Raw genomic sequence first — 144,179 nt, 5'->3', positions numbered from 1 at the left:
TGTTTCCATTCTTAAAATTCCTTTTTCAGGCTTGGCAAGTTTTTTAAACCTAGTTGAAAATATTATTTGCTGGAAGGTCATTTCTTAAAGCACCATCAAAAGGCTAATAAAAGCAATGCATGTTTGAAATTATATCTCAGTTCACAACCCTGTCAGAAAAAAACTAGGACTTTTAACTGAAAAGGGTGCCTGCTGATGCAAAACCCTACTTAGCCCTAGAAACAGTATCTGTTGCAAAATTGCTAGTAATCAGTAGGTGTTCATCCCTTCTTCAGACCAACAGATGAGGTGGTCTCATGGAAGGATCATGAAAAGGTAAGTTATATCAGTAATCTTACCTTTGATAGTGCTTAATATGAAGAATTCAATTTCATAAGATTTAATTATTTTAACTACCTTTTATCACAAAAAATTGGGAGACCTATTGGATAGCCTCTATTTTATGACCTATGCATTTGCAATACAGCACAAAATCTACAGCACACAACACTGAATATTCAAGGTATTCATCCATGTTGTATGAAAGTTGAATTACCGAGATGACAATTTCATGGTTGGCATTACATTTAATTCTGTGGTACTTAGGACTTCATCTCAAGATGAGTTTCAGCTGCAAAGCCATTTGTTGAAAGAGGATGTGATACAGCCTCTTGATCTGAAATATGTTGCTAATAGATAATGAAAGAGCTAACAATGACTCATACTTTCATATTTTTCACACTGTCTTGCAAGTCATTGATACACAACAAATGCATTGGTAGGTATAGAGCAAGGCAGCAGCTTTTATCTAATAAGGGTTAGCGTCACCAGTGGTTTTATCTGCAGAGATCAAAGCTGCTTATCAGGTGCTTAATAAAGCATCTCAAATATAGGTAGGATTTCTACACATGCATACTTGGCATTTCATATCTAGCCAGAGGGCAGCGCTAAGTGATACCTTCTCACCTGCAATTGTTACTTCTTTGTATTTTTAACATTCCCAGAGAAACATTGGTTTAATATCTGCCAATAAGATAATAAAATATAACCCTTACAAAGTGTGCTATTTTTATATTTTCCTTTTCCAAAATTATTTTCTAACTAGCCAGACATTAAAGGCAAGCTTTTTGGAACACAAGCTTTATTAACCCCTGCAATAAACGTCAAGTTCCCCACTTCAACCATCCATCAAATCACTCATGGATAATGATGAATTTTTATGTGTCAGTTTGGAAAAATGTTATAATTTGTAGTTGAATTCTTGGGTGCAGTTTAATGACTTTAAAAGTAAAAGGATAGATATGTCTGATTCTCTGAAGATCTTGGTTAAATTGCTACGCTGCCAGTCACTGCTATGTATGAATATGTATACCTGACTCTTGTGTTTCAATCCTCCAGTTCATAATGAACATCACTCTTTCCTCCTAAAGTTTTGTTTATTAATTACAAGCCCCTTAGGGATGCAAGTATTCCTAACCACATGTTTCTGGAATTTCACAAACTGATTTTTATCCCTGTTGGCATATTTACAGTACAAATGAAAGTGAAATCATTGGGGAAGAAAAAAAAAAACAGACAACCTTTCCCACATTTAAAATATTCTGATAACTAGAACCACAATTAAGAAAATGAGAAGAAACAGCTGTCAATTAATTCACAGGGACATGATTTGAGTGTTACATACAGAACAAGGCGGCAGGTAGGATATACATAGCCCAGATATAAGAACAAAGCAACAGCAAGTGAAATAAAATGGAAAAGTTGAAGTGAACCAATGATTATAATTCATACAATCCTCCTTATGAGACATGTAGCTGTGAAACAGCATTGCATTCAAGCACTTGCATAATTTCAAAAGTCGAGTCAGGGAGGGAGAGGGAAGAGATCACTGAAACACCTCCAGAGAAGTAGGATAGTGTTCTTGCTTTGCTGTTCCAGGTAAATAAATTGTGTAATCCTTAATCCTCTCTTCCTTGACTGAGAAATTAGTTTCAAAACATCAGGAATCCTAGGAACACCACCAGAAATGAACAGGAATATTTACATTTCTTAAATCTCATTTATAATTTTATAAGTTAAGCTGAAATCACTACCTATAGAACAGGTTTTCTGACACTTTTGGCATTACAAAGAAAAAAGTCAGTTTTGACAGTGATTTCCCCCCCACCCATGACCTTCAGTGTGGTTGAATTGTCATAAACAATAAAAGCAGAAGAACAAGTCTGAAGCCCTACACCAGTAAGAATGACGTTAGTGTTAAATAATGATTTCATACATTCCCTTGAGAAGCTCCAGATACTAAATGCTTTTGAGCAAAGCTACAGAAAGGAGTCACTTCATGTCAGGGTGATTTCTTTTCCACTTCCTAGGAAAGTAGTATAATTTTCTGAAAACTACCACTTTCCAATGCTCTGCAACAGCATACAAGACTGACAAAGTTCTCCAAGCACTGTGTCAAGAGAAAGATCCTCACTGGTTCTCCAGAGTATCCTCTGGAGCTGCAGATGTCTTTTTTTTTTTTTTTTTTTTTCCCCCTTCAACCACACACTGGCAAGAGGCAGACTGATGACACTAGGTTGTCCCCTGCTGGTGTCCTCCCTGAAGAATGAAACATAGATGAGCTTGTAGCCTCGGAATCGTTGTTATGGGGAAGTTAATATAGGGGAGCAAGAGGTGAAAGAACAGAACAGGATCTGAAACCTACCTTCAAATGTCACTACAGTGAAAGAAATGTGGTAAATGCTAGGGCTGACGAAGACTAGAAGACTCAGAAATAATGACCCTATGTTCACAGTCTGGAGAAGATTATGTATTTTTTACAGTACAAAATTAAAAATGTAATTTAATTTTTGGCCATCTGCAAAGTCTCCATGGAAAGGCAAGATATACTCTATTCATTTCTAAAACAAAGCCAGTACATTTGTGTTTGAAGCTTGGAGTGTGTAGGTATGTTGTATATGTAATTTCTATACAGAAAAAAGTCAGGAAGAGGCCACCAAAACACCATCCAGGTATCATTTATTAATCACAGTACAAATAATCTAACTATTAAAACTCAAAATTATGTCTCAATTAACCTATATGACATACATTTTGTTTAAATGTAAATACATTACACAAATATCTTGGAATAAAAGCAGCTGAAGTTAGAAGCAAAACCACCTCATATCTATGAAATGCTCAGGTTGTCTTTTTCATAGAATTATGTATTTACCAAGGTGTTTTATCATACTTCAGTTAAAAAAAATTATTCAGGAGATTGATCTTTACTGGAATATCTTTGTTGCCTGGCAAAAAGGAAGTGCTCTTCCTTCAAACAGTAACTCAATGAAAGGAGTGAGATTAATTCTGTTACAAGTTTATAATTAGTTTTTGTTTACTTAATATGATCCTGAAGCTGGAGAATAAGTTAATTAGAACCGTTTCCAAATAGGTCCCATGCATTGCCTGGAATACAAATGTTACTGCTGCAAGTAAGGATGTTGGACATGCAAGCTGAACTCAAATATTGGTGGTGGTGTTCTCCGTGAAAAAAGGAAGTGCGGAATACAAGTCTGATGTTTTTCCAGCTAATCAAAACCACAGCAATTCTACTTTATAACTAGTTCCTAAAAATATAAGCTATCCTGGGACAAATTTAGTATCATAAAAATTAAAAATTTCTATCAGTTTTTTGGCCTGAACTGCATGCAAGTTAAATTCAGAAAGAAAAAAATATTTTTGAGATCCAGGAGAGGGACCTGACTCACATTTCAATGAATGAAATTTCCCTAGCACGCAAATACTTTAATATATAAGCACAGATCCTCAGTAAACATGATGATTGCTCATGATTACCTTCATCTCAGGACTAAAAATGTTTTACACATATTACAATGTTCCCTAAGTCTACTAGAAAGTACTTTTTTTAAGCTTCATTTCATAATAAGTAGTTATGAAAGACAGCATTTTGCTCATTAGTCATTCAGTAGTCTAACAGATTGAAGCAGTCAAAAGAAGTTTTATGAAAGTAAGGGAAGACAACAGGGCATAAAATTCACAGAAGCCAAGATTCTCTTAAGAACCAAAGGAATTGTGAGAGTCAGCAGAAATACTTGCACAATAAGGTACCACTCAATACCTATCAATGGCAGAATCAGAGCCTTTGTCATTGAAAGACAGCAGAGGTTGTAACTGGTAGATATATAAGCTATCAGATCCTTAGGAAGTGTAACATTTGTTTCCTTCACCTGTTATATTGCAAATATATTTTTAACCTCCAATGGTTACAGATCTTAAGAAGATCTGTATGTTTCTGGTATACAACACTGGGGTACAGTTCAAAGCAGTACTGAATTAAAAAAACACAAATGTAGCAGTACATATATCAAGTGAAAAGTAACTGAATCTTAGCCTGGTCAACACAATCAGTTTTCTTAAGAGCAAGAGATCAATTAGATCATCTGGACTGATAACACTATATACCTTATGACAAACACCATCTTCTGCTTTAGAAACTCATTTGTTTTCTGCACATTGCAGCTAAATTTCTCAAATCAGCAGGATGAACACTTTATATTGCTGGCAGAGAACAATTTCCAGATAAGAAAGATGAAGGCCTAGAGTTAAAGGCCACAAAAATCCTTAAAATCTGTCACAAACATTTAACAGTACATGAAGGATAGAGACAGGTTAACCAAATCAATTACTATCATATATCAATGTTCATCCTAATTTCATGGCCAAGAAAGACACAAAAGAATCAGGGCGAAAAGCAAACAAAAAGCCCAACAAAATACCCAACAACCTTACCTTCACCAGTGGGGAATTTCCAAGGGAAATTCTCTACTGTGATAGCAAGGGATAGCTTCTCTAATGCCTGCATCCCAAGATGAAAAGTATGAGCAAGACTGAAGTATTAGGACTGCTACCTTGTTACAAGACAAGGAATATAGGAGCTTGAGACTGAAATAACAGCTAGAGAAGGTTATAAGCAACCAGGGAGTGAGAGAAAAGGAAAGGTGCAGGATTTCATACCCTTGACAAGTGTGGGAGGAAGATAAGTGAAGACTTTTCTTTTATTTAAAGCTAAAGTTCTGACATACTTATTCCTCATTTACCATGGAATTACAGGGCTTAAAGACATGTTGCATGATCATTTAACTCTCTTCCCTTACCTTCAGACATCATTCTATCTGCACCATTTCTGAGACCGGCTTATCTACTTGTCCTCCACTGTTAGAAACTACATCCAAGAAATTAATTTCAGTGTTTCCCTACTTAAGCATTTTGAAAAGTTTTAAAATATCTAACCTTAATCTTCCTTACCATTTCATGAATTCATTATCTTTTATCTTATCATGGACATAGCAAAGGATTATTCCAGCCCTCTTTGCAATAGGGTTTTACATACTCAAGACTCTTCTTAAATAGAATAACATGAATTAAATCATATTTTTCTTGTAAGCCATGTTTAGTAGACCTATGATCATTCCTATTATCCCCTCTGAGCTTTCTCCAATTGTGCAGTACAAAGCTCAGAACTGGACAGAAGCCAAGATCTTGCTAGTACTCCGTAGAGAAGGATTACTTCAAAAGACCTTACAGACTGTAGGCTCACTTACAGCAGAATACAGCTTTTACCTTTTTCTAGAACAGCAGGATGTCCCTGGTTACAGCTCAGCTAGAGATCCACTTTTGAGCTTTTTGGAACAGCTGCCTCCTGAACATTTGTTTGACATACTATACTTGTGCAATTCTTTAATTCTGGCTTTAATATATTTCCTCCCAAATTTTGCATCCTACTTTTTTTCAGCAACTGCAATTTCAATTCTCAAGTGTCTTTCTCAGTTCAGTGACATTACATTTTATGCTGCATTCCATCACCCAGATCACTAGCAAAGCACTGAAGAATTGAAAGCATCAGAGAATTAAAAGCTGCAGAATTGGTCACACATTAATGTTTAAATACTCTAGGCTACAGTTCTGGATAGGCTCAATGTCACCTCTTAGTCATCAAGATATCCATTTTTCTCTCTTTTGGTAATATTAAGCTGTTATGCATTATTAATTTGATCTTCAATGTTAGTTAAGATTGTCAGGTTAAGACTTTACATGCTGGTTACATCTGGTATTTGGGGGGTCTGGGGGGGGCATGTTGTGTGTTGGGGTTTTTTTTTGTTGTTTTTGTTGCTGAGAGAGTGTTCATGGTCTCATTACACCATACTCTTCAGTGCCTCCAGTCTCAGCAACAGTGCAAGTATCCAGTTGTCATTCTGCCACTTCACCTTTTAGTAAATTAATAAGATTTTTCTATGGAGAAACATTCTATGAACTATCTGTCCAGGGACAAGCGATAAGTACCTGTATCATAATTTAAAATTGTGTGACTTACTCTAATTTGAAAATTTATCCTTGGTGAATAATTAAGTATTCATAGATTAAAAAAACCTCTTGGAAATGGATTTTTTTTTTTTTTTTTACTACTAGTGCTCAAGAGCTTAATAATTGAGGAGTAACACCACTAAAATCAGAGCTTTTTCCTTCATATTCAAACCTCAAGACACTGTCCAGAATTCTTTTGGTCATTATGGATCCATGGTTTATAAATATAAGTGGGATACATACATATTAATATATGCACAAAAAAAATAAAGACCACCCTTTTCCATAGTTAGTGGCAAAGATGTTGAACTTAAGACAGTGCAAGAATTCTGTATCTTAAACATGTTCTGTGATTAATAAGGATATAGTATTGATAGTTGTATCAAGAGAATGCTTCCTCTTTGATCTGATTAACGTGTTACATTCGCATCAACAAGAATCATCCAAACAAAAGATGGGCTAAAAAGAAAGCCTAAAATAAAAAGACAAAAATTAGAAAAATAAATCCTAAAATAAAACTAAACCTTATTTTTTATTTTGGAAAAAAAGAGACAAATTATTTTCCTGTAAAATGATAAACATGAGTAAAGTTTTTAACTTTATCCATTTTGCTAAATCTAGCTCTAAAATACATCATTTTTTTTTACTCTTTAGAGATATTCTGTAGTTCAATATTGCATACACAAGTGTCCGACTTGCAAAGGAATTGTCTTGTTCCCTCTTTTTGGCAATAAAATTGAGTTCAAACACAAATTGCCTCTCTCATGTTAAAATATATGCATTTCTGTTAGCACTCCTTTTTCAGAACCTAAGCTAAGTGAGCTTGGGTAGTGCAACTTCTGTGTTGTCATAGTGTACACACAGGTAGTTGTAACAACTGAGCTAATTGTCACCTCACAACAGTTTACTTGGCTACCTGCACTCACCTAAAGATTTCCATATAAGCAGTAAGAGTGAAACACATAAATAAGTATTTTACACTTAAGCCTAGAGTATTATTTTTTCCCCTGATAAATTTACCTTAAACAATAGTACTATATGGCTTATATGAATAAGTGATCTATCAAGTGTAATTGCTCCAAGAGCCAACATGAAGACCCGGACACAGTTAAGTGGTGTCTGATTAATAGATTAAGACCCAAACTAGAAAATATCTTGGGGTTGCTTAAAAGTGTGTTGAATGAGCATCGTATGAGTGTCATGAGTATAACAAACTAGTTCGTATCACTAGTGCTACCAGTATTCAGACATCCCATGTAAGTCATTGTGCTGGACAGGACAGTTAACTTGCATCTGACTGAGTGCATTTGACTAAATTCCAGGTATCTGTTCTCATTCATATGGCATGTCAGCAGTATTCAGCTGTTTACTACTGATACACTGACTGGAAAAGTTGAGTGTTAGATGCTAATATTCTGAGAACATCGCAAATTCAAGATGCTGTGAAGAGACAGAAGTACAGTAACTACAGCAACATTTTTAATAATAATTTTCCTAGGAGACAGTACGTGGCACAGAAAGATGACCATCTACCTCACCTAATCTTGCTGTTCTACATGAGACAGTCTCTCTTGGGGGGGTGGGAGGGTGTTTTGTTTTGTTTTTTTTAAAACCAAAAATTACTTTCCCCTATTACCCAGATAATTTCTTCTCTTTTGTCCCTTTCAAAGCCCATTAAGGTTAGCTTTCACTGTGGTCTTGCTTTTTATTTTTTTTAACAATTTCACTCACTTCTTCCTATGCCTGAACTGTACATCAAAAATTAGCTTATAGAATCATAGATCTGTTTAGGTTGGAAAAGACCTTTCAGATCGAGTCCAACCATTTCAGGCTTAATACACAGCCAAATGAAATCACTATGCATCAGATTAAAGAAGAAAAAGTTCCCATCCAATTGTCACTGATTTAATCTTTTCCCTTATATACTACCATGTTTTTTCATTCTTAGTTAGATAAGAGGACTCTGTTTTCCCTTTCTTCACTGGACAGAACATGACAACTTTGGAAGCTAATTGAACTTACCAGCAGGAAAGGTAAGTTGATAATTTCAAAAGTTAAGAAATTTCTCCCACAAAACATAAAAAGAAATGTTTCCTTTACTCTTCAATATGCATTGTTTTCCTCTCTTTCTTTTCCTTCTCTGGGGCTATAGTTTAAGTAGTATTTCTTAGACTAAATGTGAAGCAGTGACCTGTTTCTTACCTACTTGAGAACCTTTATTTCCAATTTGCATACTCCAGTAGCTTTTCTCACTATAATGCCTAAATACTTAATAAGTTTACCTTCCTCTCAGGACACAGATTTGTTGAACTATGAATATAAAGCAGGAAAAAATAATCTAAATTCTTATGTAACTCTAAGTAACTAGTAACTTGTAAGAGTAACCAGGGGCTTAAAGCTATTCAAAAAAACAGAGTAAGTGAGGTTTTGGTTACTACCTATCTGAAATGAAGGGCTAGAACTCATTTCACAAACCTCTACTGCAATTCAAATACTACAAATTAGAATTACTTCTGTCACAAGACATTACATAATACAAGACGAAAAGAACAAGTATCAAACCTAGAGTCAAATTCAAACATACAGTGAATGGGAGTAGAGGAGGGATGTGTATAATGCACAAGCAACTTTGCTGCATGTCCAGGACTGCCACATCATACCAGGAAAAGCAGGCAGCATTGATGTATTTTAGTACTTCACATGATTTGGTATTTCACTCCCTTCAGTGTTTCCTCTTCCCTTTTTGTTGTGGTAAATTCATAGCTACATTCAGTTTAAAGAGTTAAAAACCGCTCCATAAAAATCAATCACCAATACATTTTCCCAGCATTTATAAAATCAGCATATTACACAGTTTTACAAAGCTACTGTTGTTTTTTTCCAGTTAGTTAACTATCTCAGGACTTTTTAAAGTTGATTCCAGGAGACAGATGAGTGCACCTCTTCCTTGATGATTTTAAATCAAATGTATGATTGCCTTTGTACCTGAGCCCTCAGTGCTTGTCTCAAGTGCCAGCTAGCACATTTTATTTTCCTGTTAATTTAATTTGTTTAGATCTATTTGGATCACCTTATCAGACCAGTACAACCACATGCTTTGACACTGACTTTTGCTTTTTGTCCTATATCAGCTTTACTGGATAGGAATGGGAAAGACATGTAAGACTTAACAGAAACAAGATTTTCATTGAATTATGCTTGAAAGTAAACTAATGGAAAAGGTCCGAGTCATCTTCAGTAGACCTGAAGACATCAGAAGCTGGCCAAAACACCAACATGACACCATGATTTTAGCTAAGCATTCTGCAGAATCTGAACGTGCAAGGAACACAAACCAGAAATTTGAGTATGTCTGGGAAGTAAACCTTAGGGATTTTTGCTCTCTTGGTGCCTCAGAACTAACTTTCAGATGGGCTAATCACAGAGGAAGTTCAGCTATGTTTTCATTGTATGCCACTAAAAATCTACTGAAATAAGATTCACTTCACATGAAGTTGTTTCTAAGTTTCCACTAAACTATTTCAATTAAAGACCATATTAACTATGGAATTACTAAAATTTGTTATTCACAAAAAGGAGGAGATATAGGAAGCAGAAGGAAACTGAGGGAAAACACTTGACTTAGAGGTTCTGAGAACTCTAGTTGCTGGTGGTCTTCCTGCTTTGAAATACTGCAAATTAGAACAGAGTGTATAAATCTCATATGGGCAAAATGCTCAGTACTGCTACTAATTACATGGAATGGCAATGTAAGTATCATGTTCTTGTTATATATGGAAATATACCTTTCGGATTACTTAAACTGCAGAATTTTAGGAAGATGTGCAATCTATCAGACATAACAGAACATATTCCTGTATGTGTAGACGTCATGCTAATTCTGTCCTAAGGAAGATTTCCACTTCTGCCTTAAGGGCTAAGATAACTTCCTGATAGACATCACAAGAGAGGCCAATCTGGCTAAGGACATGATTCTGTGCTAGGTAATAATTTCAGTAGTGTTGAGCCAATTCAATTCCTGCTGGCTTCGCAGCTTAACATGTCAAACCATTTGTATGCAGGTGTTTCCTGTTCCACAATCATGGTCTGAATAGAAGTTGGATTGACATACATGACAAATCTTACAACCTGCAGATTGCAGTGTATTTAGATTTTTTTCTTTGTTTAAAACAAAAGGTTAAAAGCTGCTAGGGCTGCAGACTGTCTCCTTTTTCTGCATCAAGGGAGACAGCAACCAGCTGTTCCACCAAGGTGTACTGCTTGAAAAAGCTAATTCCTGGCTTTGCAGCCCCCTCCTCCTGCTATTGAGCTGGCAATTAAATATATGGGCTGGTAACTGTAGTGAGAATTAGTGAAGGCTTCTCAAAGGCAGGCTTCCTTGCCTTCTCTCCAGCCTCTGCTAGCAGACAGTTTGTTTCTTCTCCACATCCCCTCTCCATCCCCCAAATTACAAGCATTCAGTAACACCAGTAGGAATTATACTCCCATTGGGTTGTATAGAATACAGCACTAATTATTTTTAAAAATGCAATTTGCTCCCCTAATGTTGCAAAAAGATGTTACAGGTAAAGAAAAGAACACAACTTGCCTGCTGCAAGGAGAAGTTAATGAACTAGATGCATCTATCATGGGAGAACTCTTCAAAAAAACAAACAGAAGGCCAGAATGATTTTGAATCACTTTTGTACATTTTCTGAATACTGTGCATAAATTCCATTCTTTGAGAACACACCTGCTTCTTCAACTGTAGAGTAAGTTTCTTTGTTGTCATGTTTTGAGTGGCATTGCTTGTCATGCTTGTAGCATGACTTGTAGTGCTTGCAGTTACAACCTAATATTGTAACAAGGGAAAGTCCAAGATTATTTAAGTTAAGAGATGTTCTTCTGTCACGCTTCCTTTTTGCTTTGCTTCTTTACCCCTTAGACATATTTGTTGTTTGGGCCTCCACAGCAAGGACAATTTTCTCCAAGATAATTTCTTACTGCAGAGGGGAAGAACTGACAAGACTGGGATGCAAGAAAGATTTTACTATTGGGGCTTCAAAGATGGGACACTTTCTCCTCTTGCAAGAGCTGTTGTAGCTGGCAAGATGCATTTGCTATTTACCCTCTGCCCCCTGAGAAAGAGCACAGGTTCTCTACTCTTAATAGAGCCCAAAAGTGCTGCAGGTATAGTAGCACAATATACAAGAATCTAGCCACATAAGGGTCTTAAATTGGGATCAAGTATTACATTATTTGACTTCAGTCAAACACCATCCTGTATGAAAGTGTTACCAACTGCCCATCCCTTCCTCACCCATCCCACTCTGTGTCCCCCATGGGGGACGTGTCCAGAACAAAAGGCTGAAGGAGAGTTGATGCATTTTAACAGGCTGGATGTGTACAGAAGACAATTTGGTGTTCTCTTTTATTCCATAACATAGCCCCAAATTGTAATGAAACAAGTAGGCACCTGTAATTTTATGTGTTATTCAAGTAACACCCTAACTACACTTCGTTACTCAAAAATGAATTTTGAAAGGCTTCTCAGTTATTTCAAACTGATGATAAAGTCTATCGAATTTGTCTGACCTATTTCATATAGGTTTGTTAGATATTTTCTCTAGGAAAAAAAACCACCACACCTTCCTATACTAGAGAATAAATCTGAATCACCCTAAAGCTAGCCATTACAAATCAAAGACAGTTTGGCTTATCAAATATCACATTTCCATTAAGTGACACTCTCATACAGAAAGAGTTCACATTATAATTCAAGACATCATCCTTCATTCCTCTGACACAGGATTATTTCATTTAAACATCAGTTATTCTGTTGGACTTTCAGTCTATTTATCCCCATCTACTGGCTGCTGGAATAAGAAATAGATATACCTGAAAAAACAGTATGCTAATAAGACACTAATGAATAGAGTCTTAAAGACAATTCTTATTTAATCAACCTCCAGCATTAAAAATGATTTTATAGTTTATACCCAATACACCCAGAAGGGGGAAAAAATGAAAATGGGCAATTCTAATGAATTACTTTGCACAAAGTGTCCAGATCATCAGTAAGGACCTGCAAGATAATATATTAATAAAGTTAACAAATTTCCTACCATGGCATAAAGAGAATTATTAAAGTGATTCTAAGATCAGTGATGCTGAATGCCACTACTCCTTAAATCATTATGTTATATACCCTGATAAAATGAAGGCCTCACATGAAGTGTTGAATATCTTGCTGACAAGTCTGACTGGGAAACTGCCAACACATTTTAAACAGGATATACAGTAATAAACTGTGATACTACTTGCTGATACGTTACAACTTTCTATTTTAGTACTGTAGTTTCAATACAACAATGCTGCAAAATACCATTTCCTTTGTCATCTTTCCTGCTTCTTGAATTTGAAGCATTCTAATGACAGTCAAATTCTGCTGAATAAAATCCCACCACCAGTAAAATAATTAGGTATTTATCCCCTGTAGTTGCATATAGGCTATTTTAAATGCAGAAATCCTCAAGTAATTTCTCTGGGCTGTTCCTATATCTCTCCACAGGATGTTAATGCAACACTAAAATTCCTTTGAGGGGATAGGTTAAAATTATTTCTCCAGACCCTTGCTGTGAATATCTCCTTGAATACTCTGTCCAGCCAGTCCCTGATGTAGCTTTCATGTAGGAGTAAGCTGTGAATCCTGGGTGTCAAAGAGATCTGTCTGTTATCCAAGGATGTCCTCCCTTCCCTCACCTTTCTGTCAGTCTCTAGGGAGGAGATCAGCTGTGGTTAGGTGATTTCTATGCATTGCTTATGCATTTGGAATACAGAAGGCAAGAATCCTGAGGTCAAGGCATGCAGGGCAAGTTTAAAAAGATTTTGACAGCAAGCAGGGAAGCACTGATACATGACAAGTACATACATAAGTCTATAATAGAGAGCTATTGCAGATACATGGATTGATCTGTACCTGCAAAATAACTTTAAGTGCCTGAGGGGTTCTGTTCGTTTTTCTTCGCCTTTTTTTTTTTTTTTTTTTTTTTTTTAAAGAGCTCTGCAGCAACCTGTTTCTGGCAGATTCCATGTTTTTCAAAGCAATGTCCAAAAAGTGCAGTTTCACAAACCAATTAGGATTGCTGTTAGAAACAGAGGCCCCACCTTTCCCCTCAAGCTCACTATTGGTCTCATTTTTCCCAATCTCCTTGCTTGTGCAAAGGGGATTCATAATACTATCCCTTGTACAGTTGCTTTTGGTCAAGAGAAACAGCTCAAGCTTTGTTTATTTCACACAGCTAGCTTTTAGCCAGATCAAGGAGTGCTGGTGCTGACACTAGGGATGCAACTGAATGCCTCTTTTAACAGCATATTTAAGTCATTCATAAAACCATACCCAAACCTTTCCTTTCTCACTGCTTTTCTTAAATAGCTCTCTGCCCGAGTGGTTCTTTATCACATCAGAAATCCTTTGTTAGAAAACAATATTGGTGGCTGAGGTTTTCATTGCATTGTAAATCTACCCTCCCTCGAAATATTCTGCTTCTCGTAGTTGATGATCCACTGAAGAGCTAACTGAATTTAATCGGCCCACATTGCTTTTAGACAATTCTTGTTTATAAACTTTCCACAGAAATTTTGGGACTCTCAGGTATACCAAATATTCAGAAAAATTCAACAGAATAATCTCACATTGAAAACAAAAAAAAATAGCATTTGTGTAATATGCAGAGAAGGGATGACAAGCTTCTGTAGTACTAACTGGTAAAAACAGCGAAGTCCCACAGCGAGGATAATATTTTTCCCATTTTCCACAAAGTACATATGCTACCAGTATATCAGTTACACCAGTTCTCCTTCTCTATAATTTCATAGTACAGTGAAGTTTTTACCACAGCTCTTTTTCTAGACTTTGCACTATAAATTTTTTGCTGGAATTGCACCAATTAGGTGATCAAGAAACAACAATGAACATTTAAAGACTGAATATGAACACATGCTATATAAAAATTTGAAATTTGTACAAAAGTGGGGAAACACGTTTGATCACTGGTTTAGAGAGGATGTATGTTGATGTAGGTAGGTGAAAGCCATAAGTTCTGATGTCAGTTCCTGCTCCCACTGAAGATGCTCAAAAGACCTACAGCCTGCACAAGAGGGGAGACCAATTAATAGGAAGATTATATCTGCAATACTATCTCCATTGGTTAATCCTGAGTCTAGAGCTACTTTTCTCCAACTCTTAGTCTAGCATTTTGACATTTGAAAGAGTCTCATCCAGCAGCTAAGGCAGTGAAACAGAATATTAACAGAAAACAAAAGACAAATGACAACAAAGGAAATATGATATTTCATAAAATCACTAGTTATTGCAACAGAAGAGACTTGAACTGTTCAAGGCTGTGTCAATTAACTATGCTTTCTACAGTCCAAGGCAAAAACATTACATTTTTTCCCTTTTAAAGCAAAGTTTGTGTGTGTGGCCCTAAGTGCCAATTTTTAAGTTAACTGACAAGTTGAAACCTAGTGTTATTAACAGAACAAAAACACACCCCCAACTTTCTAGCTTATTACATTGGCTAGCCCTATACCATTTAATTAAAAAGTGCTAGGAAGTGTTCCACAGCATTGGAATTCAATTATCTATCCTTTTAATTGTTACAACAGCCCTGCCTGGCATAGTTTTTGGCCTGGACTAACCAGTGCTCTCCCAAACTATTCCTGGGCAGGATTCAGGAGTTGGCAATGTTCAGAAACTACTCCCAAAAGACAATTTGGACACAGCAATTTTATTTTTAAAGGCTAAGAGTTTAACTTTCTGGCATTAAGGCTAGCTGACACAGTATGGCTGTATTCATGAGGTAGTCTTAGACATGTTTAATTTACCAATATAGGCATAAGCACAACATCCCAAGGCACAGCCAAAACAATACATCTCAAAGCACAAATACCACAAAACTCAGATGCCAAAAGTTTGGCATCACTCAGATAACTAAAATCTTTTATATACCCTAAGAATCAGAAATTTGACAAGTCTTCCAAGGTTATTCATAAAAAGATTATGCAATGAAGGACAGAGGCCAGAATTGCAGACCTGTTCTACTGCATGAAGAGAATCTCAATTTTAGATTTGTTCTTATTTTTCATCTGCAGCACAGGAGAAAAAAGCTGTAAGTGTTTGGAAAAGTCATATTTCATCCTACCTAGCAAAAAGGTACCCCTCTTACAATTGTATAAGATACATGTTGATTAATCCTAAAGAATGACAGCACAGTCATCTTAGGACAGATGATAGAAGTAGACTGAATAAGAGAAAGCCACTTTCCTAAACAATAAATTTTAAAGGAACTAAACTGCTTAAGGACACCCTTGCATAACGACTTTTTAAAAGAAGTTGATAAATCTACCTAAACATTAAAAGTCCCAGACCCTAAAGTGTCTTCAAATATTGACTACTTCCATAATGCTGAGACTTTCAGAAAAACAGCGTGTGTAAGTAACATATGTCAGCCAACGTATAGACTAATAGTAAGTCTCTCCCTTTTTTGAAGTAATTTGGAGCTGTATTACTCCCCTTGTGGAGTAATACAGCTGAGAACTCTTGAAAATAAGCCTCCTGAAAGAACTAGGAAACAACTTTATTGGTTTCAGTGCTTTTTTAGTGTTCCATTTAAAAAATATTTACACCTTTAACATCTTCCAATTGAAGTAGTGTAGTGTATTAACCTAGGTGTTATAAATAGTCTTTTAAAGTAGCATTCCTCTCTCCCCACTGACTGAGAGGTAAAACCAATAAAATTTCTTGATGCCAAAACAGTCACGATAAGAATTAATTTTATATCCTTTTAGGTATCTGCCTCCATCCTCTAACCCTGACTAACAATCGTAGCTTAATGCATGATGTCTCCTTTCAGCAGACGTGTTTTTCTTCACAGTTTCAGGTGAATATTTAATAAGAGCAGCTTGGAGTTAAAAATCACTGTAAGGGGAGGGAAAATACCAAATAGAATGGGATGTAAAGGAAAATACTATACATTTAATACATTTCAACAGCACTCAGCTACAGGTATACATTCTATTATTTGCATGTGAATTGTGGGAAAACCTAGTTCTGGCTCCCCTTATCTGATAGGAGGCATAAGAAAATAAGTGCTAATGAAGATATCAATGGTCCATCAATCAAATGATACGATTACTACTACTGTAGGGCTGTTTCCACAGAGGGCTATGGCAATATGTCCAGTATAAGCTTCTACATATTGGCACTAGTTTTTAAGCAATTTTAAAAGCTTAATGAAGATATTTTCCCCTGAAAGGCCTAATAGTATGTAAAGCATAGAGGGTTGTGTTCCAAAGTAAGTGTTTAGATATGCGATGCTCTACAGATCATGGAGGCTGTCCTTTAGATACCCCTTTTAATTTGCCCATATTTCTTCTAAAGCTCAACCTTGAAGTCACAAGTCTAAACAATAGATCTGCCAGCTATTTTTTCAATTGAAGAGCACAACCTGTAATTCAAACTTCTGTGCTTCATTTTCCTGTTAATATTTTCCTCTGATACTCTCCCAACAAACCATTATTTCCCTAAAGACATACATGGCAATGAATTTGGGTAATCCCTACATTTAAATATTTTGTACTGCTTTTTGTTTGTCCAACTGATCAGCTTTTTTGGTCACATTAAGGTTATTTTTTCATACTGTAATAAATATTATATTTAGTTTTGTGCCTTACAAAGCTCTGTAAGCTAGTCAAAAATAAAAGTATAAGTACACCTATGCTAAAGGAACAAACAATCAACTAGAAGAAAACCCCACATTTAAAGTAAACCTGAGAAGAGGTACATAAATACAAGGTGAAAAAGCCTGAGAAACAAATTCAGTATGTTTTAGTGAAAACACCTTCAATGAAAGTCAAGAGCAGCTGTGCGCCTGGTTAGGATTTGACTATGTTTCCCAGTCTGGATACTCCATTGCTTTCTTTGAAGTTCCATTACTATTGTCTTGCTACCTCCTTAGTGTTTCTAGAAGACCATATACTGCGCTAAGGAATCACGTCACAGAAAGCTGTTGTTTAAAGCAGATGAAAACTGATGAATTTTGCAAGTGTCACAAGATTTCATATTTGTCAAAAATAGTGCCAGAATTGGAAAATAACACAAGTTCAAAAAACTACATTCACTTGAGAGTTATCCAACTTAAAAATCATATTTTGAACCAAGTTCCATTTATATACATCTTCCAGGTTTGAGCCTTTCAGCATTCACCTTAAGTTTTCTGTAGGGTTCGGCGTTCGGAAGATCTCGCGATGTCACGGAAAGTTAGAGGGTTAGTCGCAGCCTTGTGATGTACCTGTAACCCCACCTCCCCTTGTTAGTATAAAAGGAACTAACTGCGCAATAAAAGGTGGAAGTTGGCGCTCACACTGTGTGTGTTATCTGTCTCTTTCCCTGGTCCGGGCCGACCAGTGATCTAAGCGTGGCACCTTGATATGTAGTGAACGCTACAGTTTTCTTCCAGAGAAACAGAGATACAATTTAACCTGTATCTGTACATCACTTCCTAGCATGGGGCAAGGAACTAGACCTTCAACAAGTACAATAACTATTTGGCTTTGATGTTAGGGGTTGTCAAATCTGACAGCCCAACAGAAGGAAGGCTGCTGCAGCTCCCCGACTCCCCGTCCAACCCATAGCAAGGGCACACACACAAACGTATGTATACAACATATACACGGCTGTCCGCACAGATAAACACTCAACTCTTGTGCGCCAATGATCTCATCTGTTCCCTTCTCTAGCTGATTGGGATAAAAGTCCATTAGTGGACACGTATACACACGAACACAGAGTCGATCCCTCCAGTAACTGACCTTGGACACTGCCTACCCCGTAGCCAATCTGTAGAGCCTCTTGTCTCCAGGTGGCTCAGGCAGACACACTCATGCACAGGTCTATCAATTCCCAGGCCTTAGGATCTCTCCGGTAGCTGGACTAGAGCTCCTGGTCCCTCCGGTAGACAATTCCTACAGTTGTAGGACATGTACATGTCCCGCCCAGACTTGTGACTGCTTTGATACATGGCTCCTAAGACACTTAACTTACTCAGTAGCTAGTCCAGCTTCATACAGTGATCAAACATCAACATACACACCCTCACTCCAACTGCTGGCACCACAGACACATAAGCCCCTGTGACCCATGCTTCCACTCCAGTTGCTGGCACTCAGACCTGCAAACAAACATGCACCCAGAGAGCCTCCTCACTCAGGGAAACAATTGAAATAAAGTTTAGAAGTACAGGACGCATTGTGCTGATCTGGTGCAGTGCATGGCCAGACAAGCATACTGACCAGTGGCCTGATTACAATCAACGGGCCTCTCATTCCCTTACCCCTCTTCTCCCATGCTTGCCCCTCCCAAAACTACCTGAAGCCCTCCCTTTCCCCCACCTTTTTCCTTCCCCTAAATATTTCATAAGTCCTGTGCAATCGCAACACCCTGTATCCCACCATGAGTCCTATACCCTTCTACACAGGAACCCCTCAGTCTGAAAGGTGACAGGGACAACCATTCCATTGACTCATCTTGATGTGTTTCACCCCCCAGACCATGTGGCTTATGGCCCTCCAGTGACAGCCCTTGGAGGAGTCGGGCAGGGGCTCCCTTTCTCCATTTGGGTTGTTGGGGTTACCCTGCCTAGCACTGGGCCCCTGCGCTCTTCTGTGTGTGGAGACAAGTCTTTTATTAGATAACCTAACACTTGGTAAGTCTTGCAAATATTTTCAAATCTAGGTCAGTAATCATCAATTTTGGTCAGCAGCCTGGCTTTAAAAACTATTGAAACTCTTCCAATAAAGATGACAGGTCACATAAGTAATGAGAGTCACTGGGTTATACACCTCATTATAGACTTCAGTGAGAAAAGCCTTGTTCTAAATATGGAACTTTTCCTTGAATTTGTTACTAACAGGCTTGCAATACTGTTGGAAGAATACTGAAGTAAAAAAATCTTAAAAAGCTTAATACTTGTTTTTTAAAGGAAGTGTAGTAACATTTACCAACATCTATTTGTTGAAGGCTCAAGGCTGAAAAGAGATGTTACATTTACATTGCACTCCAGCTATAACTATGATTAGACTACAATACATACTTCATCCAGTCAGTTGAAGAATGACTGTTCCATCCTATGGGGTAACTTAACTCTACAGACAGCCTGTAGCACATTTGAGATCCACAACCTGACCCTGAAGCAGCTGCTGTGCAGGGAAGGTAAGACACTATGACCAAGACAGTGTTTCTTCCATGCCTGTGCAAGAGCAAACCCCACCTTCAGTGGGGACATGGCTTGTGGAATCTCATTGCAGCAGCATGGTGGCACAGCAATGCCAATTCCGTGCAAAGTCACTTGAGAGCTTATGAGGAATTTTAACCTGCAGAAAGAATAGCCACATGAATCTTTCCTTCCTGCACACTCCCCCACTCCCCCCACTGCTTCAAGTAAAAAAAACCAACTTAGTCCTTGGCTGGCTTTCTGTACCAGTAAAAGATTTATTATGTGATTTCCTCCCACCCTTTCCTGGAAAAGAACATTTTTTTCTTATCCATTAAATATTTAGAACATTAAATATCTCTATGCAGTGGCAGAGAAGGACTTTCCTCGTTGAACCTCTGCATGTACTTTGACAGGATTCATTAAGCCTAGCACACTGAAGTTCACATTTTTATTTGACATAAAAAGTGAGAAGTAGATTATGTGACAAATTCAGGCATCTCTGGCTTAAAAGCCTGTAGAAAATTGCAAGCTTAGACAAGAAACAGCTATGTAGGTCTCCTATCCCTCCCCAAAAGGGATCATCTTCCCCTTATAAGGGTCACTGCAGAGAATGCTCATAAATTTCACCAAGCAAGTGTAATGTGTATTAATTAGAATGGAGATTTTTTTTCCCCCTAAGCAAATAACTAATTGACCAAGATTCTAGGATTTCAGGTCATCAGAAGCTGTCCAGACATTGACAGAGAGATAATACCTTTTTCTTTTAAATGCTTACATAACTACTTAAGGAAGAAGTTGCAGTAGCGAGAACAAGGAAAAACAGTTAATTCTTAGCTTATCTTCAGTGTACCTGCATTCGCACTCACTGCCTCAAATAACAGTACACTAAGCATTAGATTCTAATAATGAAAAAGGATTATTTTTCACTATCCTTTTTCCCTGTATTATTATATCCTTTTCTTGAGGACTTGTGCAAACTCCCTACCAGCTGTCCCTGCTTAACAACGCTGTTAGCTCTGATTGGAGTATGCTGACCAGGTGTAAGTGTTGCACCTTAATCTATGCATACAGGGACTTAATAAATATTATACAATGATCAGTCATTTAAAGAGCTATCTAACTTTGTCATGCACTAAGTAGTATAAACTCAAAGCTACAAAACAAGAAAAAGGACTAGAGGTGAAAGAGATAAATCTCCTATCAGTAGCAGTCACTTGCCTTATGAACCTGCCACAACAATACTATCAGGGTTTGCAGGTACAGAGCACAACAATCTGGGAATAACAACATGAAAAAAAATGAAAGAAAGATACTGCCACAGAGGCCCTGGAAAACACTACCTCAACAGCTTCTATGAAAGGCTGCAGTGCTGCCTCAGTAAAGAGCCTCAGCCTTAGTAATACCAAGGGACCTGCTATGCGTAACCATGTTTTTTTGATATTAGAAGGTATATCCCCCCACCCCCTAAATAGTATGTCATTGTAGTCACCACTGTGTAAGAATAGTCAGGCTTTTGCATTAAACATAGATGGAAAGTTTTGTCAATATTGAGAAAGTACAAGTTTCCACAGGATAGCACATGCACTTCTTTCTAGAAATTAAATCACTGAATTCAAATGCATCTTTAAAGCCACATGGGCTATACTGAGTAAAGAGTGCTTTCCTTTTCTGCCATTTTTGATGTGTTGATATGACTGCCTTGAAAGTGATGCATTCCCCCCCTCCTCCCCACCGCCACTGCCCCACTTCAAATACTAATTAGGCTGCAAAGTAGCATAGCCAGTAGTATCACAACACTTTTCACAAACCAGTACTTACTGAAATAAGCAAACAGGAAAAAATAAACTATTTCTGCATTTCTAGCACCTGTACCACAAAATAAAAGGTTTCTTGAAGCTTTTGCAACAGCTCTAGAGGGTATCCACAATACTGGATTTAAGTCTAACTCTTAAGTATTGAAGACACTGCTCCAGAAACTAATATTAAACTCATTCAATTCCACCTCCAATGTATAACTTAGGCCAGAATCTAGAGCATCTCCAGTCATCTTCAATAAGCAGTTATAACTGAGATAAGAGTTCAAGTTTAATTATAGGATGCGAATTCCTAATATACTTTCGTCCAAGTTTCAGCAGCTGAAAAGTGGCAAACTAAAAAAAATATTTCGGTGCCTTCCCTTTAGTTTGTAGGCCTCTATTGTGTAAGTCAGTCTTCCCAGGAGTTGCTTATACTCTTATAGGCCTAGCAGGCAGGAAAAAAACCAAAACAAAACCAAACCACATTATGTAGTCACATTAACACTTTTAGAAAATAAGCCACGTGTTTACCTAGCACAAGGGAATGTAATCCAGACAGTCCAGGCTGTGTTCCAGATTTAACAGTAAAAATTTTGGAGGTGCTAAAAATACCATAAAAGCTGCATTCCAAAAAATTCTGTTCTGAAAGCTGTTCAGTCTAGCTATGCTTTTGACACAGTATACATGTTTGCTTTCAATTGAGTTTTCAGTCAAATGTTTTATAAGTGTCAGGTCTCCACACTAAGTGTTGTTTCCATATATAGGCAAGAACATTACTATTCAACCAGCAATATCACTGCTAAATCCTCTCTGTTGAGGGTAACAGCCACTGAATAGTGAAGAAGCATCATGACATTAAGGTGACTAGTTGCCTACCTCAGAAAACAGTAAGCTGACCAAGAATACAGACTTGTTAAGCTCCTGTAAGTACTAAATAAATATGTAAAAGTTGATTAACAAGCAGAAAGAAAATTATAGACACTTTATTCTAATGAGCATGCTAAGCAGTTTGTTTAAAGAGCACATAACACATTACATACAAAATACTTTCTATCATGACCCTGTGAAACAGTAAAACACCATCAGTTAAAAAAAGGCTAAGACACACACTGTGTTAAATAATAATTGTGTCCTATCATTCTATAACAAAGTTTCTAAACAGGGATCCATAGCAAAGGAACACTCTTTCTTATTAGAAATCACATAAGTACAAATCAGCTGGAAGATCACAAGCCTCCTCCTCCATGTAGAAGCAAAACAGTTGTAAACTGCCACTTGCAAACAACATACACAATGTTGACTTTTTAAAAAGAGAAGTTACACCACTGGTGACTGACAGCACAAGGATTCTTCCTGCCTCAGCATTTCCCTTGTTTTCTCCCTTGCCCTCCCAACAACTACAAATGCATCTTCATGCCTTTTCTGCTTCAAGGGAAAAAAGTGTAAAGCAAACACCTTGAAGTGTAGGAAGTAAGTGAACAATAACACTTCTTTCCTTATAAAAAATAGAATGGAAAATAACTACTATTACAGATAATACAAATCAAAGGCAGAAATAAGATATTTCTACAAGGATACTGTAAATGCATAAAAACTACGCATCCAGTTATTAGCATTTACGTATACAGTGAGGAAACATACACTGAAAGTACAAATACAATATACATTACATACTTAAAGCACTAGCATCTTTCAGTTTTCATGTGTGTACACAGGCCTGACATGATTGCACTAGCGTCAGATATAATTTAGGTTTTCTGATGTTACCTGGGTATAATGGGGTTTCTAGGCAACAGCTATATTTAGGCTAGTTAGTACTCCACAGTTAATGGAGACCATACCAACACAACCGAATATACCTCATGCGTCTCCAGAAGACAACTGAGTACAAAAAAGGACACAACTCTTAAGTTACGCTATAGAACTGAGGTGTAATTTCAAACACGTTTACTAAAGGAAATGGCTACAGCTATATATAAGCAGTCTTCCCTGCTGTTTGGGCCCCCACTTTATCTCCTTTTACCAAGGAGGTTAATCTCAACACACAGAAAGAACTAAAAAAAGATTTCACCAGTTATTCATACAAGCAAGGCCTAGAGAGATACTGAAAAGTATCTAAAAGCTTAATTCCACGTAGGTATCCAGATACATTAAAAAACCTAGTTTTTAGATATCTAAATACTTTAACAAAAAATGTCTGCAAGCAAGCCAGTCAGTATGATCCACATATGATAACCGTATCACCCTTTCCCTCAGAAACCCTAGCACACCTTTCCTAGAATTTAATACAGACCATCAGCTAACTGAAAACACTGCACAGAGAAGTAGTCAAAGAAAATATCTCACCTGTCCAGGTATTTCTCCCATCTGCCTTTGCTTCTTCTAAGTTTTCAGGAATTTAGTTGTATAGGTCACCAGACATTTCTTCCACATTCAGTACTTCAGTATCATTATCTGTAGTAAAATTGTATAGTGTCAGAAGCAATATCAAAAAAGTTCTTGTAACTGTCATATAGCTAAGTTTCAATCAAAAGGACTTCAACTCTTAAACATGACAACTAAGCATATTAGAAACATAGTCCTATCTTACACAACCATTTCTTGCAAGATTAGGCTTTGCAACAAGTTAAAGTTGATAGTTCTTAAAAAGAAATTCAGACATCCATTTTCTTTCTTTCAGGAGATCAGGTACACCCAACACAGGGGTACAAGTTTGACCTTGTACAAGAGTCTAGTTTCCTTCTCTATTTCACTAGATCTTATAGCTAAGATCTTCAATGCCTTTGGCTATAAAGCACCTTCTTTTCATCTCTTTTCTAGCAAAACCTTAATTTACACAGCTCTAAAGCAAAGAAATATCCTTTCTTCACCAGAACAGTTATTTTGGCACTCAGTTATTCACCTATCAAACTACAAACAGGTTTTAAGGCCTTTGTAGCCAAAAAATCATTATAAGCTTGCTTGTTGAACAGTGTGGGGGGAAACCCCCCCCCACCAGAAATATGCATTGTCCTTCACTACTTTCTGCAGTAAAACCAAATTTAAAAATGAAAATAAAAATACAGGTGGCCTGAGACAGCCAGACAATACATATAATGAGAAAAAAAAACAACCATCAAACAAACCAACCAACCAACCCACAAAACCAAAACCCAAACAATACCACCAAACAAATACTAAAAAGGGAAAAGAAAAAAAAAAAAAAGTCATCAACTTACTAGAGAAAGAAGGAATCCTCACTCCTTAAGCATAAACATTTCACTCACCTATGCATTTCCTGGGAGGACATTTTATGGAGTTGCTTGATTTTCCTAAGCATGTCTGACTGGGCACATATGTACATCATTACCTTCACCTGTACAGCTGTGTGAAAGTTGAGGCAATAATTGGTGTCCTAACTGCTGATATTTGTTAGTCTCTGAGTACTAACTATAGTACTGCTATAGAAATGGGAGAGGATTGTGGGGGAGTGAGAGGTACGGTTTCATACAAAATATAGTTAACAGCCCAGTGTTTAAAGTGTTACTCTATTCCAGAAATATGTTAATTTTTTGGTTATATGCAGAGATGGATTACTTAATAAACACAACAGAATGGAGTTGGCCTAGCTGTTTCTCTGCTGTATACCTGTGGACCAGCAGAAAACCCTTCTTTAGCCTATTCTTCTCATCTACCTTCCATCTCACTGCAAAGCTGCATGTATGTGATTTGCTGTTTTACAGAGAATGCAGAAACTGAAGCCTCAGTCCTCTAACAAAACTCTTCTTTCCATTAAAATAAAACATGTACACCACTAGAGCCACAGCCATAGTGCAAATTCCCACAGCAGTCTAATGAGAAAGCACATCTGTCTGCTCTGAGCATGTGCTGAAAGTTATCTTCAGTTGATTCATATCCAGCAGGGTACCCAATTATTAGACTGGAGCACCTAAGGCTAGTGGATATAAATCTGGGTATGCTGCTTCCCACTTGTACTGCCTACAAAAACAGGTGTGCCTTAAAAACAAGAAGCAACAAAGATCTAGGCTTAGACGTATCTGTAGCCTCAATTTCTGACATGTGTAAGTATTGATTCACTCCATGATCAAGATTCAGACCTAAAAGACAGTTAATAGGGGATCAAAGAAACACACAGGAAATAGATGGAGAGCAGTGGCAATGTGTGAAAAACTCCCAGAATGAAACAGAGTAAAGAATACAGGAGGCACATTTTGAAGAAAAGACAGAAAAAATAAAGTACTTAGACCATTTACACAGACACTTACTGTCAAAGAATGGGGTAAGACTTCCAGATTCAAACAAAAAAAGGACAAAGAAAAGATGCACATAAAGCATTTCAATAATGCTTTAATGTTTTAATAATGGATATATTGGCATAACAAAATAATCTGGAGTGGTAGGTGAAAACTGGAATCAATATTTTGTTTTAAAAGTAAACGTTAGAGTTCACAAAAATTTAGTCACCACATCCATTGATTCGCTATTTATTTGAGTGAGTATTATTGGTTTGGGTTTGTGCGGTGGGGTTTTGGTAGCAGGGGAGGGTCCGCAGGGCCGTCTCCTGTGAGAAGCTGCCAGAAGCTTCCCCGGCTCCGAGTCAGACCCGCCGCGGGCCCAGGCCGAGCCCGTCAGCGACGGCGGTGGCGCCCCTGGGAGAACAGATTTCGGAGGGGAACCCCCAGCGAGTCGGGGGATTGGGATGGGAGAGGAACCCCTCTGCGGGTACCGAGGTCAGCGAGGAGGAGGGGATGCCCCCGCAGCCCGCGGTGAGGCGGCAGGCTGTCCCCCCCAGCCCACGGAGGGGAGCAGATGCCCACCTGCAGCCGGGGAGAGAAGACCCACGCCAGAGCAGGGCGATGGATGGCCCTCAAGATGGCCGCCGCTCCCTGGGGAAGCCCGCGCTGGGGCAGGCTGGGACTGAAGATCGGCCTGTGGGAAGGACCCACGCCAGGGAAGTTCATGAGGAACTGCAGCCTGCAGAAAGGACTCACAGAGGAGGAGTCGTAGAGGACTGTCTCCCACGGGAGACACCCCACGGCAGAGCAGGGGACGAGTGCGGAGTCCTCCTCCCCCTGAGGAGGAAGGAGCGGCAGAGATGGCGTGTGGCCAGTTGACCCCAACCGCCATTCCCGTCCCCCTGCACCGCTGGAGGGGAGGAGGGAGAGAGAACCAGGAGTGGGGCTGAGGTGGGAAGGAGAGGGGGTTGGAGGGGAAGTGTTCTAAGGCTGGGGTTTGCTTCCCATTATCCTTGTTTTGATTTGATTGGTAGTCAATAAAATAGATTTTGTTTCTTCCCCAAGTTGTGTCTGTTTTTTGCCCATGACAGTAAGTGGGGAGTGATCCCTCCCTGTCCTTGTCTCAACCCACGAGCTTTTCTTTATATTTTCTCATCCTCATCCCACCGTGGCCGGGAAGGGGAGTAGTGAGCGAGCGGCTTCATGGTGCTTTGTTACCGGCTGGGTTTAAACCACGACAACTATTAAAGTAAAAATTATTCAGGATCATTATAACACTATTAATGACTCTATGCAGGGACCATTGCTTGCAGCTCTGGAGACTATGCTAGCACTTTTACTAGGTGTCTGAACATGTTCTGCTTTCCCAGAGGCCATACCATGTTTTGACATAGCCATCTGTTCCTGTTTGATGAAAATTTGTTTATATATATTATGTCTTTTAATATAGATAATATGTATCCAAATATGTATATTCTGTGTTTCTTTGACTCAGGCCTTCAAATTTATAATCAGAGTGACTTTTAAGGAAATTTATAGTTCTTGAAGCAGGAGTCTTCACTGAAGCTTTTGATGACCAGACTTCATTTGCTTGCAATGAGAAAGCTGCATTTGCCTCAAGCAAACCTAACTGGCTTCAGAAACATTCAGCTTCCAATACATCTCAGGCACATGGTCTTTTTTGTCTCAAATTCTTTTCTTTGCAATTCACTGAAACCTTCCTGTTTAACAACATCTTGTGTACCTACTTTCCCATTCCAAATACATCTCTTTTCCTTCTGGGAGCTGAGACTCAATGTTCCCTTCTAATTCTGGCAGTCTTGCCATGGCTTTAGGAAGCATGAGAGTGATGAAACTATGGGTGGCTAGAATACTTGGGGTGCGGATGCAGAAAACCAGGATGGATCCCACACAATGTAGACTGGTTGTGATATGCTTGATGCCAGGATTAATTACTTTCAGAGATTTGGGGCTGAATCAGTTCACAGCTACTTGGCCAAATGTAACATTTGTATGTCTTTTGTTAGTTTCTACCATTCCAAGTTAGGATTCACAGACCATTGCTTTGATGGTATACAGGTAGTTGTCTATGTAATAGAAAGGTGACTAAATGGCATGGATTGATGACAGGTTTGATTTTCTTAATTGCTACTCACAATATCAGCCATTATTGATAATTATTTCAGCATTTACTATTTCATAATCTGCTACAGTTTGTTAATGCCTTGGTTCTGGTCTTGTCTATCCAACAGCTTTTCCTGCATGAGGAGTCAAATGCTACCCCTTTGCTTCACTCCAGATTTAGCAGGAGTACACAAGGGTACAAAACATTAGAGTCTCCGTGATGCTGAAGCTCAAGATGCATAACAGAGGAGCCATGGAGATACCTAATGCCTGATGTCATATGTCACTTCTCAGCTTGGGCAGGTGCGTGGGTGTGAGATGACACAGCATGGGTAAGTGGAAGAGACTTCGTACTGAATCAGCACTCCTAAGTTTCCGACATCCATAAGAAGAGCACGGGAATCCCATTTACCACAGCAGGTCTAGTAGTGAAAGAAAGAGAATTTGTTCTCCAAGGAATATCACAGTTTTCATGCTATATAGTTTTTAAAAGTATAGCATTCATAGTAGTTTTCTTATTTTTTATTACGTTTGCCTTCTGCAACCCTATTTGAGTAAAATAGTTTTGTCACAGCTCCTTAGACAAGATCCACATTTCCTAGATGAGACTTTTTTCCTGAAATCAACATAACTATTTTTATGTGCATTCTTTTTATTAGTCATTACTGCCTGAGTCCCACAGCAACTTGAAAAGTCATTAGCTTTCTCTGTTACACTTAAGTGTTGCAGTGAATTTTGACTCACTGATGTGAGTCAATGCAAAGTGCATGCAGTTTACCTAATACACAAATCTTTGGGAGAATAAAGTGAGAACATTGGCCAGACATAGGCTTCACTTTCACGCAGGACAAGCTATGTTCCACTTTGATACTAGATTTTATAAAAATTAATTTATCTAGGTAATACCTAGTAAATTTATCCAGAAATCTGAATGCTGTCTTTGACAGTGGCAAACTGGTTTTTATCACATACTTTTGCTTTCATCACATTATGTAGCTTTAATTTCTTTCATATTTCATGATTTCTTTAATAATTTTCAACTTCTGCCATAGAAACCACTGAGAGTGTACTTATGCTTGTATATTTGGTCTACCACAGTAGAGATTTTTAGGCAATATTCTGTTAAATTTGTTTCCATTACATTTACTAATTTGTGTAAGAGCTCCAGAATCATACATACATTCTTGACATGGCACATCAGGAGAAGGCCCTTCAGACTTCAGGGAATTTCTTAAGACAACAGGCCACAAAATTGTACTTTGCTATTCCCTAGTCATACAAGAATTGACAAATGAATCTAAAAATGTGTCTTTTTTTGAAATTTTCATTTAATTCATGTAAAGTTTTTTGGTCCTGAATTTGTGAAGTTATAGTTATTAACAATAAAAGAATAAATGATGACTAGTAATGCATTAAGCAATGTTAATTGTTATACTTTCCTTTTTGTTCTTATTCATTGTGTCAAATATATTCTGCTACTTATCAATAGAATATAATTTTGTTAGACATTAATGTTTATGGAATATAACTAGCTTTTGTCATGTAGAAACACACAAAAACTAACAGCAAGACTGCATCTGTTTCAACATGCTATGATTTTTTTTTTTCAAGTATAATATTCTGAAATATATTTTTCACTTGAAACACTAGCTTCAGAGCTTAAAAATGTGTTTTAATGCCTAAGCATTTATCATATATTTTTATATTTATCCAGCACTTTTAAAGCATTTCATTTATACGTATAGCAAAAATGTTGCTCTCTTGCTTAGGCATCTCTTCTCTTAGATTTTTCACATCCATAGATCATCTCCTGAGGCCTTAGGCACAGAGCCTATATGGATTGTCTGATCTAAATTTCATGTCCTTTGAGGAGAGAAGACAACAAGGTAAAAAGCTTGGCCCTGGTTAAAGCAGATTTTTCAGTGACTGCTGTATATAACATCTACGATACTGAATAATGGTTTTTTATGTCCTGACACAGAGTAAGACCACTGTTGTATCCCAAGAATTGCTCCTCAGGGCATGGATTGCCTTCCATTTTTTGTCTGGCACAATGGTGCCTTGATCGCTGATTGACTATTTACGTATTACCGTGATACAAAGGACAAGGTTGTTTGGGAGGCAAGTATCTTTTCAATAGACATGCTGATATAGTCAGGGGGGAAAAAAAAAGCACAAGATTTCAAGCACAAAAGCCTTTCTACAGTCCATCCTCAGAGAATCAACAAAAAAGTAACAGGTAGAGCTTGGGGGCAGTAGCATTTTAAAGAACTTCATCCACTGTAAGGAAATCAACTGCATATGCATATTTCATTACCTGGTGTCATCCAATCTTTCATTCAGACTGGACAGCCTTAAATCTATGTCATGTTTGCTATTAGAAGGGCTGTAATTCCACACCATATTCCCACAAATCAAGTGCATATTTCTTTGTTATATACTGCCTCATCTTCAGATGGCAGTTTGATGTATCTTATGAGCTTACACATGTCTATTCTGTATCTTTTCTGACAGACAGTTGATTTTTGGTATTGTACACTGATTCAGCACTTGTGAGTCTAGAAGCCTAGGCTAATAAGGGCCCTCAAGGGAAGCATCTAGTTTTTTCAGATTTCTGGGTGGGAATTTGTGCCAGAAACGTCTCTTAATTGCTTAAAGAACCCCTTACACATTTGAACCTTTTTGCTGCTGACAACACTTGGCAGAAGATAGTTTAGGGTACTGCCAAGGCACAGGCCTTTTGCAAAATTGCTGGCTATACATCCTTAACTTGTGCTGAAATGAAAGCACAGTTCTCTTTGAAGTTACTGGCTCAGAAAGTTGCATCCCAGTTGGCATTCTTGTCAGCGGTCTCAGCAGACAGAACCACCTTCTCTCTTGAATAGCTCTTTCCTCTTGGTTAAAGCCCAACAGATAAGTACAGCTGCTGCCAGAGTTGAACTAATTCAGTGGACAGATAAAGGGATTTCATTCTCCAGCTTTCCCAAAGCTGCTCCCTTTGAAATAGTAAATTCAAAGAACAGAAAACAAAACATATAAGCCTTCCTAAGATAACCCAGACAATCATCAAATTAAATCTAAGTATTATGTAAATGCATTCTGGGTATTTGACTTGATGTATCTCATGATATTGCCTATAAGCTTTCTAGTTCTCTACATGATACAGTCTTTTTGTCCCCAGTATAAAACACTGCAAAGCTATACTTCCTCCCACATCTTCAAAGCTTGGGGAATCTGACTATTTTATGGAGGACAGGCTTTTAAGCTAAAGGGTTTTTTAGCTAAAGGTTCATTACTGGGTTAATGTACCCAGTTAACTGAAATTTGCTTACATTGGCTAACAGGCTTAAGGCCTACAACAGTTTAGATATTCTTATGAGATTATAACAAACATATAACAGAACATTAACATGGAGAGCTCTACTGACCTAAGTGGTACCCCAGCTGGTGTTCAGCACCCCTGTGGTAGTACACCAGCTCATGGGGTCAGCTAAGGTTGAGGCCAGTTTATGTTAATTACCCAACACAGCGGTATGCTTGTAACGCTCTGAGTATGTGACAATTTGGGGGGAATTAGGTATAGAAGTGTGTTTACAAATTTGTAGGTCTTTTTAAACATCTCATAAATGCCTACTATTGTGGTCTATCTGTTGTATTGCTGACACTGATCCTGAAGGTATAATACCCTCATTACTGATTAATTACTTGTTGCTAACAAATGCTTCAACCCTGATTTAGCTTAAATCATGTGAACTGAGCAGTTTTTCCCTGTGACAGCAGTAATAATGAGTTTTATGCCATGTATCGTGCAACTCTTTGGAGATCAGCAGAGGCCCTGCATCACCTTTCTTTCTGGGGAGAGAAAAATACTTAGGAACCCTTGTAAGTAACTGCTTGAATAATGAAGCCACTTACAATGGAAGGGTACAGAGGAGTGACACCTAGGATACCTGGCAATGCTGGAACAAGAACAAGGGAGAGAAAGGTCCTCAGAAGCCAACAATAAAATCTGGACTTCAGGAAAATGCTTATATCACATGTCCATATAAAAAGAAGCAAGGATAAATTTTGAAATGGAATGCAGCCACCAAGACATATCTTATTGTGAGCAGTGCACACAGGAATAATGAAATCCAAAGAGATGAATACCATTATCATTCTGATAATGAGACCTCAAAAGTCATCATTTTTTTCCTCAACTTCAGATTCTAAAAACAGTCTTTAAGGAAGCTACACAGGCACTGTGTTTTGTGAAGAAAGTCTGAAATAGTGTCTTTTTTGTTAAGTTAACCATAATTTTTCCTGTTTATGTGTAATATGAATAATACAGAATAACTGGCTAAACTGTGCTTTTTTGCCAACTGAAACATCCATGATGTACTGATACAGATTTCTCCTCCTGCCTGAAGAGGATAAACAGCATTTAGGTCAGCCTGAGGAACTGATTTATTTTGTCACAGGAACAATGTGTTTTATAATGTTCTCTGACTCTGCCTATCTATTTATAATTCCTGGTCCAGCTCACTCCTGGGCAATCACCTTGTCATGCCTTTTCTTCTCTTAATGTGCTCAAAATGATGACTTTGAGCTGTCCTTCCTCTTTCACTTCCACCTGGGAGATCAGAATTACACTACTTTCTAAGTAAACATATTTAAGTACTGTAAAACTAGGTACCATTGAAATTAATTTGCTTCACAGTTTGACCAGTGCCCTAGATGTTATGGGTTTCATAGCACTTTATGAAGTACATTTCATAGCATTGTATCAGCACTGTATGGGGTATATTCCACAGCTTTTTATCATAGCATTTTATAAGATATATTTGATAGCATTTTATGTAGCCACTTTACCAGACAGCATGAATAGCATTTTAGCAGTAAACTTTTAGGGCACATTTCATGGCATACAGTTGCCTACAAATATAAATGCATAGAAACAGAGAGAGAAGAGGTAAAGAACAATGTTAACTCTTACTATTCTGAAGAAAATAATTGCAAAATTCAACTTACTGTACAGTATATCTTTCATACAAGGAATGTAACATGGAGGCACAGAGTTCTGCTTTGGTTCTTACATGATAGAGCCACCTTCTCACAGGTGTCTTTTCAGTCCAGTAGTACTTGTAACATAATATTGCTGTATATCCTACTAATGTATTCTCACTCTTTTCTGGTATATTTTATGCTTTCTGTTCTCACAAATCAGTTCCAAGTCCTCTGACACGAGACACTCCTGCAGAAGCATAGTCCCTATCCTGACTCATCTAAGCTCCCTGCTACCAGTGGACTGCTGCAACATTCAAAGACTCTGTGCAGCCAAGCTCTCTGGGCAAAGTCCACAAAATTAACTCAGACATAAGACAAACAAGTAGGGTACCAAATTACGGAAGAAGTAAAAGGAGTAACATACATACAGTTTCCCCAGTAGTGGGAAGAAGCCAGAAGGAAGGAAACACAAAATTGAGATGTTTTTATTTGCTGCCATGGAAACTAAAAAAAAACCCAAATCAATAACTTCTGGGGTTTTCTGTATTTCTTACAGGTCCAGCATATTTACCAGGGTGACCATGAAGAATACAATCATTATCAGTCTTCCAACACCTGCCAAATATGAAGAGGAAATAGGGAAGACAAAGTGGTTATGTTTGGAGAATTTAAAGGGAGGCTAGGAAGGGTTAGAAAGGGTTTCTTTGGTCTGAAAAGAAGGGCAGAGAAATGACATGATCTGCAGCTTATGACTGACCAAAATCTTGATATGACTTGGTAGGAAAAATGACTTAAAAACCCAACTCAGCAAAGCTTTTACAGCACAAAAAAGCCACTAAAGACAGCTTGTTTACAATTACTATTGGATAACAAAGCATATTGGAGGTGGCATAACAACATAGTGCTGAACGAACAACATTATTTTCCCCCACATATCAGGACAGTGATCTGTGAGAGCAAGTATTTCTAGAAGTCCATCAAACTCCCAGACAGAATCTTTCTAAAGTGGCATATCAATCTACACATTAAAAGAGTAACCGTGCAGAAAGCCACATTTACATATTTATATAAGCCAAAAGACAAAACTTTTAGAGGCAAGACAAGTTCCAAACAAAATTTGTTTACTTTATGCCTGTTTTAGGAACTCATTTTTCACCAAGTTCTGTTATAAAAATACAGTATTTTAAATCATTGACAATTTTTCCTGTAAGATGCACTTAAATTTTTTATTGAATTCATTAAAATGTAAAAGAATTGTGACTAATAAAAGTTTATTTAAAGTTATACAAAGTCAAACCTCCTACATGCAGAATACCATACCTTGCAAGTTCAATAAGATGTAAGATAAAAATATCAACAGTAGACCCTATCTTGAAAGTAGAAATACTAGCACCCATAACTTAAGCAAGATCTTGAGGGTGACATCCAGCTGCCTATCCTGAAGTTCTTCCCACAGAGGACTTCAGAGGGACCTCAGATTTCTTCCAAACTCTTTGGTCTTAAGGGTAGTGAGGAAAACATAATATTCAACTATAATTTAGGGTAGAGACTGCACAGAAAATGCTGGCTTGGTACATGGCACTACCACCATGTTTTCCACCTTCCAAAAACATGCTTTCAGCTTTTATCTTGCAATATGTAGGTGCCAATTAAATAACTATTTTCAGCAATGCTTAGTGCTCAAGGAAAGACTTCATCAGCCAAAGCTGCAGAGGGTATATTGATCTCCCCAAACAAGAAGAGCACCAACACCATTAATATTTACAGGACTAAACAAAGGAAAAAATAAACATAAAGATGTGAGTTCCACAATACATCCTTAATGAGAGAAAGCACTGTCTACAAACAGTGCCAAAACAAAGGGTGAAAAACAGGAATTAGGTTTCCTCCTTTCTGTATGGTTGGGAAGCCTATGTGAGCAAAGTAATGTACAACTTGAGCATGGAATATTATGTAATCTGTCCCATTGCATGTTTTAAAAAGTGATGATTCTCTCAACAGGCCTGTTAATCTGTATGGTAAAGTCAAATAATGATGTTTCTGTATGGTAGCAATGAGGGACAATAGAAATTTTCATATTGGTTTGATGGTGATGCATCAGATAAATTCTCAAGTAAACTGTCTGTCATCCTGACACTCCACAGACATTGCTAGATGACCAAAGTCTGCAGCAGAGTCTTCTCACAGCAACAGCACTGAATCTAAACAAATTTCACCCAGGAAGAGCAAGTCCTTCACACCCTGCTACTAGTGATACTGGCAGGTCAGTTAGTAGAACATCTACTGAAACTGCTATAAATTTTTTTTTATAGCAAATTGGTAATTTGCAATGTGAAGCCAACTGAAGATGATATAATTATTGTCTTCTTGAACTGCTTCATATCGTGACCATTTAGTGGCATAGAGTACTTTTTCTTTAGGTTAGTCATAAGTTGCAAGTGGCACCTTCTGCCTGCTGAGCTGTTGATGAAGTATGTGACTGAAAAGTCACATAACTGTCTGGCTCCCATTATGCTTCCCATTGTGCACCACAAGAAAGAAAATGACAAAATCTCAAATTTTGTCAGACTGTCAAAGTACCTCGTATAATTCTGAAATCAAATTAGCTATGTTGCTTCAGTATCTGTTGAAGTGGCAACACAGCAGGGCACAAGCCGTACATGAGATTCCTGTGTGCACTGATGATAACTTTCTGACAAAGGTGACTGAGAAGCTGATAAGCAAAGATGCTCTGCTGGACCTGATACTTACAAACAAGAAAGAACTGGCTGGGGATGTGAAGGTCAGGGACAGCCTTGACAGCAGTAACTGTGAGATGGTGGAGTTTAAGATCCCAAGCGAAGGGAACAAGACAAAAAGCAGGATCACAATTCTAGATTTCATGAAAGCAGACTTTGGCCTGTTCAGGGATCTGCTAGGAACAATTTCATGGGATATGGTTACAAGAGAGAAGAGAGGTCCAAGAGAGCTGGCTGATTTTCAGTTTAACATATAAGCACATGTGATTTCAGAAAGTCCCCCCTGCTGGAGAAAACATTTTCACATTCAATGGCTTTTCACTGATTTTCCTGGGAAGACACACATTACTTTTAATTTGGTTTTCATTCCCATTTCAAAGCAAACTTTAAAATGAACAACTCTGTCACTTGCCAAAAGATTGATATGTTCTCCTTCCTTCCAAAATTTCTCATTTAAAAATATCAGATTTCAACGAGGAAAAAAAACCACTAAAGAAAGAACTCTTTGTAACACAGACGACAAATAACATGTACCATAAAAAATGGTAATCATAAAATATCTTTCTGGCACCCAAATTGAAATTTAATGCAAATAAGAAGTAGTAAAACCTGATTACATTCTGATGCATTTCCTATAAATGTATGTTTAAATATTACGCAATACTCTACTTCCAACTTTTTTCCAAGAAAGGTTCTTTCCTTTTCTTTATTATTCATGAACAGGAGAAAATATTAAACTCTACATTTCCCATTGAACACTGAAGTAACATCTGGCTTATTTTTATTATTTCCCTTTCTTTGTCTTGTAATGTTGTTCACCTTGACTGAATTGTCAACAAATACAGAGAACACAGCAATTTAAACTCGATGTGTGAGTGCATGTACACATATACAAGGACTGATTCTACAACTCCCCCCTTACGCAGCTAATGTTAATCATGTAAGAAAGAATCTATGGACTCAGGCCTAAGAGAAGATGGGAGAAAACAACATTGTGAACTGCCTAAAAGAAATATAAAAGCTGTAATTTTAGTTCTGTAGGGGTCACTGAAAGGGTTATTATAGTGGTGTCTGTTCACATGGAATCTTAGCTGCAATCACAGACCGACTACAGAGACACCATAAGACCCATATTTTAAAAGTTTCAAGACGGGGAAATAATGAATAAGTAAATGAAAATGCACAAACGGGGGCAGAAAGAGAGACACTTTAAGCTACGATAATTATCTTAAGTTTTCTGTCACGACATAAAGATTTCAACAATTATATGGATAAAACTAAACTCTGGCTGATGGACTTCTGAAAGAAATTTCTTGCCTGTTATGAATAACAGCAAACAGAAACAAAAGAATAGCAACACTCTAGGACCTCCAGAAAGGTCAAACCTTGAAGGCTGTCAACACTCAGTAACATGAGAAGAATAAATTACGCAGCTTTCTGTTTTTACTCTTATATGTCAGAAAAGATGGACTGTAGCATCGAAAACTTTTTTAGTGTATAAACATTTTCTTAATCTATCCTGGAAGAGAAAAAAATAAGTTAAGTAACCCTCCATGTTTTATATTTTTATTAGTGCAAATTAGTAACTACAAACAACTATCAAAACAAGTTGCTGATGAGCATGCAGCATTTCACCAGAAGCAAAGGATAAAAATAAACTTCCTTTCTCATATATAAGCAATGGTGTGTGTACCCCAGCTGATATTTAGTCTTGCATAGATTAGTATTAATTAACAACAGTTAAAGAGAATTAACAAAAATAATTTGTGTTACTCATTCCTCTTAAGCCCAGAAGACATTGGAATAATTTTATATATAAACAATACATTTATCTAGTAAGAAACCCTTGCAGGCAATGAAAGGTATATACTAATTTCAATGCCAGTAAAAACATCAGCTCATATTTCAAATAGATACTGCCAAAGTGGGATGTCACATGAACTGAACAAAATCTGAGCCAGAGTGACATTCTCTTTGTTTCTGTGGTAGATGATCAGAGTACATATTTGTAGGGCGAAGATTCTCAGGGCCTTATTTTTTCATGGTGTAGAGTACCTATCACGCAGGGAAGCCAACAGGAATTGCATATGCTTTGACACTGGCCAGGATATGCTTCTTGTTGGACCCAAACTAGCCAGAAGTTTGAGTGTCTCTGTCCAGACCTCTTCAGGAAGATCAAAAGGATTTCTAAAGGCAAAAAGCATGTTTTATTAAAATGTAAACTCAAATGATTTATTAAAAATGACTGGGTAAGACAGAATAGCCATAAATAGGAAGAATGGAACTGGAAATGGAGAAAAAAAGGCTTATGAACAAATTTTCTCACTTTAAATTTTTGCTTCCACAGTTGGTTTGAGTTAAGATAATGGCTTTCTGGTTTGCAATAAACTCTTCAGTTCTCATTGGTCTGCAGACATTTTCTCTTTCCATCACTATACAGCCCTGAAAATGTGGCTGCTCCTCTCTGCAATTTTTTCATTTCCTATTATTCTGTATGCTCTTTTCTCCTGTCTCAGTCAACTAGCAATCTGAAAGCTTTTCTCTCCTGAGCATGCTCAAATATATGCAAGGAAAGATATAATCTCTCCTCTCTTTGTGACACTGTCAATTAGGTTTTTTTTAAAGAATGTAATATACAAAGTGAGAACAAACACACAAAATAGATACCATCCACGACACCTCTCAAATGAGTTACAACTGCCCATTAGCAGCCTGGTGGCACATACCTCCACCTTTTATAGAACTTGTAAGTCCTTTTTTGCTTTCATCTTCACAGGTCCTCAGCAACTGATGTTACAGCTCCTCTTAGACATTTCTTAATTTATGTGGACCAAAGATAGACCAGACATGATGCTAGATCCATCCCTCCTCACTGTTTTGCTGCTTAGCTTTGATGAGGACATTCAAAGGATATGCAATACACTTTGCTCTTAGCTCTCCAAGCAATGGAGTTACAAAAAAGTCTTTCACTCTGTCTGATCCTCTTTATAGGCATATTATCTAAGAATAGATTATGAACCTATTTTGAATATAACTTGTAGTATCTTATGGGTTTCACTTAGGACCTCATTGTTGTATTCAATGTCACTAGTATTTGTAGTTTATGGCAGCTATGGAGCTATGGAATTTAAGTTATATATGAGTCACAAGCATGAAAAACAAATTTGTTCCATGATCTTAATATGCATAGCAGGGTATCAGGGCTGTGCTTGTGCATATGCCCAGTGGACTTAAGTCATTAATTTCCTGGGTGATGCTGCTAATCTTCAGCATAGAGAAAATAATGGACTCCTTTGAAACAATGAACTGACCTGAAAGTGGGTGATCGACTGAACTCCAAGCCACCTTCACAAAGTAGAAGTATTTGACTGACAGTTACAGAAGCACTTCATGAGGAATTTTGGGTGGTGCTGGAGATTTCTTCAGGAAACTCCTACTGTGCCTAGTCCAACTTGTATGCCTAAGTGTTTATTAACATCCTGTGCAGTGTGACCCCAAGATACCCAGGCAGTTCCTGCTGGTGAAGTGATCAAATTTTACATAGTTAAGACACTTGTAAATAGTCTATTTAAGATATTTTTGTATGTAGTTAAGATAATCAATAGCAATGGACTATGCATGTGCTGGAGCATTCACATAGGACTGTAGATTACAAGAACTGAGAGAACAGCAGTCTGGAGAAACTCATCCGATCCAGCTTACTGCACTTCTGCAAGAACACTTACAACAGGTAAGTTGTCTGATTTACAAACAACTGACTGTGCTATTCAAGAGATGTGATTTCCTGTATGATCATTACCTTATGCCAAGAACCCAATAAATTATTAGAGCAAACCAAACCAAAACACTTTTTCCATGAGTGTCTGTACAAAAAGGCATATTAATATAAGGAAAAAAAAATCATGTGAATATTCTTAAGTAACTGAAAGAAATAGATATTCGTATACAACAGTAATGGGACCTATCTACATGCAAGTGGACTACCCTTGTGTACAGTTAAAGAGTTGAAATGGTTCCAAAACATTCTTTTTCTACAGAGGAATGATGAGAGAAGGTTAAATGACACACTGAAGTAAATGCAGCTCTTCAGCTTTGAGGAATTAGGACCCTTAATTTTAGGGGCATTTTTACTGCAATTCCACCTGAAATCAAATTTTGGTAGACCATGCCTCTGAAAATGCTTGTAGGATTTATATCTACAGCAGCAGCCCAACATAACAGCTAGCATCCTCTGAGAATGAAAGGATGAGTTCTAAAATAGCAACAGTAGTGCTAAACCTGAGTTTATTTTGCTACACAGAAGATATGCTGCAGAAACTCTGTGGCTTTATAAGTGATTAAGCCATTTATGGCTACTAAAATGGCATGCAAACTTCAGAATAAAATATTGTATGATCAGGAAAATATTCAGTCAAGACAGTCCCCTGAAATAATAACCAAGGAAGAAACTGTCAAACTCATTAGGAAGATGGAGACAAATTTGGTCAGTCTTAATTCAGTCTTAAAGTATTATGAAGCAGAGACAGTACCCTAATGAAATTCAGGATGTGTTTCCATTAGCAGAATTCTCAGCATGCTTCATATTAGTTAGTAGGAACCTCAGAATGTTTCCTGTTTTCACATTACTCAAGATGATAATTATTCTTGTCTAGTTTGGAGGAAAGGAGGCTGAGGCATGACCGCATTGCTCTCTACAGGTTCCTGAGGAGGGGAAGGGGAGAGGGAGGTGCTGAGCTCTGCTCCCTGGGATCCACTGATAGGACACATAGGAATGGTTCAAAGCTGCATCAGGGGAGGTTTAGACTGGACATGAGGAATTATTTCTTTATCGAGAGGGTGGTCAAACACTGGAACAGGCTTCCTAGAGAGGTGGTTGATGCCCCATGATTGTCAGTTTTAAAGAGGCATTTGGACAATGCCCTTATCAACGTGCTTTAGGTTTTGGTCAGTCCTGAATTGGTCACGCAGTTGGACTAGATGATCGTTGTAGGTCCCTTCGAACTGAAATATTCTATTCTAGTCTAAAAGATGATACGCCCACTGTTTTCCATTGATTATATCTTGAGTTGAAGTAACTTGATAAGGTTTGTTTTGTTTTTTTTTTTGACACATCCCTAAGTTATTACATGTTTCTCAGAAATTCAAACCCAGAGAAAAATTAAGTTGCCTACAGGTCCCACCACAGACCTAACCTAAGTTCTGTACAGCAACAGCTTTTTATCTTTCTTTATAGCACAAGCCTTAAATCATTTGTAAATAAAGACTGAAGATAAAATAAAATAAAATAAAATAAAATAAAATAAAATAAAATAGAAAAAGTTCCAGCTACTGAAGAAAATGGAATGTCAAGCATCTGAAGGAAGATGGTGACAGATGCAGATGAGGTAGCAGTTGAACTTATATATATTGTGCAATGGAGGAAGGATCAACTGCACAAAAAGCAGTAAAGAATGGAATTGTTGTACATTGTGGTAATTAATTCAAACCCAGGTTTGGCATTTCTGGAAGCTGGAATCACATCTGACTAAATTATGGTTACAAATACTCATTGTATAAATTTGACTCCTGTACAGGTAAGATACTGTTCAAAGTTGTACCCCTTTACTTTTTTTTTTTTTTTTTTTTTTTTTAATTCTGGTTAAATACAGTGGACTAATAGAATCTCAGAGTAAATTCTGAAGTACTTTGCTGAGTTTTGAAAATCAGGAAAGAGATAAAGGTTGACTTTATTGCTTTGTTGAATCAGGGTGACATTATTTCAGCATGTATATGCGTAAATGTGCATACACACATAAAACTAATTGTGCTACTATTTTTTAAAAGTGAATACACACTTCGTTGCTCTCATAGCTATTGCCTGTGTGCGGTCTTTCACCGATCCTAGGCAAAACCACAGAAAGGCTGGTATAGAATGCCATGGGGAGACGACCCAGAGCGAGCGGCACCATGCGGGCCAGGGGTCTGACCCCGCATTGTGCTGGGTCTGACCTCTCGTTGTGCTGGGCCCGAGCTTGGCCGGCAACAGCGTCCTGCCGCCGGGCGGTGAGGCCAGAACCCCCCGAGGCAGGGCGCATCAACTGCTGCCTGAGACCCATTCCTGAGACCCATTCGAGTGCTCTTGAGGAGCGGCTGGTCCGCGCCCTGGCAGTCCGCCCTGGCTTGGGATGGCGGGTCCGGGTACTTCCCTGGGAACAGAGCGGTACCGGCTGGGCAGGTGACAAGGAATGCGGGCCAGAAGCAGATCCCCCCCTGGCCGGGCAGTGTAGCTGCTGTCTCCTTAGTAAGTGCCTTATCCTAATCAATGTCACCTTGTGCCTCGGGCTGGGAGCCTCATTCTTTCACGGGGCAGACAACGGCAGAGGGTCTGACTACAGCAGGTATTATCAGAAAGGAATTGAAGAATATTAGAAAAATTTATGGGTTTATGGAAAATAGGTCTTTTCGTACAAAATGGGTATTATATACTGTGCTTAGATGCTTAGTTGAAAAAGACAGCTATGGATTTGTGTTCCATGAAACTTAGCTCTCCATTCAAGATCTCCCTTTTCCCACTCACGTATCACACAACTGGGAATTCACACCTTCCCATACTAGTGCCATACCTTCTCTGAAGCACCTCAGAAGGTCCTGTGAACTTACACAGATTCAGAAAAAAAGCTGCAGCTCCAGTGTAGCGGAGTTGAAGATAAGCAGTATTTCCAGAGTCCTGCATTTAGGTATTATGGTGTCCTGAGGTGGGACTATGAATGTCATATAACCTGATGTGAATGAGAGAGATCAGCATGTTCACATGTGAGAATGTCAAACCATGGATAAAGATAACTATGTTGAAGTAATAAACCTAAACCTGTAAAATCAAGATAGCTGTGGCTTTGTCTTGATGAGCCTTGAAGCTCATCCAGCTCATCCAGGATGAGCCTTATCCTCCCTGGGTAACTTGCCCTACTCTACTACTGAAAATAATTTTCCTAATGCCCAGATGAACCAGCCAAGTTGCAATTGGAGAGATTTAGTCTTTGCTGTATCGTCTTTCAGTGCTGAGAAGAACTTGATTCCATCATTCAATACAGAAAATTGTCTCCACCTCCTCTTGACTCATGAGATGAGCATCCACAGTCTATTTGCAACATTTCTGTGTATTTGTAACTTTTCCTCCATAGCCATATTCCATACATATAATCAGGATTTTGTATTTTTGGATGGAGAGTAGTACATCAAAATTATTCTTTGCCTATTTATGAGCTTTACTATTTCTATATACATAAATGTGCATGAATGAGACAAGACGTTGCAATCCAAAACTAAAAATTCCAAACCCTAACTATATATATATATTTACCAATTTTAAAACCCATAATTACATAAAAGTTGTCAATGCTACATATATCTACTAATGATCAGCACGAGACAGCTGGCTGTTTTTTCACAATACATCAATATGTTTTTCTTCTAACCTATTTTTAGTCATCCTTATATTTTAAGCAACAGGCAGTATGAGAAAAAATAAAGGAAACTGAGAGAAAGCTTGAAGCTAACTCAGAAACAAGCGTTATTTTATTTCTTGCTTTTATGTACTGCTACATCCTTTTAATTCTTTCCTTACTGCTTTTATGTGTGACTTTTTCTTCTACATTTTCCTTTATCCACTCCATAACATGATGAAGCTGCTGAATACTGAAATTTTTATATGCAGAAAGGAATGCAATGTCCTCAAGTGAGGGATGACAGTCCGGGCCAGAAGGCATTATTTAATACCTTCTACAAAAAAACCCACAAGGATTCATACATCACTTAAATCTTATACATTAAAAAAAAATAATTTAGTTTTATTGGTATTATCACCATTATTCTTAATTGTCTTAATGTGATCACTTTTTCTCATCGCTCTTAAGCTTTCCAGCAACTGTGTTAACACCAAAGACTGGAACATCTTGATTGAAATAGAAATATCCTTCTTCCTTCTAGCACACAGTTATATTAATATGGTAAAAAAGTGAAATGATTCCTCAATGTTTTAAAGAAACAATAGCTCTGACAGTTAAAGACTATTAATGACTAATCTCATAATCTTGTGACACTGCTGTAATTACTTCTGTCATCACTATATCTTATTAGCAGCCACATTTACTATCTTTTTACTTCTCATTCCAGTTATATAGCAAGTGGCCAACATGTGTTGAGACATTAAATTTTGGAAAAACTGTTTTATTATTCTTCAGAGCAATTAACTTCTACATGCTTGATTAGCTACTGCTATATCTCAGATTTCTTTACGTTTCAGACTAAACTTAAAATTTAAAATATAGATTTAAATCTCCCTTTTAATAAATCATTACACACTTGGCTGGGACATGAATGCGTTACACCGGGAAATTTGTTACTAATCTAGTACCAGTTATTAGGCTGATATTCTACTGCAGAAAGAAATTGTATAGATGGTAAAAAAGTAGTATTAGAAACAGTAATTCAAGCCTAATGAAGCAACATTAGCACTTTTATGTTGTACTTTCTAATTAGGAAGTCTGTTAATGAAATTGGGGCATTTACTTAATTGCTGTGAACAATTATTTTCAAATTAAGCCTAGCAATTAAATAGCATGATTAAACTCATGGTACAGGCTTTTTAGTAGAGATATGGTTAGTATCTTGCCTGCTGTATTATGCATGGTAAAAACTGCAAAAATCTTCTGATTAGCCAATGTAAATTAAGAGCAATGCCATCTCATTGAGAACGTGAATGAATATGCAGAGGAAAAAAACCCCACCTCTATTATGGAGGTCAAATAACAGCCAGAAAAACTGTTGTAAAAATTAATTATATTGGTGATATTTTCTCCTGATTTCTTCTATACAAGGGAGGGTCAAGGAAATGAATGCAAAATTCATTGTATTAGTTTACATTCCATGGAAGAGAGATGATGAAATAAAACGCATTTTCCAGCTGGAGCAACAGTTGATGCTGAAAGCCCTTTAAACCACTAGATCTCTCCTAACACCTCACACCAGGAATTTTACTGGTGAACATACTGAGATAATTGAGTAATCTGAACTAGTTTTAACAGCAGCAGTAAGTTTGCAAGGTGATGGGTATGATATCATAGGACATATATGTTTCCTTGAAACTATGAAACACTTAGGACACCATTCATCATGCAGAAGAGCGGATCTGGCGTTGAGTCTCACATGAGATACAAATTCTGTTGTATGCTACTGCTTGACTCCAATAATGAAAAATGCCTTGAAACTTGGAAATGGATTTTTTTCAATTTTTGGCAAACTAGCTAAGGGACATACTAAAAATATATGATGATTGCAGTATTAAAATCACAGGGAGAAAGAAATATTAATAGCAAAAAAACCTGAGATAGTACTTTCTTTTTTCAAGTAATATTTAGGTGCAACCTTTTTTTATCCTAATAGCACACACAAAAATACACTAAATTTAAATAATAAACTTTCCATCCTTTTCAGAAGAACTTTGGAATGCCATTATAAATTATCTACTTCACAGCTTTCATTTTCAGATGGAAATTGATCCTAGAAAAATGCTAAATCTCACTTCAACGCAATAGTTCAGCACATGTTTAGCTATTATTCTTAAGTACTTAAGGAAATTTATAGAATTTCATGGGATCTAAACATTAAGCACATTCTTAAATGGTTTGATCAAAGATTTACAAAGGGAAGACTGCAAAATGTCTAATGGGAAAGGATGTATCTAAAACATTTTAAAAAATTCAATGGAAAAGTTTGAATAAATTTGGCCTATGACTTGAATTAATTTTTCCAAACTCAGAAACTCTTTTAACATGGTAAGTCGTCTTGGACTCAGATGTCACTCCATATGAAATAAAAAATGAAAAGCAGGAAATAGGAATAGGTGAAGAAGGATTAAAACACGATCTCTTCCACATTAAAAAAAGCGCTAAACATTGGTTATACTTTGCTTACTATTTGAAAGTGTTCAGTTGAAGACATAAGACATTCATTTTTTGAACTCCTGTGTTTTGTTACAGCAATCACCTCAACCACCTATCTATCTATTCAAAATTTCTGGTTAATGTCAGAAGTTGCTTCTGTGCTTCCTTTAGAAAAATAAGACTAACACTGGGAGATGGTTTTCTTTTTAATAATTAAATGAAAAGAAATACAGTCACTACAGTACTGTAACATTTCATATATCATAAGGATTCACACAACATACACAACAGAGTTGTTACAGAAGTAAACACATTTTTCAGGTTTGAAATGAACATGGAAAAGGGAGTAACCTATGATTAGTGCTATGAAATAACCGAAGAAGTTAATTATTGTTGGGACATAAAAAGTTTACACAGCTTACCGTTCAGAACTGCCTTCCACCAAGGCAAACATCTTACACCGAAATCAGGACCTCTGCAGACGCTTTTGTCACGTGAATTTATCTTACGCGCTTCTCCCTTTAGGACTGATCATCGTTTTTCCTCTCCCAGCTAACTGCCGGAGCCCCGAGCGCTCCAGAGGGCCCTGCGCGCCCAGCCCGTGTTGGGGCCTGCGCCCCGTGCTCCCCAAAGCCTGGCTGGGTGCCGCAGCGGGACCCCGGCTGCAGCTGCCAGGCAGGCGCCAAGCGGGAGGGGGCCAGGAAAGCCCTCGGCAGGGGCCTCCCTCCGTGCTCAGAAGCCGCCTGAGAGCCCCGGCCCTCGGCCCCAGCTCTGCGTTGGCCGTGGGCTCCCCTGACCCCAGTGGGCCCGCTCTGGCCCCCGCCGTGTCCTCCCCTTGCCCCCCACAGGAGTGACGGGTCGTCTCCCGACTCCTCACGGGGCCAGCCCGGCAGTGCCCCTGCGCTCCAGACCTCCGTGCTCTCTTCGCTGCTCTGGAGCCGCTCTTGGGGAGCCGCGGCCCGTATGGCTGCCTCCCGGGGCAGCTCTGGCCCGCAGAGAGGGCCCACGCAGGAACGTAGGGTGGCTGCCAGACACGGCCGTCACCCTGGAGGGACACGTGCCAGAGCATCGAGAGAGCGTTCCCAAACCCGTGAACGAGCTCTATACCACCTTCCCCACCACTCGTAATGGGGGGCCCGCTTAGGTGGGGGCTGCTCTCCCTCCCCACCTGGAGATCAAGAGCACAGGGACAGGGAGGGAGCGTGGTTTTATTCTGGTATAAACGGCCACCCCACAGCCACCTGCCCCAACAAATCCTGCCGTGACCACTGGAAAGGGGTGCAGCTGGAGGTGCGGGCACTAGAGCCCGGCCTCCCAGTACACCTTCCTTCATCATCCCAGGTGAGCGCACCACCAGTATTTACCTACAGAAATAATGTTTTGGGATACTTGGAACAGTCTTTCATGTCAGAAGACAGTCAAAGAACAATATAATCCCAAGTGGCTATCACTAGTACGTGGTAAAACATCAAATAAATGTAGCATAAATTTCCACAAACATGCTACTTCAGTATATTACCATAGAATATACCAGGATGGAAAACATACTAGTACAATTACTGATGTCACAATTAAAAAAACCCCAAACGAACCAAAAAACCCCTGTACATTACTTTATGTTTTTGGTATGGGATTAATTAGACCACAGATATCTAATTCAGAATAAAAACAAGTCATGAATATCTTCAAAGTAGGGTAAGACACTTACACACATGTATATTTTCTATTTTAAAGCCTAATTATAAAGGCATTGTAACAGATACATGAAACCCAAGGTCAGTATACTTTATAGTATGCTCTATTAGACGACAACACAGTAGACTAATTACAATTATCTATAACCAAACAGACTTTTTGAAGTATCTTCAGCTTGAACTTTGTTACTCCGTAGCCCTGTAGGACATAGTATTGCCACTAGTAATAACAGGCCAGAGGCTTTCTAGTGACTTTGCAAGGTCTCAGGAGTTGTCAGGCTTGCTCTGCCTGAAATTTTCTTAACCTGCTTGCAGTTTTGTTTTGCTTGGTTTAGCTGTAACTAACCGCTTTCTAATTGACCAGGTAGCTATGGCTAATTTCCTAACTTTTGTTTATGTTTGTCTGGGTGTGATCATAGTTTTATATAGATGACAGTAACAACCAGTTATTCTAGAACGAGGTATTTATGAGTCTAACGTAACGTTGCAGTACAGAGAAAAACAGACCTGGTATCAGAACAGAGAGCTCATACCAGGAGTGTCCTCACACCGTGAGACACAGGATGCAGCACAAGGGAGTACTAGTATGGGTTGAGAAGAGATGGGACACAGGCTGGATGGTAAATTCATTCAGACTGGAGCTTGACAAAACTGGCTTTAGGGGTAACAAAAATAACACAAAAATAGTAGCTAACATCCGTAAATGGCACCATATGTAGTAAATTCAGATGAGATTCAACACAAGATTCCTCCCTGCAAGTGACTCCAGGTGCTGATGGCTCACTGTAACTTCCCACCACCAACACCAGAATGAAGCCACCCACAGTGAGGCCCAAGAGGGGCAGTAGAAGGGTAAGCATAGCACCCAGAAAAGGGCTAGAAATCAAGCAGCAGTGTATTACAATTTTCAGTGAATTGTGGGTGGCACGTTTTCTGCTCACAAATATCTTCTTTTTTTCCCTCTGTAGTAATTAGATCTGGACTAATAATGAGTCTTGTGATATACTGTTAAGATTTTGACTATGTTTATAATGAATTATTTGCTTTATGTGAAGGGTGTGTTACCTCTTTGGCCATAAATAAGGTCTGGGCCTTACTAATTGGTGGAGAATGAGGACAGCCCTTCTCTCTCTCCCCTTATACTATTCTGGGGGCACTCCCTATGTATAAACTTTTGTGGGTGAAAGCCTATGGTAAACACAGAAGAACAGGAATGCATTAATGTGCATTCCTATGGTCCTAAGAAGTATCTTACTTAAACAATGGATTTCTATAGAATCTAAGCAGACCTTTCTAAGGACTTGCTGAAAATCTAAGAACAAAGTAAATTAAAAGCTTTAAGACAGAGTAACCCTGAGTATTGTGTTCTCTGTCTTTGTCCTGAGGGAAGAAGCATTTCACATTTAGAGAAGGGAAGAAATCCATGCCAGAGCTGAATTTATAGAAAGGCCAATATGTCTTGGAGGAGCTAAAAAACCCCTTTGTTTTTTAATAAGAGGAGATAAAATCCCAACTAGCTCTATTTCTGTGGCCAAATTTATACAGGACCTCTGTAAAAGTCTCCCTGATTTCCCCCCCCCCCCCCCCAGCTGTTTGCATCCTACTTTGGGGGCAGATTTTTTTAGAAAGAACAGAAAGACAGACACACTTATAAGATAGCCAAGAAAGTAAAATCAAAGCAAAACGAAACACTGCAATTAAGAGTACAACTGCATTATACTAATCCCAGAATAAACAGCTCCCCCTAACACACACATCCCTGTTTTCAGCAGAAATTATGGAGCTGAGACACTTGGTTTTCCAGTGGGGACCAAACTGTTGGGATCTGGAGTCTTGCAAAAGTACTAAGCAAGCTGAGTAAGAGCTTGTAAAATTTAAGAAAACCATCAAGTTTCAATTTTTCTCCCAAAATGCCATAAACTATGCAGGAGTGTGGGCAAGGTGGTTAGTAGCAGCTAGACTAAGAGGAGAATCAGAATCCACAGGCAGAAAATGAAAAACTAGAAACTGAAACAAAGCGAATAAAACTAGACTAGGGGAGGGAAGAATTCCAGAAGGATTTGCAGCTCTACAACCAGTTAGAAGAGTTATACAATATCAAGAAGTATGTGGATGAAATGGGTCATATAGGACTGAAAATCAAGAATTAAAAGACAAACTGAAGTGCTACTACTGGAGCTGCTGAGACCCAAGCACTAGTCCAGGCAATGGTGTGTAACACCCAGGTCCCGTAGGAGCAGGGTGCAGACCTGAGCCCACAAAGTGAGGCTGACAAAGCTGGAGATGGTGGAGCTGGGGGTGAAGCCCAGCCCTGCTGCATCCCACACAGAGACCCCTCACTTAGGAGAGCCTGGCTCAGTGAAGGTACTAACCCTTGCCTAGGGGAATGTGAGGCTACAAGCCGCTGGGCTCCCGGGTCTGAGGAACTGGACACACTTACAACCAATTCTGTAGCACCAGTTACTACTTGGGTCTCTGTAAAAACAAAAGGGGAAAGGAGAGGGACAGCCACAGGCTTTGTACTGAGTTTGCAAGGCCTCAGGGCTTGCCAGGCTTGCTCTGTCTGAAATTTTCTTAACCTGCCTGCAGATTTGTTTTACTTAGTCTAGCAGTAACCATCATCTTTCTAACTGACTAAGTAGCTATGGTTAATTTGTTTTACTTTAGTTTATCTTTGTGTGGAATTACTATAGTTTTATATAGATAACAGTAACAAGCAGTTATTCTAGAATGAGGTATTTATGACTAACATAATGATGTAGTATAGAGAAATATAGGCCTGGTATGAGAGCAGAAAGCTTGATAAGTGGAGACACAGGATGCAGCACAGGGGAATACAGGGATGGGATGAGAAGAGATGGGACACAGGCTGGACACTGGAGACCTCACGACTATAAGCAACACTCCAGATGTCAGTTAAAGAAATGCAGGCTGGAGCTAGACAAAACTGGTTTGGTTTTAAGAGGACCAAAGAGAACTCAGATATTTAATAGCATCCAACATCCACAAAAGGCACCATATATGTTAAATTCAGATGTAATGTGGAGCTGCAGACCAATGAAGAAAGCAAAGTTTAAAAAGCATGTTAGAAAACAGGTAAGAATGGACCCTGATGAATCTAAGGCATGTAAGAAAGAAGGAGGAAGGAGCGAGGAAGAGGTGGAAGAAGTATCACCTTTAGAGTCCTCGCCACGCGGACCCCAGATGCTGATGACTTGCTGTAACAGACCACCATCAACACCAGAATGAAGCCATCAATCTTACGACCCAGAAGGGTCATGGAAGGCTAAGCACACAATCAGGAAAAGGGGTACAAACTAGGAAGTATATGTATAACAATTCTTACTGAACTATTATTATTATTAAATATTTTTTTGCATACAAGTATTCTTTTTCTTTCCAAAATAACTGGAACTGGACTAATAACAAACCTTAGATGAGAATTTTAAGATTTCTACTACACTAACAATAAACTATTAGGTTTATATAGTGTGTTTCCTCTTTGTCCACATGAAAAGATTTTGAGCGTTATCAGTTTTTAATCTGACTAAATTAGAAAGCTTCTTTAACTTCTTGAACTGGTTCAAACTGCACTTCTCAAATCAAAGTTTAACACCATGAGGTTAAGTCCAACATATCTTCAGTGTCAAACTGCTGATTCTTTGTTGTAAAATAATCTGTATAATTCCTCTATTCTAAGGGTCTGGTTTAAGAGGAAAAATAGAGAAGGACCAATACAATATGTAGCTAATGATCAATATGGGACCTCTTCTCCAGTACTATGGACCTTTTGACAGAAATTATACGATCTCAGACTTAGATTAGCACTTAACAATGCAATCTTTCTGCATCTTCCAGGGACCAGTATCCTGTTCCTAAGAATCTAAGCGTTGGTTTGGGGTTTGGGTTTTTTTTGTTAAATTACTTAACATTAGTTGTGGTTCTGAAGAAAAGTGATGGAAAAATGTCTCTGCAAATGTGTGGTAGTCTTGAATAAAGCTTGTATTAGCTGCCCCATTCATTTCACTAATTCATGTACTCAGATGCTTAGTAACAAATACTGAAATGTGTATTAACTATGGGTACAAAGGGAGAGGAAGCAGAATTTATTTGGAGCAATGCTTTTCATATTGAAGCCACAAGTACGTAGATTCCAGGAAGGCATTCCCAATCCAGAAGGAACTATATCTGAGGACCTGCAAGCATCCTCAGTTGCTACTAAAAGGAATTAATCTAAAGAAAATAAATGCACTTCAGGGAATGTTTGTAATTATACTATTTTGAACATGTAAACAACTTACTAAGGAGGACATCTTTTCAAGGCATTAATGCTGTGAGCTAGGTCTGAGAGTGAATAACTAACTTTGCTTTTCTAATCTGAATTTTATATTTACTGCATTCACTATTATTGTTCTTTTCCTATTGCTTGAAATGAAGAAATAAATTGAGGAGAAAATAAGTCATTGTTATTAGTGAATCCCTCCCTACACAAAGCCCAGGATTTTCTAGACTTGGAGGCTATGTTTTTGTCACGGAACTCCATCTACAATGAAGAAGTAATAAGCAATCCTTGTAAGCCATTTTTCATATATGTTTTTACTTAATAAAACTTCCTCGGTATTTATGTATGTGGGGAAAAAAAAAATCAGAGTTTGAAATCATAAAGGAATTCAAAGGTTTGTAGTATATCAGATACATGGTGAGAAAAGGGATTGGAGAATTAGGAAAAATCACACTAGTCACACTCAGGTACATATGGGACAAAAAAAGACTTAGAAGGTGTAATATTCAATAGAAATAGCAGAAACAAAAACTAAATTATGGTTCCTGAAAATCTTTTATACATACGCCAACCAAGTAAGGTATTATGACCTTAATATAGTAAAAAATATTAAATGAATAAAACCTGTGCTGTCAAAAGAAGAACAATTGTACTGACAAGTATTAAATCAACTGCCTTAGCTGACTCCTTACCCCTTCAAATTAACACAGTCTTTTAGTTCTGCAATGATTTAATAATTCCAGTGTAACAAAAGAAAAATCAACTTATCCGTGTCTGGTACTTTAGCTTTCCTTTTGTGCGTGTGTGCGCGCGCGTGCATGCACATGCGCACATATATGTACAAACAGAAAAATTAGGAGTTTGTAATCCATCATCTAATGACCCTTCTGTTCTGGAATTTGAAGTATGGAAAAAATCTACTGCATTTCTATCTGAATATTCTTCAATATGTATGTCATAATATATATTTTCTAAACCTGGTATTATGATTTTTTTAAAAAATATTAATAGATCTATTTGAGAAATAAAAAGAAGGATATTCATAAATTAACATAGCATGAGCTTTTGAGTTTAATTTAACTTAGGTTAATTTTTTTCTGTAATTATTTCAGTAAGATAGAAAGAAGGGCTTTCAAGAGACAAAGCCTGTTTGGCAACATGGTATATCCCAGATCAAAATATTTGACTAGGGTGGCAAGGGCCAGACTTCAGGAGACTTCCTTTCCTTAAAATTATTAGAACTGTTAGTATTTTAAAAGTTGTATACAGAAGCCCTATCTGTAAGCCAAAGTCTTATACAGTTCAAGGCAATCTTTACACTAAAGCTGTTACCATTAAAACATAATACAATAGACAACAGACACTAACAAATAGAAATTTACAATGAAACAGACAATATTATTAATCACAAAAGAATGATTCACAACCTTTTAAAAAATGATTAAGGATGGACAGTGCACAATAGGAATATAATAGGTTTATTTCTGCATGTTTGACAACTACAACACAAAAACTAGCAGGCATTTTAGTAATTTTTTAAAAAATTACTTTTTCTGGTGTAAAATGTTGGCAGCTAATTCCCTCTTTCCTTTTCTTTTGCAGATAGTCTTACCAGCTAGTTTAATTTACAGCAAACCCACAGACACTCTATCTATCAGCATTCATGTTTAATATAATCTCTTAGATCAAACTGGAAGTAAAGTTGGAGATTGTACACCGACTCCATTACTAGTGTGTGATCCACTGAAATTCTATTTCGCTTTCCAAGTACAGTATTAATTGTGCATAGGCATCATGCTGGTTCTCAGAAGCAAAGGTAAATCTAAGCAAAGTCTGAAATATTCACATATGCCAACCTGAGACTGGGTCACAGTGACAGTGTGCAGTCACCGCCCGGGGCTTTTGTGTTGGGGCTTTTTTTGGTTGGTTGGTTGGGGGTTTTCTGAGGAATTTCTAGGCATGACAACCTCTGGACAACCTCCACAAAAAGGGCAAAACTGTGCCCTCTTTTCTCATTGCCTTTGAGGAACAGTGGAGACCAACTCTGCCCTATTCTTACGATTTTTTGTAAACTGCCTTGCACATTGAGGACACTAGAAAATTAATACATTGACCTCAGTGATAACACAAAAAGTAGTTGCTTTTTTGTACTAGGGTGAGAGAGCCCTGAAGTTTTCCTTCTTTTTAGACAAGCAGTTGCTTGTCTCTTAATTATTGGTCAATTAAACATTTCAGAAAGGTGGGTTTGTTGGGTTTTTTTTGGTGGTGTGTTTTTTTCAGAATCATTTAAAAGATCATATCTTTAGAGAAACAGATGCCACTTGTAAGCGTTCTACTGCAAAACATGGACATAAATATTAGATGTATCACTTCTGACCTCAATATAGTTGAAGACCCACATTTTTAAAGTATTTGTGACATAATGCTAAGCTTTGTAACAAGCAAAGGAGTGGTGGAGCAAATAAAAGGTGATAATATATATATTTGTACACATTAAAAATAATAATTTTAAATAATCTACACCTGAATATTATGTAACTGGGTTCTTTCCTCAATTCTGTTTGCATGATTAGTGCAAAATATTTAGACAAACAAATGTATTTCTGCGCCATTTTGGGTTATCACTTTTTCTCTATAACATTGTCTTGCAGCATTTGTAGCATTTTATGTTTATGAAAAGTAACAGGTACCTTGACAAAACAGAACATTGTTCTCACTAGCATCAGTTTTTATGGTAAGAGCTACATTACACAGTAGATATGACTATGCCCATACGTATACCAGTGTCAATACTGTAGATATTCAAATCTCTGGTGTTATCACAGATGAGAAGTAGTTACATTATAGACAACAGACAGCAATAAGAAGTTTTAGGTAATCAGTGCCTCTGAAAAGGTCATGTTAGGCATTACTTTCCAGGGGTTATCTATGAAGAAGGTATGACTTGGAACAACTAATATTTTCATTAGACAGAGGTAGTTTGTAGATACCAACCTAGTATAACATGGAGATCTTTCTTTGTCCTTTTTGAGGTGTCCCTAGGGGCAGTTACTAATCCAACAGAAACACTGCATGTGTTCGTACAGCACCTAGAGACTTTCAGAAGCATTTATTAAGCTAGAAGAATTAACATAGGAATAAATGTAATTTAAGAAGCTTTTCACAAAGGGAAATGACAAGAATTAAATTTTTTTTATGAGCATGTGGAACAAAGACCAAGTTGGTGACTATTAGGAAATAATAGAGTTGAGCAACTCAAAATGTGCAGTGAGTAAACAAAATTTACAGTATAGGCTGAAGGGCATTTATCTCTTCATGTAATCACATATTATACTTGAGAAAAACAATAAATGATGTACATCTGGTAAAGTATTGGACATTATTTAATCCTTATAATACGAGTGGCTCTAGAAAACAGAGGTAAACAAAGTTTTCTTGATTAGTCTCCAGCTAGGGTAATGAAGGGGCAACGCTGCATGAGCAATGATCAAGAGGTTTATTCCAAACAGAAAAAACTTAAGTGTACCTGTATTTCTGTGACCACCTTAGAGTATTTTGCAAGACCCTTAAATGTTATTTTTCTTTATTGAATTTGGTTCTTTGAAAAACTAGGAAAAAAACACCCAAACAAACTTGAATTGAAATACAAGAAAGGTTGTTCAAGCCAGTGAAGTAATTGATTTTCTTATTTCCACTGACATTAACAGAGGCTATATGGTGAACTCTTCCATAAGATTTAGAAATCTGTAAGTCAGTGGTATGTATGGCATGTTACAAATTTAATGTTTTTTTAAAATTATACCATTTTTTAAAATAATGGTATAACTAAGAGGCCTCCTGTGCTACCAAGTAATCTGCCACACAAAGGCAGTAGGCAAAACCCAGCAATTCTAGAAAGAAGTTACAGCATGAGAGGCCAAATGGCTGGGAGAGGGGAGTGTGTGGAGGAGAGGGAGATTCCTTCAGTAGAAATACATAATTCTAAGCTCTGTAACACGCAAAGGAAGTGGTGGAGTAAAGTAAAATTAAGGAGTGATTACTTCAGTAGAAATACCTTAAACCAAACCTTAAGAAGAAGTTAAAAGGGCATCCAGAAACTGTAATAAGGAGTGAATTCCAGCAAGATTAAAGTAGCATGGGTTAAGGTTGCAGTGGTAAGAATATGGAGGTGGCTTGCATATACTGCCCTTCCTGCTCAGCATCATTATTTGGGTGTGGCAGGCTATCTCATCAACATGAGATATTAAAGTATATGGGTTCCTTTGTTATTTTTTTTGACAAAGAATTATGCACAGTTTCAGTGAGTACCTTCTTGAGACTACCATCTTAGTCATGACTTAGCCTTGGTTTCTAGAAAATCATTAAATCAGGCATTGACACACATTCATGTATCATAATCCCAAAGCATCCCACAGGATTATCTATGACTATCATGCCGTTGAGCACAGTCAAGCCTACAGGAAGACTGTAAGGAGGTTCACTCTGGAGCTTTGCATATATTCCATCCAGCCATTTGTTTCAGTATTCAGATAATGTATCACAAAGGATGTGCTGCTTGTAAATGAAGTCCCAGATGGCAGAGTATCTTACTGACATCCCAAAGTGTCTCAAGAGCTGCTACAGTCTGCTTGCTTTCTCTGTGCCATTTAAGGACTAGTGTGTTCTGAAGACCATTACTACTTCTTCCAGTTGTTCAACTCCCTCCTCTCTTCTTTCCCAAGATCTCTCTTTTTAATTGTGTTCTCCCTTAATTTATATTATCAATAAACATACTGTGAATCCCCCCCCCCCCCCCAAAAAAAAAAAAAAAAAAATTGTCAGGGTAAGAGGACAGAGGACTTTTTTGCATAACAGGCAGCCTTTGCATCCTTACTGCAGCCCCTCTGCCTGCTGGCCATTCTGTTTTTCCCTGGCAAATAGTATTTACCTGAATTTTTCTGTCAGTTCTTTTTTCTTTAGGACAAATAATTCTGCTATTCTGCTGACTGAATGCTGTTTGCCAGACAATATTGAGACCCTTCCTACGGTGTTTCTTAGTACATAATTTCCACCTGAAAATGCAGGAATCTTTCAAAAAACATTGAACACTGTACTTCTGCAGTTCAGCACAAATTGCAGGCCTCATCATAGGCCTGTAACTAATCTGTGGTGAAATTCATGCTCACTGGTCTGGATTCCCGTCCCTCTCCAGAACACCAACTTGCTCTACTCCCTAGATCATCCCTTGAGCAAAGCCTTCTTGGATCCCTTCCCAGCTCTGAATATTTACCTTGAGTATCCTTGACATTGTCCCTATCATACAACTTATTTCTCCTCTAAGATCTTCCCTCCCAATTCTCAGACTTAATTATGCAATCTCTAAAATAAACTATGTCTACAACTCTTTGTCTCTAGTCTTTTTTTCTAACTTATCCACAGTCCTTACCTGTACAAGACATCATTTGAAGAGGAAAGATTTCCTAGACCCTTCTCAGGACTTAGGGTGAGGGGGAGAGGTAGACGTAAGATACCAGGTAGATCATTCCCTTTGGATCAGTCAGCAAGAGGCTGGAGAAAGCAGCTAAACACACAGTGTGAATTACTAATGGAAAATTAAGACAATAGTGGCTACCCAAGTCTCCAGGAGTGTGACTATCAGTCACTGTGCATAACGGGATGGCTCTTACATTCTTTCAGGCAGTAGATTTCAACCTGCAATACTCTGTCATTTCCCAGTCTTCATGTTCTCTTGCCTCATTTGCATGTGCCACTATTTAGACACTCATTCACAGGAAGGCTGTCAAAATCTCAGTTCAACAAAAGAATATAGTGGTTGCTACTAAGAAAATGCTGAATTTCACAGAAAAAGAAGTATTTTCAAATGCAATTCACAGTTTATATATGGTGCGAGATGCCTTACATCTTATAAATTTTCAGTGCTGTGCTGAGCAAAAATAGTACAGCTTCCCTGTGAGCAGTTTTGTACAGCTCCCTTGCAATCACACCGGGAGAAAGCATTTGTTTAGTTCCACTGTCAAATCTCCACAGTTCCCAGAACTCCCAACAGCCGCTAACACTCAGCTGCATCACAGCAATAGTACTAAGCTCAAAGGAAACATCCATTAGAGTCACTATCTATGCTGAGATTATTAATGGAAAAATTTACATCATGTCATTATGCTTCCTTACCTTACATAGTCTCATGCTGATGGATGACCTATACTTACTAATTTTAAATATAAGGAACGGCGGGGGCAGGAATGACAGTTAACTTTGAAATCATGTTGCATTTTGGAAATGCCTGTGAGCCTTGACAAAAAAGTAAATAATTACAATTTTTTTTTTGTTTGCTTTATGAGAAATTCTGATAAGATTGCAACTTGTTCATACTGTTTACAACACCCAAAATCATATGAAGAAAAAGTCCCTCTGACAAGCATGTATGCAAATACATATTGTGCTGCACTAAGGCACAAAAGCAATGGATAATGGTAAATTATAGGGTTTTCAAGTACTGCTTGTGATCTTTAACATTAACGTAAATACAAATGTTTCATCATCTTTTTATAACTCATGGTTTTACCATTTGCTTAAATGGAACAGCAATAAAATAAGAAAGATATATTTTACCGAGTCATGATCTATAAAACCTACAAGCTAAACTCCAGATCTGGAAGTAATTCTGCCAGATCCTTGCACTTTTAAGTATCTCTGTAACATCAGTAGGACTCCCTGGGGACCACTTCCATAGAGTGCATTGGAAGATATCTGTATCTTTTCTGTGTCTGGGTAAACTTTTGGTAGATTGCCTATGCTGCAAAAAGCTGCAAAAAAGCTTTTCATCCTTTTCATCCACAAGTTTATTGGTAGGAATTTAAGTAGTTAGATAATACTTAAGGGATAAGTAAATATTGCTCAAAAATTTTTCAAATTCCTTTTGAATTTGGCTGTTGCACATTATTATAAAGATCTTTCTCTAGTGTGCCTACATAAGCACTGAGCAGAGTATCAAGTATTTTATGTTAAAATAATATTTTGATCTTAAATTCTGATCAACTAAACCTGATTTACCACGATAGTCATCTCTGTTCCTTATTCCTTCTGTAAATAGCATTATTGTAGTATACATAGAGAATCTTAATTTTAAATTTTCCTAACAGTATTTCTTTTCTATATATGCAACAAAAATGTATGTCCCTGAAAAAAAAGCAAATTAAAGAACAGCGGAATAGACCATGTGGAGTCATTTTTAAAAGACTGTAATTCCCAGGCAGATGCAGCCCAGGATCCCACTTGCCTTTGTTGCTGCAGCAGCGCACTGCTGACTCACGTTCACCTTGCTGTCCACCAGGACCCCCGGGTCCCTTTCAGCAAGGCTGCTCCCCACCCACCCACCCACATCCTAGCCTGTAGCAGGCTTTTTGGTTATTTCATCCCAGGTGCAGGACTTTGCACTTGTCTTTTTTAAAGTTCGTACTGTTCTTGCTAGCTCACTCTTCCTGCCTGCCCAGGTGTCTCTGGAAGATAGCCTGCCCTTCTGATGTATTCACCTCACCACCCAGTTTGGTATCGTCAGCAAACTTGGTGTGGCTGCTTTCAATCCCATCATCCGGATCATTTAGGAAGATGTTGAATAGCATGGGGCCCAGTATCAACCCCTGGGGGACCCCTCTTGTGACAAGTTGCCAACCCGAGTAAAAGCCATTGAAGTCACACCCTCTGGGTGTGAGCTATTAGCCAATTTCCTACCCACCTCATAGACCACCCATCCAACCTGTATCTTCCCAGTTTGCCCACGAAAGGCTGTGGGAAACAGTGCTGAACACTTTGCTGAAGTCCGGGTAAACAGGTTAAGTAAGGAGGAATTTTTACATCTATGCAATATCAGTAAAGGTAGTTCTGGCTATGATTTTGTTGCTTACTTTTCCAACTGAAATGTCAGAAAACTGAGAAGGGAGCAGATGTTTTAAAACACATCTTGTGGGTAGTCAAGAAATATTTTGTATGGGAAAATATAGTGTAGGAAAACTCAGTACATGTGGCTTATTACAAAATAAAAATAGCTACAAATTGAGAAGTAATTAGGTTACAGTGTATAACTGTCTTCACAGAGAAAGACATGCTGGACACTATAAGCCTCTGGAGCCTAGTAGCCAAAGGCAAAAGAAAAAATCATCAAGAGAAATTAAAATCAGAACTAAGGATGAATACATACTGTTCTATTTGTAGTTAAAGTTTGAAATTCAACTAGTTTTTAAAAACCACTATATTATTTTCAACAGATGATGACTAAAGAAAATGGTCAGAAATCTATATTCTTTGCCTCTTGATGGCTCTAAATGAACTTAAAGTTTTTCTAATTTAGCTCTTTGGTGAATTAAGCTTTAGGTAAATTAAGGTCTGTTCTACATTTAACAAACACTTATGTAGTTTATCAGAGAAAAACACTTTCTTATCCAACTCTAAGGTTTTATTCAAATTTAGCTTTAGAATTTAGAGGGAGCGGAGCAGAGCTGCATTGAACAATCTTTCCTCTTTGGAACTAGGATGTCATGGCAACTCTGTGTTTTGAGTTCAAGGGAGCCGCACTGCCACAGGAGGTCCTATTCATACTGAGCCTCAAATAGGCACTCAAACGAAAATTATCTGATCCTAGAAAGGCATTTGTTAAATATCCATAGTGCCGAGGTTGTCAAAACCTTGCAGATACTGTATTTGCAGAAGGGGTTTAGGATGTATGAAAGGTAGAAGATGAGCATCAGCTTTGAAACCTATCATCCAACAATAAAACTTGTCTGTTCTTATATCTATGAATTGCATTCTGCTCAGTCACCACAACCCCCTTTTTTTCATTCCTTTTCTGTGGTACCACTGTAGTCTCTCCATCCTTTCTTATTGCTTGTCCTCTTCTAGTATTCAGGTCTGAGCCTTTTTCCTATACTTAAAACTATCTCACCTCCTCCTGATCAAGCGCCCTATCTGCCCTATGCTACACCAGATGTTGAGCAGAATTTAGAGTGAAGTCTCTGAAAACCTAGGCATTTCATATTCTCAGATCCTGTAAGGCAAGAAAAACAACAAACAATACTTTGTCATTGCAGGTGTCATGCTGTTTTGGTTTGTTACTGTATTAATTTTGTTACTGGAAAGACTGGAGGGAAGTGAAGAAGATCAGTATGCTGAATATCATTTCACAGCATAAGCAGGTGCAACAAGAGTTGAGGATGTAGAAATGAGGCAACGGGAATATTATTTAGTCCAAGCTTCTGGTACGTTTGTTCTTTTGCAAACACCCTTTTATCTGAAGAATGTACAAAGTAAACATTTTACAATGAAAAATCCCCCAAACCCAAGAAATTCTATTTTTGCAAAAATAGAGGGGAATCATGAAAGATATGAAGATGAGCCAGTGTTTTTTTCTTACTATGAGCTGCAGTGGAAGAGCAAAACTACCAGTTTGGGAACCAAACGGAAAGCAGGCCAACTTACAATGGATTGGTTGCATTGGAACACTATCTGTTTTTAAAATGCTATTTCATAGAATCATAGAATCACTTAGGTTGGAAAAGATCTTTAAGATCATCCAGTCCAACTGTTAACCTACCGCTGCCAAGTCCATCCCTAAACCATGTCCCTAAGCACCACATCTACAGGTATTTTAAATACCTCCAGGGATGGTGACTCAACCACTTCCTGGGCAGACTGTTCCAATGCTTCACAACCCCTTCAGTGAAGAAATTTTCCCTAATATCCAACCAAAACCTCCCCTCACGCAACTTGAGGACATTTCTTCTTGTTCTATTGCTTACTACTTGGGAAAAGAGACTGACACCCACCTTGCTACAACCTCCTTTTAGGCAGTTGTAGAGAGCAGTAAGGTCTCCCCTCAGACTACTTTTCTTCAGGCTGAACAACCCCAGTTCCCTCAGCCGCTCCCCATAAGACTTGTGCTCCAGGCCCCTCACCAGCTTCATTGCTCTTCTTTGGACACGCTCCAGCACCTTAATGTCTGTCTTGTAGTGAGGGGCCCAAAACTGAACACAGTATTCAACGTGTGGCCTCACCAGTGCCGAGTACAGGGGGATGAGCACTGCCCTGCTCCTGCTGGCCACTCTACTTCTGACACAAGCCAAGATGCCAGTGGTCTTCTTGGCCACCTGGGCACGCTGCTGGCTCATATTCAGCCGGCTGTCAACCAACACCCCCAGGTCCTTTTCTGCCAGGCAGGTTTCCAGCCACTCTTCCCCAAGCCTGTAGCACTGTATGGGGTTGTTGTGACCCAACTGCACGACCCAGCACTTAACCTTGTTGAACTTCATACAGTTGGCCTCAGCCCATTGATCCAGCCTGTCCAGATCCCTCTGTAGAGCCTTCCTTCCTTCAAGCAGATCAACAATCCTGCCCAACTTGGTGTCGTTGGCAAACTTACTGAGGGTGCACTCAATCCCCTCATCCAGATCATTGATAAAGATATTAAACAGAACTGGCCCCAATACTGACCCCTGGGGAACACCACTTGTGACCGGCTGCCAACTGGATTTAACTCCATTCACCACAACTATTTGGGATCAGCCATTCAGCCAGTTTTTTACCCAGCAAAGAGTACGCCCGTCCGAGCCATGAGCAGCCAGTTTGTCCAGGGGAATGCTGTGGGAAACAGTGTCAAAGGCCTTACTAAACGCCAGGTAAACAATATCCACAGACTTTCCCTCATCCACTAAGCAGGTGATCTTGTCATAGAAGGAGATCAGGTTAGTCAAGCAGGACTTGCTTTTTGTAAACCCATGCTGACTGGGCCTGGTTGCCTGATTGTCCTGTACGTGCCATGTGATGGCACTCAAGATGATCTGCTCCATAACCTTCCCCAGCACCGAGGTCAGGCTGACAAGCCTGTAGCTCCCCAGATCCTCCTTCCGGCCCTTCTTGTAGATGGGGTTCACGTTCGCTAACCTGCAGTCAGCTGGGACCTCCCCGGTTAGCCAGGACTGCTGATAAATGATTGGAAGTGGCTTGGTGAGCACTTCCACCAGCTCCCTCAGTACCCTTGGGTCGATCCCATCTGGCCCCATGCACCTGTGTGTGTCTAAGTGGTGTGGCAGGTTGCTAACCACCATAACTATTATGATTATTTTTCTTAATAATTTTTCATGAATCTTTAGAAATGGTCTATGTCTGATTAAAAAAAACACCACTGTTTTTCCAGAATTTTCGATTTCAATAACGCACAATTTGGTTAGTTGTAAGTACTTATTTGGGATGGCACCCAGTATTTATGTGATCCCCAGAGTAGTAAAGATTGTATGGGAAGTGCTTCATTTGGGAAAAATGAAAAGGAGTCCTGGAAAGAAGATGGCAGGCCACCAGAATATTTCATGGTAGAGAAGCACATGTGCATACCTAGGTAGGAAATATAACATTCATTTTGAATAAAAAAGTCTTTTCATAAACAAGTGGATGTAAGCCTCAGCTCGTTAATATTTCCCATAACACTTCCAGCAGAAGCATTAACAGAATATCTTCCAACCTCAAGTACATCAGGCAAAATGACTTTGAATCTGTTTTGTCTACTACTTTGATTAAAATTTTAGCTAAGAGAATTGTTATAAAAATCCAGCTTGATTCAACATACATTTAAGATTGCATGACCTATGCTCTTGAGTCACTTGACTGGTATAATGCTAGCACATAAACTAGATTTAGTAGGGTTTTCTATTCAGTCACAATTAGAGGAAGTTAAATGTTTTTTTTTTTAGTGAAATATATTCCATCAGAATATGCTGCTTCATTGAAATGACATTTTGCATGGAAATATATTAATTCTGACAAAGCTCTGAATGGATAATCTTCTAAAAAATTCAGAATAAGGAAAAGTATTTGGTTTTCTTTCTTATAATATGCTGTAAAACGTGAATTACAAATACATTTGCATTAAACTTTTTACTCTACATTTAACATTGCCAACATTATTTCAATTTAAAATCTTGGTAACTGGCATCCCTAACAGCATTCCATCATTGTAATATTTTGTAGTATATACAATATATAAAATAAAATTCTGCAATCCCTTTCATGTAACAGTAAACAATGTGCTGAGGGAGCTTTTCTTTTAAGAGATACTGACCAGAATATGCTGCGTACAAAGCCCTTTGTACACGGGAGATACAGTAAGATCGTGTTGAAACAATCAGTGCTGGGACAGCAGAGTGTAACAAAAGACAGATGTCAAACAATATGACAGTGCAAAATAAAGGGAACAGGGGAAGTGGAAAGCTAGAGCATGAAGTCTTTAATGAGATGTAGAATAGGAATTCTCCTCCTTTTTAGTACATAAACAGAAGGGCAGTAATTTGGGAGAGCGAGAGGCATGTTTACAGTCAAGAGTGTACTGAAGCTCTAGGCCTGGATATGAATCTATCAAATTTGTCCAAGCCTGTTTTATGGTATTTCAGCATTTCCAACTCAAGCTGTAAAGCAGGAATGAAATAAACACTGTCAGAGCCTAAAAAGAGCTTAACATAAAGTTGGATTCTAAATATGAACACAATTTTAAAGGCCTATCTTTGCATTCTTTGTGACCTGATTCATCGAAAAATCCTATGAAATTAAATGAAAGCAAGATAGCCCCTTAAAAATGCTGTTTAAAGACAGTGCTTATACCCACAAAAGGAAAGACAATAAAAATGCATATTTTGTCTCTTTTCTCTTTGTTGTCTGTTGTGCCAAATACTGCAGGTGCCACCAGAAGAACCTAGTGAAAAGAAGCATGCACTGCAATACCTTGCACAACAGGGCTACTGCAGATAGAGATAACAATTTTCTCTTGAATTTAATGCTATGCAGATACCTTTGAGTACAAAAAGAATCACTTCTATATAAATTCAATCTGATGAGAATTCAATAAGATGAAGACTCAATATGAATGTTAGATATATTGCATTGAGTTTCTGTTTAGAGAGAGAACAAAAATAAACTGTCTATTTATTTCTTTTTACAGTGGTTAAAAACAAGTCTTTGGATGGATTTACGGAATCCATGTCTGCACTGATCCTGAAAGAATCAAAAGCAATGACAAGAAAATGATAAAATAAAAAGAATGAGAGACAGATACACATCAAACACTTTTCATTCAGGAAACAGCAAGACCAGACATGTTGGCTGTCTTCCAGTTTCAGTATCTGTTTCCATTCTAAATTATTTTTATTCTCTCTTTCTATAATTAAATATTTTGTAAGTGGGGTGCTAGATACACCTTGTGTCTGCAATAAAGTAGAGTAATTCCCCGTCAATGGAAAGATGGAGTAAAGTGGAATGAAGCTGAGGCTTAGTCCTGAATTAAGGCCTAAATCAGCACAGCAGTGAGACACATGAATTTCATTTGTGTCTCTCTTTCTCTCCCCCAAATTGCCACTTAACGTTTCTCTTTCTGATTTTATCTTAGGAAAAACAGTACAGACAGTAGCTATTTCTATTAGCCTGAAAGAGAGACATTCTGAGCTAGAAACTTATGAAAAAAATACCATGTTTCTGAAGTTAGTTTTAACCAAACACACTCTAATTAAATAAATTCTTAGCCTTTTCCAGATTTGGGGGCTTATATGAAGCATTGCTTTATGTATCTAAGTACTTCAGTCATCTCCTTAATGCAAAAGGCTGACTCCTATTCCCATTTTCTGAAACTTTGGTACCAGGACTCCAAAAGAGTAAGTAAATATCCATACATCCTCACTCCATAGAGCCATTTCCTCTTTCTTATCAGCATTGGCTAATGGCACGGAACTTGCATGGAAGAGCAGAAGTTGCAAGAGAGTGAAACTGAGTGAATAAACACTTCTGCTTGTAATAACCACATTTTGGTACAAAAAATGTTTGGAGGCATTTTGGTACAAAATGTTCCTAAAAGAAAAGAAAAGCAAAATCCTAGTTTGGTGTAGTTATTAACCAGCACATAATGCACAAAACAAGGTATTGGCAGCCATGAATAATGAGATCTACTAAAAGGAAAAAATAATTAACAGTCAAACTACACAGCATTTAGAAACAGACTAGAGTACACAAGAACTCAGACTAGACTGTAAACCAGATTTCAAAAGGAAGAAAGAAAGGAAAGGAAAACATTGTAAATGGAACCAAGAAATGGGTCTGCATGTAGAGTTAAGCATGGAAGATGCTTAGTTGATGAAGGTAGAGCCTTTTCTATTTCACTGAACAAGCAGTGAGAAGTGAGTGAGACCGATGCTAGAAATAAGCCTGGAAAACATATTTACAGCTGGTAAAGGTGTTTAATGACTGATGTAACCCTCAAGATAACAAGATGCAGTTTTTCACTTGAAACCAAGAAGCAAAAGGTGAAATAGACTAGTTAAAGCTGACCTTCGTATAGAACTTTTGGAATGGTACAGCTTCCTTAATTAGAGGCAGACTCATAATACCATCTAACAGTAGCGATGGCTCTGAGAAAGAGATCTAACAGAACAGTAAGATATAACAAGCAAACTTCCTCCAAAAAAACAAGTGCACCTGAATCATCCAAGATCAAAAAAACCCAGATGCAGTAAAGTTACTTTTAAGTGAGACACATAGCAGTAAAGACACCACAACATAAAGCTCAATGCACTCTTGAAAAATGTCATGAGAAATCTAGGTAACTGCTCAGGTCTGTATAACCTCTATCCTATTCAGCTTCATTGCTGGCAAGTTTAACGATAGTTCAAATATATCTGCACTACGCTACTGCCTAAGCATAAGTATTTGTAGCTACTAGTGTAAAGTTAAGGTCAAACTTAAAAAATATGGGAGGCAGGATGGATAGCCCAGTCAAGAACATAGAAAGAAATACAAAACATGAAAGGAAGAATGCCCAGCCACTGAGCAAGACAGCAAAAAAGAAAAAAAGGCAACATATAGAGTAAATGGAGACTACACACCTGCAACAGAGGAGATCATCTACAGTGGGACTCTATTAGACAGAGACATCTCCAGTATGCACATTATGCAATAAAAAAGCTGCCAACCATCCAGCTGCCATATTTACAGTCATGCTATTGCATCAATGACCCATTTCTCTTCAGCTGCATTGTAAAGCCAGCAGCAATGTAATCCCAACAATACGAAGCTGTAACAGCCTGGAAGATTGTGACCAAAGGTTAGGGGATGTACAATAAAACCTTTCTGCGGTGGGTGGATGAATTCAGGCTGTCGGTAAAGAACTCACACAATGAGACATGTTACTGCATTGAGTTTATAACAGCTGACACACAGAGGTGCTGGAAGAGGGAGGACATTACTGTAGTTTCTGTTCAGCTTTCTAATAGAATATAGAGAGACTATATCCTCTCAGTAAATTCACATGGAGGGCAAGCTGGATTATGTACATCAACAAAAATGCAAAGATAAAGCCAGTGAAGGAAAGTTAGTAAGCCTGTGAGGAATAAGCACGTTTTATCCCTTGAGACTAGCACAGAACTCATCAGGGGACTTGTTATAGCAAGACAACCTTTAAGTAAACTGAGAATCTACATTGAGATATACTTTCTGATTTATCCATGGCAACATCATTCACAGTGCTTGCGACACTAAATTTGTTCTGACTTTTTACATGTGATGTGTCAATTTTCCTCATGTCTTCTTACTAGGTATTACAGGACACGAATCCACTTGTAAAGTTATTCTAAGAAAACACAAGAATCTCTGACAGTCAAGATTATAGCCAATGATCTTATGCTGTAACAGAAAGAAATATAAAAGCAAAGGCAATCCAGGAGTATGGACTCCTGGATTCCATAACCATAAGATATCCACACTACAACCACTCTTAAATGGCTGTCAAAATTTGAATACCATCCTAGAAGTCAGGCTGAAACGGATATAAGAACATAAAAGCAAAAATACTGAGTCAAACAAAGGGACATCTAGACCTTTTTTCTCCCCCCCCCCCCCGCCCCCGTCTCCTTTATATTTGTAAAGATACCGTTTGGAAAAGCTGTGTGATGCTTCATTGTAGAAAGAAGCGAGCAACAATCCAGGGAAAGGGAAAGTTTCAGTTGGTCCATAACTTGCTGCACTTGTAGCTGGCTGCCTAAAATAATGAGGGGTTGAACATGTTCCTCGCACATGTCATTACTGCATAGGCTGGAGCTCTGCCTAACGTTCAACCTGGATGTCTTGAGAAGTGACTAATGAAAGACTTATACACTTAGTTATCGGTGTATAAATTAATTACTTCTGTTCCCAAATAGATTTTTTTACCTGCAACAATTTATAGGTGAGGGACATTTCTACAAAGGTGGTATCTCTGTATTTGAGAGCCCTCAATGGACATCAGTGGATTATTCAATCACCCTTTGGACTGAAGTGAACTTTTTTGATTTTACAGCCTTAATATACGTTATGTGAAGAGCCCAAAAGGGACACCTGTTGACTTCAGAAAGATTCCAGCCAGAGAAACTGAGAACCACATTGTATGTGTATGTATTAGAATCCTTTGAACCCTTCAAACAGCCAATACCCAAAGTGCAATGTAGGAACACAGCAGAAAAACAAACTTTTAAAGAGGCACTCTTACTGGTACTGTGTGCCAATAAAACTGCCAGAGTTAAAGTGTACTGTCTTAAACCATTAAAATTTGGGCAACTTCGCATTTGCGAAACTTCGCATTTGCAAAACTTCCCCTAGCTGCCTTGAATACTTTCACAAAGCTGTTTTAAGCACTTGCTCAAAGTCATGCAGCAAGTCTGTGTAGTAGCGGGGAACTAAATTAGGGTTTCTTAGATGTTATTTTTTTAACCATCAGCTCTTACTCTGAATGGGCACAATTATAAGGAAATATAATTGGGGTAAAACCTTTATCACAAAATTTTCAGAGAATCTAATATCCATAACACAAATCTGCTCGATCTTTATGCTTTTCCTCTATGGTAGAGATATTATGGAGATACTTCCACAGACTTTAAAGTAAGATTTACTAGGGATGGGCTGAAGGAAAGACCAAGGCATTTATAATAACATCTTTACATTCAAAGTGAATGGCAGCAAAACTTTTGCCACTCCCACAGTATTGTAACTGAGATAAAACATCTTTAGTGTTTACAGTGGCAAAAAATACATTATGACTGTGGCTGTTGCAGATAGTTTGATAAGTCCTGGCAAACTAAAAATGACAGAAATATTGGTTCTCTATTAACTAATAAGTACAGATCCAGAAACTTCACTAAATCTAAAAATGATGGATATGCATAACATTTACCAAATAAGGTATGTGACCTTTACTGAATAAATACCTGTATAACAAAATAGTTGCTGATTATTGAATGAGGTGGTTTGTAATAAAGATCATGTTATTGCAACATTATACTTTGGGGGCAGGAAGCAGATAGGTCAAAACTGCGATGTTATTTAACTCACATTGTCTATTTAATCAATATATTCCTTAATAACCATAATGATTCCACCTACATCAGACTAATAGTGAATGCTTTTCTTTGAAGTAAACTGTTTCTATGAATATCAAGCACTAGAACAGATGAATATAACAGGGACAGTATTCTCAGGAACCATGGGATACCTTTTACTCTCCACCCCCCAGGCCCCCCCAGTTTTTCACTTGATGCTCTGCAACTTGCCAGGCTTAGAAAAAAAAAAAAAAAATAGCTAGCCTGACTACTAAAGTGACAACCCTTATCAACTGATACTATTCTGTCACAGTAGTTACTCTACACAGCAGAGAGCAGATCTTTTCATTCTGAGTGACAAAATCAAAAAAGTCATTGGAATATTTCCACTACTGATTTCTGAACTACTGAGATCCAAAAATCTTAGTGCTTGCTACTCATGAGCATGTTGACAGCAAAGCACTAGACAGCACATTTCAAAAAGCTCTTCTCACATGAATAAATACATAATAGAAGTAAACAAAACCTCTAGAGATCAACGACTTAGCTGTGCCACCTTCTTTACACTCATCCACCATTAGACCAGACTACATATCTGAAGATGATTTGAGCCCAAATTACAGCTTTTTATTGTTTGTTTTTCAGAGAAAGAAAAGAAATGGAGAGTGCATTAAGCGCCTAATCCCATCCTCTCTCATATCTAAATACAATGTGTATTTCTGAATATGAGAAGGTGTTCAGAAATATTGTTCACAGATCAAGCCAAATGAGTGGAGGCAGCTGGGAAAAAAACCTACAGTTGTAAAAGAGATATTCAGGTTATAGATTTTCATGTTCCCAGGTTTTATGAAAAGAGAATGTATGCCAATGGTTTAAAAGGAAATGAAAACTTGTACTGTTTGGGAAAGGGGCCTAGTAAAATAGTTCAGTGATCCACTGTTGCTGCCTACTAAATACAGTTACACAAGTAAGAAAAAAATAACATACAACTAATATTGTTGTGTGCAACATCAAAAGAATATAGGTTGCACACAGGTTTGAATTTACTGATTCAGAAACTAACCTTCTTGTTAATGGATCATGTAGTTGTGGAAATACATTGAGATTGTGATCTTTTACCAGCACTAGGTAATACTAAAGAAGCTGTGTTAAACATCAGTGAATGAGTGACATAAGAATGTCATTTGTAACATCTCAAAAGGCATAAAGACAATTTGCAATATTTTTTTCTGTTCTTTCAAGTAAGTTTTTTCATTAAAGTAAAATTATTCTTGCTAGGACGTCTTCCTGTGTTTAAACTCCTTACTTCAGAGGTCAGTCTTGAAAGGAAAAATGTAAGGGCTTATATTAGATATAGGATACCTAGGACTACTTGTCTGCATCTGATTTAAAACTGTGTATTGGTTCATGGTTTAAAATTTCTCGTATTTTTTCAGAGAGTGACTTTGGTTTTTCAAACAGGTATAGTTTTTATTTGTTCTGTTTCTTATAAAACTGTTCAGTTCCTCCAAATTGCTTTATTCTGTTTCCATATATTTATTTGTTAGTTTCTTTGCAAATGTATTAGTTTTAGTATGCAAAGTCATACAATATATGAACATATACTCAAGAAGCATGGTTATTATCTGAAAAGTGTCAAAATGCATATTTTTGCAGCTACAAAGCAAAAGCCATAAATAAATGGCTGGAGTTAATTTATGAAGTGAATGATAATATGTTCATAAGAGTAATTAATATTTACTGTACTTACTATAATTCTTTTTATCCATAAAAATGACTGTTCATATTTCTGGGTTTTATAAGGCAATTTTCCTGTCCCTTAGACTTTTAACGTCTCTGGAATCACATTAGTGGCAGGTTTTAGCACTCTTTTTTTCTCAGCAGTCAGCTTCTCTTTTACAATTCAGTGGTTAGTGATTTTTACCCTGCTTGAAAAACCTTTGTTGTAACACACTGCTGGTCAGCCAACAGGCAGATCAAAAGTGCTACCCACTGAATGAGTAGTTGCCAACAAAGAGGGAATTACTCATAGGAAACCAATCTGTTTTTAAATGGTAATTCCCAAGAAAATACTTAGATGCCCTGAAATGTCACGGCATTCTGCTCTCAAGGATTACTGTTAAAATTTTATTTTTCCCAATTAATATATCTATGCATACTATGTTGCATTTGAAATAACTTTTAGTGTAAATCTTTGCAATTCTTTTCAGAGTTTTTAATTGGCTAAAATTTGGTTTATTTGACAGCTTATTTGGGGTTTGCATTAGTGACTCAGAGCTGAAAAAAACAGTCTCCTACTATCTCTAGTCATCCAACACCACTGGGACTCTTTCCCCTACGTGAAAAACATAACCTAACCTAGTCTAGCATGATGCTCTAACAAATGCTATCAGAAAGCCCTCTTTGGACTTGGACTTTTATAGCTGAAGGCTTAAATGTGGTTTCTGGCTCATAGCTTTATAAGTAATCAAAGGAGAAAAAGAAAAGTAAAAAGCAAAAAGAAAACTGTAAAGAAAATACAGAATCCTGCCACTTCTAGTACCATGTTTTCCAGTAGAATTCTTTGCCCTTATCCAAAAATCTGAATGAAGGTAAAAAAATGTCCATTTTAAGGAGTACAGAAAGGATTGCATATTGCATCGGTACAGTCTCTGCAAAGCTCTATGTAACCTGACAATGGACTGAGGAGGTTAGTCTTGTGACATGTTGTAGATTGTTTCAAAGCCAGTTTAAAATTTCCTATACCCAGTCCATCATTTCTATACCTCATCTGCACCCTCCTGTGCACCAGTACAGTTGTTATTGAGGCCACACTGTAAAACAAAAAACGGAACTTGTAACAATTAAAATAACCCACCTTTGGGGTTGTATTCAAGACAGACCCTTTTGGTAATGTGGTGTGTAACACAGCCTATAAACAGTAACATTAATGCAACTGTCACGGCAGTGACAAGTGGCCAGAGAAGGAGCAGGAGCTTCTTAAGCTGGCTTTGCCATCAAAGCCAAAACCTGTATCAACACCTACCTTCCTGGTCCAGCCTTGAAGGCTGACAGCAGAAGATACAAGTGGGGAGAGGAAGAGGGTCCATTTCTTCAGAAACCTCGTTGACTGGGCAGACAGGGAGATGCAAAAATGGGAGTCATATATACCTCAAGGACTGTAGCTATTCTTTTTACTATTGAGCATACAGCTTGTATTTTGGCACCGAACACAAGCAGAAATGAATCCAAAGTTATCGTTCCACACCGAATTGCATACAGACTATTAGGAATCTTCGAAAGGCAAATCTAAAATGTAAATCTGTTGGCTTAAATCATTTCTATGTTCTGCAATAAGCAATGATAAAAACTGTCTCAAGCTATATTTACTTAAAATGTGTGAAATGTTAGTATAAAACAAAACTCAAGTAGGGAGGGCATTGGCAAAATGAATGTCAGTAAAAATGTAATTAAGGTTAAATAGATGTTAGTTTTGTCTCTAATGATCTTTGCTATTTGTTGTATTCAATGTTACAGTGTACAAATATATTTTCAGAAGTTTTTTATTGGATACAATGCATTTGATTTGCCTCTCAGTTTCTCTGCAGTAATTATTGTAGGAATCTGAACAAACATTGTAAATCAGCAGTTAATGAAAAATGGGTTTGTATGTTTCACTCAAAAATTTCATTAGATTATCCCCATCTAAAAAAATAAGGAGCAATTTTGCAATTACACAGACAAGAAAATATATCTCATCAATAGACATGAGTATGCTAAATGAGATTTATTTATTCTTCCAATTACTTAAAGCCATAGGATGTGCAACAGCTATATAATAGGACCACCATCAGCCAGCATTCAGAGAATAGTAAATGTAGAGTGAAAGCATCCAGAAATGTTCTTTTGTATTTTACTTTTTATTTTTGTCTAGAGACATAGCATAAATAAACATTCAGCTGAAGGGAATGAAAGATTTGCTCAGAACCAAAGACTTGTGTTTTTCAGCACTCTGAAATACAGAATTGCCTTAGTTATATTTTTCCACATTAAAATCTTTATAGAGTGATGAAAAGTTAAACACATATAAACTCATTTTCATGAAGGCACAGGTAATTTCATTCAATGCACTTTCTCTGGAAAGCTTATTTGATGAAACATGCATTGGTTATCTTATTGATGCTTGGTTTTCCTTCTAGTTCACAAATACCCTATGCAGGTTATCTAAGAGAGCCACGGGGATGGGGTCCACACTTTAGGCATTTGTGGACTCTGGAAGCAGCTTGGTTTCCAAATTTTTAAGGCTCTCCATACTCCCTCCCTTCTCATCACAATGTCTCTCAGTCTATGGAGAAGGCAAACGATTAAGATTATAGAATGGTTTGAGTTGGAAGGGACCTCTAAAGAAAGATCATCTAGCCTACCCCCCTGCCACAGGCAGCGACATCTATTACTACCTATCACGTTGCTCAAAGCCCCAACCAACCTGACCTTGAACACTTCCAGGGATGGGGCAACCACAGCCCTGGACAACCTGTTCCAGTGTCTCACCACCCCCATCATAAAAAAATTTCTTCCTTATGTCCAATCTAAATCTACCCTTTTTCAAACTGTTGCCCCTTGTCCTGTCACTAGAGGCCTTGATAAAAAGTAAAATGTCAGTGGGATGTCTGTATTTAAGTCTCTGATTCCAAAACCAGTATTACAACTGTGCAGCAATACAGGAAAATGTAATAGCCACATGCTTTTAATACAGGAAACGGTATTAATGTTTTTATATACAGGAAATCTTATACTGGTAAATCGCAGCAGCAGCAGCATTTGTTTGGGCTCTATAAGACTATGCATGAACAGAAAACTTCTTCCTTCCCTCATTATCCAATTCTCCACACATGTATGCACATAATACGCTCAAAGAAGCAAGCATGCTTTAGTCAGAGCACTCCTTCCTCTTTCCCTTCTCAATCAGATGCAGCAACAGCTCCTACAATGGCAGGTCCATGCACACTGGCAAGAAGTCTATCTCTTCCCTCCCTTCTTTCTTGAAAATGAATTCTGTGGGAGAAACAGCAGCTTTGGGCTTTCAGCCAGGTATGCAAAGGCAGATGCAGCTTCAACAGCCATTCCCTACTTCTTCCAAGATAAAGTATCTGCAGCTTATCATGATGTTCTCCGTGACGGAGCACATAAAAGCTAAGCTCACTGAGGCTCTATAACAGCTCACAAAAGATAGTAAAAATACTGATTTATTTTCTTTTCTTCAAAAGACAAAAGGCAAAATGATCCCTGAATTTTGGCAGAATTCAAACCTGAGGGATTTTACCTCAAGAGATGAAAGCTTTAGAGGCTGCAAGAAAGCACTCAGAAAAACCCTACCTATAGGATCTCACAACTTGTTTTCTCCTAAAGCAGACATATGGAAGATAAAAACAAATTTTGCCCCAACAGAAATTCTTGGTGAAAAATGTACAATCATCCTATTAATTAGATAAATAGCATTTTTTTTACATTTATTCTTTATATTATAGGCATGTGTGGTGGGAAAGACAGGAGCCTACACAAAACATATATACAAGCACACATTAACACTGCAAACATGTCATATCTGCCCTAAGTTATATATATGCTTGCATTCAAAAAACCAAAACAAAGCAAAGCAAAACAAACCTGAAATGAAAAAATCCAGTTAAAAGATGCATTTTGAAAACAAAAGACTATGCTCTTGCAGTTTTTAAATTATCACACTAAAAACATTAGTGGTATATTGTCTCTTCTTCCCATTAGCATATGAGAAAATGGAAATCTTTGCTCCAGGGAAAAAAGAGGAGAAAGTGAAGGAGCCTTTCCCTTTCTGCTTGTGTATTGCCAGCACTGGCTCCCCGCCCCCACCATGCAGCCTCTTTTGGTGCTTTGGCAAGTTGTTTTGCTGTCTCTGAATGAAATCGTTGCTCTTTCTGCTCCGTTAACATTACAGGTGGAAATCGTATCTACTCGAAGTGGCTTTAATGTACATAATCTGCCTCTTTCTGTCTCTCCTCGTTATATGGCTACGTAGGTGGCCTTTAGTTAGGCATACTGCAATCATTTCAAGGGCAATGGCATATGCAAGTAAGTACCTGGGTCCCTTGCTGGGATTTTAAACGCATTAAATTAAACGGCTTTTCAGTTTCAGCAAAAGAGTTTGGGAACAACTTGAAAGTTTCTGTATTGGATGAGTCACTATGTTTTGTTACCACAGAATGACAAACACCTGACAAATGATAACCTGCCTAGAAATGAGGATACTACTAAAATAAACATTCCAATCACTCCAGAGAAGCAGCATTTCTGCAACATAGATTTTCTTTTCTTAACTATATTCACCACTGAATAATGGAAAAGGCTAAGGAGACATTAATCTGGTCTATTTTATATAGAAAAGAAGGTGATGGGGGACTCTGAAGCTCTAATGGCAATTTGTGCACTTTATCTGATTACTCTTGCAATATAATAAAATAGTATGAGAAATTATTGCATTGTTATGATATAAAAAGTATTTTCAGGCAATTATAATAAACAAGAAGCACAAAACACATTTATTACATTTTATTGCTGTGGCTTCTTTTATAGTTAAAAATAAAAATCATGAGAGACGTTCAGAAGGATGACTTATGCAGGAGGCATTATGACTCATAGGCCTCACAAAACAGATGGGACTTTTTATTAGGGTTGGGCAAATCAAATAACAAGTATGCTGAATAGCATACTTATCAGATATATTGATGACAGGAATAGGGCTTTATTCTCTCTATGTCTTTAGTAATTTCACAGCAGTGCAAATTCATTCACTTCAGTGGGACAACTCCACAGGTAGATGTTAAGAAAGATTTATCTCACTGCTGCATATATAGGGCTATATGTCAAAAAGTTCTCCTGATCCCATTATTTCTTACATTTTTCATAAACATCCATAAATAAATTCAACCATTTCAGCCCTTTTCTCCATCTTTTTATATAATATTGTCTGTTATTACAGAACAAAATCATACAAATACTTAAACACAGGCATTTTATTGTGATTAGTAGTATAACTGAAGTTAACTGGGTTGTTCACATGATCAAGGGAACAAATACTAAAGCATATTCCAAATCACACCCACAGTGAGTCAGTTGCTCTTATTTCTGTTCTGTCGTTCATCCCATGATGAACACAAAATTCTGTGCATGTCCTACCATGCTCGTAGCACTCGGGATAGTAACCTTGCAAATTTGAATATCGCTGGGTTTGTGTAAATTTAATTCCACTAAAGGGATAACATTTTGAAAAATGCTTAACAAGTTTACATACCTGTTCTCATTGTCAGAACTTAGGTTAAGCACTTAAGCTTTTTTATTTGGAACCATGGATTTTCAGTGAGACTTAATACATGCCATGTTAGATAGCAGAACTCAGCTATTTTAAAAATGAGAAAGAATGACATGAAAATCCATCCAATACCAATATTATTTAAGAAAAAGAATGTTCCTGTTCTTCCTTTCAAGGCCTCTAGGTATTTTCTCTACCTGCTCCTCTCCCAGTACAATTCTGGAAATCTTACATACTGGATAAGGCTGCTGTGTTCTGCCATTCTCCATAAAAACAATGTTCAGAAATTGAATAGACTAGAAATAGAACATGAAATTTCCAAACATAGGATGAACAGAAAACAGCTGTAATGATTCCATAGGCATTGGATTTCCTTGAGGAGAAGAAACACATGTAAGCTTATTAAATTTAGGTACAAATCTCTGGGAAAAAAATCTCTAGTTTCAGCTGATGTCAATGGGAATTTGTTTATAAAATGATACATAATGTTTTCTTCTATTCTCAGAAATAGATTGCTAGACAGAAATAATAACGTGTAGGGCTGAGAAGCAGAGGAAGCTTTCCATTATAATTTTCTTTGCTGTCTACATCACACAACAAAGTTTCAGAGAGATGTGTTTGGAAGATGGTAAATATCATTATCCTCCTCTTTTAGAATGGGTAACACAGATAGGAGGAAACCTCCACTGACTTTGAAGCTGAATATACCAAGTTATGCACTTGTCTGTGCTACTTACAAACAATCGAGCAAAGCTGAATGGGGTAACAGATGTTGTTTTATTGGGTATAAGCACAGTTTCTCCCTCTCCAGCACAAGGAATAACAAAGTTGGGATCATGCTTCCCAGATTGTCTTGCTTGTCTCATGACTGTGAGACTGTTTGCTCAAAGGGGCGTGACATCCTCTTCACGCCTTTTGCTCACTCTGAGAATAACAATCTGCTACTCCCACTAGTTTTGCTCAGGTTAGAGAATGATGCTTGAAGATTTTGAGCTCCAAATCTGCGTGTAGACTTGGAACATATACTGGTAGATTTTCAGGTTTTAGTTTTTTTGTGGGTTTGGGGATTTTTTTTTTATAACTCTTTGTAAAAGCATTTTTCTTGTCAATTAATATAAATGTACTTGTCATACTAATTTTCTATTATAGTTGCTGTGAATTCACTGGAGTTGTAATAGGGCTTGAGCCAATATCAGAGAAGATTCCGCATCTAATCCTGCCTCTCACTAATAGGATGAACAGCCTCACACTTACAGATCATCTCCTAGGTTTCTCTTAAGAAAAACAGCATAAATGGGAAAATTATTCTAATGTTTCTGTAGAAAATTAAGAATTCATACCACAGAAAGCATAATAATGATACTTGTACTATATAGAAAGGATTATTGTATTTTGAAACTTAATGGATCTGATTTCCTACTTCTGGCTCTATCACAGATTTCTTCTAAAAACCTAAACCAGTCATGTCACAAATCCCAGTTTTTCCAAACCAATGTGATATTTCCATCCCCTTGACCCTTTCATCTTTTTAGACTTTCATCTCTCCAGAGAAACAACAGTGTAAGTGGACAGTGAAGACAAAGAAAGGAGTATGGCAATACTCAACAACTAGGCCAGAAGAATCAATTTTAACTAATTCTCTGCAAAGAGCAGACAGACAAAATTAATTTTCATATATTAAGCCTTGTAAAGGTCCTCTCTTCAGAGATCTTAACCATTGCTAATGCCATGCTTTATGTGAGGTTTCAATGTACTGTGGTAGCCCAAATAAGTATAGGAATAAAAGAGCATTAACATGTACATTATATTAAAAGATGATGTTACAACTGCATTAAGAGGATGAAGTAATGTTCACCAAAATTAAAGCAAATTTATTTCCATCACTTTGTGACTATATTATTATTCTTTTTCCTTTTGGTATCCACTGCTTCATTGAACTAGTTTCCTTCAAAAAAATGCATGAGAAGTGGCTGTTTACAGTAAGGTTTGTACTTCATACGTTGTAGATACTGGAAACGTTATAATGAATGAGGCAGAAGATTTCAGGAAAAAGCACATTAAGGAAGTTGAATACGATCCCAAATAAGCAGATTTTCCCTCTCTCCCCTTCACAATGCCCAGAGTAATACAAGGTTTATTACTTATGTTAGATCCTCAAAAGTAAAAACTCAAGTTCTAGTCAGAAGCCTAATTCTCATTGATAGAATTTAAACATCTAAATAGCTATAAGGATCTAAGTTATAAACCAAACATTTTCACAAAGTCAGTTAGTGTATGTTCCTTGTTAATTTAGAGAATACTATAGAGAATTTAGAGAATTCATAGAGAATACTATATACTTGTAATTGTGACTGTGGCCAATATAAACATTCCTCAAACTGATGTAACATCTGATTGTTTTAAAAGTGTAGAAAGAATTTTGAAAAACTAGATACTGATGTATAAAATTTGTTACCTCAATCTTGCAAGTATTTCTGACAATTTTTTGTCATATTTGTTTCTCGGTTCTCTAACAGTTATCTGGAATACTAACAGTTGATCTTTCAAATATCCATGAAAATTCACAAATTATTAGGTGCAAAGGAGAGAAAAATCTTTGTTGATAGTTTGTGTAGTATATTCACTGCAATAATAATTTTTTTTTCACTGTAAGGCTGGATGACATCAACTACATAAGGCCTATATATAATGATAATAATATAATGTATAAAGAAAAGTTTAGGAGATTAAGTGAATAAATTCTCTATAAGAATAAAACCAGTATGCATTCATGCAATTAATACATTTACATCCCGGTAAATAAAGGTTAATGAGTAAATTTGAGTTCTTATATTTCCCAAGTTTCAGGTTTTGATTTTCCAACCTTAATTTGTCTAAAGGTATTGCAGCTATAGAAAAGTAAAATGGTTTATAAGCCTATCATTGCAAATATTAGTCTTTGCTTTCCAAAAAAAGGCAAAAGAAGGAACGCGTATGCTCATAGGTGACCAGATTGGGGAACATTTCCTGTTTAAGTATTGCATCACCGTCATGGCCCAGCAACTTAACGCTCTACCCACTTAACCATCTGTCCTATCCTACATCTAACATTTTAGCTATTTAACTTCAGAAATGAAAAATCTAACCAGTAATGTTTCCTGTTAATGTAAAATGTGTAATTATCACTTCTGCATAAAAAGATAAATATCATCATACATTTTAGGTACATGAATTAGTTCTGATGCTATAAAGACTGTAATTCTTACAATGAAGCAAAATAATTAGAGGAATTGATGATAAGAAAGAACAGTAACTACACTTTCTCCCCATTTACAGTCACACCTGCTTAGAGATTAAATTGTATTTTTATGCTACATTAAAACAGCATTTTCTACAGGAATGCATTATGTTTCTGAAAAGCAACTGCAAATGCCTTTGTGAACTCAGCATTATTTTGTGTTCTGCAGCAAGCATTTGTGTTAGTGTCAATTAATCTGTAATTCCACTCTGAGAGAAGAAAAAAAAAAAAGAGAAGAAATATCATTCAGAGCACCACCCATATACTCCTACTCTATGTGAACTTTGTTGTGAGAGTTTTACCATCCTTTGCAAGCTCCTGAATCAGGCAGATAAAACTTTGCTGTAATGTTTGATCTGAATGCAACCTCTTACCATTGTCACTCTCAGCTGATTTTCAGTCTAGGAATTAATATTTTTTATCTAGGCGCTCCAATGCCCCCGCTGTTATAACAACTATGCCAGCTTTGATCATCACATTTGATTACATAATTAATACAAATTATTTTATTTTAAATATAAGTTTGCCAACATTTTTTATGGCAAAACAATCATCTTCAGGAACCGCTGGTCATTATTTCTGTCAAACCTTTCAAGAAATTAGAAATGTAACTAGGTGTTAACAGGCCGTTCCTTCTCCTAGCATCTCAAAGTACAACTGGGTGCAAAGAATTGCTGTGAGTGTGTAGTTACCATGTTTACTGAGATCTCACAGAGAAACTGAATAGGTTGTTTAAAGTCTTGTAGAATCAAGAGAAACAGCAGGAGAACATCTGTTCTACAACACTGCACCATGGGAAAAGAGATTATAAAGCTACTTTATCTGGCTAGAGTAGTTTCAATAATTACAAAAGGACATGGGCTTACCTGGTCATTCCTTGTTTTGTCAGGTATGGTTTTGAACTCCTTGGTGAAGGAGACAACAATTCAGTACGTAAAGTGCAAGCAAAAACCCCTTGTTTCAGTTCTTAACAGCTCAGAGTATACTAGACACATGACAAAGCCAAAGCCAGAATGACTGTTCTTGTCAATGGATGCCACCAGCCAGGTAATCATACTCATAGGTAGATTACTTTCACTTTTTTTCTTTAACAATTAATTGTTGGTAGATGTGGTGATCCAGTACTTTGGAAGATCCCTATTGCCACCAGAGACTTTCTAAGAAAGATTTGCTTTGCAAGGACAAATAGGGTCTCTCTCATATCCACCATCATAGTAACACTACCTTTGTTCTTACAATAGCTGCCTTTGTACACACTCTACAAAGTTCATATTATGACTTTTATGTCCGGCTAATTACTTTCATTGATTCTAAGTATTAAGTACTAATTATTTCAAATAGATTAACGATACCGTAAATACAAAAAAATGTTACATGATGCTCTAAAACTGTCAGCAATAAAATCTAATCTTAATAAGTGACTAACATTCAGAAGTATGATACTAAAAAAGATTAAAACAATTTTTGGGAATCAGTATAAGAGGTTGAATCAAGGAATCCTCTTGGTGTATCTCTCTGGCTTATTCTTCTGCTAGGTAGTTGTATTTGTTTGCAATTACTGAAGTCATGCAATTCTTTATCTGATGGCAGATAAACAATTCTGTAACTACTTTAAAAAATTATGATTCAATATATCAGAACTTTAAAAGAAGTACACTCAGCTGCTCAGCTGGAAGAATACTAAGAAGCCTACAGTTTACCCAGCAAATTAATAAATACAAGAGACATAGTGAATTTGAATTATTTGACAACTACTTCTATTTACACATATAACGGTTAAACTTTGCATACAGGAAGGCCCTGAGCAACCAGATCATGTTTCGCTTTGAGCAGAAGGTGGGACTACATGACTTCCAGAAGATCTTTGCAACCTGAACTTTCTATGACTTCCCATGTAAGTTCAAGTGAATAATTAGCATCATACAGTCTATATTTAAAAATATAAATTTTAAAAAAAATGTATAGAACACTGTAGTAGATCATTGCAATTTGACAGTTTAGTGAAAAGATCAGGATGCAACTCCCCTTCCCCAAAATCCTATTAATTATTTCATTGAAGGACCAAACCAGCACTGTGCAGAGGTACTTCTAGGAGATCCTTTTAAACATTATTGAAGATATAAGTCACGTGCAAGAGGGTTTGCACTGCACAGCATTAATTCTCATTACATCTAATTATTCAAAACCGATTTGTTTAATGTGGATTTCATTTTCTCAAGTATTTTTCAGAGGCTTTTTTGTTAAATATGGCAGTGAATTAAAACTTCTTAATTTTTTTTTTAAAGTATGACTTAATGTTTACTGTGTTAGTCATCTGTAAAAAAAATTTCTCAGTGAACATCTGTCGTGGTTTAACCCCAGCCAGCAACTAAGCCCCAGACAGCCACTCGCTCACTTCCCGCCGTTGGGATGGGGGAGAGAAGTAGAGTAAAAGTGAGAAAACTCGTGGGCTGAGATAAAGACAGCTTAATAGGAAAAGCTAAAAGCCACGGGTGCAAGCAAAGCAAAACAAGGAATTCATTCCCCACTTCCCATGGGCAGGCAGGTGTTCAGCCATCTCCAGGAAAGCAGGGCTCCAGCACGCATAATGGTTACTTGGGAAGACAAAACGCCATCAGTCCGAACGTCCCCTCCTTCCTTCTTCTTCCCCCCAGCTTTATACACTGAGCATGACGTCCTATGGTCTGGAATATCCCTGGGGTCAGTCGGGGTCAGCTGTCCTGGCTGTGTCCCCTCCAACTCCTTGTGTCCCCCCAGCCTCCTCGCTGGTGGGATGGGGGGAGAAGAAAAGGCCTTGACTCTGGGCAAGCACTGCTCAGCAATAACTAAAACATCCCTATGTTAGCAACACTGTTTCCAGCACAAATCCAAAACACAGCCCCATACCAGCTACATGTAGAAAATTGACTCTATCCTAGCCAAAACCAGCACAACATGATTACTGTGAGTATAGGAAATGTTGTGAAATAGAGGAACAAAGTGGGTTGGAATAGTTCCTAACAGCACTGAGAAAGTATCTCTTGGTTGAGTTGTCTATGAAGAACAAATGCTAAAGCTTTTAAATTGTTGAGGTCCACATCTTATTTTATAGTTGCTTAGTACCACAGGATACAACGTGGAAAGCCAGATAACAATACAAAGCTCCGACAACACTTCCATGCAATACGGTGACACAGGAAAGAAACTTTAAATAATAGACATTTACTTAATTTTGGTGGAGTGATTCTGCATATTATATTATCCATATATAACATAAACAGCAGCCTAGCTGTTGTTTTACACATAAGATTTACAACTTTATTAGCACCAAATGAATGTCTATGATCCAAGAACCACGGCTATTTCCTTCTGTATTTGAAGACTACAATAATTTAGGCCATAAGATCTATCTTATGAGTATGAGGCATAAAAAACCACTTAAAGCATAAAGGGGAAAGGCTTGATTGTATATAGGTGGTTCCAACTAAACTTCCCCCTTTAGAGTTTCAGGAAAATAAAAACTACTAAACATAGAAAACTCAAACCCAAACCGTCTCTAGATATTTCCCCTTTATTTGCGTTCAAAAACAACGATGCATGACGTGCAATCAATATTGAACACAGTCCCAAAGGACAGCATACAGATTTTAAGTAGTGTAAATGGAAAGGAATACTATGTGAAATACTTGTTTTTTCAAGTGACCATTGCTTTAAATACAAATCTGAAACCCAGTCTATACCACCATACCTACTAGAAATACACCATAAAAAAAGCTTACATAGAGTTCCTTGTGTACTAATCAACTTCTGTGGGAAAAAATATTTTTAATCTGATTTGCAAACCATTCTTAACTGATTCTCTCTTTATGCAAGACAGGGCTACAAAACATCTGAGTTTTCCACAAACAACTCTTTCTTACAATTCTGGCCTGAGAGGAGGGGAGAAAAAAAAAAAAAAAAGGATTTTAGATATTTTCCTAAGTGCGTGGATGACATACAGCTTGGCAGAAAACAGTTTCTGTGGTTAGGCTGAAGGACATATGGAACTCCCACACATGTCCATCACAAATGAAGTACATCTACAAAGATGATTTCCAAAGTGTTCCAGATGCCTCAGACTGAATGTACCTGTAGTTCAAAAGAAAATCCTGACAGAAATACTGAACACTATGTAAGCAGAATTTGGTGCACATACCTAAAGCCATTCTAGGGCACTTTTGCATGTACACTAGACAAGGAGAACTTACATAGATAACAAACAAGGAAATTGTTTTCTCCTCACTAGTTCTATCATCTCCACATACAGCTACAGTTAAAAATAATCACCTGCACGTGTAAATACTTGTGACTGACAGCTCTGAGCACGATCTTCAAGTTCAGAGGCTTATCTCGCTCAGTGCATCAGTAAGAACGCAGAACTGAAGGAAGCAACCCTCTGCCAGATTCCTCGGTGCTGAATGACCTCTGAACAACGAGACAGAAATAATAGAAGATCTTCTGAGTCAATGAACAAGGAACTAAAAACCTCACCGAACATAAAATGAGTAAGGGAACTGGCAAGGATCTAACAGTGCTTTGCTATGTTTCAAACATTATGGCCAGTTTCGCAGGCACAGATCATCATATTTCAGTACTTCAGTTGTATTTCCTAGTCAAAAATTAACAACGATTTTGTATTCTTGCAAGTCCTCAGTGTATAGAAATTCTGAGTAAAACCTCCCAAGAGTCATAACAGTAGCTTAAAAAAAAATAAATTGAAATAAATTAAAGAAGTCTCCAAAACTTACAACATTCAGGAGGCTTATTGTGTTTTTAAAAGACACCAACTGCTAGACTCTACAGCACAAAATCTTGTAAAATTAAATAAAACAAGACTTATGATAAAACTGAAAGATAAAACCATTATATTTGTCCTGATTAATAAGAGCAGCACAAGGGTCAGAGTGAGAAACCACACAGAGCAATTAAACTTTTGTGTGTGTGCAGGGCTTGTGTGTAACCTTAAGAAGCAACATTATCTTTTATATTATCTTTCTTTCTCTGCTTCCTAAGAATTGCTATCCTTTTTCTGGAAAGTGTTTTGTTTGCTTGGATTCTATTTATTTTAAGAAATTGCTATCAATGAATCCATTAAGCAGAGTATCTATGAAAGTACCACACTGTTTAAAAGTGGCTCCTACTGCTGTTTTGTTTATGAATTATTCCAGCTGAAAAAGAGCTCATCTTGAATTCCTCAAGCAATTTGCATACCTTGACTTAAGCTTTTGCAGCCTAGTTTTTCAACTTGACACCAGCTTGAATAATCTTGTATCAATTGTCCTCCCCAGTCTCTTCAATGCATAGCTGGTTAAGGTCTCTTCTTAATCTTCTCTTTCCAAAGAATTTGAACCTTAATTTTCTAACCTTCTGAATAACTAAAATCCTTGAATCTCAATTCCAAATGCCTTTTCCTACCCTCTCCTTTGCTGTCACATTTCCTTAATACCTCTATTATAATGAGCTGATTAGAACCGCTCACCGTATTTCAAATAAGGTCTCGATCACTGCTGCCTTTTAGAGTGCCAAAATCATACCTTCTTATATTTAGTTCACATGTAACAGTCCTACTCCATTTTAGAATCAAAGATACTACCTCAGCTTTTAAAATTAATTATTTTTTCCCCAGTGAGGTCTAGATTCTGATATTTTTATTCATGCTGAATGTAACACCATTCCTCAAATACTATCTCTGATTTAAAATGGGAGGTTAACAGAGAAAGAATTTGTGGTAGAATAAGTTATTGAGAGTTAGATGATATGTAGTCTAATCAGTATATAAAGTTTCAAATTTTCTAAATTTCTAGCTTTGCAGATTTCTGCCAGCATAGTAACTGGTTTGTACTAGAGTGGATGTATTCACATGCAGGATTTTTGTAATCCCTAAAGCTGATCCTCTTGATCTTAACTTCCACTCCCTGGGGTCTTGCTGTATATTTGATGTTAAAGTGTGATATCCTAACAACAACAACAGAAAATCTGAAGGATTATTGTAGAGAACTGCAATAGAAATGTTAAAATTGGTATGAATGGAGAATGAATGGGAATGTCTACATTTTGAAAAAACAGAAGGAACATACTGGAGAGGAAGATCCATAAGAATGGCATGTATTGGTGGGACCTAGACAAACACGTGATCAACACCCTAGCACACCTTAGGACATCCAGGTTGGGAAACATAAAACAAATTACAACAAGGAAAAGCCAACACTCAGGTTAAACAAAAGATTAAGCTGTAAGAGATGACAAAAGGAAGTTAAAGAACAGAGTAGGGGACATAAGATGCACAAATAGGGAGACAAAGGACAATGAGTCCTGATGAATCAGACACAGGACAAGCTCTACAAACAAAAGGCTGCAATCATTGTCAGCTTCTAGGTGGCACTAAAAGGCAAACCAAAAACGAGCACACACTGCCTCGGCCTCCTAGCTCCCACTCCTACCTGTGCACATGTCTTGTCTCTTCCATTCCTCCCACAACTCTTTCCAGCTTCTATTTCTGTTCTGTTCTGTCTGAGCAATGGGAGCAGCTGCAGCAACAGCCAGATAGGTTTGGGCATATTTTCCCCAACTTGGTACCCTTCCATTTTATACATCTGTTTGAGTACTCTGCAGGAGAGAAACTTTCAATCTAAACTTCCCTCAGATTTTTTTCTAAAATGTTTCCTTCCATCAATACACAACAAAGCTCCAAATTCAAAGTAACAGTGTCAGTTTAAAGTGGCAGTGGTTCCTGATATTTATAATGCAGTGCTGCATGAACTAAATAAAAAATTATTTAGAAGATGCCTGTACTGGTTGTGAGGACAAGGCAGAGATGAATCAGCCAAAGTGTCTAGAACAAAACCCTCTGGGACTGCTTTTGTGTGCTCGTTGTTTCTCCCTACTGAGTCTTCTCCCTCTCCCCAGATCTAATACTAATTTTGCAATTCTTGTATTAAAGAAATCATGACCACATCCTGGGAATGCTTTAAATAGTTTTCTTCCCATGTTTTCTGATTTGTTTATTGTCTGAGAAGAGACCTATTAAACATTTATCTGCCTGGGCTGGACAGTGGATTTCTTGAATGGACATCAGTTTAATGCTGCTTTAATTCCCACCCGCTTAAATGTTTTCTGAGAGATTTTTTTCTTATCTTTTTCTGTCCGAAATTTAAAGACTCTTGACCTGTATCTATATGATTTCAATGTTTATATATGGATTTCTGAAAGAAAATACTTGATCTGTCTCAAAAGGTAGTGTCTGCAAATCGAATTTCTAAGCAGTCTGATTTCAGGTAGGTGTACTCCGTGCTTTCTTCAGTTTTGGAGAAAAAGTTCTCTTGCTGCTTCAAGATGCGACTGATATTTCTAATAGTCTGTCCTCTTCTGAAAATCAGCATGTTGTGTGCTTTCTGCTTTGATGATCTTTTAAATCTTTCCTTGAATACAGAATTTGCAAATGCCTACCAGCTCCATCACAGTCTGACAGTGTACAATAGATTTCTGAATAATTAGCTATGCAGGCTAAAAAGCTTCTCCAAAAACCAATAGCCTAAATAAGCATCATTTGAATCTATGCACATCCAAAACTGATTATGGATTAGGGTGATGAGTAGGCACAACATATCCATCACATCAGGTATTAGACTGTTTAAACCAATGCCTGCTTTCGACTGTATTAAAATAATTATTTTCACACTGTGCATGTCTCTTCAAACAGCACTGTAATACAAGGATATCCAACTTTGTCCTTTCTTAGTAATTTGATTGTTATGGTGTATCAAAACCCATCTTCAGAAATATCAAAACAACCACCATCAATAGCCCCACTCAGTTCATACAGAGGGCATGTAAGGTGCATGTTCTAAGAAGAACGCAGGAGTGTACAAGCAACGTTCAAGAATTGTTTTGGATACATAAATAGCTTTTTTCATCTCTCTTTTTTTTACAGGGAAACAGAAATGAATGAAGAACAAACACAGAAAATACAGCATAAATATATAGACTTTTGTTCTTACTGAAGAGCATTTCCACATCAGTTCCTTACTGTCATTATCCTTCACCAGATTTCCCATTAGACTGTAAATTCAGACAGAATAACTATGAATTTTACATTAACCCAGTATCCTCTAGGACTACATTTTATCAGATCACAGCCAAATCTGATCAGAAAGTTGCATTCTGTACTAAGAATGAGGCTCAATCTTGTTTTATACTTTTTCACCCTCAACTTACATACTGATTAGATGGTCCAAACTGAGTGGATGTATGAGGAAAGGTTCTAGACATGTTACTGCTGCTTCTGTTCACTGTCACTAGAGATGAAAGCAGTACTTAGTAGTTTTCATGCCCTCTTTCTATGGGATGAATACCATCTGCTCAGCAATGCATTTACACTATTGAGAAACAACATCAAGGAGGGAAAAAAAATAAAAATCACATTTTGCATGATCTTTTCATGCCTGTTCCATTTTCATTGTAATGTACCCCTCCAGATATTTACAGTTTAAAGGATCACAGACCACACTGTGACTGACAGACAACACTTACAACAGCAACAGCCTACATGGCACTGAATGTTATAAATAAAATGATCCTATAATCTATGTCAGCAAGACACATTCCTAAGTGAAATGCTAAAAAGGGCAAATCCCATTCTACACCTTTTCTTGTGTTGCATTCACTTGTGCATTTTCTCAAGCCTCACAGGAGTGCATCCTATAATTAATCAGACTGTATTAAGTTGAGTTACTCCTCAATTCCCTTCTATTGGATTTTTGGAGGGTCTGCTTGAGGAACTTTGTAGGGATGGACTAGAGGACTGTCATCTGCATCACAATGGTTTAAACTGCAATTTCCCTGCAAAGCATGTTGTTATCAGACAGAGAAAAAGTTGAACTTGCACGTTTGCCCTTAGTCCAAGATAAGCCAGCTAGACCAGTATGAAGGCAATCATAAATTTAGATGAGATTTTTCATAAGTGAATAGGACTCAATTAAAAGCCCAGTTAAACTTTGAAGTAAAGAAAGGTCTGGCAGCTGAAGACATGTACGAGCTTCAGGATAGAACATAAGGGCGCAAGTATCACATTAAATGATCAGCACAGATTTCAGTAGGAAACGTACTTTAAGATATTCTGCAACTTGAACGCCTTATTGCCTATTTTTCACAATTCATTTTATATACAATAAGTAATTTAGAGGAGAGCTCGCTCAATCCAATAGCCTTTTAAAACAAAAGGAGCTTTCCATTGGTATCAGTGAACTCGAATCAGGCTCTTAAGAAAAAAACCAACACACCAACCACCACCAAAACCAAAAAGTCCTAATTCATCAGATTTACAAGAAACTCCACATATTTTAATGTAAAATTCTTCTGTACATGGAACAAATTGCTCTTGATCAGAATGCAAAGTATATAATATGTTAATTATTGCTATTCTAGTGTCCTGGTTTTGGCTGGAATTGAGCTAACTGTCTTCCTAGTAGCTGGTATAGTGTTATGTCTTGGATTCAGTATGAGAAGAGTGTTGATAACACACTGATGTTTTCAGTTATTGCTAAGTAGTGTTTAGTGTAAAGTCAAGGATTTTTCAGCTTCTCATGCTCAGCCAGCAAGAAGGCTGGAGGGGCACAAGAAGTTGAGAGAGGACACAGCCAGGACAGCTGACCCCAACTGGCCAACGGGGTATTCCATATGATAACATTCCATGTGATGTCATGCCCAGTATATAAACTGGGGGGAGTTGGCCTAGGGGGATCACTGCTTGGGAACTAACTGTGCATCGGTCAGCAAATGGTGAGCAATTGCATTGTGCATCGCTTGTATATTAAAATTATTTTATTTATTTATTATTATTGTCATTTTATTATTGTTATTATTATCATTATTAGTTTCTTCCTTTCTGTTCCATTAAACTGTTCTTATCTCAAGCCACAAGTTTTACTTTTTTTTTTTTCCAGTTCTCCCGCCCATCCCACTGGGTGGCAGGGAAGTGAGTGAGCGCCTGTGTGGTGCTTAGCTGCTGGCTGGGGTTAAACCACGACATCTAGTTAGATTATATTAATCTTCAATGATTTAACAGCTTATATATGAAGTTGTGGTTTGCTTGTGGTTTTTTTTGCCTTTCTGTAATTTTTTATTTAAGTTGGCTTACTTATAACCTTCATAGTCATTAAGAAAAGCAGCAGTAGAAAAGTACAAGGATTTTGAGATTTATGTTCCTTTGGAATGCAAAATATTCATGGTTTTGTTTTCATCTTAAATTGGAATAAAATGTCAAAATATTGAAAATTTGTGATTTAAAATGAATCAGATTGAAAAAGATGGAAACATCCTCATTTATTTTCAAAACATTTGAACATTCTATATAACTTAATACCTACAATTTTAATTTTTTTTTTAATTTTGAATTATGTTAACACCAAGTGTTAGTGGTTGTTTATACAAAACATAGTTCAGCTATTTTCTCATACATAACACAAACCAAAGAACATTATTTTATTAAAGATATAAATTATGTATTTCTTATATACCTAAGACTATAACCATGGCTACACAGCATCACCAATTCAGCAACCTATTTTTAATTTCTTTGCAAGAGATTATATGAGACTGAGAGCTCTTTATAGTGTCCAGTAAAGATAATAGAGTCCCATTGATGGCAATGGTCTTTGGATTAAATTCTAACTGTTGTTCTTACCAATGACTTGGAGAGGAAAGGACATGAATTCTCAGATGTCTTTCTGAAATCTCTCCCATATAGAAGAAACTGCTCGAGATCATCTCATGAATTATAGCAGTTCCAATAATAAGTGCTGGCCCTACTTCAAAAGACAAAATTTTGGAAGACAATCTGTCTCTCACAATGTGCTTAAACTCAGTTTTCAGTAGCTGGTGCCAACCAATCTATTCCACATAAATTGAACTGAAGTTCTCCAAGGAGATTTTCTGTTCAGGTTCCCTAGAGATTTCGTAGTCATCAGCACAGTCCATGTCAGATTTACAGAGGAGGGAAAGACAGTCAAGTATGAACCTAGCTGGTCTTCTTAGAAACATATTAGGGGAAAAAAAAGTTTTTCATTTAAGTTCCTTGTGACAATTCAGCCTCAGAATTATGAAAATTCAGGATGGGGACATGAGAGAAGTATGAGAGAGCCCTAAATCCTTGCAAACTCTGTTTCACCACTGTAAATTCCCCCATTTCTTATCCCTCAGTAAATTGCTTCTCTCTGGCTCTCATTTCTCCACACCTTCAGTAGACGTAACACCTTTCCTCCACTGCACCTTGTTCTGCTTTATTCCATTTTAGTCTTATGGTATATATTGCATGGTTTCAAACAGGAGTAAAATTCTCATCTCTGTATCCATCATTCAAATTCTTTGCCAACAGAAGCACAAATGTGTTAATTTCTTATGATTAATTAGCTAATGTTTACTTTACACTTAAAATATAAATAGCTGTGTCCTTCAGGTGCCAAGTATTTCACTTCTGCAATTATTTATGCAGAGTGCCCGGAATTTTCTCCGAAAAGGCACACAGTGTTTCTTTGTGCAGCCCATCTAGACAACATTATCAACTGTTCAAAGATATTTTTATGCTTTGTGCCTTGTTGGAACCAGTCCGAACATGGAAGCACAGTATACTACAAGAAGTTCAGAGGCAGCTTACACCTTCTTCTCCTGGTCTATATATCTATCTAAAAGCTTTAGAGAGTGCAAGGACTGATCCTTCTTCAGTCCTCCGGAAAGCAGACTCTCCTAAAATAAAATCTAAAGCACTAAACCTGTACCTTAGCTGTACTTTGCACTAGGTCTGTCAGCTGATCAGTCGTAATCACTTTTTGTGTCAACTTCCCTATGTCTGATGTATAACGTCTCTTGAAAAAAATCTGTAAATTGGTATAATACCTCCATGCCAGCATGATGCAACTACTCATGACTGCACAGGTGCTTTATGAAACTACTAATAACAATACTATTGTCAATTCTTGACACGGACAAAATATGTTCTTTAAATTGATTTAAAAAGTGCTAACCAAATGCAAGCTCTAATACAGCAAATAGTTCTGTGCAGATAAATCCTGATTTCTGCAAAACATGAGAGAGAAGTCAGAATCTTTAAGGAAGTTGGCAAAATCAGAGGCACTGTACATGCCTCTGATAACATTGTGGTACACCACCTTGTTACTTCTATGCACACAGGCTAAAATATCATAAACTAGTTCTTTAAATGATACAGGTTTTGTTAACTTTCACAATTATTACTCAATGCTGCACTCAGGACGATGCATACCAAAACAGACATATACACATGACAAGGCTTTTATACTGTTAGCACTCAAGACTGACCAAGTGTGCAGGAATTTCACTGGAGAAGCCAGGTAGGTACCCTTTGCTGGGGTAATCAGCTCAGACACACTGCCACGTGAATCCTGCAAACCAGTAAACACTGTACTATGATTGCTAATAACAGGTCATAGGCTTTGTGCTAGGCTAACAAGGGCTTCAGGATTTGTTATGCTTTGTCTTGTTTTGGTTTGCCTGGAACTTTGTTCAGCTTGTTTAGCTGCAACAGCAACCACCTAATGACCAGGTAGCTATTGCCTAATTTGTTTTAGATTTGCTTAGCTTTGTATAATTGTGTGGTGTAATGTCTACTGTTAAGAATTTTGACACAGGTATGAATAACAAGTAGATATGCTGTGTACAGTGAACTGTCTATGACCGTGGAATAATGATGAAGCATGAAGTAGTACAGGCAAGAGGTGATAGCAAAGGCCTTGAAGGCAAGAGCAGAGAACGGTACTAGAGGCCGCAGGGGTATCAAAAACTCACCAGAGGCTGGTTACTGACAGTAATACAAGCTTAGGAATTGGGAACATGCAATTCCAGCAAAGGAAGATGAACTATTCTACCTGGAATGACTTCCCATTGAATATCTCAGGATGCTCACAGCTCATTTTAACATTGTGTCCCACCCCACACACTGAAACCACTGACCTTAGGACCCAGAGGAGCAGGGAAGTGGTGAGCATAAAGCCAGAGAAAAGGGAGAGTTCGCCAGAAAGGGTGTTTTTGTATGGCAAGCTTTAGCTCTAATATTGTTAAGGAGATTTATTTTGTATTAAGTAGATAACTGGGACTGTGGTGCTAGTGCCCACTGAATGTTACAATGTAACTGACTAGCAATAATGATGGTTTGTAGTATTTTAGCTACAGTTAAAACTTTTGATTATGCCAACAATGAAATCCTGGCTTCACTGTAAGGTGCCTCCCTTCTGAGAGTAACACCACATAAGTCACCTGGGCTGGAAAATGGGCCTGGTGAACGCATGGGTATCTGCAATCATCCATTTACATCATACAAAAAAATGTTCATCTATATTTAACTGCAAAGTTTAATAACTAAGTTACTCCCTTTCTGTTCACTGACTGCTTTCTCTCTCCAAGGAATGATATACTAATATATGCCAATACAGTTCCCCAGTCAGTGGGGCCCACATACACAGACATCCATGTGTTCACATTCAAACACAGAACCAACTCACTAGAGTGCACTTAAAGAAACCAGTACCATTCCTCTCCATCTGCAAAGGTGTCCCATAGGAATAATCAGAAAATCCAAACTTTCAGTATCAGTATATTTTCACAAAACTATATGATGCTGATGACACTGTATCTGCTAATGGAAAGCTCTTTTAGCCAAGAGACAGTGAACAGCCCTCAAATTAACTGGGGGGGGTGGGAAAAAAAAAAAAAAAAAAAAAAAAGAAGAGCAGAGAACATGTAAAAGCTTTTTCTATTGTGCCACATAGATTATTTCAGGGACTGAAGAAAACATTTATAGTTTTCTTATTGTCAGGGCCCAAATGGAGGGCCTCTCGCCACCTCTACCACCAGCCATGGTAAAGGCAACCGGATACCTCCCGCCTTTTAGCATTGAGCCCTGCATGGACACAGCGCGCACTGTGCCTTCACTCTCACTGTTAAACATCTCTTAAATGTTGACAGCAGCAGTTCTTCTAAAGCACTGGCAAAGGATATACAAAATTATCCTGCAGGTGGGCTACCATTGGTTTGACTGTCTCAACATACACATACATATAGTGCAGTTAGTGCGGTGTATGCACCTCATGTGTGTACCTATGTCTCAGCTATATTTAAACTAGGTAAGATGCTGTTGTCAGCGTAGCTGCAGTGACAGAGGATTCGGCACAGACTGCAACAATTCACTAGCAACACCATCAGGAGCTTCATGCTACCATGCCCAAGAAGTCAGTAGTTTGAAAGGGGTTCAAATACGGCTTCTCTTTAGCCTATACGTTATCTCCTACAGCTGTAGTCACTTCAGAGACAAGACGAAAGAGGTGCTCAGAATCTATTTATAGTGTGTGAAGGTTCTGCCTAAGGATAGGGATCTCCAGTGAACCTGCAATAAAATACACCTTGGTTTAGCAGTTTAGTGCAGGTCAGTTGTAGGTCATTGGTGGGGTGGGGAGAAGTTCCTGACCTACTGATCTGACAACATTAAGACCATCTGTAGCTGGAGAATTGAGGTTGTGATAGTTCAGCTATCTTATTTGCATATTTAGAGAAATAAAAAGTTAGTTATTAAAATGTTAAATATATTAACATTTATTTAGCTACTGCATATGCATAACTAGAAGCATTATTCTTTGATACATATGATGGGTTTAATTAGGGTAACCTAATTTCATTAAGACAATTATAAAGGATCTAGTGAAAGCCATGGAAGCATGGCTTTACCTGCTTCAGCTACTTAAATTGGTTTAGCTTTTATCTTTGACAGAGTTATTGTAGATATTTAATTCTTATGAAAAAAATACAATAATCTAAATCAGCACCTGGTTATCAAGTTAAGGAGGTTTCTTCTTTATAAGCAGGAAAAGATGGTAATATTTCAGAGTTCAGATAGCCTTTCAAGGGAAGTGACCTAAGTCTCACCCCATCTGAAACAGTTCTCCTGGAACATGAAATCTAAGATATGAGACTCGTCCTTTTGCCCTAGTACAACACTTCAGTGGGGTTACTCCAAGTTCACAGTATTTTAAATAAATTAAAATTGAGATCAAAATCAAGTTATTACATGTACCAGAGGCTTTGCCTTTTTTTTAGTAAGTAATCTTGGTCTTACTAGTTTAAGAAACATCATAATTATATTTGTTCACACTAATCATGCAGTATTGTTCACCAATATTTTTTTTAACACTGTAACTTAAACATAAATTGTTGTCACAGAGTATTCAGAACTGAAACAATAATCAGTGAGCTGCAGAATATGTTATTTAGTTCTACAATTGGATAAGGGCATGACAGTTTCTGTGTGAATTTTTTGACACAGAAGTACAAAGCCACAGATCTGCTAAACTACCACAAACATGATTTTGGAAGTTACTTTCAATTAAATATCATGCCGGTAGATCTCACTGCTGATGGAAATAATCAGGGACAGATGGAAGAAGTAAATATATTTAGAATACAAATACAATAATTGCTTTTTATTTTTTTCTCACTTTACTCCTCTCTGACCTCAAACAGAAGGGTAAAGATCACTGAAAATATTTGATTGCATTTTTCAAGAAAGTCCAATGATGGTCTTTAATAGTTGAAATCTTTAGAAGTTATGAAAATTGAGGTAGAAATCATGACAATAAAACCCCATGAAAAGTTAAGTAAATACAGGAGTTACTAACCGTAAAACGTAATTGTTTAAAAAGAAGCCTCACTTAAAATAGGTGCCCCAATGAACTCAAGCGTTTCTCATATTCCCTGCACTTTTAATGTTTTATTGAAAAAAAACCCAAAACCCTGAAAACTTGGAAGCATCTAAACTGAAATTCCATGACTATCCACTAGGGAGACCAAAGGTTAATCTTCGAATTGCAAAGGGGAGATCATCTCAGCTAACATTAGATGTCTACAATTTGACATGTCCAACTCTGCTAGTCACCCTACACTCCTTTTGTAGTCAGTGGAGAGAAACAGGCTTGCGGATGTAATTTTCTTTTTTCCACTTGTTCTCTTAATCTTCTTCAATGAAATTTCTCTGAAGGGGTATTTTATTTCTCTGCTAATTCCAGCACAGCAGTCTCTAATTAAATTAGTAGCTCTTGGGCAACAAGGACTTAAAATGTCAGCATTAAGTTTAAAGTTGTCATGCATCCTATATGAAGTGTTACACTTCTCACAGAGTTTCACGTTAAGTAAAAAATATGAAGAGAAAGGAAGATAGCTGGGTCCACAGAAGCACCAGAGCTGAGGTAAACAAGATATGTCTTGTTTGTTAGCTGAATGCAATTATTCTGAGACCTGTTCCACTCATTATGCAAACAGCATAGGGCTGAAGTAGGAACAGCCCTTCCAAATACCCTCCCCCATCAGAGGAGTGAGACACACATATATTCTATCCTGCCTTTTATTATAGTTGAAAAAATATTTGTATCAGGAAGGAAATTACTGTATTTCAAAATTTGTTGTTCTCTAATAAGGGTGAAAAGTCACAGTAATCTTACAGGTCTATGGTTGTGTTTACATTCTGAACTGTACTTTGAATTAATAGTTTCCTAGGAATACACTACAAACGGTGAAAATTGCTTTTGACCTTTTTAGTTAAAAAGTATGACACATCTAAAGTGGATTTTTTCATACACAAGACCAATTTTTGAAAAATTTATCTGTTCAGAAATAAATTTGAAGATACAGGCAGTTCTGTTTTCTTCGGCTCAAAGCAATTTTTTTTTTTTTTTAATACAAATGTTCTATTAAAGGTAACTGCAGCAAACAAAATGTTAAAAGTGAAAAAGAAGAGGTAGAAATTATTTTCTACCTGCTTTTAATGATTTGCTATTACCATTGACCATTATTTCTGTTATCTCAGAGGATCAGACCAGCTAGTACTTCACTGCAATCATCCTTCATTCAAAAGTGACATTTTTGTGTAATTTGTACTCTTCCAGTATAACAATAGTCTGGATAAATAGATATTAGATCTAGGTAGTATTCCTGAGAGTCTAAATCAAGAAGTGCTTTACTTTTGGAAATACTGATTGAGTTGTGGAAGGCAGGTATACCTCTAGGTAACAGTTTGGTGCATCTCTGTCCTGAGTGTTCAGCTAACCCTGTTGCATGGAAATAGTTTGCAACTGATTTATTTGGAACACTTCTCAGATTCTACTGCTTTCTACTAAGCAGTCCGTTCTATTTTGTGCTGATCCAGTATTCAGCATGTTTTACTGATTCCTGCCACATCAGGCACATAGACTGAAGTTGTTTTTTGATTTTTCCATTAGCTGCTGATAGAGCTAAAAGCATTCCTCATTATTTTCTTTACCACCCAATTTAGACAGTTATTTAGCTTCACTGAATTTGCAATGATGTTTAATGTCACTTTGGCAGAGCTTGTATACTAAGTTTATTTGGTCACGAAGCTTCCTATATTCCTTGCTTTGGCACTTGTGTTTACAAATCAAATTTCAGGAATTAGTTAAAAGTTTTTAATGTGCTTTACAAGTTTATTAAGATAAAACCAGTAATATTTTATACCTTAATGCACATGGAAAAAAAAAAAGGGAGAAAAGAAAATAAACAGGATTTGGGTTGCACAACTTCTCCATTTTACAAGATACTTGATATGATCCTTAAATTTGGGTTCAGTTAGTAGATCAAAGCAGCTAAAGACATTGACTATTTAGTGTGTGTCTTAACCTGTGCGTAAGTCTCTTCAATACACACTAGAACCCACTTAAGTGCAATTGCAAAGTGAAAATTATCCATTTACCTTCCCAATAATCTGTCCAATTAATCAGGCACAGAAGGTCATTTGGCATTAAACAGATAGTGCTAGACTTTGTGAAAATCTTTTGTAGCATTCATTCACTTGGTGTTAGCAGACCCACTGTAGTAACCCAGAATGCGTTAAGTCAGTTGTAGAGAAAACAGCTTTATGGACCTGACCAGTAGAGTTTATTTCAAGTACCATAAGCAGGGGTAAGACTTTTGCAGTTGATACCATATTATCCTAGAAGATGCAGTTTTCATCATTTATTTATTTTCTGGTTTTCATTATGGTGCTTAAAAAGACACAAAAAAGATCACCTTAATTTTAGGAAATAGAAATAAAAAAATATATGAAAAAATTAGATTCCACTTCTAAAGATAACCAAACAACCCAGTAAAGAACCATAAATCTCATGATCAAGAATAATTTTTTTTCTTCATTCTCAGCTCTTTCTCTGACCAAGTCAGACCACAGACTATCATATTTACTTTTGTTTTAAGTGTTGAGAGTATGTCTGTGGTCAAAACCAAGTTGGGCTTTTTTACTAGGAAGACTTCACAAAGCCAAGCTGGAGTCAAACTACAGGTTATGCCACCTGGGTATACAGTGTAAGTCATTCAGACCTCTAGAGTCAGACCCTGCTCAGTTTATTGCTGTGTTTAGAGTCTAGTTATATGAACATAAAATTCTCCTTCATGAAGGATTCCATCTCCAGTAAGGATGAACTGATAACATTCCAACTATCTACATACATGTACCTGCACCAGAACCCATATCTTCTTTGTTCTCTGTATTAACCTTATTAATATGCTTATAAAAATTAACTTGTATGTTTTAAACCTGATATATGTGGTCTCTTTACATACACATGCATTTAAGTATAAAATAATTACTAGGACACTAAAAATCCCAGTGAAATTTCTTAGGATTTTGGATCAACATCACAAAACTTTCAGGGTATCTATTGAGAACTTTTCTTCAAAATAATTTTCAGATGCTTAGAAACAGAATACCAGTCAAATGGAAAACTACATGGTAAAAATAATTTTCAGGATATAACTTCATCACTTTTTTGTAATTTAATTTAATTTAATTTGATTTAATGATGAAACATTTTCCAGTCAACAGTATTGTCTCAAGATATTTCCCATATATTGGAGAGAAGTTTATACTTCAGAGATAATTTATGGAACCACCAGAGTTAACCTTTCTTCAGTAATAAAGGCATACTTTAAAAAACAAACTGTTGTGTGGGTTGCTAAAAGCTTTGTACATGATGGTTTTGTGACAAAGCTGAAGCCTTGAAACAGCTTTGAAGTAGAAGTTTGGCAGTGCTTCAAAGCTGAGAGAGATGGCACAGCTTAAAGGACTTTTCCCCCTTTTCCCCACATTGAAAATAAAATGACTAAGGCAGAAGGATGTGCTTAAATGGAGTAAAGATTAAAACTAGTTTTGCCAAGTGGGTAAAACATAAAAAGAAAAAAAGGTATGAGTTTGCTTGGTTTAAACACAAAAAAAGAGGTAGAACATGTCTGACATAACTTACGAAAGAGCATGGTTGACTGAACTGTCCAAGTTTAAAGCTAAGAATTATATAAATAGTTTTGAAATAGAGGCGAATTGATAGTGTTTTGAAGAGAGATTTCCTCATATTTATATACCATTTCTTCTTGTTCAGAAAATTTGAACTATGTGATTTTTCTCAGTGGATCTTTTCTAAAGAAATCAAACAATTAACACTTCCTCCACTGACTGTTCTTCATTAAGGGACATTCAAATTTGCCTTTAATGATAGAAAAAGAAGCAATTAAATGAAAAAGGAAGAAAGCCCTTCCAGATGCACTGTCAGAAATGAAAACAACTCCAAAGAGACCCACACATAATGTAAAGTAATTAAATGATAAAGAATTTTTTGAAATAGGTTAAACAAACACCTGTCAAATAGTTTCTGTACAGCTGTTCAAATTTGGGGGCAAAGAAATGGACTAGATGACTTCTCTAACAGCTACAGTTTGGTTCTTTTGGGGTTATAACAGACAGAAATACAGATTTTACATGCATATTTAGGTTAGATTAAGTTGTTTTCATTATGCTAAAACAGTACATACATTAAAAAATGCTGAAGGAATTTAATCTGCATTTCAACCTTCTAAGGCATGGATTTTTTTTCGTTTAGGGCCAATGAAAAGCTAACAGAAAACAGATAAAATAGTCTGTACACAGAATAATCCTAGTAGCCAAATTGTGTAGGAAGCTGGAGGGCTGTGATTTGCATAGGACACAATCTAAGGAGGAATACTTTTCATTCCTCAAGGCAAGAGATGATAAGGACACAATCATGGGATTCAAGGTAGGGAGACAGAAGTCTAATCCTAAACTTGTGTTCATTCAGTACCAAATTTATAATCTCTGTGGAACAAAACAATATTCTGAAGCAATGGAAAATGATAGTCCAGTAAAGGGCCTCTCTGCCCAAAGCAGAGTGGGAATGTGACAGTACAATTACAGGTTTTCTTTCCATGCCTTACTAGGTTTGCAGCACTATTACAACTTGCCTAATAATAATGCAGTAAAACATTACTCACATTAACAAAGCAGAAGCTTTTGTCCTCATAGCACTGTTCCTTAAGATTGGCTGGAGCTCCTGCTCATAATAATCCAAACACCTCAGGTCAAAGCATCATCCAAATGCCTGTACCCAAAGCAAAACACATATCTTCAGTGATTATGTTTTTAAAAGCAGTCTATTCTTTAGAGCTTGACTACGTCACAGAAAGCCCTATTGTCTGCTGGCACAGACAGACGAAGTTCTTCATTCCAAGTCTGTGATATTCAAAATCAAAACAATCTGATAACCAGATTTTTCTAAGCAAATGACACAAACAAACAAATAAATAACATTCATGGTAATAAAAAAGCAGCAGAAAAAACACAGCACTGTTACGGAATATAAACTCATCTTTCTGCAATAGCTGAGAGAAGGGAATCCCCTCAAAACAGCAGAAGTTCCAGAATTTGCTATTTTAACCAAATCTTGTCTAAGAAAGTGTGAAGATAATCATAAAAATTCAATGACCTTCTGTTATTACCTAATAAAATATACTCCAAGCTATTTTCACTCTCTTCCTTCCGAAGTAAGCTGCAGTATTATAACCCCTTCCTAATTAGCCAGGACTTCATACCATGCTGATGTGTCTCTACAGTTTTGGCTCCAGGAGCCAGCACATTTCCAACCATAATATTTCTTGTATCATAACAAAGGAGTATGAATTATCACATGGAAAATGTTACATTAGGATATTGTACACTTTTCTACTTGAATAAACCGACTACAGCCTGCAGAAGGAACACCCAGAAATCTTTGATTCTTCCCTACAATTTATATGTCACCTTTTCACCCCTCTTGATTTCAAGGACTAGCTGTTTTTCTCCCCTTTTACTTTTCAGTAATCATAAAAGTCAATAGTGCTCTGGCTATAGGTGCTTACAAAATTCATCAAAACTGCATAACTGAGCAGATGCAACATTTAAAGTTTTTTCTTACTGACAACCATACAGAAAAATACTAAGCAAAGGTCTCACAAGCTCAGCTGTTTGTTGTGTCTGCTGATAATCAGATTACCAGTTTTTTAAATTCACTAATTATTTACTAAATTAAATTTAGTAAATTTACGGATTGCTTACAAAAGTCACTAATTATACCACGAATTTCATATTATAAGGTAGCTAGAACAATGGGTCAATATACAGGATCAGTAGAGATATTAATCAGTATCTCTCCTGCTATGGAAAGCTAGTATATATAAAATTGCTTAAAGGAACTAGTTGTGTTTAAAACCAATTTTCATAATTCTGGAGACTAGATAATTGCAAAATATTTGCATGTCTTAAGTAAATAATGCAAACAATGAGTGAATACTTGTCTCACATCAATGTATTTCCTGAATAGGTCTGAGAGTGAATACAATTGCATTCCTTTGCAAATGGAAGATTATTAGAAACTTGAAAGGCAACTTGAAAATTCTTTTGTAGATTTTGGAAGGAAAAGAAGAAAAGAAACAGTCTTTCAGTGAAACAGACACATAATCATTTTATATTATTTATTCCCCATATAGGGATTTTTTACATGTTTTCCATGCTTTCTCCCTGACCCTGCCCCATCAACACAGCATTTTTAAAGAACAGACTAACCAAAAGGACTAAGTAGCAGATTTTTCTGACAGCTTTGGAATGATCGCTCTCTGTACTAATTAGGAGGATCCTTGGGTGTTCTCTTACAGCATGTACTGAAGCTTGCTCTCAGAATTAACACTATAATCCACCCACTATTAGAAATATCATGCTCATTTTTTTCACACTATGATCTCCTCCACAGTAGAGGATTAATGTGTTTAGCTTGTCAAAATGTCAACAATCAACTTTTATGAATCTAAGATGTTATATAACTTGTAAAAAGTATTTCCTGGCAGTATGAAAATGTTGCCAAAAGAAAATACTATGTGAGGCCATTAGTACCTGCAGGGTATTATCAGCTACACCCACAAATATTCTCACTTAAAAATGTGTGTGTTTTTCTTTAGAAGTAATAGGAGTTGTCCATAAGTAGGTCCTACTTTATATACAGGCTAATATTCATGCAAGAGAGTTCAGCAATTACTATAGTGAATGTCATCTGCTACTTCTCTCCTACCAGCCCATGCAAACACAAAACTCATTGCTTCTTAGTGCTCTGTCATCCTCAGGCATAGCAGGTGTCAGTTCTTCATTTCTTCTTCTCATGTGGATGTGATATTTTCCAGCTTTAAATATGTGGTTGGTTGCAGACTCAATAGGAAGCATTAGATTTTTTCTCACACTGGTAAAACAGCCATGGGTCAGAAGGCATCACCTCTACACGCTAGATATCCCTGAAGGAATAAAAGTTGGACTATCCTGAAGCATGGCTCGTGCTTGCAGAAAGATGAGTGCAATGTACAACTTTGAATTAAGAACTTTAGACTTAAGAAATATAGATGCTTTTAGAAATCTTGCCGGTATCAAATGCTATCTCACAATGATGAGACAACTGCATACTGGGCTGTATCAGCACAAGCGTAGCCAGCAGGTCAAGGGAAGCGACTCTTTCCCTTTGTTTGACGCTACCCGACCACATCTAGAGTACCACCTCCAGTTTTGGGCTCCACAGTATAAAAAAAAAAAAAGAAAAAAGAAAAAAATGGGGTGACTACAACAGAGGGCTAGCAATGTGGTAAGGTGACTGGAGGACATGAGGTAAGGCGGTGAGAGCTGGGTTTGTTCAGCCAAGAAAAGAAGGCTAAGGGAGAGATCTTACCACTGTCTTCAGATGCATAACAGATAATTACAGAGGATGAAGCCAGATTTTTCTTAGAGGTGTATCATGAAAAAGAAGCAATGTTCAAAAATTGTAGCAAAGGAAATTCTGATTAGATGATAAAACTTTTCATGTTGAGGTTGGTCAAACACTGGGAAAGATTGTTCAATGATTCTGTGGTATCTCTATCCTTAAACATACTAAAATTGGATGGCAATACCCTAAGCTATCCAATTTCACTTTTAACTTAGTCTTGCTTTGAGTAGAGGTTGATACAGGTGACCCTGAGAGATCAGATGACCATCTATAAAGAATTCAAATGGGTATGGAAAGTAACACTGGCTTTATACTTTTGTTGATTCACATGCAGAGGGCATGGTCAAAGTAATTTTGCTCAGAACAGAATTGGTATCTCCCTTACAGCTACTTAAGAGATTCTATATCAAATTCCTGTATTAACTACAACTGTTATCTTTAAATGACATTTCTCAGTCAAAAGTGAGGAATGTAACTCTCTCTTATGAGAGAAGAGATCATATTTTGTTTGTATAGAAAAAAATAGAAAAGATTACTATAGTGCTCTAAGAGGTATTTTCTCCATCACCAGCTAGCAAGATAAGAATTTCAGCAAAAATTGTCATGTACTTTTTCTTCCAATTAACTCATATTTTCACAATACAAATATTTTACTTAAATTAATTTACCTTCTCATCTAAACTGCTTTTAATGCCATTTTTTGTACAGAGCTACCATAATGCCTTTTTGGATATTTTATTTTTTTCTCGTGGGAGAATGAGGTAAATAATCAGTGGCAACTCTTTCACAGGGAACCTTAACCTTATGACTAGCTTCTTGTTCCTGTTTCACAGATTCAAATGGGTGTGCCAATACCCAATAAAGTTCAGTTTCACTTTCAGAGTAGCACGATCCTTTTATCTCACTGCCAACGTCATCTTCACAACTTTCCAGCAGCACATGCTGCAATCAATCTCTTCTTTTGTGAAAATAATTCTTTCTAGTTATTTATGTGGAGTGACAGTGACTGAGCCATTACTACTTTACCCCATGAGTAGTTATAAAAGGATACTGCAGTGGCTATATCTCCTTATTTCACCCTCAAAAAGCCTTCAATACCACACTAATCTCATCTACAAAGACCCATTTTACTAGCAGGAGAAGAAAGGAGATGTCAGTGTGTTCCTTCACAAGCTATCATATTTTTCTGCTCTCCACTACAAAATGGTACTTCTACACATGCTACTGGACAGGGAAAATTATCATTTTATAGAGCTAAACAGATGATTCATCTTTAGAACTGAACTGAACGATCTGCTCCCCACCCCCCCACCCCCCAAGAAAAAGTACTCATGCACATATGCATTATTTTCCCCCAAGTCATAAAAGTGAAGTGTAGCTTAAATAAATGCTAAATCTGATTCCATGCTGCCTGGCAGCAAAATGAGATTTCTTTACGTTATTATGAATACAGTATTAACAAAATGTACTGCATACAAATAGCACTTAAATGGGTAAGGACTCAGACATTGATTTGTATTTTCCAGAACTCTTCATTACCTTTAGTTATTTTCAGAATGCATCAGAAGTATTCCATTCATATCTCTTACAGTACTACCAACAAAACAAGTAAGAAAACATAAAATGTCGTATTAACATCTTTATCTATTTGATTTAAAATAAACATGCCAAATGAAATATAAAGCCAAGGGGATATTAAAAATGCAGTGGAGTAACATCACAAAAATATCCCTTCATACTTTGGTACATTTCGCTACCTGAACAAGTTTATTTTAAACTTTTAAAAATTAATGGTATTCATCACTTTTTCAATTAATTTTAAAGGCATATGATAGAACAAATGCAAAAGATGGCAACGCAGAAAAAATAATTAGGGTTCAAATATTTCTGCATAAAGATCCAAATCCTGCATGGATATAAATTAGTGCAGAAGCTTGGAAATAAATAATATATGCAAATTTATGCTCCAAAATCCAAATCAGAAAAATTACATGAGTTGTAGACTACAGATGTTCACATATTATTCAGTGAATCAGGTGCACTAATTTTTAGATGAAACTGCAAGAATAAGATTTGTTACAAACATAGCTACAAAAAATTTGAATGAAAATGCTCAAAGTAAAATCTTTTGTTTGGGATTGCATGGCTATGAAATGTACAAGTGGAAATTATCTCAGTTAAAATAATTTTGCTTCTTTTTCCCCCATCAGAAGTCTGCTACTTGTCAAACTTGGCCAACTCAACAGAAGAACATAAGAAGGAAACATCCATATTTAGTACTCTTTCTATGCCACTTCAAATAATGGTAGTTTAAAGAGAAGAGTAAAATCCAAGAAGGCATTGCTTTGTTTTTCTCTCAATGTACCTCATGTTTACAGCAGCTAAACAAACTAGACATGTTTCATTCCCATCAAAGTCATGCCCCTTCCAGTACCTGCAAATAACAGAAAAACTAATACAAATTCTTGATTTCTGAAATCTCACGAAAACCCCAGAACATCCTGGTGCCATCTCTTTCATGACATAAATACAAAGCAGCAGGTTCTGATGCCTCTGACATCTTTTGAAATGCCACTAATAAGATTTTACTGATTGCTACAGATATTAAAATTTGATGGGTCTCAATATAAATACCCTTCATATTTTCTTCTCCACACAAATTATTTTATTTAATATAGAATCAGCTGGTGAAGCTCATTCTCCTTCAAACTTTGCTAATGATTTCAGGGTGTGCAAGAAAATTCTACTACTGTTGAGTGTCCTCAGGAATCCCAAGTGCTCAGCAAAATCTATGGTTAAGGCTTGCCCTGTTGAGATAGATTCTTGATCAATAATGAAATGTTCTTAATCAAAAAGTTTTAACTTCTGCTCATGGGATATTCAAAGAAATGAAAAAGTGTAAGGATTGCTTTGTAGAACATAACTTTCTCTTTACCCCTGTGCTGTAAGAACAAATACCTATGCAGTCAATAAATAGCAGCTCATCAAGACAAAGCATCAGGTTGTGTTTCAAGGTTCCATCCTGCTAGCAGAAGCGAAAATCTATATGAGGACACCTGGGATATGAGAAGAGCACAAAATTGCTCTGAGCCACTGCGCTCACTGATAAATGGCACACTAAGAAAAAGACATTACTTTCCTCCCTCACAAGTAGCACTAACGGAAATCTATAAGAAGTTATTTTCAAGATCATGTTTCTTATTATTTAAATTCTCCCTCAACATATAAACCAAGTCTGATATGTACAAATCTTAAGAAACAGACAGAAACCCAAGCTGTATCCTGGGACACAGAAAGCTTTCAAAATCTGCAACTGACAATACACAGAAGGAGGATGGTATAACAGTTACTACAGCCTAAGACACAAGAGGATTAGGTTTGATTTTCTGATCCTTCCCATACTAATACTCCCTCTAAAAGTTAGGCAACTCACTTGGTCTTTTGACTAAGCTGAACCAGGGGCACAACAGTGCTACTGTGTTCCCTGTCTCAGTACACAACTCATCCGTTTTCTACACTATATTGCAATGAAATCCATCTCTCCTCTCCCACACATTGATTTCAAAGTAGGAAATCCATGTGTGAGGTAGGAGAGGAGCCAGGCATCCCGGAGTTCACAAAGGGTCTAGGTCTGCAGATCAGACGCAGCATGCATCTCTATGAATGTTCCCTAGCCTTTAAAAAGAGAATGTTATTAAAACAGCTAAGTCAATGAATTATGAACACTACAGACTTTGAATCCCTACAGAGTTTCAAAAGCTAGCTGGAGCTCACCTCTCACTGAAGTTAACTGCATTTAGGATACTGAACCTGGACATTAGGAATTAAAAGGAACTATGTAAATGCCCCCAAACCCCTCTGAAACAGTTCAGACTACACCTTGTTCTATTTAGTTTATATCTGGCCAGAAGGAGCTATTTTGGTACAGCTATGAGTAAAAAATGCCTACAGTACAGCAGCCCAGCGAAATGGAAGACAAGAGGAACAGTATGCCAAGAATCATGCTAAGCTTTAGCCTGTCTAGGGCTTGCAAAGAGATCAGGAATAACCCACTCTTGGATAAACTTCATTAATTCCCTCCCTGTCCCATACTAAAAATTCCTGCATATCATGACCTTTTAACAGCGTGCTGGCCAAATGCCTATATATTGTAAACACTGCCAAACAGGAGTTGGAGTGACCTCCCTATCCCAGTGATGGACCATCACTTGGACACAGTACATCTTTAAGCAAGTGGTAACACACGGTATTTATTACAGAAACAAAACATACATTGAACTGCAAGATTTAAAGACTGCTTGGGTGAAATGCTTTCAGGATAAGCAGTTTAGAAGTGTTTACCTTATGTACATTATTGCAATATTTGGTCTTTATGAACATCAAACACATGGACACAAGCAGTTTCTGGGTAGTTACTGTTGGTTATCCAGAAAGGCAACTCATGGCTGCCCATAAAATCAATTGTAACTGGTTTCTAAAACAGCAAACCAAGTAAATTAAAAGCTATTATAACTTGTAAAGGATGTTACAAGGAGACGGCAAGTTCCTTCAAAGAGATCTTACCATTACTACATTTGTCCAGATAGAGAAACATGTGAACAAATCTAAAAATTACTTAATATATAGGTAGGGAATTTCAGAATACACAAATCAATATGCATTTGGCTAGGATTCACAAAATCTAACACCATGAAAGAAACGGATATAGACAGTTTTATCGAAACTTATTTTTGTTCACATGTTTTTATTCACTTTTTCCTTTAAGATATTTTTTGCATATCATCAAAATACTAGAATTCCACTAATCCAGCCATACAGGATTCAAAAGCAGATATAAAACATTTATAAGTGACTTCAAATAAGTTTATCTGTATATCTCTATCTGTATCTATTGTCTGTATCAAGACAATAATGTCCAAAACCACAGGAACTTTCAAGTACTATGTGTTTTTTTTTAACCTTTTTTGGGGAAACAAGTTTAATAGCTGGGAAAATGATGGAAATTTCATTTTTATCTCTCTCATACACACAAGCACACATATCTATCAGTTTTTAGAGCTTAATTTCATCTTGAATGAGTACAACTATAAGATTTCAAATATTTTCACAGAATCAATGCTGAAGAAAAAAAAAGTTTTATTTCAGACACAGCAGAGCTGATCAGACAACAAACTGGAGCTATTGGTTCTTAAAATATGTCAGTGAAACATTTATCACAAATTTCTAAAATGAAGTCAATTTTCACAATACCATTGAGGAAAAAAACCCAAACAGTAGAAAACTGTTGTGTATCCAGGCAGGGCATCATGACAGACTTTCTAGGAATCTTTAAAGAAAATGGGCGAAGAAAAACCTCTGGATAAAATGGAGAAATTCAAAATGGAAAAAATAAAATGTATCCATGCTTTGAGAAATTTCATAAACGCTAAAAAAATATCCCCCAAAACCTCACCTTGAAAAAGACATACAATTTTGTGACAAAGAGGCCATATCCACAAAATCACATCACTTATAGAAGAAAAAAAATAATTTGGCTAAGCACTTTTAAAATCAGCTCCTGTTCAAATATGTCCTCTGTTAAATTACATTCATTTGTAATAAATGTGAGGTAACATATCTGAAATCAGTAATCCATACAGGCTTGTGGCTTTGAGCTTTTCCAGAAGCAATTCCTGAGTGAAAAGAAAGCAGGGGTGAAAGATGGAAGTATATTTTATTATTAGAAACAGTTGGTGTTTCAGACTTTCTGGGATGGGAAGGGGTGTTAATAAATTTGGGGAGATCAATTTAGCAGGCAAATCTAATTGGTCCCATTTCTTAAGAAGTAGATTACTGCACTTATTCCTACATCTACAAAAATACACCTGAAGCAGTACATGGCTAACTGCACTAGGAAAGAAAAACACCTAGAAATGTAAAATAGTTTCAAAAAATATATGTAACGGATTTTAATAGAAGAAAGAGTTATATGGCCCATTGCAAAGTGGGGGAACTATGATTTTCACTAGTCCATTTCCTGTGCTGAGAATTAATGTATGTTAGAATTGTGACGACATCTTCATGTATAGCAAAGCTGTTAATGTTCAACAGCCCAGGCTAGCTCATTATGTGCTCTTAGCTTTAGGGAGAACAGGAGAAAAGTTTTCTTTGGCAGGTTGAACTTTAAAAGAAGTTGGGTGTTTCACGCTGCTGAGGAATCCGGATTGTGAAAATAAATCCCCAAGAGATGGATTAGTGGGCAGGTAATGGCAAAAGGCATCTGATAAATTGCAGAGTTATGTGGTAAACTTATTTATTACGTGACTGTGCAATTTGTCACAGGGCTGTCTCATTTATCACCTCCCCATGTGAGATGCATATATTAATATTGCATATTGCTATCATTGCCTGACAGCTTATGATCTTGTTTTTGAAATTCATACATCACTTTTCCCTGCTCTCTCCTATCACAAGAATTTCCATCCAGTTATATTTCCAGATAAATGCTGAGAAAGGATTCCTGATCCACCTGGTGTCATGTCTTATGCTCTTCCCAAATGGAATTAATAACGTAGAAAATACATTATGTATTTTCATATACATACTGTAAGGGTCAGTCATTGTCATCCTGTTGATATGTCATTGTTCAATCAGTAAAAGCAACCTGATATCTTCACCCAGCTGAAATGGATCTTGTCAACACTATTCTGCTATAATATGTTTTTAACATAAATGGCTGATTCACAAAAACACTTCTTGTTGTTGCTTTTTTTTGTGGGACCACATTAGCTCTTAGCAAGAGCTAAACATTACTTTTCACTGAAATACCTACAACAAAAGGCTGCAATTGTACATTCTTAGACTTCACTTTGTCTACATTGAATCATAACAGTAGTTACCTGTGAATCAGCTAAGGCTGTCATATAAGTACTGAGTCCTGTATGCGTTAGGGTGAAATGCAAGTCATGGAAAACCTTTGGTATAGTAATTTGGGTTATTAAGCTGGTTCTGTCAGCACCTAACGAGAGACACACAGTTCTTGCTCCCTTGCTGTTTCTCAAACTGTTCAAAGCTTGTTGGTTCTATGAGCTAAAAATTTCATAGTAGTTATGAGCTCCAGCACAAATTCCCTATTAAAAACCGTCTAGGAATGTACTTGTACCTGCATGACACTAGAAGCTCATGTGGAAAAAGAACAGTGCTTCATGAAACAAAAGGATGAAAATTATAGGTTACAAAATTGCAAAGCAACGCTCAGTTACAACTGGAGCTCTCAAGGAACTCGACAGGTAACTAAAAAAGATTTAAGTAAGTATTGAATCTGTTCACATAGATATCTGGAGCCACTAAAAAGTAAACTGAGCAAGAAGCCATCACAAGGGAAAAAGTGTATAATTGGTTTTCTGGCATAGCTTCAACAGTCTACAATTAAATGTCTCAAGCAAAGAATCTTTTCTTTAAATTCTTTTTTTATTTCAACTTTTTTTTTTTTTATTTTATTTTTAAACTTTTTTTTTTTCCTTCAGATTTTCTATGAAAACTCTGTCAGGCTGCCTTGTTTGGAAACACAGTACCTTCTTCTCTCCTTACTTCTTCCTGAATAAGGCAATGAAGGTCAAGCTAAAATTTTTGACACAGTTTTCAGGCTGTCCAATGGAGGTGTGAAGAAGAAATTAAACTTGATATATACTATTTTGTATGTCATTTTGCAAGGGAGAAAAAACTTCACAGCTATTTATATCAGCATTTAGATCAACTAATCACAGATGTATATAGAGGGCTTCTGAAGTCCTAATTTACCTTCAGATCATAACTGGGATCAGAGACTGAGAAGACAACTGCCAGAAGATTTTAAAGACAGACGTTCAAATTTTACAAGCTGCAGAGCACTGTTGCATCATATTACAAGTCTGGGTGGGAAGACAAGAAAATGTCATTTGGAATCAGAAGGAAATACAAAGATACATAGTAATACACAGGGGCAAAGGAAATTCATGAACTCTTCCACAGAATCTTCATAACGCAGGCAAACTACATTTGCAGGAAAAAAATGCACATAACAGAATTTAACAGACTTGAGCAGTTTTCTGCCTTGGAAATAGGGCCATAGTTTGCAAAGGTTAAAACAATTTTGTGCAAGCACATGGAAAAGTACTGAAAGAGCTGAAAAACAAATGGCATACAAACAGCACATAGCATACAATCAGGAAAATGTTCACGAGAAATCTTCAAGAGAGTGGTACATTCTTGAATATATTCAACAGAACTGAGCTCTGGGTACTTGCAAACCAGGCACTACAAGTCAATATGACAGCTGAAGTTCCATTACAGTATTTGCCCCAAAATACACAGGAAAGCTTTAGCTCACCTGATGGGTATCTTTCCTACTGCAGGGTATGTGAGAGATATAAAGGTGAAGCTAAAACTTAAAATGTTGTCATCTATAATTTTTGCAGGAAATGGATTGCTTACAGCAGGTCAAAAACATGTCAAATATTAAATCTAATTCTGGGACCATTCATGTAGAAAGCCAAAGAAATGTTAAAGATTGATTCCAAGATGTCTTTACTAGTACAGGGAGGCTGTCAACATAATATAAAATTAAGCTGACAGAATGCAATTGTCCTGTCATAGAGGCATCGAGAAAATGCTGGCAATAAAAACCTTAATGATGAATTAGATTGAATAAACAGGATACAAAAAAGAAAATGGAAAAAACTACAGAACTGATTAATTTCTCTAGTAACTTTGGAAGTAGAATTACTCATACAGCTCCTGATGCACTAAAAAAATATGAGAAGGAAAAACTTCAGTTGCGGTGAGTTCAAGGTAGTCAGACTGGCCCTTTCTTAAACTTCAAAGCAAGAGTTGGTGAAGCAGATACATTTAGAGCACTTATCACACCAAGAACTACATTCTATTCACTTCAGCTGATAGTTTGTAATAGTGATAAGATCAGGGAACATTAAATGAGAAAATTCAGATACAAACATCCTGCAGTGGTAGTCACTGGAATTTTGAATCCTTAGATCAAATAGTTATTGGAAAATATACATTAATTCTTAATTATTACACCTGCTATCCAGAAATAGCACTGCTAGAGCATAGGACCTGCAGTACTGAGAGAGTGGATCATGGTTAGATTGTTACAAGCTCAAATGTTTTTTGAAAGGTATGATTTTAAACACATCACCATCAGTCCAGTACTTGATTAAATAACCATAACATTTAAAACAGGGCTATTGTAAGTCCCTCTCATTAAAAAAAACCCAAAACCCACACCCCAAACAAAACACCCCAAAACAAACACAAACAAACCCCCCCCCCCCCCATAATCATCAAAAGCATTTGTAGCCATAAGGCAGTGTTCACAGGTATAATCGAAAAACAGGCACCTAAGATAGATATTTCTTGTGAGGTTTGTTTTATGAGTGATAACTAAGGAGCAAGCCTTCAGCCTTCCACTTATTCTAGAGAAATAGAGGTAGAAAAATAGACTTTAAGTTCCAGAAACTGAAGACACTAAGCTGATCAGTAGAAAAGAATGTTCAAAACAATATTGAATCTAATCCACAAAAGGCTTCAGAGATATACAAGGTAAAGGAAACCAGTTTAGAGATTGACTGTACACATCTACACTTCTAAATAAAAGAAGTTCAAAGAATAAGACCAAGCACAGGACTCCTGACTGCCTGTTCCTTAATTATCAGCTTGCTCCCTAGCTCTATCCTAAATCTCACCAACAGATATTGCCTGGGCATGATTCAATAAGCAGAATGAATGAAACTATATAAGTTTTAACTCCTTTCAACCCATACAGTCCTTCAGTGCTACCAGGTTTGTCCCTTCAAACCCTCTGCAGGTCTTCATACCACATCTCAGGTTTATAGCAGACTACCAACGTGTTTTGCAGAAAGCACTATGGTGGGCAGTAACAAAAGTCTCCTGTTCATTCAGACACAATTAACTGAAAAAAAAAAAAAAACCAGAAAAAACAAAATAACATTTATGTCTTAGGACCACAGGAGAACTGCCTGACACCCCTATGTTGTGCAGTGTGGACATGGCCACTCTATTCTAGGGACAGCAAGCCCCAAGCAGTATGGACGTTAGCCAGCCTGGGCTACTCAACTCTAGAATCAGGGACCACTTCTTGTCCTTTCTGTTTATCAGGATACAAACAGACAGGCACTGTAAACTGATGATGTATAATAACATTGTGGTTAACTTTGTATCTTTCCACTTAGAAGTGGAAGATGTAAGAATAAGTATTTTGAAGTCTTGAGCTGAAACATGGCATCCTCAGAACGTTCTGGTTTACCAGAGAGAGTCAAGTAATGTCATTGAGTCAAGAGTGAGATGAGTCAAGAAAACAGTTATATGCAAAGAAATTACTGAGAAACATGGAACTTTTCTCTCTTTACTCCTCCACCTGTTTTAGCTAATGTTTTAAGATTAGGTATTATCCTGTTAAGGATTCATGCACAAAATTTGGCAAACACTTCTCGGTACACTTCACCTAAGAATGCTACACATATGACAATCAATATGCAATGCAACACTAATAATGGCAGTAAGATTATGGAAAACTTATATGCTGTAAATGTGAGCATTGTATTCTGTAGTCTTCATAAGTTATCTAGCCACAATGATATGCCACTTGGTGAAAACTAGCATGGTTTGTCATATAGTCTAAACTTCTTCCAAGCAGAATAATTCTTCTGCAGAGAATTATAGCATGGGTGAGATGGCACAATATAAAATTCACCTACGAAATTTCAGTAAGCTTTTAATTCACGTACTGCCTATTCCCATCATATTAGATGTGTTGCAACATGAAGCACATTTGTCCTCTCTAAAGAAAGCCAATTACTTTATATTTTTGTCTCCATTTAAAAATCACCTAACCACCAAAATAACAAGTATTACAATAAGCAGCAGGTGTACTTTTAAAAATAAATGGGACATTTCCAGGGCAAGCCACAGGCATTTTCAGACAGAAACGATAGGGCACTTTTAGCAGGTATCATCACATACTTGTGAAAGCATGGTATGTAGAGATCAGACTGTGGATCTAGTTAACCTGATCAGTCTTACTTGTGCCAAAAGTGTTTCCAAGATGACTTCTTTTGTTTAGGACAGCAGAACTAATCTCACAGATATTTATCCCTATGCCTCTGTTCAGTACTTTTTATTTAAATGTGTCACGGTTTGATCCCTGCCGGTAACAAAGCACCATGCAGCTGCTTGCTCACTCCTCCCCACCTGGCCCCAGTGGGATGAGGAGAAAATACAAAGAAAAGCTCATGGGTCGAGACAAGGACAGGGAGGGATCACTCACCACTTATGGTCACGGGCAAAAGACAGGCTCAACCTGGGCAAGAAACAAAATCAATTTAATTTACTACAAATCAAATCAAAACAAGGATACCGAAATGTAAAACCAAACCTTAGAACACCTTCCCCCCACCCCTCCCTCCTTCCCAGCTCAACTCTACTCCCAATTTTCTCTACCTCCTCTTACCCAGCAGTGCAGGCGGACGGGGAATGGGAGTTGGGGGTTAGTTCTTCACACGCTGTCTCTGCCGCTCCTTCCTCCTCAGGGGGAGGAGGACTCTGCACTCATCCTCTGCTCCACCGTGGGGTCCCTCCCACAGCAGTCCATCCTCTGCAAACTTCTCCAGTGTGGGGTCAATCCCACAGGAGTCAGTTCTTCATGAATGGCTCCAGCGTGGGTCCTTTCCGCGGGCTGCAGTCCTTCAGTCCCAGCCTGCTCCAGCGCGGGCTTCCCCACGGAGCGGCGGCCATCTTGAGGGCCATCCATCGCCCTGCTCCGGCGCGGGCTCCTCTCTCCCCGGCTGCAGGTGGGCATCTGCTCCCCTCCGTGGGCTGGGGGGGACAGCCTGCCGCCTCACCGCGGGCTGCGGGGGCATCCCCTCCTCCTCACTGACCTCGGTACCCGCAGAGGGGTTCCTCTCCCATCCCAATCCCCCAACTCGCTGGGGGTTCCCCTCCGAAATCTGTTCTCCCAGGGGCGCCACCGCCGTCGCTGACGGGCTCGGCCTGGGCCAGCGGCGGGTCGGACTCGGAGCCGGGGAAGCTTCTGGCAGCTTCTCACAGGAGACGGCCCTGCGGACCCTCCCCCGCTACCAAAACCCCACCACAGAAACCCAAAACAAAGTGTCACATACTCCTGTCCAAATAACATTCCTGAGAAATCATATGCCCTTAATCCTCATTCAACGTCCAGTATCATCGTAATGGCTTTCTCAGAGTATATGCTTTTATCAGTGCAAAATTACCAACCTTTATTTTCATACTTTACAAAATTTTCTTTGGACCATTAATTAGCAAAAGCAACCAACTATAATTTAACGTTGGACTTGCCACAACTCTCATTCCCAGGTGCCATGATAGTAGGTAACTGGCCAGTTACACCTTCTGCGAGCAATACCTTGAGTCTTCATGAAGCAAACTTAAGCTCAAGGTTTCCATAAGCTAATATTCTTTGTCTTTGCTTCCTGCCTCAAGTTCTTTTTTATTTTGTCTTTAGGCAATTTAAATATTTTATTGGTATAAACAACAACATCAAACTGTATGATTCTATTTCTTCACTTGTCAGCTCCTTAATGCACAGACCCAGGAGATTAAAAGTGTGCGATCAAGGTAAGATAGAGACACATTGACCAAAAATTATCACTAGCCTATAAACTTTGCAACAGTTAAGAATACAAGTCACTATATCTCAATCTTTTTTATGCTGCTTTGAATTAGACTCATCCAGAGCAAAATGTTAAATGTATCAACAGTTCCTCTTTTTTTCAAAAAATTAAAATTCTCTAAACCACACCTCATCTGCAGCAGCAGGGGGGTCTGCAGGGCCGGCGGCCGCCTCTGTGAGGAGAGACTGGGGGCTGCCCCGGGCCAGACCGGCCCCAGCCGGTTCCCGCCGGTTCCCGCCGGCTCCAGCGGCCCCACCGCCGGGCACAGCTGAGCCCCTCAGCCTCGGGGAAAGCCTGGGGAAGAAAGGGCAAAAGGGCTGAGGGAAACGGGGTGAGAAACAGCCCTGCCAGCCCCGAGGGGAGAGCGGGAGGAGGGCAGGAGGTGCTCCAGGCCCCCCTCCCCGGCAGAGAGAGACCCCCGGTGGGGCAGGGGTTTCCCTGCAGCCCCGGGGAAGGAAGGCCCCAGGCTGGAGCAGGGAACAGCCTGAGGAGGCAGGAGCGGCAGCGGGGAGCCCCCACGGGCTGGGCACAGGGAACCCTGCCCCGTCCCCCTGCGCCCCGCGGGGGAGAGGAGGAGTCGGAGGAGTCAGGGGTGAAGGAGTGAAGGTGAGCCTGGGAAGAAGAGGGGATGGAGGGAAGATACTTTAGTTTTTGACTTTTTTCTCACCATCCAACTCTATTTTTAATTGCCAATAAATGAAACTAATTTTTCCCAAGTCAAGTCCATTTTGTCAGTGATGGCAGTTGGTCAGTAATCTCCCAGTTCTTCCCTCGACCCACAAACTCTTCCATCTCCCAGTTCTTCCCTCGACCCACAAACTCTTCCATCTTATTTCCTCCCCATCCTGCTGAGGAGGGGTAGTGAGAGAGCAGCCAGGTGGGTGCCTGGCAGACAGTCAATGTCAACCCATCACACCCTCATAATACTTAAGGAAAAACATTGCCTAATACTCCAAGAGTCCAGTAAACTTATAGGATAACCTAAAATGAGATATGATCCTTTGTAAATCTGTAAAGCAGTGATAAGGGCCCATAACACGACATGCAGAGTAGTATGAGCACTCTGTAAATGAGAGAACTGGGAAAAGAAATAAAGATATAATTCAGGCTGTGGCCTGAAGCTGTTCCACATACAGATGTTATGTTGATGCTAACCATGAAGCAGCTGCAAGCCACAGTCCTCAACAAAAGAACTTTTCTCTTTTTTTTTTTTTTTCCCCTCCTTTTACTGGAGACACTTAATCAGAAGAAAGGACAAGTGGATAGAGACAAATAAGAGAGTGGAGTGGCTAAATATCTTCTGCTTGCTTGGACAACTACAAAAGTAGAATAAATATTTTACTAAAATATCAAGATATATTTGAATACATTCATTTCAAACAACATTCTGTGTCCAACTGGCATCTTGATTTTGATGAAGAGATGCAGAGGATTTATATGAAGAGATGCAAGGGATGCATATGTGCATCACATAAAACACAGTTAGGACTTGGTCAGTCAAAGAATCAAGAAATCAATGAGCTTGTTCTCATTTCTTACAGAATTAAAGCTCTCAGCAATATCAGGCAGAAAAGTTTTGATGCTGAGGCTCATCAACAATATTTTAGCTACCAACTACGTTTTATATTCAAACATTCTCATCACAGTGAGAGATAAAAGGAGATCAATCTATTTATCTTATCAAAGATGTGAAAGGTTAATAGAAGTCCTGATCACAGTCTGTAAACACTGATACAAGAAAAAGATAATTAATTTTAGAGGGACCTTCTATCTGTTTAGCCAGAATATAATAGCAAAAGTGGATCAGAAACACATTTTTAAGATGAGCTAACTAAAGGAAAAAAATTGCTATGGATTACTGTGGCTTTGCCATTATTTTACATTTTTAAGTTGAGACCAGACATACTTATAAAGTTACATGACCACAAACAGCTGGATGCAATAGAAGAAGTTCCAAGTATATAATTTAGACTAGACTAGCATTTGTTCATTCTAGCCCTAAAATGCATGCTTGTATGAACTGGTGATTGCAATAAAGCTTGGCAAATTTGATAAAGCTGACTAAGATATTCTCTTGCATAAAAGTTGTCATTTAATTCACTAATTCTTAAGTTATTTTCAAGTGCTGTATTTAATAATTTCTTAGCTCATTTGTCTATACATAGTAAGAAGTTAACAGGAAATACCTGAATGACATACCAAAGAGATGTGTTGGAATGAATTCTTGCTAAGCAGTGAGCTGCTACCTGTTATCTATTTCACCTGGAATTTCATGATAAGCAATTTTTTCTTTATAGTGTGTTTTGGATTGCAACTTTTTAATGAGAACTGTTAATTCTCATGTATTTATTTTTAAAGTTTGGAGCTATTTCTGTTGTCTTCCTGGGTAATATTTTCTGTTTAATAAACTCAGTTTGAGAGAGATTTGGTCCCAGTTTAAACTCGCTTTACATTTACTTTCTAGGTACATCAGATTCTGCTTAGAAACCTAACATTTGTTGGCACTATTCATGCCTGGACAACATAAAACATTTCAAACTGCTCTTGAAATATAGACAGTCACTACAGCCTGCACTTAGCATTTTTCAGCAAAGCAATATTTTGTGTTATACGATATTTTCAAGCAGTGTCCTTGTAAAGAATCCCATCATATGCAGCAATTTCATCTATGTAGTCACAATATAATTTTATACTTGGAAGAATCTGTGCTGCTTCTTTTTGATATCCATGAAGAATTACTTTCAATCTGTTGTAAGGCTGGATCATTTTATCTGTTTGTTTGAGCCTGACATATTTTGCTGAAGAGGTGGACAGTACCAGCACCATTTACTCTAGATATTTCTTCATGCAACTCCCTTCCCAATTTAAAGGTTACTTTGAAAGCTTAAACTTCATTTAATAAATATTCTTCAATTTAATGCTAATTATTTGAAGCTGATCTGACATTTCAAAAATTATTTCCACACGATGTGTCTGTCAGAATTTACCTCAAATGATTTCAAGCCCAAATAGTTGATGAAATCACTGACAATTAGAACATATGTTCTTGCTTTTTTCTCAATATAAATATATTGTGACTCAACTGGAAATCTTAATCACACCATAACTATTCTAGCCTAATAAGAACTAATTGGACAGAAGACATTTTTTCTACTGCTCTATTTACTATAAATACTTGTATGTATGTAATCTTCATCAGACAGTATCCAATGTAATGTATTTTTCTGGTGTTCTTTATATATCTTTTAAATATTTTTTCTGTCATTTGGGTAGCGTGTGTCTTTTTCCTACTTAGACTCACGTACCATGACCCTAGAAGTGTTAAAATGTTCAGTGAAACTTGCTGAAAATGTTCAACAAAGCTCACCAGGAAATGTTGATTCTGTTTCTGTGGAAAAAAATTACCATCAAAGCTTCCCAAGAGGTTACAAAAGCTGAAATTGCTCCCAAAACTGAAATTTTAATTCTCCTTTATTTTCCGTACAATTTTTCAGGTTTTGGTGTCAACTCTCTCTTCCCATCCTTTAATTTCACAAAATTTGAAATTTTACTACCTACTAAGAGGCCAATTTAATACACCCTCCCCCCCCCAAGTATTTCATAAAAAATATTTTCAAGCAACTTCAGTTCTCAAGGCTTTTATGCTTCTGGGACCTTTACAAGTTTTTCAGATCATCTAAATTAAATTTTACTCCCCAAGATTTCCATTTAGATATTTTTTTCTCTTTTGGCATTTGCCAATGTGTTAAGTTAATACATCTTGAGTGAATCAATGGTACCTGATCACGCTCAAATTTCTGTACTTTCACGGTGAAAAAAAAGAAAAGAGTCAAATTTAAAAAAAATAAATCTCATTTAATAATAAAACTGAACCTAAAGTGGCTGAAGACAACCTCATTTATTTCATATTGAATACTGTTAGTTGCCACATTTCAGTTGAAAGTAATTTTCAGTTAAGATGCTTCTTCTGGCATACCTATATAAGAGTCATTCTATGCTATTCCATTTATGTTTTCAGATCAGTGTGGGATTTTTTTCTTATGCTCAAAATGAATACAACTTTGGCCTTTCAAGCCTGGGAAGATAGTTGCGAAGCAGCAGGAGCCACCATTCCTGAATTTTGCTGGGATGTCCCTCTTCACAAAAGAATTTTAGATCTGGCAATGTCAGGAGTGAAAGAAAATACTTACTATTATATCTCATGCCATCTGAAAAAGGGATGTATTCTTTAGTCAGCATTTTTGCCATTATGAAGTCACAACATCTTTGGAAATTTGTTCTTAACACTCTAAAAGTTACAATATTTTGCATGTTTGCTTTAAGTAACATGTAAATGTACATTTTATCTTTCAGCTTTAAAAACATGCATTAAACTGGTAATAGCATTATTAGGTCAGGACATTATATACACTTGCATGCACACCGATGCCTAAGAAACAGTACTCCAGAACCCACTACACAAGAAGTTGCAGCACTATCAGGCAGAGAGCTTGAGGCTCAAGCTGAGAACACTGTGAATTTAATGTTTACTATGCAAATCTCACTGTTTGGAACCCTGCCTCCCCTCCATCAGGAAGTACATACATCTTACTCTTTACTTATGGTAAATCAAGGAAGAAATATATCTCATTGTCATTTAGATCCCCAAATAACACCCTCTCAAGCCACACAGAACCACACCTTTGAACTTTTGCTGTTACTTAAAATTTTCAGTTTGAAAACCACAACTTTTTACAGCAGGAGGATAGGAGGAAATACCCACAATCTCCCAAATTCTTTTACTCCAGCCTGGAAGAAAGAGTAGGTGGGGAATGGAAAGCTTCATGAAGAAGCTGTTCCACAGGTGTAGTATAGTCAACTCACTACAACAGTGCAAACCAGTAATTATTTTTGGATAAAATGGCCAGAGAATTACTGACTGTATTACGTTCCCATGTATTTAGAACGGTAGCCTTGCAAGTCCAAGTGATGTCATATTGCTGCTTCTAGCAATATGCCACAGGCTCTGTACCAGTTACAGTACAAGGCCTCAGGACTTGTCAGGCTGTGTCTTCACCCGTGCTTGTTTTAGCTGTAACAGCATATTGCCTGGAGATGCAGTGAGCATAACTTCACTTGCTTTAGGTTAGCTTTCTGAAATTGCATGGATTTACTTCTAAAAGAAATTAAACTGTGTGTGGTGAAGGTATAATGAAACTAAGGAACCATTGCATAATTAAACCTGTAGACTGGTAAGAAAAGAAGTGTTAGCAATGGACTGAAATCATACAAAAGCAACCCCAAGCAGAGCAAATCTAAGGAGGAAGAAAACTCCTCACGACCAGTAGTCTCCTCCCTTCCAGAAAAGGAAGTTGAATGCTCACAACTTGCCATAAGAACACTCTGGAAGGGTAAGGACAACACCGAGTGTGTAGAAACAAGAAATCGTGTTTATAGCAGTATGCAGTGGATCATTATTGGGAACGAGGTGTAATACTATATGTTAAGTATCATTTTATTCAGAAAAATAACTGTTTCTAGTACTTTGATTAGACTGGCAAGACATTGATTAGACTCCCAATAGACACAAAGTGTTCTTTAGCCCAGACATTGCAGGGGTGCAGTGCAGCAGAACATTCTCACATCAGACTAATTTCTACAAAATGGCACCTTTCTTAATTGCATTAATAATAGCCTTTAAAAATTATCTGCCTTTAAAGCAAAGCAGAGGTAAAAGTATTCTTTCATGCATGCTCTTAATTCTTTAATATAGGTACCCATCCACATATCTTTAAACTATTTTGATAAGCTAAAGCATTTCCTGCACAGATTAATGCCATAGTACTATTATAAAATGAAACATGTGATGCTACTGATTTTCCACAAATTGCAATGAGCATCAGATTACTAAGAGACGACGTTAGAAATTAGCAAAACACTTTAAATTGAGACTGAATTATCATGTATTGGTAACAGCAATAATTCTTTGGGGTCAAGGTTTGGGAATACCAATGCGACGTGGAATGGAAAATTTTTCATTGCGTCTCTTGTGATTGCTTCCCAAGCTGCCAGTTTCTGATAGTATATCTGGTAGTCAATAAACTCTACCATTCCAAAAGTCATCCAGAATTGGTCTACTAAAAGAATGCTAAAACACAACTCACATAGATCAGTTCATCACCAGTTTAATCAGTTAAAAGTAATACTGTATATTTTGTGGTATTATATTACCATCTCAGCAGTTCAGTAGCATACCCTGAAAGTATGTCAGCGCACATGTGACTACAGTACAACAATATGTTAAAAGGTAAATAAAATATTTTAGAGGAGCAAAGTCTCCCCCATTGTGCTAACAATTTTTCAATCCAAATTCACTGAAGTGGAAAGAAAAGAAGAGGTGAAAGTTCTGTCTGTGAACTAGTGGGTAACAGTTCGCCAGCTGCCCAAATTATTCTCAAGTACTTTGGCACATCTCTAGATAAAAATTATTATGGTTCAGAGGATTTGATGTAGACAGGAACATTTGTCAAACTATAACCAAACTTTTTCAATTTACATTAGTGAAGTTATGAAGCTGAACTATGGCAGCCACTTCCACTAATCTATTAGTTAAAGAAAAAAGCCACAAAGCATGACATGCCTTCAAATCTATCTATATCTGTAAGCAGATGTGTATATTCAGGAATGCATTTTAAGCATCATTAATACTGATACAGAAAGATACTGCAGTCATCTTTCATAACCATAGGTTTCACAGATGCAGTCTGCCTGAACAACCTTCTTCAGCTCAGAGTGTTCATCTGTCTTGTAGAAATGGTTCAGCATTTTCATTCATCATTTGAATGAGGTGTGGTAAAACTTCTACTTTTTTTTTTTTTTTTTTTCCTCAGGCTGAACTAGTGTATTTTCATGGACTGTGCTTTCTGAGCCCATTAATAGTAATGATGTTATATGGTTCACTCTAGTCCTTTCCATGGACTGCTGCTCACATCAGAGCAAGTAATAAAGAGGCAAAGCCCTCCTGTATGGAAATGCATGGCTTCACTGGAGTGGGGTGAGTGGAGAGCAGTTAAAAGCTTCAACTAATAGAATCCGCTATTTTTCTCAAACAAAGAAACTAGTAAGCAAGCACAAATAGAAGAGGGATCCCTCAGAAATAGAAATTAACTCTAGTATTTTCTTACCCATTTTTAACAGAATTTTGTGCTCATACACATTCACAGGAATAAACAATGAGGTCTTTTGTATAGCCTATACAGGATATTATTTTGAACTGCCTATTCATTGCATTCTGCTAGATATGTGAATAAAAGTGAAAGCTCACAACCCTCCCTATGCCTTAGGAAGCTATCAGCTGTGGCGAATTATCATCACATTCTGAGCTATGCTGCATCCTTCATCTCCCCAATCTCAAATGATTTTACAGCATCCAGAATCATGATGATCACTATGCTTTGAAGTGGTCTTCAAATTTTGTTATTTCTGTGGAGGAAAGGATTAATCAATTTATCAGGAAATTGCTCAGCTTCCTTCCTTGACTCCAAGAGCTGGGCTGCTGACATCCATATGCAGTTTCTCCCCCACCTTTTCAAAGACTAGTTGTCCAAATAAGCTGTACGTTTTGGGGCTGCTAAATATCTATCTTCTAGAGGACTCTAAGTGTGTCTTTATGACACTGGTCTAAGCTGGGAGTCACAGCAAAGAAAACATAACTCAAGGGAGATCAAACTGATACTCTCAATTCAGGACTGCTATGACCTAGAACAAGCGAGAGTACTTAAGGTTGTAAACTACAGCAGTGCTGCATGGTCATGCTAGCACACTCCACTGAATTCTTTAGTGCTTACACCATCCAAACATAATATAATAATGTCATAGCAGAAAAAGGATCTTTTTCTACAGTGAACTTAACTATAGAATAACAGAATAACTACTGACAGCAAAAAAAAAAAAAAAAGTTAAAAGCAAACATCACACTTTGCTACTCCAAGTAAGATGGGAAAGCAGTACATTCAAATGATATCTCATCAAGTAATCAAAGCGTGCTACAAACCAACCGAAAAACAAACAACACCCCCCCCCCCCGAACCCTCTAGGCATTCTCTACAAAGTTCCACAAAGCAATCGAAGTAAAAAAAAAAAACAAACAACAAACCCACATCAACTTGCCTGCTGCACACAACAAAGGAAACAATGGAAATATTCTGGGTACACACTCCAGATGCTGACATTGAATCTCTTTCAGAAGAAGCTAAGCAAGGGAACAGAGGTTGCCTCAAAACTCGTAGAAAATTGAACGTAATTGTCATTCAGCACTATACAGAAGAACAGCAACTGATAGATAGGAGTGGAAAGGACCCGTTTTCACTTTATCAACAAGCAGTATAGAGAGAACAACAACAACAAAAAATCAGGATCACTTTTTTGTTTTAATTTTATAATTATTCTCACTTTCATCTGTTCACTTACTTTAACACCATGGACATATCTTTCCTTCATTCAGAGAACACAGACATTTTTCAGCTAGACCAGACACAAAAGACTACAGACAGCAATGATGCCTGCAGATACTTAGATGACGTTAATTAGAAGCCGTGTTTGGCTTAAGAAAGCCATGGCTGTTGTCTTGGAGACCAAATGAATTAATCCAGACTGTTTTTGAGAGGGATGGCATTATGAATAACCTCCATATACATGCCTTTTAAATGCAAAATGGTCTTGAAGCTTGAATACCAAATCGCTCTGAAGCTGAAAGAAAAAGTGACACCACCTCTGTTTTAAGAATGTAATCTTAATTTCATGTCTACACAATTATAAGAACCAAACTGTTCAATATTCACAAACTTAGTCGGTGGGGCCTTCAGAGCAGCCACCATAGATGCTATGCAACTTGCAAGTGCACACTTTGTAAAAGAAGCTGAACAGGAGCTAAGAAAGCATGTTTTTCTTAAAAAATATGTTAATTTAACAGATGGTTTAAAGGACTAAAATGGTTGTGCCCAGAGGATGATGAAGAAAGCATCAGTGAAAACGTTAAGCAACAAATAAAACTGAAATATTGCTGCATAGCAGGATATGTTTAACTTCCTTTTGCAAAGCCAAACAGACATTGAGAGGACTTTTATGGTGAAGAAATTGTAGAATGACTCCCAGGTCTTTGATCCAATCATGGTGGAAACCTGCTCTGGCAGGTCTATTTACTCTGAATCCCATGCTCCAGTGTCTGACAGAGCAGCACTATCGCAGAGTTGATCAGCAAGATGTATAATGTAGAGAGGTCAGAATCAATAAGGATTTACTTCTGACACTATAGCGCTGAACACCACATTTCATGCAGCCGTTCTTTTAACTAAAAATATCTTCCTGATTGCAGGCCACCTCTTATTTTAGCACCAGTCACTGAGATTAAGAAAGCACTCACTGCCAAATGTATCATTTATTTATTAGGATTCCAAGTGGGGGACAGCAGTGAAGCAATTTCTTTCCTGTGGATTTCAGCAGAATGAAAACAATGTGATGACAAAATGCCTGTTTTATTAGAATTAAGGTTGAGAAGTCCTTACTGTTTAAAGATCAGCTATTCTTAAAAATCCACATGCTTATTAAGACCTATTGTACTGGATCAGAACAAAGGCCCATTTAGCCCTGTGTTCTATCTATAAGAGTAGAAAATCCTACGGATCTGAATCAGGAAATTCCTGAATCATAGATGGTAATTTTGGAACTCTATACACCTTTACAGATTATCCTTCCATTAACTTCACCAAGATAAACCACTTATAATGAAACAAAACTAAAAGAATAGCAGATGCCCAGCATTCATGAGCGAAACTTCTGATTATCTAGATTCCACTCGTAACTCCAAGTAGTTATAAATTTGCTGTGTAGGTCGGAGATCTAAACATGAATCTTTTGAACAAGGGGTTCCCATTATATAGCCTCTACTTAAAATCACATTATAAAATCTAAATATGTGTCACTCATATGTGGATGTAGCTGTGTGTCTCATCTTACTTTCCAGAATTATAAGTTTCGGTAAACTAACCAGTGCTAAAACTCTCATTCATCAGTTTCCAAAATGCAAACACAAGCTACCTAAAACTGCCCAATTGTCATATGATCTGACTTGCTTGTATGGATATGCCTTTGTTATTCAACTTGCCCTCTCAGTAAAAATCTTTCCCAATATTCTAAGAATGAACTATAGGCATGCTACTAATACCACAAATGACTGAAGTGTTTGCTTTTATTTTGTTTTGGGATAACAGGGGAGAAAGAAACATCATAATTTGATTCAGAAAACGTGGACTGTTTTTAGAAATAGGTTTATAGTGAAGGCTAACTTTCAAGAAGGAGAGTGGGCAGATTATGCCAGAGAACAGGAACAGATTGTAGCAGCAGGAAGAAGAAAGTGTGCGAGATTGTTGATCCAAACTAATGGGATCTGGAGGGATGCAAAACATTAGCATTCTTGGAGGGAAAGTATAAGAGTAGACTTGAACTGCTTTTCCCCACACATGCTTGACTCTCCAGAGACATGAACTCCAACGTGAGTTGAATCAGGTTTTGAAGAAAGGCCATTAAAAAAACCCCTGAAAACTCAGGAAAACAAAAAAATAAGGTATATAACTGTCCACTGCACACTGTGTGGGGGAAGGAGGTTGCTGAAGTTGAGATGAAGTAGCAAGCAAGAATACTGCTTGACCAGACTGGCTAGGTAAGTCAGCTTAGATTACGTAACCAAGCAGAAGCACAAAACCAATTAAAAAAAAAAATATGTGCACACAGCCTGCTCACACCTTCTCCCCCCCAAAAAACCCCAAACAAACCACCCAACAAGTCCAGAGCAGCAAACCCCAATGAAAACCAACTTAACCCAAACCCCTAAGGCTCTGGAGAGATTATTCGTGTGCTAGTGGCTTTTAAAGGATTAATAGCTAAATAAAATATGGTAGGGAGAGTTTGGCAGAGAGGCTAGAGAACTGCTAAAAAAGGCCCAAACTCATTCCCTCCTATTTCCACAACACCGTTAAGCATGGTACATTCACTTATCTGGTATCCTACTTCATCATCTCTGCAGTAAGAACTTCACCTTTCCCTTCCTGCCATACACAGCAACTGAAATGAGATATGGCTCAACAATATATACTTGTCTTCCCTTTTATCAAAAGAAAAACAGGGATGCTTTGATAACCTGAATGGGGCAAAAGGCTGTTAGAATTCTTCATGTGACGAAAAATCAGCCAAACTGCCTCGATCACATATTTGGAGTCTCCCCTCTGCTAAATTCTTCTGGCTAATCCTCTGTAATCAATATAGATATGTCTGACATAATGAATGTTAGCAGACTGTATGCACGTAATTCCAGAGACCAGTTTCTGCCTCTGGAAGGGACAGATTACAGGTTGTATCACCCTGAGCCTTAATTCCACATTTGTTTTCAGAGGCTTGTGTTTTGCTGAAGTTGATCATCTGGAAGGGCACAAGATATCTGGCAACATTAAATTCATAACATTGAAAGAATAAAAAAAAGCAGCATAAAACAAGTTAAGAACCTCATCAGATACTGAACAGTAACTTTGCCTGTCCTAAATGATACAGATTTTTGAGATTACAATTTTTAACTCTGAGGTCTCAGATAACTTCAGGCTTGGAGCAGGAGGGGTTGGACTAGGCAATCTCTAGAGGTCCCAGCTGTCTGGTAATAATTAGTGAAAACAGGAGTCATCATGCGGAAAAGATGTCACAGTGGCATTCCAGTTCTTCTCTCACCCTTTCTAATGCTATATTTAATATATTCCTCTTATGGCACCATTTTCTTCCATTTTACTTCTCATTTTGAGCTTCTGATAAAGCTTTGGATTTTCTCCAAACTTCATGAAATTATATTATAGAGCACCATTCGATGTATCAAGAACTACACACCATAGTAAATTGTCATCCCTTTCAGTTCTGTTCTGTCATTAGAAACAAAACCATATTCAAAGTTACTAACAATGTTATACTTTCAATTAATATTAACAAATGGTACCTTCCTCCTTTAAGGAAACATAAGGAAGTCAGTTCAACTTACAAACTAACTCTACTTTTTAACTACAAGATGTACAAAAATACTGAAGTTCTTTAGAGGTGTCAAAATACTTCTCTTTGGAGATTTTTTAATAGGCAATAAATCATAAAAATTTAAGTGATGCTTTGGCATATAGAAACTCCCTCCATGCAAAAGATTATTCTAAATTATCACAAAGACCTTCTCTTACAGCTCTTACAGTTCATGTTTCTTTCAAATGCTTATAAAAGTGGGATCTGGAAAAAATAATGCAAGTGTTTGAAAAGTCATACTTTCACAGATTGCATTCATGTACATTTATGCAAGGAGCAAGGAGGAGGGAAGCTGAATACACAAGACTTGTGTTTAACAAAGATAAATGTAAAAATATTTTATCACCTTCAACAGTTTAATCAGATACAATATCTCCTTCCCCCAATGCTGACCTACCTCCTAAAAATTTGAGAATATTGCTTCTACAGAAACATAATTAGATAATAGTTAAGAAATAAGAATGCAAGCAATGCTTTGTGGTTTTATAGCTTCAGACACCTAAACCCAAGACAGGTGATTAGACTAAGCAAAGAGCCTCAGGAGTAATTTTTGTTGCCATTAAGTTGTCATCTCACTTAAAAAAAAAAAAAAAAAAAAAGAGGAAACAAATTTAATGTTTTGTGAGCTTTCAGTACTGAGTGCTTCATTACTGGTGTAGATACAGAGCTGTTGAATCATTTTGTGAATTTAGAGGAAGAACTGATTAGAAACAATCAGGATGAAATGACTGTTTACTGATGAATAAGCTATTATTGACACCTTCAAAGCTGCCTAAAGAAACCAGATTTCTTGCCTTTTTAGATAGTTTTGAAAGTATTGGGTCCCTAAAAGATCTGACCCTCGGTGTATCTGCTACAGAATTAGGATAGTATTTCCTCTGAACAATAAATTCTAAGGGAATGCGCAGGGGTTTGGAAAACTCAAGAGATCCTCTAATGACTGAAATCTCTAGAGCAGACTATCCAAGACCTTGCTCACAGCCAAGAAATCATCCAGGTCCATGGTGGGAGACCATAATGAGTGAAGAACCTTAGTAATTCTTCCAAGTGTCTGCCATAATTGCTCATCACTTAAAAATGAACTAATGAAATGAGGAAAGTAGTGTTAAAATTTCTGAAAGTGAAAGGTGCAAAACAAGTATCATAGTTACTGTTAATTGGAGCCAAACTATTCCCTTTCAGTTAGATGAGATTTATCGAAGAAAGCCCTGACTGGGTAAAAGCAGAAGTAGTAAAGCTGATTAACTAGCGGAAGGAAGAAAGATGAGGTAGAGCTGCTTAACTGAGTAAGGGACGAAACAGGGAGGAATGGTCTGTATTTCCTGGTTTTAAAGATGTCTGATCTCCACTAAAATTAGTAGTTGAAGACCAATTTCTGGGGTTTGTGCAATGGGAAAACACAAACACTTCCCCACAGAAAATCCAGTTGCTTTATCAAGACAGTGATGAAGGACACCACATCAGTCTTTCAGCATTGTAAATCACTGGAGAGTTATTATTAAACAGATGCATGATTTTAATCCAAGTATCCATCTGAGCGATAGTAATTTGTAATGACAGCTTGTGATTCCAAGCTCATACTGGGAAATTGAAGACTTGGAAAGAGCAGAAATGAGACAGTTTTATCTATCTGAATAGCCACCATTGGTGGAACAGAGAAGCACGCACTTACTACACTCCTGGTTTCCACTACGCAAAAGTAGACTACCGTATTTGCTGGTACTTAACAAGAAAATGAGTTTTCAAGGCGTCAACATAAACTTGTTTCCTTGTACAGACCTTTTTAGCTGAAAAATGCATGTAATCAGAAATAAAACTACAGGAAAGTTTCACTACAGCTATGACATGAGAAATTATTAGAGTTACCCTGCCAAAAAAACTTGTAAACTTTTTGGAAAATTCAGGGCAGAATTTGGACAGAATCAGATGCTTTTGAAAACCATGAAGTGTTGTTTTTGTTTTGTTTTGTTTTTACATAGAGAGCAAAAGGGCACAGGAAGTGGGAAGGGTTATTTTGTTAATTCCCAAAAATCAACGCTCACAATTACCTTTGAGCATTCCTATTAGCAGCTAAGAATTTATCATGCATTTGGTCATCAAAGATGCAATTCGGATGCGTACACATTGGCACTTAGTGCCACTTAAGACACCCCAGAGTACGGCTCCTGTCTCCACCTGCTCTTCCATACAGTCTCGTAAGTCCTAAGTCTCATCTGCTTGACCTAAGCAGAAGTTCTAGGACATCCTATACAGCAGTAGATGCAAATAGTAGAATGTGGGAAAATACCTGAGCTGCAACTGAATTTGAAACAATATGCTATCTGTAAGAAGAACCTGCTATATTTCTGGAAGTAATTTTAAGGTTATTAACATAATTCCCTGTGTCCCTATTGTAGAGGGTTAGGAATGGTATTCTATTGGCTTACATGAATACAACGGACAATGTGAAGTAAATCTATGAATGCTTTATGTGTCTTATCAATGAAATGAGCATACTGCACCATGCCATTATGGACTTTTTTTTTTGGACGTGCACCAAAACCAAACCTCTTTCAGAAACAGATAGTCCTGGTCTTAATTTGAAGTGCAGCCAGATGCCTAGCTTATCAATGTTGGGGTTATTTTTCTTTTTACTGTGGGACATTTATACAAAAGGCAGAACAAACCACAAAGCTGTGTAATGAATCTGAACTATACTTTCCAGTAGTAAGTCAGAAAATCAACTCTCGGGAACAGATACTCTTCAGTACCTTAAACAGAGTCACTAGCTATCTGACAAAAGAAAGCTATTTTTTGTTCAAGGAGTTGACAAGACAGTAAATCATAAGTTTGTCTTTTCATAAGGATTAAAATAACTTTGTGTAGTAAGAGAAAAGGAGATGAAGTAGAAACTGTCCATTTGGAGGGTGAGGGAGAAGACATTTTTTGAGGTATTCATTAAACACCAGATAAAAATAGCATGTCTTCAAGAATATCCTCAGGTGTTGCTGGAAGGTTTGGAAAGTAAAATGCCAGTTCATTGGAGAAGTTCTGATGGACTGATTTCCACAGACACGATCTGAAAACAGTTAGGTTTGTTGGTCTTTTTGCCTGCCATCACATTTACAATTACTCAGCTCTTCTACTAGCAGAAGTCTCATGATGAATGAAGGTGTTACACTATCCTAGGTTGTACAAGTTTTTCTCCCCGTATCTCATGAGCCTTCATTTATTCTTTCCTTGACACTTGGTGGGGTTTTTTGGTGGGATTTTTTTCCACTTTTCAATATGTGTTTGTTTCTGGCAAATAAACCAATTAAAAAACAAAAGGAATGTTGTAAAACAAAAAAGAGCAAAGCACATTGTGTTTAAGGGTTAAGAACATGGGTATAAAACATAATTATCAAAAATATTTTTTGTGAAAAACATTTTTGTAAGCTAAAAATGAATACATATTTACCATGCACAGTCAGTCAGTGTTGATAAATATTTTAAACAAGATATTTTTTTAAAAGTTTGGTCTCTCATTCAGTTTAATAAGAAAAAAAATAAGCAGATGGCAGCACAGTATGTGCCTTTTGGATATTATGATAAGATCTCCATTGCTGAAATGTAAAAATTACCTTGTGGCTACTTCATCAGTATAGTAAGCTATGCTGTTTGAAATGCAGAAAGAAACATTTAGAATTATGAGTTCACTCAGCATGCAGGAGAGTTTTCAAAGCAAATTACAGTTCAAGTTCTGAACAGACTTTTTATTTGAACAATCTTTGTAATATCACAGTTAAAAGATCCCCTTCAAGCAGCTATTAGTTAGGCTTCCTGCCTTCTTTTAATATGCCAATAATAAATATTATAGCTACAATAAACTACACAATACCTGAAAATTGCTGTTATGAGATCTTCTGCAACTCAGAAGTTAATTAAGAAATGCTATAACAGTAAAATGTAGTATGACATAGTATGTTCCACAGCACTTAAATAGTCAGTTTAAAATATATCTCTGGAATTCACAGAAGCTTAAATATAGTTTGGAGTTTGTTTGACTTTTAATATGAATTCTTCAAGTTATATATACTAAGGTTATATTTTTTTCACCTGAAACCAAATGACTAGAGAAAAACAGTTACAGCATCAAACAAGAAAGGCAATGACAGATAAGAGTTCTTGAAGAAACAGCTGGGGTTATTTATCAGCAATATATTTATCAAAGAATACTCCCTACTTGGCTCCAGACGTTTTGAGAGCCACTCCCTTAGAGGGATAAGCCTTTAAGCACAAAGCTTCTACATATTTGCAGCCCAATTTTAAAGAAGGTTCAGGCAAAGGAAGGCTGACTGCTGTGGAAAGAAACATGGGTTGCAACTACATGGTATTTTACAGGCAGTTGCGACTGGCTTTGTCTGCACTGCAGGCTGGCTGGACGTAAGCCAGCAGCAGACCAGAAGATGCCGAGGTACAATTAACATGGCACTGAGTTTGAGCTAATAAGCTTTGCTGGGAGACAGGGCTTTCAGGCTCGTGTGGCACTCAGGCTCAGCGCCGTGCTAACACAGCTACACGGCTTCCAGTTTAGAGCTGGCTTGCATCCAGCTGGTTCAGAGAGCAAGCAAGGACAGCTGGTATTTGCTCTGAGCATGGACAAGATTTACTAGTGACTGCCACTGCCTGCAGAAAACACACACAGCAGAGACTGTGCTGTGAGCAGGACCTTCTGCTCCTGTTAGCTGGAAATCCAGGAGAGATGCTGAAGGTACTTGTGAGGCAAGTTGAAGGTATAAGCAAGGGGAGGTTTTTATCCAAGACACAATTTCTAAATGTATTTCTTCTGTCAATCTTCAATGACTGAGTCAATTATGCTGTCTTTCTGTGACACTGCAAACGTAACTGCCCTACGTTCATGGAAGAAAATGGCACAAGTATTCTTACGCCCGATGGATGCAGTGCACAGGAAGGTCACATCTGCCTGCGACAACATTCAGACATAACCAAAAATCCCCACATCTGCTTGCCCGATCATGTTGAGTTCACAAAACATTGGACTGTAACTCAAAGCCCACTCTGTGGGCTGCAGGAAGCATGAAAACTCAGTGAAGTGCATGAACCCAAGCTTCCAATTTCGGGACTCCATCTGAGACAGACAAATGAAAAAAAGTCTAATGCAAGGCTCAGTTTACAACCCTAACAGTATACATATCAGGACGTTAACTCAGAAACAGTATTTAATTCCTCTTATTCCAACAGGTTAGGAGGCAATTAGGAAAAAGTTCTTCACTGAGAGGATGCTCAAACACTGGAAACAAGCTCCCCAAGGAAGCAGTCATGGCCCCAAGCCTGTCAGTGTTCAAAAACTGTGTGGACAGCACCCTTAGATATATGGTTTAACTTTTAGGTTGTCCTGTGTAGAATCAGGAGATGGACTGGATAATCTTTGTAGGTCCCTTCCAACTCAGGATATTCTTTGATTCTGTGATTCAATAGACAGTGGTAAAACAAGCTTTGGTGAACCAGAGCGAACATGTCTTTCAGACACAATAACGCTCTCCACAACTAACTACATTCTGAGTTAAGAGTATACAGCAGGATCCAAAATTAGGCATTCCTAAACTTGGGAGGAGCGGGAAGAAAAAACAAACTAGTAGACAGTATATAAAGTAACACAGAAGAAAAGAGACCTGATAAAGTAGTTGTGAATTAAATGGAAAAGAAAGTTATTAAGAAAGGAGGAGGTGAAAACAATTTTTAAAGAAGCTTCTTAAAAAGTTATTACATATAAGGGTTCAAAGTGTAAAAACATCAGCTCTTTATGATTGAATACCAACAGCAGGCTAAGTGCAGCATGCTTAAGGCAAAGTACAGAAAAGACAACTACTTGTCCAAGGAATACATCTCTTTACCAAATGCAAGCAGCTTGTAACACTAAAAGCTGAACTGCTATAGTTTTAAGACCAGTTCTGACCAAAGGAGACAGCATGCAATAAAGATGAAGGCAAGAGCATATGTGGGAAGGTGTAGAACAGATCTGCCTCAGAACTAGCTGCTGCTGGCATAAGGTAGAGAAAGGTTTCTTCCTGACAGGATGAAAAGAGATCAAGTGAGGAGCTGGTACTACTTGGAACCTGACTTCTAAAAGATAACCCTTGAGAATTCTTTTCCAACCAAGGAAATGAAGCTTACAGAAGTGAGATGAGGGAAGCTAAACCCAGCAACTCCCTTACTGGAAAAAAAAGTAGCTAGATACAAACTACACCAAAGAACCACTCAGTCATTTAGCTTCACTATACAGAAGCTGGTAGTTTTCACAAGACAGAACTACTGCGTATCTGATACCATACTTACAGTCATGAGAAATACTTTTTTTTTTTGGTGCAAAACAGATTACTGAAACTAAGAATTATACTGAGAGTTTCTTTGACACCACTTTCATACCACTGTCCCAAATGCACTTCATTCCATGCACAAAGTAGCAAGATTTAATTGTAACAGTAGGCATTTTCTTGCCAATTCTCCACTAACAGTCCATCAAATTGTTTTAGAGAACTATTGATCAATGGTGTTTTATGATCGAGGTACCTATTTCCTACTCAATATACACATTAGAACTGCCTTTCTACTGCCTTGAAATTTAAGACAAACTTTACATCCTGAGAAGTAGTTAGGAAGATTTTCTATGGATTGAAAGTAAATACTTTTCACTGTGTAATCAGGAATGTGGACAGTTAAATACGTAGTTGAATACAAAGATACCTACAGCCAGTCATTCCCAGCCCTAAATGCCACGCAGCAAGATCTTCATAGTGGTGAACCCACAAAATCTTCTATTTGTACCACACAGTACTGACTGCCAGGTATAGGTAGAACTCTGAAACTGAGGATTTTCTCCCCGTGAATAACAGGTCTTAGTTCTCCACTACAGGCTGAGGTTCGTTTGCATCTGGATCTCCAAGCAAGGTCAGCCTTAGCAGCTTCTACAGTCTTATTTCCTCCTACAACATCGGGCTAAGAGAGTTCAAAAGCCTTTGTGGATGCACAGCCACTCCATGGATCAAATGAATAGCTGTGGCATTGGAACTGGACTTGAACTGCTTGTCAAATTGTCAGCAGCCAATGGACTGGATAATTCACTTACATCCACGCTCCTGAATTCAAGTTTCTCACAAAGCTGAGCATTTCTTTTTATCACCTCCGACTACTACTTATGACAATACTTCTGCTATTTTTATCTTTTACTCTATGCTATTAGACCCTCTACTTGTAAATATTCAGTCTCTGAAACAGGTCTTAAAGACAGCTCATGTCCCTGAATCTGGCAGTAAAAATACAGCTAAATAAGTGGACTTGCTCCAGCAAGAGCTGGCATGTGTCCCCTAGAAAGTTTTAATCTGTTAACTGTGCCTTGCCCCAACTACTAATTACATAGTTTCCTTTTATATTTATGCTTGAACCCCATGAAATGATGAGATATCCCATCTCCAGGGCAAGTCAGTGAAGAAAATAAGGGTCCTGTACCACTCAGGCTTAAATGCCAAATCCAATACTTTTACTGCTTTATTGTCTGAAAAAAAATTATATGAGGAAAAAAAAAAAGAAAAAAAAAAAGAAAGATGCAGAACGAGGTTATATAACAGTAGTGAAGCTGCATTTGCAAATAAAGTAATCTATTTGAAGAAATAAGTGCCTTTTGGTTCTTAAAATACATAATTACTTGTCTCAAATCAAAACTCAAGTGCCCTTAAATGTTGAGGTGCTTTTAAAATCTGAGGGATCATGGTTTTGGGGGCCAAGGTTTCAGAATTGCTTCTCAACCTGCCAGTGGTCATGAAGCAAGATGTGAAAGCTCAAGCTTGTAGAAATGTCAAAACATATAAAGTCCATGAGCCTCAACCACATCTTCTCAGTTCTAAGTTTCAAGGTGATAAAGAGGTTTACTTTTAACAAACCTGTGTGAATTTTAAAAGAAATCAAACTAAAACAAAAACTTCTAATGAAAATAAAATGAAAGCCAAAACTGAATCAAGTCAAACTGAAAAATATATTTTTAAAATTTTTAAGGGGAGCATGTTAGATCCCTCACTAGATCATACTACTACAGTGGGTTTAATATAAAGCAAAAACACCAATAGTCTCTGACTTCTTGTTTAAGGGGTTGTACAAAGCATGGATCTTGACCTAGTTTAAGCTCCATTTCAGATTTCCTCTGCTGCTTTTCATTTCTTTCTTCACCTGTACTTAACTTTCCTTTAAAACACAGTTACAAGAGCTTCTCCTTTGACATTCCTCCCCTGCCCCCCCCCCCCCCAAAAAAAAATAAATATTTCCTTAACACTTAAGCAGCAGTTGCTTTCCCTCCAGCATGTGTCTTGGGTACTATTTAATACTGTCTCTAATTAGCAGATTTGGGAAATCCATCCATTTTGTAATAATCATACAACCAAAAATTGATTATTAAATAGTTATATAAAATACAAGCATCTCAGTATTACTTGGACTAAAGAAAGGATTATATTGATCATTATAATTTCAGAATGTGCAGATAAAATTAAATAACCTTCATCCATCCTGTGAGCACTCTAGATCTGACAGCAAAGTCTTTGAAGCTGACATTCTCTTTGACATTGCTCTGACTCCAGTGGAATAAAAATACTACTTAGCACTTACCTAGCACTTTTTATCTTCAAAGCACTTTGCAAACATTATAATTAATCCTGACAACAACCTGGTGAGGCTTGTAAGAGTCATCCTCCCCAGGTGATACAGGGGAGAAACAGAGAGAAGTTGCTTACCTAAAATAGAGAGGTGAGAAGTAAAGTTTGAGTTTCCAATTCCTTGTTCTGTGCTTTGATCACACCCATACACAGCATGTTGAACAGTATTTATTGCTGCTATTGCCCCATTATAATGTATTTTAGTCTTAAATCATGAAAAATAAAAGAAACAAAGGAAAATTCACCTGCAGAATATAATCTAGAACCTCATCTTAGTATTGTGGATATACTGTGAAATGTGCTTTCATTACTTACAATACATATCTAAATACAAACAAGACCAAAATACCAGAGATCACTGGGAACTAGTCAAATTACAGTGTATCAAAAAATATTACAATTTCCATTTCTTTTATAGGCAAGATTTTCTACTCTTTGAAACACTGCTATCATATCCCTGTTGTGTAAATCTGCCATTTTGTTTCCTGACTATGCGAGTAATCTTTTCAAAATCCAACAGCACAAAAGGCACTGGGAAGGCAGCTGAAAATCCTTTTTGCATTGGTTTAGTCCCCGAATGACATAAAAGTAGCATGCCTAGCTCAATCGCTACTCTTGCAGGCAAACAGTTGGGCATCTTCTGCGGTAGGAACTCATTTCAGGTATTAAACAGCACCAGCCACCTTTTTTTTTTTTTTTTTTCCCCCTCCTCTCTGCATTTGACAACTAAGGCCAGGGAAGGAAATGTGGTTTCCCTCTTCTTCAGCAGATGTTGCTGTAACTGTCCATGAGCACACCCAACATCAGCACAGGACAGAACAGATCGCAGTACGACAGCCTACAAACCAAATACCACATTATCATAAAGATGACCCGTAACTGGGGAAGTGTAAGACTAATCCTCTGCCTGACGTGCGGGAATAGATATTTCTCACCATTATTTTTCCTCCATTTTATGCCCATATGACTCTATAGGTATCAACAAAATGGTATCACATAAAACTTGAGAGGTGCACTGGAAAAGCATGATCAGTAATTGCCACTGAGAATAAGTTCAAATGTAAATCAGAGTACAGTCATCTTTCAGATGTTTGTAGGAATTATATTATTGTAGAAACCTTCTACTGATTGTGATTTAGGATCATAGAGTCAGAATGAGAGAATCATAGGATGGTTTGGGTGGAAGGGATCTTTAAAGATCATCTACTCAAAACCCCCCTGCCATTGGGAGGGACATAACTCACTAGATCAGGTTGCTCAAAGCCCCATCCAACCTGTCTTTGAATACTTCCAATGGTGGAACTTCCACATTTTCTCTGGGCAACCTGTCGTTGTGTTTCACCACGCTCGCCATAAAAATTGTCCTCCTTAAGTCCAATCTAAATCTACCTTTTTTCAGTTAAAAACCTTTGCCCCTTCTCCTGTCACTATGAGCACTGGTAAAAAGTCTCTCTCTGTCTTTCTTATAAGCCCCCTTTAAGCACTGAAAGGTCTCCCCAGGCCTTTCTCTTCTCCAGGCTGAACAACTCCAACTCTCTCAGCCTGTCCTCATAGGAGAGGGGTTCCAGCCCTCCGACCATTTTTGTGGCCCTCCTCTGGACCCACTCTAACAGGTTCATGTCTTTCTTGGACTGTGTACCTGTAAAAGTCCTTATTATTCTTTGCATCCCCCGCAAAATTCAACTCCAACTGTGCCTTAGCTTTCCTAATCCCATCCCTACACATCCAGGCAGTGTCACTATATCCTTCCCAGGACACATGTCCCTGGGTTCACTGCCTGTGCAGAAAAGACAGCCATAGCCAGAGGAAAAAGTAGACTTCACAATTTACAAACATACTTTCCATGGATTCAATCTATGATACAGTTCAGATCTTCAAGTGAAGGCAAGCTATGGCTTTTAATGTATTCTTGCTAACAGTACTGGAATTACCTAGATCTACAAGTCACAAAATTTATATGAATAAGTTAATTTCACAAGTAATCTCAGTTTATATCCCCAGTTGACATAATTTCAGATACAATGTAAGTAATAGCTTCTTCTCTAGTTCCTCATACAAAATGCAGAGAAACAGGAATCCAATCTTCAAAAGCCGGTGTGTAGAGAGAAGAACTATCCAAAATAACGCAAAGCATCCGTGACAGGGCTTTTAAGCCTTCTGCCTTTCAGGAACAATTAGATACTTTACACTGGTTGCCCTTCACTTGGGAGTCACAGCTCTGAATAATCACCCAGAGTTCAGCACCTTTTAAAAAACATAAAAGGATTAGTCTTTCCTATCAAAGGACAGCCAAAGGAGGAGGTAATGCTGGCACAGTTTCATCTAACAGTACATGCGTATTCACCCTGAATGCAATTAATTTCTCTCCTTTGCCAGAGAAGATTCGAAACACTGTTTTACCTGCTGTACAGTAATGCCTTAGCCACCAACCTAACACCTGCTATGGGAGACAGCATATGACCTTGTCGCTGCTGGTTTATTTTTTAAGATAATCAAGTATCATTTGGGCCACACAAAAGACTGGTGATCGTGACTTTTGGTGGCCAGATCACTTGCCTGGGATGGGGAGTCCTACATTTTGGACTGATATGAGAAGTTCTGAATAAAAAAAAATGGAAAATATTGGTTATATAAAGAATAGATCACTCTGTAACCCGCATGTTCATCTTGTCAAGTGCTGCAACCAGACTAGGGTAGAAATGGGATGGTGGGACACTACCAGCCTCTTCTCAAATCTGACCAGCTTAAATAAAGGACTACTCCAATGCAGGTACATATTTGGATACAGTATAAGATAACTATGTTTGATTAACAAGAGAAGGTAACGCAAAGGGTACCAGAAAATCTGATCAAGAAAAAAACCTCTAATACTGTTTTGCCTCTTACTAGCACATTGTGAATTATTAGGTGATCAATATTAGTATATGTGAGTCTATTCAAGCTTTATAGGTTAATATACCGCCACCTCCCTTTTTTTTTTTCTTTTTTTTTTGCAAGCCCACTACCTGGAACCAAAAAAAAAACCCAACCAAACAAAAAACTGAAGTCTTAGGCAAGCCTAGATGATGATTCATTTCCTTTTCCTAAAGCACCCTGAACTAATCCAAGTCAAAATACAATGCATTTCCCTAAATTGGATTCCTCTGTACCCAGTCACAGCAACTCTTCTGAAAAGCAATTATTAGACTAGAACAACGTTAAGGTAGTTGTTTGGCTCCCACAGCTAAGGATTACCTTATGTAAAGCCCAACTGACAACTAGAGAGAGCGATACCAGATATTTGCCTGTTCTATATTTTTTTGCTGTTATATTTTTGTCTCCAAGGCTGTTTTTAACCTTGTCCAGTGTTATAAGTAAAAGCTGGAGTGCTTTTACTTCTCTGGAGGTAATGAATCAAAACAAGTAGTGGTAAATGCCTGAAGTCCAAGGAAAGTATGGGAATAGTGGATGCAGCTTTTGTTATTGTAGCACCAGTGCCATGCATATAATATTACGTAATTATATAAAGTATATAATACTATATTACAGTTGCTAATACAATGCACAGTATTGTGGTAAGGTAATAGCATATATAATCAGTGTATTATATAACATTATACAACAGAATATTCATATAATGTGTTTTGTATATTAGGACTTTGTAGAGACTAAGATAAATTCTGTTGGTTGTTTTTTTTGCTATAGCCAAAATATTTCTTCAAGGTACTGCATATTTGGTTACTTTTTTGTATCAAGCATATATCAGGTGATTCCATTTGCTTTATACATTTTACATAAATGCTGGGTTTTTCAGATAGCATGTGGAATTTGCACAAAACCCCCAAAGAAACTATATTTATAGAACGTATTGCTTGCTTCTGCAAATCCTTACAGTCTCATTAAAAAAACCCATAGTTAGATAGAAGCCCACAAACACAGACATGTACACACACACCCCATAATTGCAGGCACACAGACAAGTGAAATAGAGGTAGACAAATGGAAAAGAAGCAGAACCATTTATACAGAAAGATGCAGACCCATTGTATAGTGGAATACTAGTAGTGGAGATCTATGTTATAAGTAGTTGCATTTCAGTGCTCTCATTTCAACTATTTGCATGCAAAAGTAATACAGCATTAGCATAACTACTCTGCAATATGGCATAATTGCTGGAGCAATATAAAACTCATACATTCCAAAAACATTTGTATACATAATTTCTGCAATAACATCAAAGGAAAAAGAAAGCAAAACCAACAAAAGATCTAAGAGATTTTCTGAAGGAGGAGGGTTAAAAATTTGAGTTCAGCAAAGTTTTGATCTCTAGCTACCCCTTATTTTCTTCAACCTACTATATGCACAGAAGAAACTGCTGAAGAGCTGAATACCCTAAGAAAAAGTTCAAAATAGATGTGTATCTCTTATTAAATATTGTTATTTATCTACCTCAAAAATTATTCCCCTAAGTGCAGAGGTTTTCCTGTGTTTTCCTAACTTCTTCAAACTACCTAGATATTTCTCCAGCATCAGGGGATACTAGCAAGCATAAAGCCTTTGGGTCTATATTGTATTCCTTTTAAGAACAGGCAGCTGGGAGGGGGGAAAAAAAAAAAAAAAAAAAAAAAGGCACCATGCTGCCATAATTCTTCAAAAATCCCTAACTCTAAGTCTTTAAGGCAAAGTCAGATACAATTTAGAAGTTTTCAGGTTACTTTCTAGAATATTGAAGGCAGACTAGTTGCTGGCCTGTGTCAAGCACAGTAAAAATCCATTTTTGCTTTCCTTGTCTTCTTCAACATCAGAGAGCTGGAAAGATTGTTACGTTTTTCTACAGTTGATATTTGCAAGGCAAAATTGAAGTTTATTGTCTCCTTTTCTTGCATTCAGACAAATCTCATGTCTCAATTTGAGAATATAGTGTTTTACCAACTCTTTCTACCAGTTCGCTTCTGGAAAGTTGTCTATTTCTGAAAACAAAATATTCATGAAGGTTTTAAAGAAATAAATGTGATAGAGCACCTAGTAGTGCAGGCTCCATTTCTAACCTAGATGTAGAGTAAGCATTGCTAAGATCTCTCTTAGATTCTTGTGAGTGAGTCTGTCTGTCTTATAATTGTACCAGTCTCCCAAATCCCCTTCATCTTGCTTGGTATGAATGCTATTTTGCATTTAAGGATACCACCTTGTGAAATAGCACAATACTTGCAAGGATGAAGGAGCTGCGCAGCATAGTTGGAGTTCTTAACACTCCTTTACAATAAGCCCGTATCATACAGGCATGCAGGTAAGCTGACTGCACAGCTGAAGCATCAAGATGAAGCTGCTCTAGCCTGGTCCACCACTTTCTCCAGCTAGATGCAATGTATATTGAAGGAGAAGTCTGCCTTCCTGCACCAACATAACAAACATACCAATAATAACTTCAAGGAAAAAAAAAAAAAAGCAGCTATGAAAATAAACTTGTTCTGTTAAAAGCAGGAAATTTAAACCTACTTCAAACTGATGAAACTCTACAGTTACTAAAGGCTGAACTTCTAGATAAAGAGCATAATAATACAATGAATCAACAAGATAGTGCTCATACAGAATTATCCAATCCAACACGAGTATGTATAATCAGCAGTCCAGATGATACAGTTAAGGTGATGTAAATCAGACTAGCATAAAAATTAAGTGAGACACTGGTATAGCATCTGTTTAACCAGCATATTCCCTATGGAAGTGAATGTGCCCCGCCTGTGCTTCATGCTGGCAAGCAGCAATGAAGCTATGCTAGCACAGCGCTGACACAAAGCCGGCCAGCTTAGCTGAAACACTCTGCAGCTAAATTATGAGTTTTCTTCTGGCATATAGGAAGGGCTAATGCTTCAAGGGGCGACATCCATGCTGCCACGGTTTTACTGTGGTGAATTAGTTTTATTTACACCACTGGTTCTGGGGACAGCCAACTCAGATAAGAAATCGCGGCATCGTTTTACTGCGCAGAAGCCCCTTCTGATTAGAAATCACGCAAGGTGTGTCTGAAATGCGTCGGCCTTCATTTCTCCAGCACTACCGCAGTTGCAGCGCTACTTCTGTGAGCAGAGCCCTGCCTCCTTTCTCCCACTGCAGGAGACCAGCAATGGATCTGCTTTACAGAAACGAGAGAAAACAGCCGGCCGTGCCTGCAGAAACACAGGAGGATTCAGGGCCTTGGGTATTTATCAGTTCTTCGCCCACTTCTTACGTGTACATACCGGGCCACATGCCAGCTGATACAAACAAGTAAAGCTCCCCATAAGCGCCGCCGAGGTTTCGCAGCAGCAGCGGAGGAGCTGCCCCTCCGCGCCCCACTCGCGGACCCTCCACACGCCGCACGTTTGCAGCCCGCGGCAGCGGCCCCCACCTCAGCCCGCACCTCCCGGCGCCCCGCCTCTCCCCACACGCAGCCTCCCCACGGCCCTACTCCCTCCTGCGTGTCCTCGCCGGGTTATTTTCCACCCAGGCCCACGCGCGAGCCAGGACCCCCGAGGCACCGCAACCTTCGCGCTTTACTCCCGCCCCGGCCCTGCTCTCCCCGCGTCCCGAGAACCGCCCGCACGTTCCCGCCACGTCTGGCCGACCCCCGTCCCCCCCCCCCGCTGCCGCCCGGATCGTGGCGGCGCCGCAGCAGTCGCGGCCGGGGACAGGCGGGGGAGGTCGGGGACTACAACCGCGGGGTCACCGGGCTGCGGGACGGACCGGCCCCGGGGGCGACACCCGCCGCCGGCCGCGGTCCCCGCCGCCCAGCCGAAACGCTGCGGGCAACGGGGAGAGGGCCCCGGCAACGGGGAGAGGGCCCCGGCCCCGCAGCGCCCACAGGCGGGTTGCTAGGATAATCCAGCCCGCCTAGCAACCAGTAGCAGCAGAGCCTGCGCGGAGAACAGCCAATGGCAGCGGCCGCGGCGTTGGCGGACATTTTGCGAGGGCGCTGTCGGGGGCGGCTCAGCGGCTTCAGGCGTCGCCGGCCAAGGCCTGTGGGAGCGGCGGGATACTGCTGGACCGGCAACGGGGCCGGAGCTCCAAGAGAAAAGCGGCGTGAATGCGTGTCGTTAACTGTGCACACATTCCCCGCACAGCCAGTCTGCCCTTCACCTCCCGCCCCATGGAAGAGGCAGCCCCCAGGCAGCTCGTTCAGGCCTCACCTGTGCTTATGACCACCATCGGGTTTGAGGCGACCGCAGCCCCTCGGGAGCGAAACCTCGGGTTGTGAGAGCCTGGTCTGTGAAAACGGCACCTCAGGCCCCAGCACAGGTCAAGGAGTTACTCCCATGCCAGACATTACTGTGAACTATGCTACAGTGTAAGTCTAGGGGTTGCCCACTTCTCAGTGCTAAGTGAACTCTGCTACCCTCGTTTCAAAAAACAACCAAACAAAAAAACCCCACCCCCCAAAAATACCAAACCCAACCCCCCCCTCACAAACCAAAACAACCCACATCAAAACAGAGCTGGAAAATGTTCAGAAAAAAGCAACAGAGATAATTATGTGAAAAGATTCTATTTGAGAGACAGTACGGGATGGGTTAGGACTCAATGACTTGAGAAGAGACTAAGCTAGGAGCTCTACAAAACCGTAAGTATAAAGGAAAGGTCTTACGGAAACAAAGCTCATTCATTCATCAATCCAACACAAGAATGATGTGCTAGCAAATGAAGCTGTTTGGAGCCAGTGTCAAAATAAGCCAGGGTTTTAAACCCTGATAGCAGACCTGTGAACTCCTTAACAAATAACATTGATAATGCTACAAGTTCATACCAGTTCAAAGGGAAATCAGACCAGTATTTGAAAGAGAAAGCCTTTGAAAATTAAAGAAACACCTCCAAGCTCAGGACACACTCAGATCTGAAAAGAAGTTGGGAAATTGGGAGTGTATGCAGGGGAAACGTTACTGTTATTTTCCTTTTTATTTGCCCATTGGCAGCTGTTTGTGGCCACTCTTGGTGAGAAGATGCTTGGCTAGGAAGACTGATCTGAGCAAGGATGTTTCTGGATTTTCATTCCAGCTGGTTAGCGCACATCAGCACAGTTCAGAGTAGGCTGGGTCATTCTGGGCCAGCATGGTTGCTGTACAGGAACAGAAGGCACAACCTTGTCACCAGATGTGCCATACACAGTTTGCAGTCCTCATTACCTTCCAACTGAGAATATCTTTGTCTACTCTGCAGTACGGTTGGAGCCAAAATGCTTGGCTGAATCCCATCTAG

Source organism: Buteo buteo, chromosome 20, assembly GCF_964188355.1.
Source record: "Buteo buteo chromosome 20, bButBut1.hap1.1, whole genome shotgun sequence".
Lineage (NCBI taxonomy): Eukaryota > Metazoa > Chordata > Aves > Accipitriformes > Accipitridae > Buteo > Buteo buteo.
The sequence above is the reverse complement of the archived record's forward strand: the minus strand, read 5'-3'. Positions refer to the sequence as shown.